Source organism: Apus apus, chromosome 1 (genome assembly GCF_020740795.1).
Source record: "Apus apus isolate bApuApu2 chromosome 1, bApuApu2.pri.cur, whole genome shotgun sequence".
Taxonomy (NCBI): domain Eukaryota; kingdom Metazoa; phylum Chordata; class Aves; order Apodiformes; family Apodidae; genus Apus; species Apus apus.
Genome location: NC_067282.1, coordinates 16,481,306 through 16,588,584, shown reverse-complemented (window position 1 = coordinate 16,588,584; position 107,279 = coordinate 16,481,306). Strand labels below are relative to the sequence as shown.

General features: G+C 39.3%; 1 protein-coding gene across 3 annotated transcripts; it reads left to right on the top strand.

The window, feature by feature from the left end:
- The first annotated feature begins 23,809 nt into the window (after positions 1 to 23,809).
- Positions 23,810 to 103,870, top strand: CWF19L2 (CWF19 like cell cycle control factor 2). Of its 3 annotated transcripts, XM_051608815.1 has the most exons (18): positions 23,810 to 23,901; positions 37,160 to 37,270; positions 37,948 to 38,067; positions 39,303 to 39,410; positions 40,635 to 40,754; positions 42,695 to 42,788; positions 43,919 to 44,034; positions 46,158 to 46,876; positions 50,347 to 50,443; positions 53,335 to 53,424; positions 75,040 to 75,165; positions 77,229 to 77,366; positions 91,666 to 91,878; positions 92,971 to 93,087; positions 96,651 to 96,806; positions 98,204 to 98,284; positions 101,187 to 101,288; positions 102,201 to 103,870. In XM_051608815.1, exons 1-18 carry the CDS (start codon positions 23,818 to 23,820, stop codon positions 102,339 to 102,341), a joined length of 2,733 nt encoding a protein of 910 aa, XP_051464775.1. In that variant the 5' UTR covers positions 23,810 to 23,817; the 3' UTR covers positions 102,342 to 103,870. The 3 variants fall into 3 exon arrangements, with proteins under 3 accessions (XP_051464775.1, XP_051464783.1, XP_051464786.1); XM_051608823.1 differs by lacking the exons at positions 23,810 to 23,901; positions 37,160 to 37,270 and having other exon boundaries at positions 37,980 to 38,067; positions 39,291 to 39,410; XM_051608826.1 differs by lacking the exons at positions 23,810 to 23,901; positions 37,160 to 37,270; positions 37,948 to 38,067; positions 39,303 to 39,410; positions 40,635 to 40,754 and adding an exon at positions 42,454 to 42,563.
- The last annotated feature ends 3,409 nt before the right edge of the window (positions 103,871 to 107,279 follow it).

Here is a 107,279-nt window from a genome sequence, read left to right as displayed (position 1 = left end):
GGGGTCTGTCTGGCTTTCAGAAGGGCCCTGCATTACATGGTTTTGCATCAAGGCCCCTGAGCTGGCTTCAGTCCTGGACACTGTGTTTGGGTGCAGCAGTGCACTTGGTTCCCAGGTGGGCTGCAGCACTGGAACTAGCCCAGAGGGTTCCCTGGTACAATGCCATACAGCATTGGTGTGGCACTGGTGGCAGAGGGCAGGGACAGCCTCTATTCCATGTCTATGCAGTGACTAACTTACTAAATTGGGCCATTATTTCTGGTTACTATGGATTTCATTCCTGTGGGAGAAGGTAGGAGGACTGCATCTCTTGTGCTCTTTGCGTGGCCATGTGTTTGTTGGTAGCTGCATTCCTGCTGAGCCCTCAGCAGCAGCAGCTCCATTTGCCTGTAGGTGCATTTGCCATAAGGATATACAATGTGCTGGCAAGGAACACCAGCACTGCTTGAAAGAGTCCAATGTCCTGCTGTATCTTGACCTTGTGTGACAAATTAGGAACGGGGTTTGCAGGAGTGCTCCGTTACTCAGTGTATTCCTGTTCTGAGTGGAGAGAGCACAGAGACGCTGGCTCTGAGCTGGGCATGGGGTTAAGCATTGTTCTAACCCGGGGTTCAAATGCATCAAGTAGACATAAACCTAAACACTCAAATGTGGACTTCATGTAACAAAGTTACTTATTTTTCTTAGGCCCTCTGGCTCCCTCAGAGCTTTGCTGCTTCCCTGTGCTTGCCTGGCAGAGACAGCATTAGGCAGAGTCAGGTGTGGCATTAAGCATTTCTGGAGTGCCAAGGCTGATTAACATTGTTTCTTGACTGGTGCATAAAGGAAGAGGTGGGATTCCCTCACCAGGTCTGCAGTGAACCTCCTGGGATGTCTGAGAGCAGAGTGAGTGTTTGTCATCAGCCTTCAGATACCATCAGTGTTCCTGCTGCAAGGTGTTCCCTTCAGCCAAATGCTTTCAGCTACCTCACAGCATTATTTCCCATCCATTTCACCCTGACCCAAACCAGAAAGTATTGCTCTCCCTGTCCCAGGCAGTCCAGTAGTGATGGGTCTCAGCTGGTCCTGATTCTTGAAGGGGGTTATGGCATTGAGAACACAGCCTTGGGCAATGCTGATGTATGGGTTGAACATGCAGTACATAACTCATTACCAAAGGGAGTTTTCCTGGTGTTCCTGAGGGCTGTGAGCCAGAGGCTGGTCCCAGGAGCATATCATCACTTCAAAGATGTTAGAAGAGTTGAAAGGACTCTGGCACACTCCAAGCTCTGAAGACATTATTAAATATTTCTTTGATTAAAGTCAGGCAGTCTTCTCAGGTGCTTGGAGAGGAATCAAGTGGTGAAGGAGAAAATGACAGCAGGTAGATGTTAACAAAATGCATTGCAGAGGTTTATCGAGGAGCTCATTACAACACAGAATTAACGTGCCACCACAGCTGCCCTCTGCAGTGCTGGCTTGCTCCATTTTACCATGTGGAAGTGTAATGAGCTGGAATTCTTTAAGGTCAACAGTTGGATTTATATGTTACAGGTTTCACAGTGCCGTGATTATCACAATAATTATGGGGGTTTTTTGGCCTTATTTAAATAACAAATGTGGTTAAATGATTATTCATTTGCAGTCTAGTAGATGAAGGGAAAACAGAGCTCCATGTGGGCATGACCTGTGCTGTGAATGCCAATGCCTCTCCTGTGGCAGCCCTCCCCCATGTCCCAGTCTTCAAAGTGCCTCCGTGCACCCAGAAATGGGGAGGTGGCAGTTCCTGCTCTGAATCAAATCCAGCTGTTAGTTTAGCTCTAAGCGTCTGCAGGCAAATGTCTGGTGGTGTGACCAGAGGTGGCTGTCTGTTTGGGGTTCACTGTCCTCCTTTTTCCCAGCCTCCTCTTTCAGGAGCCACCAGACCACCCCCAAGTCCACTGTTGTGTTGCACTGTCCTGCCTGATGAAACAAGTGCTTCAGAGGATTTGCAAGCTTAAAGCTAAGTACACAGTGATGTGATTTTGTGGCTGGCCATCAAAATAATGAAACCTGCAAAGCACCAAGAGCTTCTCTTAACTTCATAGACGTCCTTCAGACTGATGTCCTGGTGCAGCAGTGCCAGTGACAAAACTCCCCCAGACCTCAGAGGCTGGATTTCCCTTGAAGTGCTCAACTTAAACTTAGTAGAGAGAGACTTAGGACAATAGATGGCAAGGGACAGCATGCTGACTTGTGTGGCTTTGCTGACTGAGCCACAAAAAGCTGCTTGGCAACCATACCTTCTCTTCAGAGGGCTTGAAAGACTGGTCTCAACAGAGGGAGAGGAAGACGAGCTCTTGTACTGCTTCTCAAGGCTGTAGAAGGTCAGCATAGAGGAGAATGCAGTGGGAAAGGCAATTTCCCCTGTTTTGGAGCTTCTCCAACAATTTTAATATGATAGAAGAATTCTTGATAGATGTATATGTCAGTCCTTGATCAAAGCTTCAAAATGTACTTGAGAGCCTATTTCCAGCAAAGGTTCCAAATGATAATTCTAAGAGAATATTTAAGTCTTTACTGAGCAGTAGAAGTCTGCTACTTGCCTGGGTTTGTTTTTTTTTGTTTGGGGTTTTTTTCCTTTTTGGTGTGTGTTTGGTGTTTTTCTGAATAGTTTTTCTACTTCTAGTGGACTTTGTAAAGATTTGTGTGTGTGTGTGCACAGCAATTTCCAACATGCTTTTATCTGTAATGAAAAATTTGTGGATGTGTTTAGTGAAGTTCTGCATGTGGAAAAAAAGCCATTTCCACATGTAAGAAACATTAGAAACATTTTAAAACTTTGATTTTAAGTAAATTCCCTGTTTATCAAACATGAAAGTAAAAAGCCCAAACAGAAAAATCCCAACTACTTTTTCCCTTGGCAAGCCAGGCTTCAAGCATTGGACTGGCTGGTTAATCTGCTGGGTTCTTTTGTTTTTTGGGGTTTTTTCCCCATTTTATGTGAATCTGGGAGCGATCTCAACATGCAGCCCACAAATTTCCCTTCTTACTGGGATCCATATTTCTGCAAATTCCAAAAATGAGGTTTGGTTAACTTTTCTGCCTTGTCTTCTGTATCATTAATAGTATTTGCTGTCTTGTCCCCATATTTCACTCCTTTGCAGTGAGGCCTAGAAAATGCTGGAACAGTGTGCTACTAATAGCTACTCCCTGTTCCACAGCCAAGTGACCTCTGTCTCCCCTCCTCTGTATCTGTATTTCATTCTGCCTTATTTTGTACATTTTCTGAGGCTTGCGCTCTTTGTGTTTGTCTGGTGTGAGCACAGCTGGCTCCTTCTCTGCAGCTATGTTTCACATGGGGTTTGGTTCCACAGGTGTGTTTCTTCATCAGCAAAGGTGGACTGCAGTGTCCTCTCTCAAACTGCAGATCCCATCCATTGGCTGTGCTGAAAACTCAGTTTGAGATGGCTGTATGGAGCAAAATTACATGAGATGCATGATTTTGTGGGAGGAAGGAGACCTGAGTAGGCTGAGATTGCCCCAGCTCTAGGTTCTTCCCTGCACCCATGCAGGTCTGTAGTGAGGATCCAGATCACAGGAGATGATATGTGACTCCCTCCCAAGCTTTTGCTTTGCCTAATCTCTATTTATTTTTACAAGTATATTGATGTGTTTATAATAAGCTTTTTTAAGAAGTGACAGCTGAATTACAAACCTTCAAGACAGAGCATTCACATATTGCTGTGTTAGCAAACAGCATTGCGGTTTATTTCTTCTAGAAAAGCTATTGCATGGTAGGAAATGTTGAAGCAGGGTGAGAATTTGGGAAGATGTGCAGTTCAGAGGAATCTGCCTACCTGGCAGTCTTCAATCCACCAGACCATCAGTCTGCTTTTAGCAGACAAAGCAATTAATCTGTGAAAGAGATGCAGATATTTAGATCAAGGTATTTTCTTCCAGTTTGTGTACTCAGAGTGGTTCAAGAGGTATAGGAACACAATGTCTGGAGCTGAAGATAATTCATCTTGTATCAGACATGTTGCAGACTTGTTCAAAGGGGCAGCATTTTATTGAGAGTTTGACAAAAAACGTGGTAATCCAATGCAGAGAGAAGGCAGTGGTAGCTCACATTGAAAATAAAGGATCTCCTGGGCAGAATGACACTGGACAGGCTGAGATAGTTGGGGCTGTTCAGCCTGGAGAAGGCTCCAAGGAGACCTCATAGCAGCCTTCCAGTGCCTGGAGAAGGCTCCAAGGAGACCTCATAGCAGCCTTCCAGTGCCTGGAGAAGGCTCCAAGGAGATCTCATAGCAGCCTTCCAGTGCCTGGAGGGGCCTACAGGAAAGCTGTGGAGGGACTTTTTACAAGAGTGTGCAGTGATAGGCTGAGGGGTAATGGTTTTAAACTGGAAAAGGATAGATTTAGGTTAGACATCAGGAAGAAATTATTCATGGTGAAGGTGGTGAGAGACTGGAGCAGGTTGCCCAGGGAGGTTATGGATGCCCCCTTCCTGGAAGTGTTCAAGGCCAGGTTGAGGCTTTGAGCAACCTGGTCTAGTGGAAGGTGTCCGGGCCAATGCAGGGGGGTTGGAACTTGATGATCTTAAAGGTCCCTTCCAACCCAAACCATTCTATTATTCTTTTTATTCTGCACCTGCATGATAGGTCCAAATCAGGCTTGGCTGCTGGTGGGTACATCTCTGGCCTGAACACAGCTGGGTCTCTCAGATCTGTCCATGCTATGACTGATGTGATTTGATTTGTGATTCGATCCAGAAAAGCTCAAGGTAACACTGAGCTACAAGAAGGCTGAAGACACCTGCTTTGGTGTAACTACTTCTTACGAGGACACACATGGCCTCAGCTCTTTTTGGCTCAGCTGAGTCATATAAAGTCAGATTCCTCTGAAACTAGTCTATGCCAGACTTGTAGGTCACTGATCTCAAGAGGTGAATTTATAATCCTGCCATCTTTCTGTGCCCCTTCCCACTCAGGCATGTTTCAACATAAGGAGCAGTAAATAGACAGGATGTCCTTCTAGATAAAGATGAGTGCTTGGAGTCAGGAGCTCTGAGAATCTCTTGATACAGCACCTTGGTCTCCAGTCTCCTGGTATGTATTTCTGCAGCAGCTCACAGGATGAAAACAGAAGTAGACTAAACTTTGCAGAAGGGGCTTAGTCCCTTGGAGCTGTGATGAGGATGCCTTGAGAGAGGGCCACCTCCTGAAGCTTGGGCACAGCTTGAAGTGTAGATAGGAGGTAGGTGAAGAGAATACACAAAGCAGAACTGCAAGTACCTTATAAAATGGTCAGGCCTACGAGGTTATTGTGTGGGAGGTTTTCTCGTGGTCCTTTTAGATGTGTGTTTTTTTGGATCTATTTTCATCTACATTTCCATGTTGCTAGGAATCGAGGTGCAACATGTGCTTGCTAACAGGACAGCTTGTTCCTTTTGGGGTCGGGTGTTCTTGGACCAGCTTTGGTTTTGTCTCAAAGTCAGAGGTGGTCAAGTAAAAGGCCTCAGGAAGCACATTTAGGCTCTAGAGTGTTTGTGAAATACAGGTTTTAGAAGGACCGCCTCATACTTCAAAACTGACAGAAGGAAAGGACACGTGTTTGAGGGCTTTGTGGACTTGCTGTGTTTTGATGTTTTCTGTTTAAGCACTGATGAGGGGGAGGACCTGCAAGAATGTGCATGGAGGGCTATGCTTTTCTGATCTCTCTGGGGAGCTGCCCAGACTGCTCAGGGCCCTGGGGAAGATCACTGTGCTGGTGTGTGCACAGACAGACATACAGGAATGTAGTTGTTATTCTTGTGAAGCTTCTGTCTCTGCTCAGATATGGGCAGGTGGTTCAGAGGGATGTTTGCTCACTTTCTAGCTGTGCAGGAATGCAAAATGACAGCAAGGGCAGGGCTGGTGGAATTCCCTGAAAATGAAGCAGTTTGTAGAGAGGGGCTCCTAGCAGGGTCTGTCAGCTCAGTGCTCTGACAGAAAGTGACTCAGACAGAAGGACTTGCCTGTGGGATTGCATCTTTGATTTTCCTGGAGTAATGTAAGGACTGAGCTCTCAGTCAAGCTACCTAAGAGAGAGACAATCAAGGAAGTAATGTGATGACATCACTTTTGGGAAGTGGAGGAAGAGAAGGACTTACCTTCAGGTGTGGAAGGACCTACTGCTAGGTCACCTGACCTTGGTGCTTGAGTTCCTTCCTTCCCTGATGTTCATGACCTCATGGTAAGGGGTCATGAACAGATATGTCTGATGGGAACTGGTCAAGTTTAGCAAAGACGGATGTGAAGTCCATTTCCTGGGGCAGACAAGGTGAGAGACTGACGGACTGAGTGACATTTCTTCAGAAAAGCAGCTGGGTTCCTGGTTGACAACAACCTGAACATATGTAAGCCCTGGAACATGGCCCAGAGAGCTTGTGCAATCCCTGTTCCTGAAGATTTTGAAAATTCAGTGGTCAAAGGCCTGAGTAACTTGGTTGGATTTATAGTTCCACTTTCAAAGTAGTTGGACTACCTGAGGTCCTCTCCAACCCTAATTGTTCCGTGACTATTTGACCAAAACTAACTTTCAGATTTTTCTTGTTATCTTTTCTCCTGACCCCTGTCAGGGAAAAAATTGCTCACCTATGGGGTTCCCTCATTGCTTCTCATGTGTCTATTTCCCTTGCTTCAGATTGATGCTATTCCAGTGTCTGTGCTGCTGGCACAGCCATGCTGCCTGTTTGCTGCAGCAGGGAGGGGACAATGCAGGGAGCAGCAGAATGAGGCCAAGAGTTTCCCATGCTCCTCATGGCCTTATTCCTTGCAAAGGTCCTTGCCTGCCACAGGGGACAAGCTCTGGCAGTCAGGCACAGGACCAGGGTTTGAAGGGGAGTGTTCTGAAGTCCTAGAAGAGATAGAGAAATATCATAGAGCAGTACGAGGGAAGAAGTGACACTTCTCTGCCTGCTTGTTTTTCCTTATTGGCACCTGCTCTCACCCAAACCTCTGGAACAGGTGAGCACAGGTGTGACACAGCGTCCAAAGCAGTACAGCTTACTAAAATTTCATCCTGCCCCTCATCTTTGAACTTTCCTCATGTAGAAAGGTATCCAGACTTAAAAAATTATAGAAAGAAATGGCCACTTCTAATATTGCTAAACGCTAAATCCATCCTCCCGCAAAACTGGTTCACAAGGAAAAAGCCAGCAACTTTTGGTTTTGCAACTTTATTTTTACCTGTGGGTAAAATTTCCTGTGGGTGGAAATACCTGTGATAGCCCTTGATGCAGGGAGTTTTACCCAGTAATTTGTCTAAGTGCTTAGGGTAGTCCTGGATGCCACCAGACTGGGCCTGTGTGCCTTCAACTTCCTCTTAAACTAAGAAGGCTAATTTGTGGTAGGTCTGTAATCAGCCCTCTGCTGGCCCTAAAAACACCAAGCCACAAAGCGGCTCTGTGTTTGTGTACACGAGGTGGACCAGCTTCTCTGTAAAGCACAGATCTTGGCCATCCAGGTGGCTGTGCCTGAGCAGGCAGGTGTGTTTGAGACCCAGCCTGGTACTGCCTTCTGCCCAAGACTGCCATTCACAGTGGGCTGCTAGACTCTGTCTCCCTGATTTAACCTCAGGAGAGGGAAAACAGCTGAAAATCCCATGAAGAGAGAGATGCCATATGGCATTAAGTTAGATGTCTGTGTCTCTCAAGTGCAGGGTAAAGACACCATCTGAATTTAGCCCTCTGATGTCTCTTTAGCAACTCTGGCCATTTGCCATGGGCCACTAGGGTTGTGCTGCATCTTTGGTGGTGCCTGGTTGAGGACCTGGTCTTCGGTTTGTCTTTCTGTCGGGATGTGGTAATTCAGATAGTAGTGCTACAGACTGCAGAGTGTTCTTGATCCCCTTATTATATTGAGTCATGTGAGAAGCAGAAGTAAAATACAATACTTTTTCTTGACAACTGATCCTTTCATTGCTATAGCAGGTTTTCAGAATTCAGGGCAAAGTTCTCCAAACTGTCCTCTGGCAGGAAAAGTTCACATGGTTTTCTTCTCTCCAGAAACAGGTACATGCAGTCAGAACTGGCCTGCTGTGTTGGACAAACACATACCTCTCAGTCCCTATTCCTGATCTGAGACCAAATCACATGCAAGGCCAGGTTGGATGGGGCTTTGAGCAACCTGGTCTAGTGGAAGGTGTGCCTGTCCATGGCAGGGGGGGGTTGGACTAGGTGATCTTTTAATGTTCCAACCCAAACCTTTCTATGATTACAAATTCTCTCATGACAGCCCAATTCCTTGTTTTGCTCTTGAGGCAACTCTAGTATGCCTGTCCCACTACAGGCAAGCTGGAATGGAAGTGCTTTCCCAGTGTTTCATCCCATTTGTCTGGGTCCAGCCTTGTTTGCCAGCCAATAGCCAGCAGTCACTGCCTCCTTTAAACAGCCACAGTGGTGCTGCTTCACTCAAGGCGTAAAACCACCAGGACAAGGGTTGACCATACTGCCAGAATCTGTGTGGCCTGGTGTTGCCCAAACCTTCCCTGCTATTACCAGAACAAATGAGGAGACAGAAAAGAACTCCCCATTTACCTTATCTTAGTGCAGACTAAGGTAAAAATAAACTTCCATTGGATGTCTCTGTGCATATTTTTTTCTTAAGTGGTGAGAAAAAAACATCACTGGTGCTCTTACCATATACATTTACAAGATGTTATGCTAAAAGTTAGCATCACATGCTGTCAACTCAGCTAGATTTTGCACTTTTGCTCTCAATGCCATTTCAGGAGGATTAAAAAAAGAAATTAAATAGCTCAACTACATGCTTAGGTTAGGCATGTCATTGCAGAACCTGTATTAAAATTCTTCAGGCTGCTGTTGCTTACTTTCTTGTACTAAAACCCTACTGGGGGGATGTCTTATTTTTTAAAGAATCTTTGAATAGTGACTGGGAGAATAAGAAATGGGCAAAAATTCTGCTAGTCTGACATAGCTTTCATTTCTGAAGTAGAGGGTTGTGTTGCTGCAACTTGAGGGTGAAAGAAGAGAAAGAATACAAATTTATGCCATATCACTCTTCTGCCCTTTCCACACCCTTTCTTTGTTCTTAAAGAGGCATTTTAATCAATCACAGGGTTGCTACAAAGCCATGATCTCCAAATGTCACTGTCTTATGGGCTGGAAAAATGAGTAAGTAATTTGCTGCAGGCAATACTGAACTTTGCTCTCCCCCCATCCAGCTTGGACAGCAGTGGCCATGGGGGTTTGTGCCTGCAAATTGGCCTGCACAACCCTGTGGTCAGCCTGTTCTGCCTGCAAACCCCAGCTGGAGGGAGTCCATGTGCAAGTGTGCTGGATAGCAGGACTTTTGGTAATGCAGCCTATCTCTCATGTTTTTAGCCAGTAACCCGGTGACGGATGCTCTATTATCCCCCCACTATCCTCCCAGGGGAAGATAAAAAGGGGAATAAAGGAAAAAGACTTTTAAGGTTGGGGAAAAAAAATAAATGGAACAGGTTTAATGAACTACTGATGAGGGTGAATTACATACAAATATATACAAATATGTAAATATGGAACCCATGCCCCTGAGCTGGTAATTACTTCCCAGCCAGAAAAGTCCCAAACTGCAGATTGTGGTGCCTGAGTCCAGGGTCCCAGATCTAGTCCACAAAAGTCTTGGAGCAGCTGAGCCAGTCCTACTCAGGGAGGCAGCGGAAGGCAACCTGTCTTGATGAACAATGTTCTGCTCTGGTGAGAAAACAGGATGCAGAAACAACAGCAGGACAGATGACAAAACAGACTCTACCCCATCCAGCAGACCAGCCTGAGAGGCCAGGAGAGCACTCTGAGGGGCCACTCTCCAACCAGGACACTACACCCCTGAACCCTCCTACATCCCTGCCCTATGGAAACTGAGAGGACAGTCAAAGATTTTCTTTTTTTTTTGCTGAAACTCCGGGCTACTTGGGCAGTTAGACTTAGGGATCTCAGTTACAGAACACTTCAGTACAGCTTCTGTGGGAGTTGTGAGATCTCTGCCACTGAACAGAGAAAAAGCTACATCCTTCCACCACTGACATGTCCTGGTGCTGTCCAGAACATGGACTAAGAGTGTGGCCCCACCGGCACCTCTGCCATGTTCCTGGACAGCTGGGTGGAGAGAAGTCTTGGTTCTTCTGGTGAAAAACTGAGGGGATTTCTTTACAGTGGCTTGATTTGATAGATGATGTGGAGGTATCCCTCACAGCTGACCCTCCCCTCAGGTCCCTGGTATGTTAGAAGGGATGCCCAGGTCAGGCTGGCCATAATACAGTCAGCCTGTAAACAGGAGTCACTTGATCAGCTATCTATGGGGGACAAAGAAAGGTGAGGAAGGGGGACACTGTTTGATAGCCCCTACATAAATAATAATAATAATAATAATAATAATAATAATAATAATAATAATAATAATAATAATAATAGGAAGCAATAGAGAATATGTCGCACATGCTGTTAGTAGTGAGGTTCCTGTGCTGGGAGAATATGAAAGAGCAAAATAGGTCCAAAATGATGAGTGATGACAAGAAGGAGGTTAAGAGTGGACAAGTGTGTTTAAAGAAGTAATTGCAGAGGCTCCCTCAAAAATCAATGGGTAACGGAGCCGCTGAAGATCTAAAATATTGCCCTAAGCACAATGAGCACTTTGTACATTAAAATCTGCAAGTCAGAGATTGGAAAGAAGGAAGTTGTCAGTCACGGGACAAAGAGCAATACTGAACAAGCATTACCTGTGTCTTCTTACCTAGCTTGTTGTAACAAAGGGGAGGTAGGAGACTGAAACAATACAGATGGCAGACGGGGCATATTGCAGAGTCAAAGGCATGGCATCAGAGAGAGAATCAAGTTGGAAGGGACCTCTGGAGCCATGTGGTCTAACCTACTCCTGAAATGAGGCTTAATTTCAATGTTAAAGGAAGATGCTCGTGGCATTGTCCAAGTAACTGAAATTTTTTTTCAAAGATTGTGATTCCACAACTTCTGTGGGCATTTCTCTACTCAACTTGCTGCAGGCCAAAGAGTTTTTGGGTTTTTTTCCTAGTGCTGATAATCAGTAAGAAACTTCTTCCATGGAGGCCTTTGTATTCCTGGTTCCGGGAATAATCCATGCAGCTCAGAGGAAGCACATTGTGTTCCACTGCTATATATCCTACAGGGTGGCAAGCATTGGACATTGTGAAAATGTTCCTGTGCCCTTGTCTGAAGGTTAGAATGGAGTGCAGTAAGTTGATTTTAGCTTTCAGCATTGAAGTAATCCCTAACTCAAACAGCATTAAGGGAAAACCAAATATTAAGTGTTTATTTATAAAATCTAAACAATGAAGCTGTTAATGCCAGGGGGGGAAAAAATCACATTTGATGCACTTTCCCAAATTCAGACCTGAAAGATTTCTGTGCTTTTCTCTTAGAAGTGTTTACTGCACCCACGTGGCCATTGACCACTTGAGTTCTTCTGAGTTCTTCCTTTGAAGAAAGAACTATGAAAAACAGTGCCAGCTTTTATTCCCCACATCTTATTTGAGACTTGTTTTGGTCTTCATTGAAATAATCTCCATCCCTTTACTTGCTGAACTTTTACTGGTTTTATTTCCCTGTCTTTTAATATATATTCCTCTGTCTTTCTCCATGCCTGGTGAAATGAGTGTGTCCTGTTCTTATGCCAGGACTAGGCATCTCCTTCCCTTGACATAATCATTACAGAGTATGAACCTTTTCCATGTGCTGGTCCTTCTAGTCCATGGAAACACAAATATAGATGTTCTTCATATGTACAAGTAAGATGAAAGTGTGCATCTTGTGACTGGCTTTGACTAAGAAAGTTCATTTCCATCACATCCGTGTTGATACTGGATGTAAGTAATTGACTTACATTTCAGACTTTAAGAGCTATAAGGCAGTGCAGGAAGTCAGAAAGTTGCTTTAATGTACTAAGAGATGGAAAAGCAGAGAAATTTTAAAAACAGGTTATAGGGAAGAGGTTGGTGAATAGAAAGTACAACTTAACAATAGACCATGACAGCAGAGAGTGGAGACTAATAGTGATCAGTTAAATGGTATGATCCCAGTGGGAACAATTAAAGTAAATGTCTTTCAGAGATATTAAATATAGACTAGAAAAACAGCAGTCAGTCTGCTCGTGTGCATACAGGATGAAGGAAACTTCTAAAAACAATACCAAAGGTCAGCTGTGTAGTTAAGTGGCTCCTGAGCAGAATTCAGACATGCTCCATATAACCTGAAGGGCAATGAGCATGTTTAGGAAACTAGGTGCCCGAAATTAATGTCATGCAACTGTCACTGCCTATAACAAATGTTCTGAATTACACCAAGTATTCCCCTGACATTGCTTCTTGTGCACCCAGTATTTCCCATGCTATCCCAAACACTGACATTATGAGTGATTTAGAGTGATAATATTTTCTATACATTGGAAGGTTTTCAGGTTTACCAGAGTCTGGATGACTCTAATTTTAGTCTCAGAAGTTTGGTTCAGATATGTTATACCTATAAATATCATAAAGTTTCCATTTGCAAAGGGAAAACTGTAATGGTTTGTATAGAAATACTAAAGAAGATTAATAGTTACTGTCTCCAGTGTTCTTTGTTTTGTGTATTCTTCTTGCTGCTACAATAAAAGATTGCTTGTCATTATCACTTTCCATGTGTCACTATGGTTTTCTATAATTTATTGGGGAGAAAAGAGGGAGAGACATTTCATTCATCATTGCAAATCTCTTTTATGTGTGGTAATGCACTTTATATGAGGTGATTACACTGACAACAGCAGCATTTGAACCCTAATCTATTATGCAGATAACTTGTCCGGTATTAACTAATATGTGTCCTCCTGGGAATGAAGCAGAATCACGTGGCTTTGTCCAGACTGCCCTGAAAGGTCATACCTGGCATCTCAAGTGGCCACAGATGGATAATTTTAATCATCTTCCTTCTCTAGCCTACCTCCTCTTTGCTACAGAGATGCTTGTTGAATGCAGACATCTTGTTCCTGTGCCTGATGGTGCTCTTATCCAAAAACTGGATAAAGATTCCAAGGCTATGCCACCTCAGCTAACTTTTAAAGACATTGATGTTGATGCCTACATTTCAGGACAACAGCAAAACTCTCTGAATAGTTGTCAGAGCCAAATAGGGACTTCTTAGTGTTCCATCTGATTGACTTTATTTTGTACAAAATATTAAATACATCTCCTCGCAGATGGTTACAAAATGGAGTTTTTCTTAGCCAAGATTTTGAAGTAGCATTGCAGCCTCGTCTTCACTGGTAATCATTTCACTTTAGGAGAATGCCAGCTGTTCTTCTGAAGCCTTATCCTCCCCTTGCTCCTGTGATACTTTCCCCTTCTGATTCTCCTGCATTTCTAATCACTTATTTTCATGTCCTTGAGTGAGTTTTTCTCTCTTTCCCTCCTTCCCTCACCTCCTCCCTTCCTTTAAGGCTCTGCTCTTGCTCCTCTCTTCTCCTTAAATTGATGTAGTGTCATCAACAGAAAAAAAAATAATTAGCACTGGTATGCAGACAAGTCACAAGTCAAACTCTCTCCAGACTGTTTTCCTTATGACAGATTAGAATCATGGTCCTTTCCATTAGCTCTCTGGCAGACACAACTGTAGGAAACTGTTCCTTTTCTTCCCCACGTAAGTCACTGTGACTAAGACAAAAGTAAAACCTCCAGCTGTGGGTTTTTATGACTTATTTGCTGCAACATTTATTTTCCTTTGGCCTCAACAATGAAATCTTACCACATTTATATCTGGTTAGTTACATGCATGCAGTGTGCAGCTGCAAAGGTTATCTTCCCAACTTCTCACTTTCACTGTTTTGTCCCTCTCTTTACATTCCTCCACTGATCCCCTCAAGACCTTTCAAGGTCTTTCAGATGTATCATGAACCACAGCGTTGAGTGAAGGGTAAAGAAGGTCGTAAGAAGTTCTGGAAGTGGAGAATAAAAAAAGTGTATGTGATAGAATGGCCAGAAATACCAGCTTTCTGCATCTAAGACTTCCAGGACTGCTTGTGTTCTTGCCTAGTGTCTGTCTGTGCATACAGGACCCTAGTTAAGAGGGACAGGTTCCTCCAGGCTCATCTGATCCCTGCTTTACTTTAGACCACTTCTTATGTTCTTGTCCTTTTTTGAACACTGAAGGAAACCCTTCAACACTGCTCTCCTTGTTCTTCTTTCTTCAGACCTTCCCAGGAGCTGTTCTTACACTGAGAAAATGCTTGCATCTCATTTGCTTTCCCAGTAAGAGAGGACAGAGCTCTGCTCTTAGCTTTTAGTGCTCTGATGCACCCACCTGTGCAGAAGCAGCTCTCGTGCTTTATCGCTGGCAGGCACCACCTGCCATTGAGGCTGTGCATCAGCTCAGGGTGCTGTGCTGTTTGGCCTGGTTGGTGCTCATGTGTGTGCTATCTGCACTTGGTGCAAGGCATAAAAAAGGCTCCAAATGGTTTTACTGACAGCTTTGAAGTGCTGGTGGAGATGGACTCTACTGCTCTAAGGTAAGAGCCACCCCTACATTAGCATTGCTCTTTTCTGGGCTGAAATTAGAAGGAAAGAAAAGCCTAGTTTTGAACTGTGAAATAAACAACTTACCCTGTGGCCACCCTGACTCACCAGATTATCCAGCCTGCCTGGGTGTAGTATAAATGCATGGGCATAATTAAACTAGATGATGTCTGAGCTATAGTGAAATATCTTTCCTGTATAGGTCATCTAAGCCTCTGTTCTCTTACTCCTCTGAGCTGCACAGATTATAGTCATTTGTGTCAATGCATTTGGTCACCGAATCCCTGGATTGTTGTTGGATTTTATTTTAAAGGGAAGTTTTTGCATGCAGATGGGTTGCTGTGGTTAATAGATGTCTGAGCTAATGCAACCAGGGATAAGGGTTGTAAGTAAAATCATGGGCTGCAAGGAAAATTTAGTGCTTTCACAAAATATCCTTTGTTTTTTATTTGTTAAAAGAAAGAGGGAGTCTAAGGTTGCAGTACCCCTGTTGTGCTTCTGAACTTACAGCAAGCCACTACTGAAGTATAAATACTGTAATATTATCAGAAACTTGGCAATAACTTTAACTTATTTTAAAGGTATCCTTGTTTAAATTACTGTAACCTGTGACTTCATCATAATATCAAATATCTAGTGTTGTGTGAATTGACTCTCAAAACTAGACATTTTTGCTGTCAACCATAGCTGTGGCTTTGAAGAACCAAGGATAACACAGCTAGAGACAACCCAGTAGGATTTCTTCTTGTGTTTCTTCTTCCCCTTGCTTTCAGTAGCTAAGGTGGTTGAAACGTTTTATTTTAGGACTTCATCAAAAAAACCCTGGGAACGGATGGAGAGTTGTCCCTCTCTCTCTGTGAGCTGTGGATCAGGCTCCGAGGAAGGTGGCTTAGCCAGCAGGGCTGGACACACCAGGTCTGGTGTAGCATGAAAGAGGAGTGGAGGTGCTCATACCTCTGAGGGAATCAAGACCTCATTGTAGGCAGCCTCTCCATATAGACAACCTTACGGAGGTACATCTGGGCATTGACTTGACCAGAGACAGGTCTCTGACATGAAACTCATATCTCCCCCTTAAATAGGCATGGCCTATCTGCTTTACTGTTACAAAACAGCAACCCCAATGACAGCAGAAGTTTTTCCTTTGATTTTACAAAAGCAAAGGTGAGAATTTTCTAATTAAGAAGCAAATAAGGTGGAGAGATATGTCATTGCAATATCAGTAATTAATTTCCTCCTTCCAATGCATAAACACTCTGTATTATCATTCTAATGTGATGGCAAGCTTACCTTTGTTGTAAAACTAATGCCTTTTATCTAAAAAATAAAAAGAAAACCAATCTTCTATCACAACAATATCTATGTATTTATTCTTAGCTATGTCTTTGTCTTATATTCCTACTGAAATGTGTATTAAAAGCTACTGAACCAAACCATAAGACAGCAGAATAAATTAGTGTGAAATATCTCACTTTGTAAATGATTTTGTGCTCCTTCATGAGATGTCTTGTACAGAATCTAAATAAAAACTAAAATAGTTATTCTAAGGCCTAAATAGAGTTTAGAGAATATTAAAATTATAACAGCTCAAAATCTGTTGCTGAGCTTCCCTGTCTCCTCAGCTAGTTCATCTTTGATGCCTTGTGCAGAGCAGAAGATGGAGAAGCACATTTGTCATCACATTCTTCTGCTCAAACACATATCAGTCCTTAATGTCAGGCTTCTCATACCTTTGGATGAGTTCAAACTGTAAGCTTTCAACCAAGGAACTGCTAAAGCATTCATCTCAGGGAGGCAGAGTTCTTCACAGTATGCTGTAGCTCTCTTCAGCAATCATTTCTGTTGCAATCTGACAATATCAAAAGCTCTGTTAGAATAATTGCAGTGAATCCTGCCCTTCTGCTATTGGAAGACAAATCCTGCCTTCCATTTTCTATTTTTCAAAGCTCCCCAGCTTTTCACACTGCCTTATTCTTCTAGTCAAAGATGGCAAGGATGAGAAACAGGGAAGAGGTGGTTTGTTCTTTCTTCCCTCTTGCCTCTTGCTTCATTTCCAAAGTGATTTGCACATTACACAGTGTGTAGTCTTGATACATTCTTTTATTCTCTATAAATCTAGCAACACAAATCTGCTGGTGTTCTTTCCCTTTTTCTTCCTTTTCAAATCAATCTTCTGTGCCCAGAATCCCTTTCTGAGGCCTTGTTTCTGTGTACTGTCCATCTTTTCACCTTTGTTAATGTACATGTTTCCTTTTTCTGGCCTCATGGCCTCTAAACTCTCGTCCACATCAGGCTTCCTAATATGCCATTACTGAAGTAATCCCTTGACTCACAAGGCAAGTAATTCCATGCCTGAGTCCCTTGAAAATCCTAATACTTTATGTTTTCCATTCAAATACTCTCTTCAGATTATTTGCTCCTCACTGCAGGACATTCTGCAATGTTTACCATATCTGCATTTTTTTACTTGTAACTATCTGCTTTTCTGTCTCTTTTTAAATCAAGACCTTTAATGATGTTGGCCATCCTGGGGAGGGCTCTGCTCTGTGTGAAGGAATTACGTGAGATGTGAATCCTCAGCCCTCAAAGAACAGGCCACCTGATCATCAGGTCTGCACTCTTCTGAGAGGTGATCAAGCCATGAGCCTCAACACTGGTCAAATGCTCTTCACTTTTTAGATGAGTCCTTCAGCCCTCACTCTCTCTTTTAGGTATCCATTGAGGAGCAAGCATGACCAAAGACCTGACTTCCACAGATCTTATAGGAATTACTCTTAGAATTTAACATTTAAGCTTTAAGTCTACATGAATCTTTGAGAGCAATTTTTGATTCCTAAAAAAGAGATTCTTTTTAGGCATCTCAATCTGAGAAATTTTTATGGAAAGCCCTTTAGTGAATAACCTGTCTGGTAAGTAGCCTGATGCTGTTTTTACTTTACTGTAACAACCAGTTTTTCTAGCATGACCCTTTTCTTTAAGGATTATACCCTTCAAGAGCATGGTTTCTTTGAGGAATGCTTGTTGTCTTTTATTGCTACTCTGATGATTTCTGCTCTGTGTGCTTACTTCACATCTCACTTCCCTCCCTCTGCATTCCATAATCTGAGGAAGGATTAGGGGATGTTTTATTTAGAGTTCATCACTGTCTCTCACCATGCCATCAGAATAAGAGGATACATTTCACCTGCCCGAATTGCTTGGTTCCCCACCTTCCTTCAGATGACTTCCTCTCAAATTGCCTTGAAGTGAAATTACTGCAAAGACACTGGAAACTAGCATCTATATTCAGAGCATAAAAAAATATTTTTGAATCCTCCAACAAGTGTAGTATCTTTTTAATTGATGAGAAATTAGTTAGATTCTCCACTGGGATCAGCGCTCTCTTCTCTGGCCTTTGTGAACTGGGATTTGCAGAGACAGACTTAGGTGGTGCATTAAAAGCATCTGGTTCTGATAGATGGTTTGTTTTAAGACTTTCTTTGGCACTGATAAGAGAGGGCTGTCATCTGCAGCCTTAAACACTGCTTGTGGGCCTTGAGGCAGTGCCATTGCAAGGCTTCTCAGTGGAGGCCAGAGGCAGCCAGGTCACTGTGTGACCTTCCTATCTGGCTAAGTGCAGCTGGCATTTCTGGTGCTACCTAAAATCAGAGGGGGATGCAGAAGTCCTGCTCCTGGACTGGACATGGTTCCACAGTTGTGCAGACCAGAGGAAAACTTGCTACTTTCCCCTCTGCTTCTTCACAAATTAACATAGTCTCCTCATCTAGATTAATTTAAGCTGCAGACAAAGCAACAAAGTTTCTAAGGCAGTCACAGCATCACATTATCTGTTTTCAATTAAAATTAAATGAAAGGAGACTGAAATGCATACTAAGATATTCCTAGCCCATATCACCTTATTCTGCATTGCAAACATGTTGAGTGAAAGGAGTGAATTACCCCGCGGTTCACTAAAGCTGAACGTTTCCTCACATGAATGGTTCTTGTGCCAGTGTACAGGATGCACATTTTTTGAGCATAGGCTTGTGTTTTGTTTCTTGTTTTTACCAGAAATGATATCTAACCCTTCTTTCTGAGGCAGTGCTCTCTAGAGCACACTAAAAAATGCATGTTTGTTTATTGTGTGCTTTTCCTGGGTCTCAGGCTGTATGTGGCAAGGATGTAAATTAGAAGGTGATCTGCAATGAAGCACATTCACACCAATTCCTTTTAATGAAGCAATGCTGATTATGAAGATTTATCTTATCTGGATGCTTTGAGCTAGAGGAATTACTGCGATTAATCTGTCTCTTTCTATTGATATTTCACACTTTAAATAAGCACAGTTCTGCAATCTGTGGCACTATTCCTGTTCTCTCTCATTTCTGTAACAAACGCCCCAGGGTGCTTTTGACAGGCAGGGTGAGAGCTTGAAACCAAATCATGGAGAGCGACCGAGTGGATCTTGATTATGAAAGATACTGTGTTTGGTCTTTCCCACTCTGAAACTCCTAGGACAGAAGAGGCCAAAGCACAAACTAAAAGAAATCCAAGGTCCTCCCACTGTAAGGTCTATTTTCTCACTTGGTGTTATCCAGCACTGGGACATATGCTTGAAGATATGCTGGTTTGGTGTTGCTTGTGTGTTTACAGAATTACAGAAGACCCTCTACATAATGTTTGCAGTAACAGGGGCCTGAAAGGGCATTTGTGCTTGAAAATCAGGTAACTGGCAAGACAAGCTTGTAATGTTTACACTCCTTAGAGGACTTGCTGTCAAGAACAGTGAAAAAGATGGTGGCTTGGGATGTCAGGGACATTACTCAGATAGTATTTACAGCTACTTCTGGGTCAAGGGCTGAGACAAGAATTGGATATGGAATTACCCTTCCCTCTTGACACAGTGCTATAAAATAAAATGAAAAGCAATTTCAGGAACTGAGGGGGTGAAAACTGGAGAGAAGTGAATTGTTCAAGTTGCTGCCAAAAGAGACACTAACAGACACTCAAATTCTCATTACAATTATCATTACAGTGCTGTAGTGCCTCAGAGCCCTTTTAATGAAGCAAGGCCTCACAGGTCTCAACAACATTTTTTTGCAAGTTCACCTTTTAGTTAGAGAAAGACACACTCCCCATCCCCATGTGTTTTTTGATTCTGTATTGCAACGAAAGATAGGAGACTCTCCTATGATACTCCACACAGAGTCCAGCTGAGAGAGTTGTGGCATCTTGCTTTACTTTGTGTGGTGCTGCCAATGTGACTGTGCATTGGACTGAGCAACAGCACTGCAGGAGAAAAGGGAAAAGAGAGCCCTAAAGTCCCTGGAGCATCCAAGGGCTGTGGTTTCTCTGCACAGTGTCTGGAATAATCAGCTCAAGGTATTGCTGCTCTTGTAACTATTGACACAACTGATACAACTGTCTGTGGGACCAGGTTGCAGCCTGGCTTGTGGAACTGGCCTACCTTGAAAAAGCAAAGATATGCTTTAATTTCACTTTAAAAACAAAACAAATTCATCGAACTGCATTGAAGCTCTGCTTAAGACTGAGTTTTTATTGCATTGGACTGCCCCATAATGACTGATAAACTGAGGTTCTGGGATTTTAAATCCTACCCCAGCCAGGTGACCTAAGTCAGTATTTTTGTCTTGTTTTGGAAGCAGCTGATTTGAAGCTCCCTGATGTGTGCACCTCTGGACCTCTACAAATTGACCAGGCATCAGAAAAAAACACATTTTTCTCAAATAATTTCTAAAAAGGTGTGTTACCAGACTCACCAAAGCAAGGATAGGATGAGTGGAATCACTGCTGTGTACTTCTCATTTGATAAAAGTCTTTGTTTTCAACTTCTCAAAGGGAAAAAAAAGAATGTAAAAGCCCCACAAGAAATTAACTGAGTTATCATTTCACACACATAACAACTTCCTTGCAAAACATTTATTAGCAGTAGTCACTAGAGAATTTCCCAGATGAATGATTCTCATTATTACAGTCAGGAGTGGGGACAGGGAAAATGGACGTTTCTAATTCCTATCCCCTTGGTCTGCTGAACTTCAGCTGAAGAGATTACTTCTTTTCAAAGTAGCTGAGCAAATTAACAAAATAACTATCAGTCAGGGGCTGACAACACACAATTTGCTATTGAATATGGAACAATGGGTGAATCATTCTTCGATCCCCCACAGCCTCCTCATTTGTTCCCATTGAGAGCTGAGCTCTCATTCCTAAGGCAGGCTGTCAGGATCCTCAATGTCACAGAGGCTATTTTATTGCTGCCAGGAGCTGTCTTCTTGAAGGACAGTAGAAAGTTGTCTGGCTTTTCAATTCAGGCCCTTGCTGCATGATTCAGGCATGAAAAACTAATAACCCAGGCATTTCTACGGAATTGATTTTTGGACAAAGTGTTCTATCATTTTATAGCATTGAGTTTAGATGCAGTTGCCTTCAGTTTATCCTGAGAAAACATAATGAAATTTCTATGAAAGAAATATTCTTTTCCCTGTAATTGTGTCATTCTTTGATTGGTTTTTGTTTGTTTGTTTGTTTTCTTTATATACCTGCAATTTCTCCAAGGACCGACGTTTTTATTTCTTAGACAAGTCATTGGAAATGACCATCCCATTTTAAGGGATCTGTCAGAATTGGATGTAAACGACTGTTCAACAATACCACTGGCAACTGAAACCCAGGTGATTTTAAAAATTAACAGAATGAGAATGAACTGAAGCTAAATACGTTTGAACTTGGGTGTAGTCCCTTGCTGTCCTCTCCCCAGCATCATACTGATATTGTACTTCTTTACTATGAAGATTTCAGAATATGTTGTTAAAACTGAGGTAAGAAACTCACTCCAGTGGCACTGTGGAAAAGAAGTTTCATATTCTCAAAGTGAAGAACCTCTTTTCCTTAATGAAACGTTGCCTTTTGCTTAAAGAAAACTGCACAGGATCAGAGTGGAGAGGATTTTTTCCAATCAGTTTTGTGTAAAAATAAAATATCAAACAGAGCACTGAAGGGAAGGTTAGGAGCCTGAAGGTTTATAACAGGTCAGTTGGAGAGTCACCAGCCTCTTTCTCAGAGAGTGTGAAGTGTGCCATTAAATGGGAAATTATAATTCACTCTTCAAGGTCAGTGCCTCCCTGTGGGAGTTCAGAAAAGATCAGTGTCTCTAAAGCATTATTGTTTTATTAGTATGTGTAATTTCGGCACTGAAAATGAGATGACTGAACAGAGGTGCCCAGCTGACCATTAAAAGCCGTATACCAAGGACTTGTTCTCTATGTTCACTGGAGATTTCTGAGCGTATGAGGAGCTCTCAGATACACTAATAACTTGAAAAAAATAAGACCCAATTTTCATTTTTGCCTGCTCCCTCTGAGAAAAACCTTTTCTTGGATGAGAAGAAGAAATAAGACCAAATTATGTCATACTTTCCCAAAAATCTGACCTTAAAATCAAAGTCAGCTCCCCAAACCACAACAGCAGAATGATTGTATTTATAAAATAGCTTTCCAGTTTTTGTTGCCCTTCAGTTTTTGAGATTCTAGAGTGCATTTTCATCATGTTTTTCTCCTAAAGACAGGAGTACTGGAAATATGCTTTAAAATGAAAATGTATAGTACTGAATTATTGATGATGTGAACAGTTACAGCTATCAAGAATAACACCAAATACTGCAAAAGTTCAAACTCTACTTTGAGTTCTTGTCTTTCTAACTTTCTGCTGTAGAACACACGTTCCCTGTTCTCACTCCTGTGCTGGAGGAAGAAATTGTCCTCAGCTGTCACTATCCACGCTCTACCACAGCTGCCAGGCTTTCTGCTCTCATGCACTTCTTCCAAATACTTCCTGAACTGATTCAGTCACAACTAGCTGGGTCTGCTCATGGACTATTAATTTGCTGTTCAGATGTAATATAAATTTACTAACCCAACATGCCTGGCTGTGTGCTGAGGGAATTAGGAAGCACCCACCACTCTGCTGGCCACCTGGAGCTAGTGCCAACACTGGGATGGAAAGAAATCAGTTTGTCCACACAAACAGCACATCAAGATCAGAGAGGAGAGTTTTCTTCACTGGTCCAAATACGTACCAGTCTTGCTTCTCTCAACCAGTGTATTTTGCTGCATACAGCTAAGGACTGAGCATAGTACATCTTTGTATCCATCTCTTTGCTCCCCAAAGGGGGTTCATGTGCTGCTTTTCCAAATGGTGCCTGTGAAGCTGTGTCAGTTATCATTCTCTACCCAGTGGTGATCTACAGTTTGTATTTTTTTTTTTTCTAGACATGTTGTTAACTGGCATAGCATAAACTGAACACAGATGGAAATGCAGTTTATTACCACCATGGAGACGGTGCTTAAATTAGTATCACTTTGAAAACACATGGTCCCATGCAAATGGCTAACGAATTACCCAAGCTCTTCACTCAGACCTTTACCTAAATAAGGTTATTACTTGGCAACTGTGAACACGTCTGGAGTCAGACACATGAGTAACGCTCTGATCTCATCCGAAATCAATTACATTTCAGAGAAACACGCGCTTCACCTGAGACACAGCAGCCCTGCCAAGCACTGTTGGCCAACGGGGACTTGTGTGTCGTGTTTGTTTCCCTCCTCCCACCCCGGCACCCCCCGAGCAGGCAGCTCCCTGCCGTTCCAGGGGCCACAGCCCCGCAGGGAGGCACCGAACGGGCTGCCGGACGGGCAGCGCTGCGGGCCGGGCGGTGCGGGGCAGCGCTGCGGGCGGGCGGGGCGGTGCGGGGCGGGGCAGCGGCCCTGGGGGCCCCGCAGCTGCGGGTCGGTCAGGGCACGGTCCCCCTGCTCGCGTCTCCTCAGCGCTGGTGCAGACGGGAGGGCCGGGTTTCCTGCAAGGTGGTTTCGGCCCGGCAGGACAGGCGAGCCTGGAGATGAGCGTCCCCAGCCCGGGACGCCGCGGTCCTGCCAGGCAAGGGGCAGGGGCTGAGCTGCTTGTGCCCCGGCACGGGGTGCCCCGGCACGGGGTGCCGCGCCGTGGAAAGCCCTGCGGAGCACGGCGTCCGTCCTGGAGCCGCGAGAGGAGCTGGGGAAACGCTCTGACGGTTACGGCCGGCACTGGCGGCACCGCAGGGGCTGAGTGACCCGCACCCTTCTGGGCGGGACCTTCCCTCCCTTCCCCTCTCTTCCCTCCCTTCCCCTCTCTTCCCTTCCCCTTCCCTCCCCGCCGCACCGGGACCCGCCCCGCCCCGCCCGCCGTTGCCTGGGACGCCGTTTACGACACCCTTCCGGCCTCGCCGTACGGCTGCGGCGCGGCGGTTTCCGGCGGGGACGGGCGATGGCGTCCGGGTTCGAGAGCGAGCGGGGCCTGGCGGCGCGCAGGGAGCAGCGGCAGCGGCAGCGGGAGGCGCTGCTGGCGCAGGTGGGGTACCCGGCCCGGTCCGGCCCTTCCCCAGGCACCGCTCGGCTCCCTCTCGCCGCCGGGCCGCGTGCTGGGGCGGTCTCGTCTTGCTCGGGGTCGGTGCTCTCCTGAGGGCGGCCCAGGCCGCGGCCTCCCGCCCGCAGGCCCGCCAGCGGCAGCTGGAGGAGGGGACGCCCTGAGGATAGACCCTTCTGCCCCGAGGGGGCTGAGCTGTGGTGCCGGGAGTGGCAGAAAGCAACCGGGAACTTGTTCTGAGTGACAGCCAGCTGAGTTCGTGTGTTTTGCCACTTGTAGTGGAAGTGACTTGCTTGGTATGTCACTTATTATCTGTGCCTGTGCTTCCGCCTTTGGAAAGAGCCGGGCTTGGTCATATTTGCGCCCTCTCTTAAAGCGTTTGTATACTGTGATTCTTATCACCACCCCCACTCCCCAGCCTACTCCAGGCCAAACAGTCCTAGCTCTCAACCCTTCCTTATATGAGATATAAAAGGCAACTCTTCCTCCTTGTCTGCCTGGTGTGTACATCCTAAAGAGTTAGCATCCCTCCATGGTGGTCATGTAGTAGTAATAACTTGAACAGAAGTGAAAGAGCCTGTTTTTGTGGAGTTAGGGTGGTGTTACATGCTTGGTTATATCTTGCTGTAGTAGCCAAATATTAGGAGGCTCCCACTCACAGATGCTTTTGTAGAGCTGCTGTGACTTGGAAACCCTGTGCTAATCCTGATGCATTTTATAAAAAATATGCTTTATATGCCATGTTTGGTACTTGTGTAGTAACCTGCTGATTCTTGTTGTAACTTGTAGGTAGAGTGAATGATAAAATAGTAAATGGCACATCAGTTAGATGATATGGTTTGTTTTGAAGTTTAAGGAGTGGGGGATAACTATGGAAAGAACAGTGTAAGAGGAGGACAGGGTATGGAAAAATCTGAGGTTGTGGTGATGGGCTTTTGACAGATGGAAGGCCACAGTAAGCAGCAACCAAATCTTACTGGGCAAAGGGACTTTCTGACAGAAATGGTCTGAATAGCCTGAGGGTTACACAGGAGTGATATGTTCTCAAGGCAAAGTAGGAAGACAGGATTTCAAGTAATACATTGTGTGTCTCCCTTGCACAGCTGTGGAACCGTTCCCAGACAATAGAAATTCCCTTCGGTGACTTTAAATGTGTAGGGTGACCCTGCACTGTGTGCTGCTCCCTTTTTGGCAAGCAGTTGAAGGGAAGTTCCTTTAACTTAGCAATAGTGAATTGCACTATCTTCCAGCAGTTTGCTGCGAAGATGTGTTTTTCTTGATTTGAACTGCTGTGTGTTATGTTTAAGTGCTGCTTTGCTCGGTTCAACCTCTTCCATGTTCAGAAAATAGTTTTACCTGGAAGGAAGTTAAACTTGTGTAGGACACCATTATCTTACTTGATCTCTTCTCAGATGGTGCCACTTGTACAGCAAGGTGTCTGGGGCTGTGCCACTCTGTCAGAATCATAGAACAGCTCAGGTTATAAGAACCTTGAAAGATCACCTGGTCCAGCCTTTTGTGGCAGAGGGATGCCTAGGTGAGATTATCTAGCGCCCTGTGCAGTTGTGTCTCGAAAACCTCCAGGGATGAGAACTCCACAACATCCCCAGGGAAGTTGTTCCAGTGACTGATTTTTTTCACTGAAAAAAATTGCTTTCTTAATATAGATCAAACCTCTCCCAGTACAACTTGTACTCATTGCCTTGTCCTCTCTACGTGTCTCCTTCTGAAGAGAGAGCCTCAGTCCTCTCTGTCGCTGCCCTCTAAGTACTGTAAGACTGTGATGAGGTGCCCCCTTAAACTTCTGTAGGGAGAAGAGACTTCAGGTCTCCAGCCCTTTGATGATTTTCACATCCCTCCTTTAGACCCTCTTCAGTTTGTCCACATTTTCCTTGAATTGTGGGGCCCAGAGCTGGACATAGTACCCCAGGTGTGACCTGACATCCGATGAGTAGAGTGGGATGGTCATATCTTTATCTCTGCTAGTGATGCCTCTGCAGATGCAGCCCAGGATCCGATTTGCTTTTGTTGCTGAAGCAGCAGCACACTGCTGATCCCTGTGCAGAGCTGGGACCCCTAGGTCTCTTTCAGCAAGGCTGCTCCCCAGCCATGCAGATCCTGGCTTCAACTAGTTCTTGGGTTATGTCATACCAGGTGCAGGACCTTGCACTTGTCTTTGTTGAACTTTATAGTTTTTGCTAGCCTGGTCTTCCAGCCTCTCCAGGTATCTCTTTAAGATGGCTTGCTCTTCTAATGTGTCCACCTCACCACCCAGCGTGGTGTCATCGGCAAACCTGGTGAAGGCACTTTCAAGCCCATCATCCAGGTCATTTATGAAGATGTTGAGCAGTGTGGGGTCCATTATTGATCCTGTGGCACCCCACGTGTGCCAGCATGCCAGCCTGAGTAAAAAACATTGATACATTGCTTTTGTAAAAGTCTTTTACAGCGTCAGGCATTGTTGTGGTAGTTCATTAAATAATAATTGTCCTGTTTTCTTATTTGTTTCTATTTGCATCAGAAGCTTAACATGAAACAAAAGTGTTCTGTGAGGATGTTTAAAAATCTGGTGTAAAAACATCTTTGCAAACATCTGTGGATGATTTTTGCTTCTTTTGTTTATATCTCTAAAATACTGTTAAAGTACAAGATGTAGCATTAAACATATTTGTGATGTTTTTACAGTAACTGGATTGTAGTATTAAATATGCTGCAATCTGTGGAAAAGTAATGAATTTGTATTTAACTTTGATCATGTCTGGGTAAGTTGGAGGCAGTAAAGCTGAGAAAGGAGGTTTGGTTGCAGTAGTGTTGGAGAAATGCTACAGCAGTGAGCCAGAGCTGGTCTTGTGGGGAAAAGGTTGGGGATGAGAGCACTTGTTCATACAGAGGGTGTGGAGGAAAACTGGCGAAGGTTGGATTTGGCAGAGTTGGAGTTGTACTAGAAAGCCTGATGTCTTGAGCTTGAGATATCCAGGGACTATGCTTCTTGCTGTTAGGGTATGTCTTAAGAGGTCTTTGATGGTAATGTAGCTTTATAGGTCCTAACTCTCAGTGTTAATACCATCTTCTAGGTTTAAATGTTGCACATCAGCCTTGTTGGACAATATTAGAAAAACTGGTTTGGAGGTTTTAAAATGAAACCAAATCACTTATTATTTCTTATCAATAGGATGTGTTGTATTACTATATATATATATGATCTGTGTTGAATTTTGTGATTTTTTTCTTTGATTTGAACAAGAAACAGACAAACAGACCATTCAGCATGTTTTTAAAATGCCATGAATACTAATTACTCTTAGATGGAAATCTTAAAAACATATCTGCAATTTTTGTATGCTACTAAATAAAACCAGATGCACAACCCTAATTTTCTGAGGAAGGCAACCTTATTTTTCTGTATGCAACACTGGGCTCAGAGTTGACTTTTACCTCTGAAGACTGGGGAGTGAATAGCTCTAAAAAGATGCCACATCATTGCTCAGACAAAAGCTAATAAAGTGTTAGACGTTACTGTGGAAGGAACAAAGGACATGGTTGCACAGAGATATTACTGATTTCTGTATAATATCAAATAGCATATGCAGTCCTGGTCCCAGCATCTCAAGGAGAACCGAACAGCCTTGGAGAAGGTGGGAAGAAAGATGTCAGAGATGATCTGACCTGGAGTACTGTGTACAGTTCTGGTGCCCTCAGCACAAGAAAGACATGGTCCTGTTGGAGAGGGTCCAGAGAAGGGCCACCAAGATGATCAAAGGCCTGGAGCACCTCTGCTCTGAAGACAGGCTGAGAGAGTTGGGGCTGTTCAGCCTGGAGAAGAGAAGGCTCTGGGGAGACATTATAGCACCTTCCAGTACTTGAAAGGGGCTACAGGAAAGCTGGGGAGGGGCTTTTCATCAGAGAAGATAGTGATAGGACAAGGGGCAATGGTTTTAACCTGAGAGAGGGGAGATTTAGGTTAGATGTTAGGAATAAATTCTTCACAATCAGGGTGGTGAGGAAGTGGAATGGGTTTCCCAGGGAGGTTGTTGATGCCCCATCGCTGGAGGTTTTTAAGGCCAGGTTGGACAAGGTTTTGTGCAACCTGGTCTAATGGTAGGGTTCCCTGCTCATGGCAGGGGGTTGGAACTTGATGATCTTTAGGGTCCTTTTGAACCTTAATGATTCTATGATTCTGTCTTGGTACAGACTGTCCCAGGAGACTAAAGATTTTAAGGTCGGGGGGAAAATAGGCTGAAAAAAGTTAATGTGAAAGAGTATATATATTATTGATAATATCAATAAGTGAGAATGGATTAATGTCTGAAGTGTATTGACTTTCTATGCTTTTCTTAGATTCCTTTGCTTATGGTGAGACTGCTGCTGTAGTGGTGGAACAGAACTGGGATAAAACTACTGCCATGCTTTATCTCAGTGCAGTTTGGCTGCTTTTCTTGCAAAACAGAAAAAGAGATGCACAGGGACTTTTCACACATGGCTAATGTAGTCAAGATGGTTATTTAGTGGTTGCAATCTTGGAAGCTCCTTCTTTTTGCTTTGGGAAAGATGCTTGGGAAGCTGAGTAGGTCTTTGCTTCTGATAATCTGAGAGGTTTGCAGAAATTACTGTACTTCAGCAGTTTTGTTTCTGGGAAGATGAGATGCTGAACCAACTCACTTCAAGGAGCTTTTATTTACAAAGTATTGGAAATTATTAGTCTTTTCTGTTCTACAGACTATGTAACTGAGGCTAAGATAAGCAGGAGCTCTTTAACTGTGGTTCTTGGTAGTTACGACTGTGAGGAGTCTGAGAGAACCTTCACTACCTGTTCAGAAGTAATTCACCCCAAATCACCAAGCTCAGAAGAAGAATCTGGGATTAGCTCACTTTGCAAGTTCCATATCCACAAAAATCAACATATTAAATATATAGTAGATTTTGTAACACCTATAGAAATAGAAGGTATTTCATTAGTACCTTTAACTTTTTTAAAACAAGTTGAACAGAAGAATCTGCTTGTTGTTGATTTTTAAAAAAATTTATTTACTGTTTCATCTTTTTTTCCACTGATTAACTCACACTTCTTTTGAAGAACCAAAATAACATGCAACTCATTGATTGAGATTTCTCTTTTAAATGTTGGAAACATATTCTTTCATTTGTGTAGTCTGTCCTCCCAACTGCATTGGTAAAACCCAGCAGCTGGTAATGTTTATGATAATGATCAGTGATCAAATAATTAAATGTTGTCATGCAAATTGTTATTATGCTCCAGAAATAGCATCTTGTTTTGATGAGAGTGATCGTTCATGACACTTCTGTTTTAGTCTGCAAGTTCAGAATGAGAAAATAATTTGATGGGTGTTTTGGTAAGTGCTGGGATGTGTACTTTTTCTATACATAAATACTTTTTTCTTTTTGTAAAAACCAGCGATAATTCAATTTTGAAATATTTTTGCATCTGTACATATATGGTATTCCTGTACTTCGGGGTTGCTTTTCTGTTACTTGTTTTTGAGTCTTTCACTCTTTGGTCTCTGAGGGTAATCTGATTTGACCATGACTTGTTAGAAAATTCTGTCTTTTAATAGTTAAGGATTACTGATATATTACAAGTTTCTCCTGATAACCATACATATTGATTAAAAAAAAGTTGAGCGTAGGTAAATAGGACCTCACTTGGTATTTCATACAAATAAAATATGTTCTTGAAACAATGTAAATACAATGATACCTTGAAACAAGTTCATTGCAAAAGCAATATTTAGTTTTACTTATTTAGGTTTCTGAAAAAAACTGATTTGAGATGTGCCAGCCATTATTTTTGGAAATACCATGTTTGATGCTTCTGACTTAGATCTCTGCTTTTATTTTTGGTTTACATTTTTAAATTTATTGTCTTTGAAAATATAACCTAAGCTTTAAAAATCCCTAATGTGTAACAATATTGCTGAGTTCACTGTACTGGAGCTCTAAACAAGCTGTGAAATCAGCAGGTTTTCCCAGTGAAGTTCAATTAAGTATTTCATCATAAAAGCTTAACCATTGGGTCTTAGCAGTGACTTTTATTTGCTGGGGTGATGAAATGCTTTGGCAGTATTTTAAACTTATGTTTTCAGTGGAAAATTACAGAAATTTGTCCTTATACAGAAATGAATAGCAAAACATGTCACTGTAAGGGGTTATAGAGCTGTTATTTGTTAGAAGTTGCTTCTGTGCTGTGATACTAACCACCTCCTTTTTCTTTTCCTTTTAAATCCTTTATGAAGTGTTACACCTCTGAGTGTCTCTGTCAAAGGAAATAAGAATGTCAGTATTACTGTGCTCACCTAAACCTGAGTGGTATTAGGAGAGTAACAGCACAAAGAAATGAGTACTGCCTTTTCACAAGAGGTTTTCGGACTTTGACAAAGCACTTCCATATGCGTTTTGGAAGCAACATCTTTGATTTACATGACCAGTCATTCTGGAAGTCAACTGTCCTACATTAACAGGAATTATCTGCCTAAAGCTTCCTAGCAGTTGTGGCTGCCATTGTGCATCTGTTTATCTTTTGTGTCTGCAGCTGTGCCAGCAGAAACAGTTACTGCCTGCCACATGTTTTTGACTGAAGGTTGTGATCTGGGGTGTATAAATAAGAAAGGGTGTGGTTAGTAGGTTGGGGGAGGTTCTCCTCCCCCTCTATTCTGCCTTGGTGAGGCTGCATCTGGAATATTGTGTCCAGTTCTGGGCCCCTCAGTTCAAGAAGGACAGGGAACTGCTTTGAAAGAGTCCGGTGTAGAGCCACAAAGATGGTTATGGGAGTGGAACATCTCCCTTATGAGGAAAGGCTGAGGGAGCTGGGTCTCTAGCTTGGAGAAGAGGAGACTGAGGGGCGACGTCATCAAAGTTTACAAATATGTTAAGGGGGAGTGTCATGAGGACAGAGCTGGGCTTTTTTCAGTGATGTCTAGTGATGGGACAAGGGGCAATGGGTGCAAACTGGAACATAGGAGGTTCCACATAAAAATCAGAAAAAGCTTCTTTACAGTGAGAGTGACAGAGCACTGGAACAGAGAGGTTGTGGAGTCTCCTTCACTGGAGACATTCAAAACCCACCTGGTCACATTCCTGTGTCATGTGCTCTAGGTGATCCTGGTCTGGCAGGGGGGTTGCACTGGATGATCTTTGAAGGTCCCTTCCAACCCCTAAGATTCTGTGATCTCTTACAGTGTGCCCTTTTAGTTGCATGTCTGATTGTTCTGTAATGATTAGTGATCACAAGAAGGTTAAATTATTTAAGTGATGGTCATTTCGGTGACATATGTTCTGTGCCTTTTAGCAGGTGATAGTAACAAAGAGTAATGACATTTCCAGTTGACACCGCCATGTCTGGAGGAGGTGCAGGTCCAGGCAGCACTGACTCAGTTGTGATTTGGCAACCTGAGGAGGAAGCTAAGCTCTTTCTTTTGTTTCCACTGCTGTCCTCCTCAGGAAAACTTCATAGATGTCGCAATAATTGGAATATTAGAAGTAGAAAAATCAATCTAAACATTCATGAAAATAAGTTTGTTATTCAGGTAGCGAACTGGTATAACAGCATCAGAACTGCAAGGAAAGGTATATTTAGGTTCCCTGACCTGGGGGTGATGGAAGCTGGGAGGATAGTGCAGGCCACAAAAGCCTTTCTGGTGGTTGAATATTGGAACTGATAAGTGTGTGGAATTGATTGTGAGAGAGAATGGGAGTTGATCCTGACTCTAGAAATAGAAGCTCAGTGTTTAAATTTTGAGTGCCTTAGTTAATGGCTGAAGGACTGAGTTAGGTGTTACATCTCCCCCTCTATTCTGCATTGGTGAGGCTGCATCTGGAATATTGTGTCCAGTTCTGGGTCCCTCAGTTCAAGAAGGACAGGGAAGTGCTTGAAAGAGTCCAGCGCAGAGCCACAAGGATGATGAAGGGAGTGGAACATCTCCCTTATGAGGAAAGGCTGAGAGAGCTAGGTCTCTTTAGTTTGGAGAAAAGGAGGCTGAGGGGTGACCTCATCAATGTTTACAAATACGTAAAGGGTGAGTGTCAAGAAGATGGAGTTAAGCTTTTCTCAGTGATAACCAGTGATAGGACAAGGAGTAATGGATACAAATTGGAGCATAGGAGGTTTAAGGTGAATATCAGAAAAAGCTTCTTTACAGTGAGAGTGACAGAGCACTGGAACAGGCTGCCCAGAGAGGTTGTGGAGTCTTCTTCACTGGAGACATTCAAAACCCGCCTGGATGCATTCCTGTGTGATGTGCTCTAGGTGACCCTGCTCTGGCAGGGGGGTTGGACTGGATGATCTTTTGAGGTCCCTTCCAACCCCTAGGATTCTATGATTCTATGATTCTATGATCTTTAGAATTTGCCTAACAGAAAGCTGTTGCCAAAAAGAGTTTTCCCAGACTACTTCCTGCTGTTTCCTTCCTTCCCAAAGTGTACATTTTTTCTTGTTCCATGTGCTTAAACTGGTAGCCTTGACAACCTTGCAAGAGGGCCAGCTTGGAAGCTTGGTCTCTACAGGAATCCGCACCCTGCTCTTAGTGGGGTTCATGATCTGGTACTCCTTGAGGTCCCTTGAGGCTGTAGTGCACTGGAGGTGGTGGGAACATGCGGGTGGGCATGTGGAGAGGAGAGGTATGGGCACAAAGTCTGGCCCTTCAGTGGCAGATAGCCTTCAGAGCAGCTAGCTCTTAGCTTTCTGTGTTGGCTGTTTTTGTCATGCTGCATTGAACTGGTGCTGTGCTGTGAAGATCCTTTTTGGAGAAAAAGGCATTTTTTCTTCTTTTGAATGGAGAAGTTGGCTTTTGAATGGTGATGAGTATCGTCTGAAGAGCTAGTGGTTGACCACAGTTAAGGCTGAGAAATTACATGATCATCTCCTTAGTGGTGTGGAAAATTTTCTCCTGTCTTGGTGAGAGCTGAAATGGTACGTAGAGTTGGGGTCAGGAACGAGTGTTGGTCAGGCTTTCTGTGGGGTGGGGAGGGAGTGTTTTAGCCTCCATGCCTAGGTGAGGTACCTCCATTCTGGACATCTCTGGGGGGCTGTCATATTGTTCTGGTTTGGTGGGTTTTTTTGTGGTAGTGGGGGAAGGGCCACAGGAGTGGCTCCCGTAAGAAGCTGAGAAGCTCCCCCTGCTCCAAACCCAGCCAAGGAGCCATTAGAGGGACAGTAGATGTGCCTCAGTGATTAACATATGAAAGAACAGCTATATCACCTGAGCAGAGAGGCACCTGGGAGGAGAAGAGCAGTGCTGGGGAAGGAGAGCGGTGCTGGTGGTTGGTGAGGAAGAAGAGGAAGAAGTTTCCCTGCAATCCATGGCGAGATGGCAGCTGTCCCCCTGCACTTGTGGAGGAATGTGGTGGAACATTCCCTGAAGGCACCAGGAGGGGTGAACTTGGCCACTGGACTTGGATTTTGTGGCCAGAGGATTTGCTGCCAGTGGACTCTGATTGCACCCCTTGCCTCTGCGAATCACATATGGAAGAATCATTTCAAAAATCTACATTCAGCACAAAACTTTTCACGAGTTTCACTCACACCGCAAAAAAAAGCCCCACATCAAAATAAAGATAGCAGCATGATACCACACAGGAAAGAATAATTTACACACAATCCACCCCTCATCCATTTACCACAATTTTAACAACAACAATTCCCCATAATCATACTTTAGTCCATGTTTTGCCCATTACCTCTCCTTATTTATATCCTAGTCTCTGTCCCTTCGTTGTTGCCAATAATGTCATGGTTCCTTGTCTCTCTTCTGGCTGGCTCACCATTAATGTCGTGGTTTGGGCCCAACACAACAAAGAACCAGCCACATGGCCACTCACTCAACTCCCCCCCTAGGAAACAGTCTCTGTTTATTGTGCAGCCTAGACCTTAGCCACTGACAGTGTCTTTGATCTTTTCTGCTTCTTCCTCAGGTGAAATGTTGTAATTTTTACAGCTTTTGGTGTTTGTGTGTGCAGTGTATTACAGGCTGTTTGGAGCAAGTTTTATTCCTCATTTAACTCATTTATTGTTCTTGTAGCATCCTGCCAACAGACCTCAGAGAGTTCTGCCAGTTTTATAGTTCACCTTGTGCTTACTGCAAAGAGACTATGAGCAACTTTATTACAGAGTTGCAGAAGTATGTAATGTAGCACGGTGCTTGCCCTTCATGACAGGTTGTTGCTTGTCCTCTGCTTTTGCGTGGCATTACCTTTGTATAATTAATGCATTACTTTGAAACAGAGGTTTTTAAGGGATTGTAGCATCCTATACTTAAGGAGGAAGAAAAAAAATATTGCAGTGGTGACGTAAAGTATGTCTAACATAAGTACTCATCTGTAAAGGGGAAAGGATAGATTGTTGAATATTTTTGTGCTGTCATAAAGTATAAATGAACCCTACTGTGAATCAAATGCTTGAACTCCTGTGAGTTGAGAGATGTGAAACTATTAGAAACTACTGTTCTTCATAGCATAGAATGATGAGGACCTAATTATAAGATGTAGAAAGCAAATTAAAAGTAGATGCTAGTAAGCCCTGCGTAATTGTAAAAGAGAAGTAGAATAGAAACATAAGGTTTGAAGCTAATAAAATAGTGTAAAAAGATATTCCTCCTCACTTGAAATAACTGGGTATGCATGTGAGGGGAAACTATTCACCAGCAATAAAAATGAATATTGTAATTTGGTGGTAGAGGATGCTAGACAGTTTTTAGAGTTAGAAAGGGTCAGAGGGTATTTCTGCTAACCTTACTGTCTCGTGTTAAAATAATAATTTAGGTGAAAATACAACTTATTTAATATTTTTCAAATTTATAGGCAGATTTTTTTGTTTTTATTTTACAATAGGGTGTTGTTAAGTATCTTCAATGTTTTCTATCTTTGTCTAAGAATAAATGAACTTTCACCTGACACTTGTGTCTGTCTCTTTTTAAGACTCTGACAGTATTGCCACTACAGATTCATCTTGCCCAGTCCTGTTCCGTTTAGTATCCAGGAGACAACAGTCTGCAGCTTGATGATGATTTTTAGTCATTCTGTGCTCTGAATATGTATTTGTATACTTCAGCCAGAATGATGATCTGCCTCTCTTATTAGGATTTTGTATCACAATTACTTAAATACTTGCTTGTATGTTTTCTAATAAAAAGCATAAAAGCTCCTCTTGTGCCTTATTTATAATGTTAACTTCATTTTATGCAATATATATTTGTAATTTTGGTACCATGAAGGATATGGTAGTTTTGTTTAAAATATACCTGTAATTATAGAGAAGGGTAAGATGCTAAATCTTCCTAGACAGGCAAAGAGCATATTAAATGTAGATATGGACAAACTAGTCTTGATTTGCCTTTATTTGAGGTATTTATACATTTATATGCGCAAGAGCTGCTGAAGGGATGGAAGGGAACTGTTGCCTCCAGCTGTAGGTCTTTCTAAACCAAAAGTGAAAAGGAGTATGCAGAAATTCTGTTTCCTAAATTAATCTTGGCAACATGTTTCATGTTTACTTGTGGAGCAAACAAGTTTGCAGTCTGTTTTTGTTGTGGTTTTCCTGTCTAGAACTATATTCAAGTTCCCTTTGCTGCTGTTTCATCTCTGTCCTGTTACAAGCTCAAGGTTTGTGTGTGTCTTACAGACATTTTGTGAGTAGCATAACTATATGATGCTTAACAGCTATTTTACTTTCACTGAATTGTAGTCCTGCTTATTCTTTTGTTTATTTATAAATAGAAAAACTTCTGATATGGAATAAACGTCTCAAAGTGCTCTTAACTCTTTCTTTCTTTATCCCTGCTTTTTGAATTTTAAGATTCACCCTTGTAGACTGTCAGCTGCATTCTAGCCCAAGCTGACTTAAATTATTTTTTTCTTTGTTTTGCTTTGCCAAGTTCTTCCTTTTAAAATCAAGAAGTCCAGAAAGCAGCCTTGCTTTGCTTGCATTTAAGTGCATTAGAAAGTTTATCACCTTCTAGAGCCTCTAAAAAAGTAGACAATGAAGATTTAAAAGGATGGGTGCTAATACATATTATTTTAATTTTTTTTTTTGTTGGTTTTTGGGCCACTTTCAGTATTGCTAATGACAATGTTAAAAAATCCAACAGCACTCCTATGTTATGAGTTAGCTTTTTTTTTTTTTTTAAATAAGCTTCTAATCTTATATTTTAGCATGTATTTCTGTTCATCCAACCCTTATGATATACTTTGTCATTCTCCTGCAAGTCTCATTTTCTGTTGGTACAAAAGCTGCAAATTTCCTCCTTGGCTGTGTCAAAACCCAGAAAATGGCCATGGTAGGGAGGTTACTGACTGGAGCAATGCACAGGCTTGTAGCTAGAGTTTGATACAGAGAATTAATAGCTGACCAGGAGGAAAGATTTCAAATGATTGTCTAATCTCCTAAGTTGTGGGTTTTTTTGGTGGTTTTTGTGTGTGTGTGTGGTTTTTTTCTTAATGTTTTTTGTTAAATGTTGTTATTTTTTTAAACTTGTATACAGTCTCCTGGCCTATGATTGAAAGCACTTTCTGGTAAAACTTGGTGTTCCAGGAGGAAAACCAAACTCCACCTTTGTTTTTTGCTTTGACTTTAGTTATTTAAAAAAACAACAAGCCACAAACAAAAAACCAAAAGCAAGCTCAAACTCACAAGTTTTATCTCACACAAAATTAGAGTTGTAATAATGTAAAGTAATTCCTTCCTATTAATCAGATGTGGTGAAATACCACACTTTGGGATAAAGAGTTTTCTAATGGCAAGTTATATTTATGTAAACTTGTTTGTGCAAGTTACGTTTCTGCTGAAAGAAGTAGGATTTTTTGAAATACAAAATCACAAGTCCACTATATGGTATCGTGTCACATATATACCATTCATGAAGGTTGTAAGAACAGAAGACTTCTCAGAATGAAGAACATAAGTTGGATGTCTTTGTGTCACTCTTGCTTAGGTTGATAGGATGAAATCAGTGCTAGAGGAGCTGCAAAGCTGTAGCTTGAGAAAGGAGTGTGCATTACTTGTTTTAGCTGAATTTTCCCTTTAACATGTAGTCCAAAAGTATTTTTATTGCAGTCCCCTAAAAGGAAAAGTTCTCAAGCACAGTTCTTATCGTTGAGTATGGTTGTGTCAAGAGTGGCTTACAATGTGTGTCTTGAGTAAATACTAATGAATTCCACCTGGTTATTTGAGGGGTTGGACTAGATGATCTTTCGAGGTCCCTTCCAACCCCTATGATTCTATGATTTCTCTTCTTAGGCCAAAATTAGTTATGAAAAGGAGCAGAGACAGAAGCTGCTGAAGCATCTACGAGGTGAAGATACGTGGATGCTTGATGATGTGAATGAACGTGTGGAACAACTGGAAAAGGTGATGGAACTGTAAATTATTGAATTGTGTTGTTAGCTTTACAGCATGTTTGTATGAACAGGAGACTTTGAGGGATTTAAGATGATCTTTAAAAACCTCCCAATTTCTGAATTCTTTATGCTTTGATATTAGCTTTTTAAAGTGGAAATAATATTTTACTCACAAAGAGGAAAAGTTCCTGTAATTCAGTTCCAAATGTGGAAGCACAGGCACTGGCAGATAAGATCAGTCCCACGGGAATAAATCTGGGGGATCCAAGGCTTTGTAGCAGTCCTGTTTGTGGTCATTCACAGAAGCCTTAATGGAACCTCTGAATATTGCATTCTTCTAGTGTAGAAATATGTGCAGATATTTCAAGAAAGGACAGATGTGTATTGGTGATGCAGTGATTCCTTAGGAAATAGATTTGACCAAAATAAATATAGTGTAGAAGATATTCTATGTGTAATTATAGTGCCTTAGTTCTGGAGAAAAAGAAGGAGGGAAGAAAAGTTGATTATGCAGCTGAAGCGTATGCTCAATAGAAGAGGGAGAGAGAGTAGTAGAGGTAAAATGTAGCCATATTCAGTTATGTTTGTTTACCTTCTTCAGTGTGGTTTGGTATGTAGATTTTGATTGTTTTTCTTGTATGTGGATGGTTTGGTTACCTGATCTTATTTACAAACATGTACCTGTAGGAGCATTCTGTTCAGAAAAAAAAGAAAAAGGACAAGCATTCAAAAAAAGCTAAGAAAGAAAAGAAGAAAAATAAAAAACAAAAATCTGAGAAGAAAGATGACTTACTTGATAGTTCTTCGGTAAGTAAAAAACTTTAAAATGCTTCAAATTATATTTTGAAAACCTACACAATTTTATTCTAAGGGATTTATAGTTTTTCAGCAAAGAGAAATTGAAGAAAAAGAATCATTTTAGGATAGAGTGGAAAAATTAATAGGTTCCCTGTAGCCAGTGGTAGATGGAGGAATGATGTGTCTAAAATTGTAAATACTTGACTGATTTTAGGCACAAGTTGCTGCTGCCTTTTTCTATAGGTATTCAACCATGGGACCTCCCAACAACATGGGAGTTGTACCTGAGCCTGAAGGAATTCTCAGATTTGTGCATTTGATTCTGTAAGCAGGTACCTTCACATGGAGGGGCACTCTGGCAGAGCAGTACAGATACTGAATTAGAAATCTGCTGCTTTCTGGCCGCATGGTGTAAAATGTCCTCCCAGTATTTTGGTGCAAATCAGGTAGTACTGTCATTTATTTTTTTTTTTTCTTTTCAGAGACTCTTTTATTGAGTGAAGGAGCATGCAATGTAATGAGGTTTATTTTCCAGGGACTGATACAGAAAATGAACTATGTTTTCGAGTGTGGGAAGTAACCTAAGCCATAATTGTCCCACATTTCCCATGAGAGTCATGAAAAACCCTCGGATAACATCAGTGAGCCCCAGGATACAGCAGAGTCCTGGCTCATGTCTTCGATCTAAAGTCTATTATTCCCATGAGAGATTAATGTGAATAAGTGAACTCTGTTCAATGGAGTCCTGTTTGCTTCAAGTGTAACATCTCAGTACACTTATTTGCAACTGCAAGTGTAGGAAGTTGGATATGGAAACAGGAGATTACATGTACTGTTACTGATTTTTTTAAATGTAAAATGTACTTAGTAATGAATTTAGATTTTGTTTTTGTTTTTTTTTTTGTAATTCCATAAAAATATTTGGTTTTGGTTTTATTCTGATAGTTTTAAATGTAGTGGTGTTATGCTGATCAACTGCCAGTATGAACTAGTGTTACATACTGTAATGTGCTCATGAAGTACTGTGGAATGTTTTGATCATGAAGAACCAATCTCTTAGGGGACTGTCAATATCCTATTTTTATTATCAGTACTTTAAAATAATAAAAGATATTATATTACTAATACTTAGTAATCTGCATTAAATTTTATTATCAATATACTTGGTAATTATTGCATTCTGTCAACAGACATTAGTATGTTAAGGTGTTATTATTATTCTTTACATTAAGCTCTGTTTTTAGGATTCTTCAGTTGAATGGGTTGAGGCAAATGTGTCACAGTCAGATAACACAGATAAGGCTTGGAAGGTCAACAAGCAATCAGATGCTGTGAAAGAGCCCTCCCTGCAGGTAAGCTGTCTGAGAACTACTGCAGGAGTAAATGAAGCATGTCCAAATGTGAAACGTGCTTAGGTTTCTTGACGACTCTTTTGCAATGTGTTGAACAAAACCTATTTTACAGACAAATGCCTTTGCATAGCTGGGTAAATCTTACATTTCATTCATCAGAAGACTTTTCTACCTAATAGTTGCCTAGTATTTAACAAGACTGCTATACTTAAAGCTGCCTAGCACCAGTTCCTTTCACCATGTTTTGCAGCTCTAGCAACTTAGCCTGATTTTCTTGAAGAAGTCAACTTAAAGATCTTGACTAGAGGTGTTATTTTTTCTGCCTAATTCATTTAGCCGTTCTACAGTTGAACGGGTTTTTGCTTCTGTGGTGCTTAAACAGATAAAAGAAAGGAAGGTGTAGAACTATTCAGCCACAATATCTGTGGAATCAGTGCTACTTATCTTCCTAGGTGGATACTCTGCTTGGTAAGCAGTGTTTATTCTGGAACATTGAGTCATTCTGAAATGAACTGCTGTGATTTTAGTTATGTGAAGTCATGATTTTTTTATTTAGAATCTTATTTCACTCCTGATAAAAGTCCCTGTTTCTCATTCTGAATTTGTGCATCTTGTTAAGAGAAATAAAAAGGATCTCTGAATCATAGCTATCTTATTGGAAAAGTATGAAGTAATGAAATACAAGTCCTGCTTTTCTTGAGAGAGTAGTCCTTGCTTTTAAAATATAGTCCTCATTTTTAAAATGTCCTTGGTCTGGCTTAGGTTTTGTAAATGCAGTTTTCTTCCTGATACTGTGGGTACAGTTGGCAGAATTTAGATTTGTAACTGTTTCATTGCAGATTTTGTATTCACTAGAAGAGATGTAAGAGGCTATGAAATCAGAAATGGCAATATGAAAATAAATTGATCTAGATGCACAGTGTTCATAGTAATAAGCAAATAATAAGCAGTCTATACACTGTTTGTTTACATAGTGTCTTAAATAGAACATGAAGATGTATTTCAAATTATAAAAAGATGTTTTTGAAATTTGAGTAAGGAAATATTAAAAAACCTAAAGTTTGGGATTCTTAAAATCATATTTGCTTTTTACTGAATGTGTGTTCATAAACCCAATACTGTTTATTGTAAGGAACATTTGTCAGTAGTTGCACTGGTTTGATTTGTACCTAACCTGTGTTTTTGTTGGAAATACGAACACTGATTCTTTCTTTTATCTTAAAGAGAGAAGAATGGATGAATTTAGACTTCATGTCATTGAAAACCACATCAGCAGCTGCTGTCAGAGGTGAAAGAGACAAAGAAAAAGTATTGGAACGACAGAAAGCTCAAGAACTTGAGCAGGTAGGAGGAATTAATATGCCAGCTTTTTTTTCCTGCATATTACTAAACTTTGTGTGATGAATGAACTAGTTAATTGGTTCCAATATGTAAATCTTTCTCTAGTTTTTAAACTAATGCCAGGTGTGGTGTGAGATAGTGATGTTTGATTAGTTATTTGTCCTGTTTGAGGCTGGAAGGGTTCATACAGCAGGCTTATCTTGTGCAGAAAAACCTTTATACTCTCTTCTAGGTAAGGAGAAAGCCAGTTTTGCTGGTACTAAGTTCTGTAATATTTGAAATGCTTCTGAGATGCTTGGTAACAGTGACAGGCTGTTGGTCTGTCTGCCTTCCCTGAGGTACGTGTGAAAGGAGCACCACTACTGAGTGTGATAAAAGCTTACCTAAGTTTCTGTGTTAAAGCATAGGGTGCTGAGGCTTTTTATTTTCCTGAAGAAATAATTCAGAGGAGTTGCTCTGCTTTTCATGCTATACTTGTGCATAAACGCATAGATGGATCAGGGTCCAGCTGTGGAAGGGGTTGCTGTCATTAAATTAGTTCTGTTTATGTACAGTTGCTGGCTACTTCATTTGTTCATTCAGCTCCTTAAATGCAGTGTAGCCTGATCTGAAAACAGTTGCTGATCACTGTGTAATATTTACTTGTCTGCACATCTCCCACTAGGCCATTAACCTGGAGTGCTGTTCTGGTGTAGTATGCAGCACTTTGGTTATTGTCTTTTGAGCAGGGATTAATCTTTTTGTTTTTTCCCCACATAACATTTTTTCTGAACTGTTGAAGGACCATTTAATGAGAACATCCGAAGTCACCAGAATGTCAGCATCTATTACGTGTTTAATAACAATTTATATGTATGTCCTGGAAGGTCATAAGTTTTATAGACTCTTCCACTCAACCACTTGCTCTCTGTGAAGGTTTATAATTTTGTGTTTTCTACACCAGAATGTCTGTCCTTTCTTGTACACATTGTTTTACGATCAAACAAATGCATACAGCATGCTGCTGGTGGTGATGAGTTAATGATATGAGACAGAAGAATTCAAAATTTTGTCAGTGCTGGAATGCCTACTCAATGATTTTCTCCACTGGACTACCAGAGAAGTCAGTTGACAAAATAATAGTAGCGATCTAGTTTGAGAGTGAAAAGCAGTAACTCAATGTAAAAATAAGAGCCCTCATAACAGCACTGCTTTAGATACAAGTGTGTATTGCTGCTGCACTGGCAGTGAATCACAGAATTGTCATGGTTAGAAAGGACCTCTAAGATCACAGGCTCCAACCATCAACACAAAAAAACCCCACAAGCTCGTCCACTAGAGCATACCCTGAAGTGCCACATCTACACTTTTCTTGAATGCTTCCAGGGATGGTGACTCAACCACCTCCCTGGGCAGGCTGTTCCAGTGCCTGACCACTCTTCCAGTATAGAAATTATTCCTAATTTCCAATCTAAACCCGCTCTGCTGCAACTTCAGGCCATTTCTTCTGGTCCTGTTGTTACTCACCTGGCAGAAGGAGGCAAACACCCACCTTCCAACAGCCTACTTTCAGGTAGTTGTAGAAGTCAATGCAGTGTCCCCTCAGCCTCCTTTTCTCCAAACTAAACATCCCCAGTTCTCTCAGCTACTCTTCATATGACTTGTTCTATAGGCCCTTCACCAGCTTGGTAGCTCTCTGGACACTCTCCAGCACCTCAGTGCCCTTCCTGTAGTGAGGGGCCCAGAACTGAACACAGGCAAACAGTAATACTGCTTCTGTGCCACGTGTGTGCCAGCTAAGCACGTTTGAGAGCTTTGACTTGGAATGGCAAGGTATGTTATTTCGAGATGTCTTTTAGATAGCATAGGTTATAAGTAAGCTGTTCCCACAAAAGAATAATAAAATTTGTCAAATATTCCAGAAAATACAAGCTATACACACATTACAATTATTTCTGTTATAGGCCATGCTGTCTGAGAGAGAACTCAATCCCTTTTGGAAAGATGGTGGTACAGGTTTGCCACCAGAGAAGGATGAAGCAACTTCAGTTAAGAAAGGTAACGTCAACTTTTAGTAATAATCTTAATTTTCTGTCTTCAGTGTGTGGTCTCTGTGTTGCTAACAAGTTACTGCTGATGTTGATTTAAAGTGATTATGAATAACATGTAATAAAATAAAATTTGGGTGAAAATTTTATTGTGAATATTGGGATATCATAGTATCTTGTTTTGCAGAATTTCTCTTCACTGGTTTTTAATCCTGAGTTGTTTGATCTTCAATATCTTTAAAGAAATTCTCCATTTTGAGAGTAAAAGGAAGGCATGATTTAATCAAGACAAGATAAATTATTGTCATCTCATTTGGTTCCTTTCATGCCATTACACACATTATAGTTTTAAATTATTCAGCCACAGAAGTCTGAGTCACATTTAAATGAAGTATATTACAGATGCAGTTTGTGAATAAATATTTCTGTAACCTTTTCACTTCTGTCTTTACCCTAGGGTTATCCTGCCTATTTTCAGCATGAGCAGTTAGGAAAGCATTTTTCACAGTGTAATGAAATATTTATTATGTGAGAAGGGTTCCTGTATTCTGTCAACAGGGAATAGTAGGGCCCCTGACTTTTATTTGGGAACCTTTCCCTGTGAACAGTCTGTCCTGCACACCACTAGCCTCATGCCCACTTTTAGGAGTCACAGAGATCAGCGACCTGTAAGAGGAGACAGGCATCAGTGAGTATGTGTCCTGAATGCTAAGACCTATGCAAGCTTCTCAAATGGAAAGCAGTGGGTTACTCATGAATTTTCTGAGAAGGGGAATACTCTTTGTTTTATATGCAAGGGGTGTGCCAAAGAACAGACTTAAAAAGTGAAGACTATAAGAAGATTCATGAATTTAACAAAACCCTCCACAACTTCTCATATGCCATTCCTGTCTTGGAAAACTGCTTGTTGTGTTCTGTGGTAAAATGGAGAAGCTTAAATTAAATCAGTGGTATTACTGAGATATATCCAGCATTAACTTATAAAAACATGTATTATTATATTATTTCTGTTTTTCTTTTGCATTCCTTCCATTTTTACATTAAATTTAGGTGAAAGCTTAACACCACGTACAGAGTAAAGTTAAATAGGAATAACTACTGTGATATAAAACTACGAATTCCCCTTGTTTTCTACTTTAGTTACTGTGGTAGAAGATGCTGGATTAAGTTGGTTACGAAAATCATACCAAAGGATGAAGGAGCAGGCTGAGAGAGAAAAACGAAACATTGAGGAAATTGTAGCTGAGAGATATGGGGTAAGGATCTTCAGTTTAATATTTTTCATACTAAGAGGTGCTTGGAAAAGGTTACTTTTATGTTAATACACAAATACTTAGTGTCTAATGTAAGACTAAGGGAAGAAGCAGGAAGAAACAGCCTCTGAAGCTTTTCTCAAGTGATGAAGAGTTTAAAGCTACCCAGCCTTTTATACCTTTTTTGTTAAACATTTTTTTAATATATGGGATCCTGTAGCAAATTTAAACACTTTTCTGCATCAGGAGGTTAAAATTATTCCAGTTACAAACTACCTGATGGCTTCCAAAATTATGATGTATACTAGTAAATATATTTTGTTCTTCTCCATGTAGCAGATAATAATACATGTTGTGGATAATAATAAGGCTAGCATAATTTAGTGAGCTGTGTCAAATTTTACCAAATATGAATCTTCTGGCTACTTGTGATCTGCTCAGTGCAGACACATTGAGAAAAGTGCTTGCTTCTGAGGGGTTTAAAAATCTTCAAAGTTTATTTTTAACAAAAGAGTACCATAACAGTAGTTACTTTTTAAGCCTGCCCTCTCTACATGCTATATTATTGTCTTTAAAATCATTGGTCAAAGGTGTAGGGTGTTAAATCTTGGCCACAGTTACACTGTCTTTTCCAAGATTTCCTCAACCAGACAAATATTTGAGTTTCTTGTGGTTTTTTTGCTTAGATTTGTTTGGTTTTGGAAATCTTGGATAAAACAGTATGACTCTGTGGTAAGACCTCACCTGGAGTACTATGTCCAGCTCTGGAGACCCCAACACAAGAAGGATTTGGACCTGTTGGAACACATCTAGAGAAGGGCCACGGAAATGATCAGAGGGCTGGAGCACTTCCTGTGAAGACAGGCTGAGGGAGTTGGGGTTGTTCAGCCTGGAGAGGAGAAGACCCTGAGGGGACCTTATAGTGATCTTCCAGTACCTGAAAGGGGCCTTATAAGAAGGCTGGGAAAGACCTGTTCACAAGAGCATGTAATGATAGGACAAGGGGTAATGGTTTTAAGTTAGAAAAGAGTAGGTTTATCTTGGACATTATGAAAAAGTTCTTTACTGTGAGGGTGGTGGATCACTGAAACAGGTTGCGTAGGGAGGTGGTGGAAGCCCCATCCCTGGAGACATGCAAGGTCAGACTTGATGGGGCTCAAGCAATCTGGTCTGGTGTGAGATGTCCCTGCTTATTGTAGGGGGGTTGGACTAGATGACTGTTAGAGGTCCATTCCAACCCAAAGCATTCTGTGATTCTATGACTTGATACTGTTGTCTTTGAACTGAATTGTAGTAACTCCTGAGTGATGAAACTAACATGGTCAGCACTGGTAGAAATTACTCAGTGCCAGGGATTGTAAAGAATACTATTTTTAAGAATCTTTCTCAAGAAACTCGAGTTCAACCACTCTGGCTGCTGAAGTAGAGAATAGTGATTGAAATGAGATCCTTGCCTGATTTGTTTCAGTATGTTGTGTTTTTTTTAAAAAACAAAAATACAAACAACAAAAAAAGTCATCAGTGGCTTTTAATTCAGCTGAAAAGAGGGAAGAGGAATGGGCCACATTTTGCATAATTGCCTAATGGTTAGAGTATTAGTCCAGAAAGCCAGAGACAGGAGTTCAAAAGGTGTTTCAAGCTAAATATTTTGAACCCACTCTGCTGTGTTTTTAAGAGTATAATTAGACTGTAAAATGGCTTAGTGGGAATGTCCATTGGTTCTACAGAAACTGAGCATCTAGTAAGCATTAGTGCAAAGTTCATGAGTAAGATGGAGGAAGCTTTTCTCCCTAGCTCAAGCCCCCCATGTCTGGGTTGAGAGGAGGAGACCGTTCTAAGGCTCTGGTCCCGGTTCCCAGGCGTGCTTTAGCACTTCAGAGCCATGGAATGAAAGTTAAAAGTAGTCCAAGAGACAGCATCAAAAAGCCTTCCCAACAGAACATCTTAAACACAAAACTCGTAAGTTTCCTTTTTTTGCACTCGTCTTCCTTTCCACTTTATGGCTTGCCCCTTAGCACAGTGACTGATTTTCAGAGGATGGTGCCTTTCTTGTGATACTTTGTAGGGAGATTCAGAATACCTTTTGATCTTAAGAGCAGTATAACTTTTTTTATTCTTTCTTACAGTCAATGGAAGCGTTTCAGTCACGATTAGAAGAAGCTGAAAAATCTGCACCCAGAAAAGAAAATTATTATAGAAGTGAAAGATGGAAGAAAACTGACTATTCAGAAAGTGAGAAAGAGAAGAAAGGACGGTATATAAAAAAGGAGACACGAGATGAAGGTGATGGGAACAGGAACAAGTTTGGGAATTATACTAGGGAGAACTATGGCAAGGAATGGACACAAGAAGACAAAGGTTACAAAAAAGGTATGTCAAGAGAAGACCGAGAATGGGGACACAATAGCACGGACTCTGTATCCAGAGGCTTCAGCTCCAAAGCAGAAAAGCACTCTGATGAAAAACGAAGTCAGGAAAGGAGCTCATTGCTAAGCAACATGAAACACAAATTTCTGAAGCCCTCTGAAGATGACTTACCATCTTGCAGTGCACCTAAAGACTACAAGTCACAGCAGTCCTCTTCCAAACTGCCGGATCCTAGCTCTTTGAGCAGCCGTTTCCGAAAACCTAGTGAGGATACTGCACTATGGAATGAAACACACAGAGAAGATAAAAGTGAGAAATTAATGTCTGATAAAAAATCATCAGGTACTAGGGAACAAATTGATGGCAATAGCTGGGAAAAAACTCCAGGAGATGAAAAAGAGAAGTTGCAACATGAGTACCCAAGCAGTATCCCTGAGAAGAAACAAATCTTATCTGACAGTAAAACATCATGTTCTAGGTATTTTACAGACATCTTTTATTTGCTGTATTTTTCATAGCAAAATATGCTGGAAACGCTATCTTCTTTGTAACAGTATTAAATCTGATAATATCAGATCTCTTTAGTTAGGAGGAGGCAGACCACTGCAGATGTAGTGAGCACCGCTACTTGTCCTGTCTTCTCAGGATATTTGAGAATCGCTGATGATAGATTATTTTCTCTTTCTTTCTAAGGTTAGTTCACACTGCAGTAAAATTTGCCTCTTAGGCAAAAAAGTCCAAACCCCTGCAAAACAGTATCTTTACTGTTGTTGAATTTATATACAATATCTTGAAACAAACTTGAAATGTTAGAAAATGCTGAAATAATTAATACTTCAAGAATAGGTCTGCCACCTATAAGATGAACTCATGCTAAAGTACTAGCACATGAAAAATAGTAGAAGGTATTGATTAGAAAGGTTCGTTTTCTGTGGAAAAGATCAATAGGAGTGGGAAGGGAAATGCAAACTAATATGCTGTAGGAATTTCCGTTGACTTGCTTTAGTGAGGACAGTGGAGAGTGGTAAGGAGAGGTGGTCAGATAATAACTTGATCTTTTGCTCTACTCCAGGCCACCTGTTCTCCAGTATTACCAGCTTGGCTGGTTCTTCCAGTGATAGGAATTATTTGGTTATTACTGTGCATTCTTTCCTTCATATCTTCCTGGTAGTAGATACACAGGTTCAAAAGTCTTTTAGGCTCAGGATGGTATTATTTAATTGCTTGGGAAAGCTGGACAAGTAAATATTCTTGGTCAAAGCATGTAACAAGGATAATCTGATTTAATTAGAAACAGCATTTGATGAAATATTCTGTGTAATTCCTTCTTTCTTATGTTTATGTATATAACCCTTCTTATAGCAGGGTTATGAATTTACTTTTAATGTTTAATTGCTTGATTCTAATAATAAGGCAATACCTTACAAATATTTGTTATTTATAACTGTTCCTGAGTGTAGCTCTTGGAGATACCTCACTGTCTATTTGCCAAGAAAAATGGTACATTAAATGAGTACTGCAGGACTAACCAGAAGCAGGCAGCTTAGTCTACAGAATTCTTTATCATGTATAGGTTGGGTATTTTTTCCAGATTTTGCTTGCTAGATTTTCTACTTTGATAGAATCCAATGAAATTTACTTTTTCTTTGATATTGGGAAGATAAATTCTTTGCATGATGTTAACTTAATCTAATTAATGTATTTGTGTTTATTTATTTATTTTGAATAGCTTGAGTTTAAATATACATCATGGCAGGAGTAGTTCCCAATCCTGGCACAAATAGTTTGTATGCACTATGAAAAGTCCCTCATAAGTGTTTGCCATGTCTTATTTTATTGCTGCTTTTGGTGTTTACCTAGGTCTTATTTTCGTGGAAAATGAGAAATAAATGTTAACCTCATCAAGCAACTAAGAGTGTACCCAGCTGCTTGCTCATTCCTATTCCTGCAGAGGGAATCAGAAGAGCAAAAATAATTCAATTATTATGATATAAAAGATAATTTTTTCCTTACAGATGAGAACTAAGCTTAGAAACTATTTAGCTGATATTTTCTCTTGCATGTGTTTTCTGTTTTTAGTACTGTTAAACTGGATTGTGATATTTTAATTCTATTTCTTAGCCAGTAAAATTACTGAGATAATTTAGTAGCACAGTGGAGATTACTTGGGCCTGGAAAAACATATAGGGTCCTCTTATTGATTTACTTATTTCCAAGTTCTTTTAAGCTGATGCTTAATTCCTAAGCTTCTGTATATTTAAGATAGTGATGACCTGTCTTCCTGTTTTCTTCAGTGGGAATTTTTTCTAAGAGTTTTTGTTTGTTTGCTTTTGTGGTTTGTTTTGTTTTGTTTTAGAGTTTTTTTGGAAAATTTTGGCTCTTGAAACAGTTCAGGTTTGGACATACAGGGTAGTTATCTGTTTGGAATAATTTATATGCTTCTTCCTGCAGTTTCAAGTCTTGTAATACTTGTTCCCTTTCAGTGGGTTCAGTCAGTCACAAAAAGTAAATCTTCATTGATGTGAAGGCTTGGATTAATAGGTGTTGCTGGGTCAGTTCCTCATCTCTCACGCTGACAATGTACCTTTTAAGTTTTATCCCTTCTGTAACACCAAGGGAGTTTCTTCAGCCTATAAATCAAAGTGTTTTGGACAGTTATGACACAAATTCATTAAAAGTGCTGATTGGGTGTCTAAGGGATCTCCCCAGAGGAAAAGACCATCCACCTAGTGTTTGCTGGAAATCACAATTAATAATGTGACTGCTTCAGAGTTTAATTTGAGACAAGATAAAAAAAAAAACAATGTCTCTAATCTCAAAAAGTTCAGAAGATGATTCAAGCACTAATGACACTTAAAAAGCCCATGTATTGAAATAATAAACATCTCTTGATCCCTTTACTGATATAGTCTGCCTTGTTTTGAAAAAGGAGAAGTGAGAACTTAATCTTTGAAGGTTCTACTTCAGATTAAATTAATATAAATGGTTCTGCTGAGTTTCTGGGTTTTGGATTGGGCAAGTGAAAGTAAATTTGGTAGTTACCTCAGGGCTGGTGAGATCTGGCAGTTAAAAATGACATCATCTTTAAAGTTCTCCTGTTTTTCAAATTCTACAGGGTTTAACCACATTGAGTAGTGACTGAATTCTCTCTCTTTCTTGTAATAGCAAGGGCCAATATCATAATTGCATTCTTATGTCTATTGCGTTAGATATTTTACTGGCAGAGTTAGTTGGTTTTAGGCTTTCCTAAACTTAGAGGAAAAGAGCCAAACTTGTTTGGTGCTTCTTTGCAATTCTAAGAGACCTTATGTATTACTATAAGAACACATACACTGACCTTTTAATATTAGAATTAAGATGCAAAATTACTTAGTACTAGCTGTAGCTTCTCAAGGGAGACTTCATATTTAAAAAATGGTACTAATTAATTTTCCATGGAACCTATACCATACGGGACGTAACATCTTTAGAAGCAAAGATTGTACCGTAAGGAGGTGAATATGGGCATATAAAGTTTTCAAGAGATGTAGGGCCACTAGATGTACAGGAGAGCAACTGAGAAATAGATGATTTTGCTGGAGCTGAGAAATAGAAGAAAGGACAGGTACAGAGTGGGTTTAAATTACTCTTTCTGCTCAGCTTTCCCTTTTTTTCTGCTTATACCTGCCACTGGCTCTTGACTTTTTTCATGCTGAGGAAGTTTTCATAGTACTTTTGATTTTAATTGATTTAAAAAGTAAAAGGAAACATACCTCATAAAAATTTAATTCAAGCTTTTTGGTTTCGGAGTCTTTGGCAACTTCTGACTGCAATATATTTTTGTAGTATATTGTCAGTTATTTTGACAATAGGAGCATATATACCAGTACAGTAGGCATCTAATACTTAATTGCACAGGTGAATACTACATTGTTTTTCTATGAGTTTAATGCTGCTGGTGTTTTACAGACATGAATCAAAGGATGAGCTGCCTCGGGTCCTTAGTGAAGAGGAGATGAACAGACTGGGAGCAAGGATTGTGAAAGCAGAACTCATGGGAGACATGGTAATGTCTTTGAGAAACTGTCAGTGATTTACTGCCATTCTTCTTTAAAGCTCACAATGATTTAGTTTTAAAAAAAAAAAAAGGTATTGATTCAAGAAATAAAGTTATGCAAAGTTAAATCAGGTAGGATTTGAATATACTGCTTTTACTGTAACTTCTGCTTCAAATGCAATGGTTCACAGGCTATAATAGATTATTAAGGTCCCCAGGTTCTGTAGGCAAGGCAACATATCCAAAAGCAGTTTTTCTCTGCCTTTTTACAGGATTCAGTGTCTTTTTTTTTAAGCAATAGCAGGTGAAAACTACAAAGTTCCCTGTCTGTGTTACAAGGTAGACAGTGTATGGAGCTTTTATTATTTCATCCACTTTGTCACAGGTAGATGCTTGTGGTCCATAGCTCTGCCATGTAACCACAGTTATTAATTAAGATATGGAAATATAAAACTGAAAGGAACCACACAGGCTATTGCATCCAGCTCTGCAATGAGCACACCTGTGTAATGTTTTGTGCTCAGTTCTACAGCATGTCTGCCCTGAGTGAGGCTGCATCCATGGAGCTGAGATAAACAGCTGCATGTTTACCTTTGGTTTAGGAGGCTTGTTTCAGACAGCAACCTGAAGGATCAAAAATTTCACTCACTCAGAATCCTCTAAATTCTGGAAGGATATACTGTTTCTCATTACCTTAGTTATTGTAGTGAGTTCATTGCATTCAGTAGTACTGCCTGGAAGTTTCAATTATAACAGGGTCATAGTCTGTTTTTAAGATATGTTTTACAAGTGCTTGCTCTGAATAAGTGCTCTTAAGGAAGTATTGATTTTTTTTAATGGATATAATAAAATAACTTTTATAGAACTGACTGCTATCACTATAGGCTCTTGTGTTTTCTTTTAAATGCTAGTTTTTAGTGCATCTGTTTACCTTGCCTCTTGTGACAGTTGGACCAAAATCTCCATCACTAAGAGGTTTAAAGAAGCCAACTTCAAGTGCCAAATTAATATTTCCTGAGAGGCAATGATTCTTTGATTTGTGGGAATTTTTAGGATATTTGGCATATGAATTTATTGTAGGACATAGTATAGATCTTTGTCAAAGCAACTATCACATAATTTAGATTTTGTTAGGAGAAAGTGTCCTTTTTATAGATACTACCTTTTCAAACTTATTTTATATTATGGATTATTTTTTTCACAGACTTCAGACACAAATTTGTGTACCTAACTTTAGAAAATTTGAACAAATACAACTTTTCTAGAAAATCTGCTCTTTTGAAATCTTATCAGCTTCAGAAGTGACTGAAAAGTAAGATGAAGCAGTGGATTTACTACTAAGATATAATGAGTGTTAATAATTTAGATGCCTCCATGTTTTAATCTAGTTTTAATCTAGTTTTCCTAGTTAATGCACAAAAAAATACACTAGTGAGGAAAAAATATGTTTATAAAAGTAGTTGTATGATAGGTTTATGAGGGACTGGTGATAGTCACTTATTATATTATTTTAAGACATTTTTCTACAGAGGAAAATTATTGAAGCTATCTGTACACTAGTTGCTCTTAAGTACTGGTGAGGGGAATGTTTTCTAAAGATGAATTTTTTTTTCCTGCTGCTCAGCTTCAGTAACAGTGTCCAAAGAAAAGCTTAGGCACAAGTGTGGATTTTTTTCTTTTCAACCTGACAGCAACTGAATAAGAGTAATCTAAATAAAAATATACAAGTATTCTATGAGGAGTGTGATTCTTTTATTATTTTACCATTTTGTTTTGACCAAAATCATATAGCAGCAGCCAATACACAATTTTACTGTTAATTTTACATATACATTTTTCTAGCTATGCACTGTGAATTAGCCTAGTTAAAAACCAAAAAACACAAAGACAGTATAAATAGTAAAATAATCTTGGCCTTATTGCTCTTCAGATGTTTTTTTCATGGACTTTCTCTGATCAGACTGAAAATGCAGCTTGTTTAAAGATGTTTATCTGCACACACGAGAACAGATACTTATGTCACAGCACGTCCTGGTGGCTGGAGCTCCAGGTTGACCATGTGGGACAAAGGAATTCTGAACTTGTTTTTGTTACTGACTTGCTGCCTGGTGTTGATCACATGACTTAATTTTGGGGCAACAAATGATTGTTTGAGTCCAATCAATGAAACTGGCAGAGTGGTCAGAGTATAAGTGGTTGCATTTCTTATAGGTTGATAGGTGGTCACCTGGCAATTCTTAGTAAACCAAGATATTTTTAAATGCTTATATTTATTTAATAAAGGGATCAGTGAGAGGGCAGGAGCATAAGAAACAATTTATACAAGACTGTAAACAGTTCTGATTTTCCACTTCTTGCCAATTTTTGTATCCAAACTAAGGCCATAAGTGCCGAAGTTGGACATCTGGTGTAGAGAGATGTGAAACTGCATAGCAAAAAATGTGTAAGAGATATTTCCCTAGATCCACTGTGTGCATATGTGAGTGTATGTGTCTATATATATAAAAATAAACAAAAGAATGGTGTACCTAAACATGGAAAGGTTATACACTTGATGTCTTCAGGTTTCCTTATTTAGCTTCCTATACTAAAGTGTCATCTACATCTGCTTAGCTTCACAAAACATTTATTAATATAATTGAATAATGTTTCAGTATAATTTTTATGGTGTTTTTATGACAGTATATGTTTCTGTACTTCAGATACCTTTTTTGGAACGTAATTTTAATTTTAGCTCCATTAAAGATTTTTGTGAGTGATATTGACATGTTTAGCCTTTTGTGTCATTAGGTTTAAAAAAAAAATACCAAAACATGAAAAAATTGAATGAATATTTGATATAAAAGTCTATAAAAGTTTTAAATGGCTAAACTAATGGAGTACTACCATTTTCTTTGAAGGAGTTAGCTTCAAAACTTCAAGCAGAACTGGAGAGTGCACGCAAATTGAGGGAGTCTCAAGGGCAGATTCCAGCTAAGTCTGACAGAGAGGTAAGGGGAAAATATTCTTTTCTTTGTGGTAACACAGTGATGTAGTACAGGTAGCAGCTGAATTGCAGAGAATATGGAATGTACTGAGAAAAACTACCTTTAATTAGTTGCTGTTTAAATTGTGCTCTTTGGTGGTAAACAAAACTTCCTCTGTTTTACTTCAGCAACTTCCATTGGATTTTTTTACTGGTAGTATTTTTCAGCAATTATATACATCTTTGAAAAATAGAAGCTATGTGTCATGCTGTTCACTGCCCAGGAGGCCTAGTGCTTGTGATGCTGAACCTAGGCTGTTTTGCCTTTCAAGCTCTGCAGTGACTAACATAGCACCAGAGCAGGTCATCTGCATCTTGCTAAGCTTGCTAGGATTTGGTGCTGGCTGTTAACATAACTCTGATGTCTCCTTGAAGAAGCTGGCTTTTCCAGTCTTGTTCTTTCTAAAAGGTGATATTCAAGAAATCTGTAATAATCTCCTTCCACACCAACTTTGACATAGCTGCAAGGAAACAGAGTCAGTGTCTTCATTTATGAGCTCTGTCCTCATGATGGAGAGGAGACTTTTAGGTGGAAACTAATGTTCTCCAGTTGGACCCCAGTTCCACAGTGAAACTTCAGCTGTAAGTCAGTTGAGTTTGAAAAGCCACTAATACCTTTCTTTAAAAGGCTTCATCTCAGACTTCACACATTTACTAGTATTTCTCTGGTCTTTAGAAGACAAATGGAACTGGAAGTTACTGTGTGGCCTCTTGCTGACTCCAGGGTAACAATTGTATTCTGTGATTCTGTATTAAAGTATAAAGTTTGGGTCCTTGAATTCACAAGGATTTAAGATTGCAAAAGCTCTGTGTAAGTTGACAGTTGCAGTGCAATTCTTAGGCGTGTTTTTCATGTGTATACAAAAAAAGCAAAGCTGAGTAAAGCAGATTGGAGTTGTGTAATTACATAGGAAAAAAAATCCATTCAGATTTTAAAATTGGAAAGTACAGAGTGTGCTGTGGCCCTTGGAAACATAGGTAAAGACCCGATCCTTAGAAACTCAGTCTTGACCAACAATTTTGATCAGCCTTAGTCTTAACCATAGCCTGATTTTTATTGTAATTTTTAATTAAAGGATTTTTAAAAATAACAGCATATAGTCATTGCAGAAGCTTCAATTGTAAATGCTACTTCAATCTTCAGAAAGGAAAAATAATTAAAAAAAACCCAAAACACAGTTGAAAACATGTTTAGCACAAGGCCTCTTCCTAGCTGTCTTCATCCTGAGGGCAATTGATCTTGCAGCTTGTGCTTTTATCAGGTGATAGGCTGCTCTGCAACAGGGAGGTTCTTCCCTATGTGTGGGAACACCAAGCTCAGTGATGTAAGAGTTTGGGAATTCAGAAGGATAAACTGACAAAGAAGAAATACTATGCAATCTTCTGGCCTGCCATGGGACCTAATCTATCTCTGGACTAGCATCTGAAGAATGTATCAGTAGTCCAGAAGAGCCTTACTGAAAAAGAAGGGTGTATTATAGGCTTGGCTAGATGGATATACTGTCTTGCTCTCCTAAAGCCTCAAAAGAATTAGTTTAGTTGCTTCTGTTAGTGAATATGCTATAAGATGGCTATGATTTTTCTTTTATCTATTGTGTGCCTACCCATATTCAGTTTCCCAGTCTTGTGTTTGTATTTACTCAGACTTGGTCTGGGGACTTACAGGGTATGTCCACTCCTTGTCCTGCATTCCCTTTAAGCACGGAGGAAAAAGTTGTGAATACCCCTAGTCTGTCTCTCTTCCTCTACCACGGGAGCTTGACTAAGCCCCCATTTACCACTTCAGTGTTGTGATTGATAGAAGCTTCTTTGGAAGACTGATGGACTTTTAAACACAAGGTTCTTTACCCTCTGAAGTATCTTGGATGCAAAATGCCTATCCTTGTGACTTCCATGTTGGCTTTCCCTGAACCTCAGGATCAGCTTCTTACGTAATTCCAGATGTAGGAGATTGAGCCATTATTATTATTTTTATTATTTTATTATTTAGGTCTATTCATCTCAGAATGCCTTTTTTTTGTGTGTGTGTGTTAGAGTCCATCTGTCTTGCAGAAACAATCTTTAATTTGTGTGAACCAGGAATGTTGACAGTCTTGTGGTGGACTTTGCGTGGTTTGCCAATGCAAGTAGTCCCTTGCAGGTACAACACAGCTGATAGCTGTGACTCTGCAAATGGTTGGTTTTTGAACCGCATCATGCCAGGACAGCATCAACCTCTTTATAACTTGCTCTAAAGTTGCTCATGTAAGTTAACAGATTCCCCAAAACACAGTAAAAACCTTGCAGTTTACTTGAAGTCACCTAGGTTTTAATTACTTAAAAGACCTGCATTCCAGAGAGTGAAGGTCTTCCTACACATTTTAGAGGCTTGTCTGTCTTGTCTTCATGAATATGCCTTGCCTGTGCCTGTTTCATAGAATCAGGGAATCACAGAATTATTTGAGTTGGAAGGGACCTCTAGTGATTATCTAGTCCAACTCCCCTGCTAAAGCTGGATCACCTAGAGCACATTACGCAGGGCTGCATCCAGGTGGGTCCTGAATATCTCCAGAGAAGGGGACTCCACAGCCTCTCTGGGCAGCCTGTTCAGTGCTCTGTCACCAGCATCGTATAGAAGTTTTTCCTCATATTTAAGTGGAACTTCCCCTGTTCCAGCTTGTGCCAGTTGCCCCTCGTGCTGTCACTGGGAATTACTTAAAAGAGTCTGGCTCCATCCTCCCTGCACCCACCCTTTGGATACTTATAGGCATTGATAAGGTCTCCCCTTAGCCTTCTCTTCATGGCTACTGCAAGCCTGCATTATGTGGCTTTTGAGTATGACCAGTCCAGCAAAGCTGACAGTTGTTACATACTAGGTCCTGTCCCTGTGGTAGTTCCCAGAGCAGTCTTAACTGATTTTACAGCTTCAAGCTGATATTGTACTTTTGGGATGCAGGCAGAATGAGTTGTGTACTCCTGTGTAGCAAGGGCCAACTATGTCACATTGTGTTAACAACCCAAATGTTCAAAAACCACCTCGTAACTCAAGAGAGGCTGATTTATGAAGGTGTTTTAATACTGTATTAATCAGTCTTTCTATAATGTTGACCACCAAAGTGACAGCCTCAGTCCAGCCAACTGTGCACTACGTACAGTTTTCCAAATAGATGTGCCAATGATCCCAAAGTTTGCTAGCTTTACCTCTGCTACCAATAACAAACATCAAACACTTTGTTTCAGGCCAGTCTGTCTCTTGTGCCTTGGAGCAGCATGGCCAGTGTCATGCTGAAAGTTCCTGAAATAGGGGTTTTGCCTCATCTTCACTTCTGTTGCGAGAACTGAGGAGACAGATCAGGAAGCAGTGAAGGCAATTCTGAATGCATCTCCCTAGGAGTATTATTTTCTTCTTGATTAATTGAACATGGATCAATTTCCCAATTCAGTTCACTGTGTAACTGACAGAAAACTTGTGCTAGTATAAGGGGCTGTGCATGGGGGGCTGGGATTTGTACAGCAGATGGGATCAATTCTTTTGACAGCAGGGCTGGTTTATTCTGCTTTAAAGTAAACTCCAGACTGAAAGGACTGTGAGGTGGTAGGTTAACTCCTGATTTTATTGATTTGTTTGTAGCTGAGGATGGAGGCAAACCTAGCTTTTATAGTTCATTTGATTTAGACAAGAATTCTATCCTGAGCAACCCCAAAAACTGTGATTTTAAAGTATAATTTTCAAAGACTGAGGTTTGGTGTTTAAAATCCTCACATTTGTCAGCTGCTGCATTTCACCAAGTGTACAGATCCTGGTAAGACCATTTCTTTTCTAGTTTTTCTTTTGGTCAAAGTCATCAGTATGGCTGCTTTTATGCTTTAATCCACATGTAGAAGGTGTTCTTTCACATAAATAATTTATGATGTGCGTTATTTCTGTGCTTTGCCTTTTCGATTTTTTTTTTTCAGGTTTTTCACCATCTTTTATATACTTCTGTCAATATGATCCCTGCATAAGAATGAGAGTCAAATCTGCTAAATGAAAACCAGTTTGCTTTTGTGTTGCTACAGATTAACTCCACTTGTGTTTTTTAATCAGGAAATCTATATTGACATGACACAAAATTAGGTAAATCTAGACTCAGTTGATGGTGGTGGATGAATGAAGTGTAAGTGTATCCATCTTTTCAACAGTTTTCAATTCCAAATGAAGTATGTCCTATAAGAAAAAACGTTATCAATGCTAAGCCTGTTTACTGGGTGCCATGGCACTTAATCGGTATGCAGAAGACAGAGAGTAGTCTCTGCTGAGCCATTGCTAGAGACAGTTCTTAATAATGATGAATTGTCTGTAAAATACAAAATCAATACGAATTGAATTAGTGGTACAAGGTGGTACTTTAAACAGAATAACATGGTAGAGGATAAACTATCATAGAGCATTTAAAAGAAGACAGTAAAGCTCTGAAAAAGTAGAGAGAAACAAATATAGGCTTTTCTGTCACGCATTTGAGAAATTTTAAGGAAAACATGAGTGATTTCAGCATAGCAATTCTTCCTTTGAATAACTGAATACTTTATGGCAGTCAGTCAGCCTTCAGTGTATATTTAAATCATAAGGAATAAAACAGGCATTGAGGTAGATATACAGATACACACACAAAATACATAAAAAGATATATATGTATTCCATGAGATATATAAATATTTCTCAAGTTACAGCAAAAAAACTCAGAAGAAATCTGCTAAGGTTTTTCTAATGAAGAGTATGTAATGCTTCTGAGAAGACTCTTAGGCATGGAAGATATCTGTAGAGCATTTGGCAGGCACTAGGTTTCTCTTCACAGTAGGCATCTGACTGACATGATCCTGCATTAAAGGAGAAAGCGTTTTCTAGGCTACTGTTTGTCGCTGTAACAGTAACACCATATTCCATTGCTTGTGCATCTCAGATGGAAAAGGTTTATGGTGCAAGGAAAAGCTAATTTAGCTAGTTTTATGTCGTAACTAGGTCTTGTCTTTTACTGAAAACCTTCATAGTATCAACACCTTCGCATACTTCAAATTCTGCTTTTTAAATGTAATTATTCTTCATGAGCATAATAAGGATGATTAGGTTTTTAACACCTCCTTTTACAAGCAACATCTGAACACAAATTTTGATGTATTTAAGGTCTGATATTTAATTTGGATTCCCAAGATGCATTAGAGTCCAGACAGAGAATTCTAGGGAGCCTAGTTGAGTAAAAATGGATTTATTTTTTTTTCTTCTTTTTGGAGAATTAACCATTTTTCAGAAAGGAAACTGAATACAACAGCCTGTGTTATAGCTCAGATCTTGTTTATAATAAAATACCTTTGGTTTTTTTGCATAGCATTACGTGTCGTTCTGCTTTAAGAGAGACAGGATGGAACATCCTGGATCTTTATCCAGACAAATTATTTGCATCACAGTTCTTTTCCCAAGACAATTAAAGCTCATGACATTAGGATTAGCTGTGAGGAATTAGTTATGGAACAAACCGAAATAATATTTTATTGGTTTCAATAATGATAATAGGGGAAAAATGGGATTGTTTCTTTATTTTTCATGTTTTCAAGATTGACCTTTTCAAAAATAGCTTAAAAATGACAGTGATTCCTTGGAAAAAAAGCCAGTTCCCTAAAAGTAATGTGATATGTTTGTGTGTGTGTGCACATGTGTGTGCATATACATACATCAAATTTAGATAGTGATTCATACTTTGAAATAAGAGGTAAAAGAGAAAAAGAAAAATAATTGGTACTTCTGATATATTTGGCTGTTGTTTTTTCTTGAAAAAACTCCAAAACCAACAGCAAATAAAACCCCTCCAAATCACCCTGAAAATTAACATTAAAAATTGCAGGTGTGCCAGCATGTTTAATTTGAGGTTTGGGAACTGAGACAATAAACACAGGTATTTATCTGCAATAAAAATACTTGGTTGTGAAAATTCACCTGTAATACATTTTAGTAACGGATTGATGAGTGACATACCCAATTCACAACTTAAATACAATTGTAGCAATGCTTTTAGAGTTAAGATGTGAAGAGTAATTAAAAAAAATATTTATAATTGGTTCTCAGAAAAAAAAATATCTGAGAGGCATAAAATAGCCTGGAATGCAGGGGATTAATGTTCCTCACTAAATGCACATTAAAAATCTGTGATTTAATTTGGAACTTCAGATGGTGGGGAGATACAGCAGCAGCTGGCTGTTGGCCTGTTTGCTCTCAGATGTTTTCAATTAATCATAATTTCCAATTCCTGCTGTGCCATCACACTTGAATCTTGTCTGCAGGGTGGCTGTGCCATTCTTTAGCAAAAGTTTGTGTTTTCTATACGACGAGTTGAGTAGCTCTGACTGAAACAGGGAATAATAAAGAGGCCATACTTTTGCAGAACAGCTTTAATATCATTAGTGCTTTTTTTTTTTTTTTTTTTTTAAATATGCAGTTTCTGTGGCAGGTATTTCCTGAATGCCCTTGTTGATGTCAGTAAGCGAAAATTACGCCATTGTTTGTAAGGCAAAAAGCTATTAAGACAAACTGTCTTAAACTTCCTGAATGTAATTTATATAAAATTGTTTTTTTGCAATTAAAAAGTACTGGCAAAGTTGTATCAGTAACTAAATGGTCTAGAATATCTTACTGATTTTGCTACATGTAACAGGTATAAAAGGGCAGAGTGGTTAAAACTTCTTAAGAATGCAAATTGATAATATGAAAGCTCTGGAGTGTCCTTTGACACTGGAAGAAAAAGCCCTTTCCAAGTGTCATGCAGCACTTGTAGCTGATTGTGCCAGCTTTTCTGACTCTGTTTTTCTTCTAGCACTAAGGAGAATTTCTGCATATTTTTACTGATGTGTTTTTCACAATGAAAACCACCAGCCATTGGATTTATCTCCCCAGGGAAGTGGTAGATTTCCTGACATAGGGTACTTTTAAGAATCGGCTGAACAGGGTGCTGGGCTATCTTACCTAGATGGTGCTTTTGACAAGAAAAGTTGTACCAGATGATCCTTTGAGTTCCCTTCCAACCTGGTATTCTATCATTCTATGATACCCTGTCACACTCTGCTCAGAGTGAATTCTGTTTTTCTTAAGAAATTTGCCATCCCTACAGCAAGAAAAAAACATAAGCAAAAACATTTGTGGAAAGCCTTGTTGGTGCAGTACATATTTCCAGTTTGAAATTAGAAGATAGAACCTCTTTGATGCTTCTGTTGGTCTTAGCACAGCTTTAGTAACCACGTGGTTTAACACCTTTTTGGATTCTATAAAAATGTGAACCATGAGTTAATAAAGTTTTGTATGTTTAAGCGGTGAAGCACAATGACTGTTGAAAATGAGGTTTTGAGAGGAGAATATCATCAGCTGATGGCTGTTGGAACGACCAGGTCTTTAGTGTAATCACAGGTTAGGTCTCATTAGCCATTGCTGGTAACATAAAGCAGAAGCATTTTATAGAAATAGGCTGGTTAAAGGGAGCAATTAAACGATGCACCCATCCTTCCAAAAGGAATTAAGAATTTGCCTTTTCGCCAGCACGTCTGGGTATCAAGATGCTAGTAGCATGGCTTGCGTATTTCTGCGCATGGGATTTTTGCAGAGGTTCTTCACAGATACTGCACTAATGTCCGTGGAGAGTGGGACTCTCCACTGGTGTCTGGAATGGATGTGTCCTTACCGATGTCAATATTAACTTTCCTATTATGTTCTGCCTGTGAGCCCAGAGGAATTGCTTCTAAGTAAGATGATGTTACAGACTTACTGCTTTTTCAAGTCTTTGGCTTCTTCCAATTTTAAGCTATCACCCCTGGTACTCTTGCTACATGGCCTTGTAAGCCCTTTTCAGAGCTACATGCCCCTTTCAGATTGGACTGACTATCAATTTCAAAGTGTAGCTAAACATTTAAAATATCAAACTGCATCTTCAGACCCTTTTTTAAAGTTGCATTTGCAAGGTTATGTTACTCGACACATCACTGATCAAATGACAGGCTACTGTAGATTACACGTGACTAGTTCCAGTCTTAATTGCACAGGCTGGTACTACAATTCTTACTGATTTTTGTTTGAGATTTGAATGCGTGTTCATTCTACTAATGAGATATTATTCTGATCACCCCATCTCAGAGATACTTTTAAGAAAGTACGTATGGAGAGTGAATAGGAAGATTTTTGAATGCAAGGATTAATGGAGGCATTCATTGTAAATAGGAAATGAATAAAAAGGTCCAGTTACTTATTATGAGTAGTACACAGTTTAACTAAAATATACTTTTCCCAATATAAGAGCAAATACTTGTTAAAAGGCAATCAATTTTATATCAATAAGACAAAATTAAGTTTTTTACGTTATGTTATTAACCTGTGCCACTCACTGACTGGGGGAAAGAAAGGATAGGGAACAATTAGTAGTTATCTAAGTACTTAATTCTTTTATAATAATGGTTTCACTTATTAATAGGAGGTGTACTTTGGGATTTTTGTGGGTTTTTTTTTTTTTTAAATGATTCTAATGCTTGTTTCATAACCTAGCACTACCTGATGAAGATACACTTATGTAGACTACTTCATTTCTCTGTTACAGCTTGCATTAAATATTCTAATGCTTCTCTTTGCTTTAAGCATAAGGTCCTGATGGTGGCAGATCAACTTTATGATCTTGTTAAATCTTTTTTTAATGCTATTTCTGTATTAGTTTAATTAGAGAGTCATAGAATGCTTTGGGTTGGAAGGACTGTAAAGATCATCTAGTTCCAACTTCTGTGCCATGAGCAGGGACACCTCCCACTAGACCGGGTTGCTCAAAGTCCCATCCAACCTGGCCTTCAACACTTCTTGTGGGGGGAGGGGGGCGGCATCCAGAGCTTCCCTGGGCAACCTCACAGTGAACAATTTCTGAAATTGTAATAGTGATACTTAATACTCTGACTGACTCTTTCTTGAAATACGAAATTTTAAACCTAGGTAGAAGTTTGCTCGTGCTTCCCTCTTCATGGTGCAATTTCCCTAAATTTTATTTTTTTTTTGTGCTATAGGAAACTCAAATCAAAGATACAAGTTTTATATAGTGGACTGCTCTTACAGACCTGTGACCATTTTAATTTCATCTTGCTGTGAGATTCTAACCTTGGTCTTGCTATGGAGAATGGCCTACCGACTGGTTTTATAAACATTACCTCAAAGTTGACAGTTCCAGTGTTCACAACACAACAGGAGACCCTGAAGGGCAGTTTACATGCTTTGAAGCTTATGTTGCAAGGGAGCTCTGGTAGTCACTACATTGACTCCTCCATGACGAGTTCTGCCCTTACAAATAGCCCACGCTGAAGGAGGCAGAACTGCTCCTTCTAAATGGGATTGACACATCCTTTAGATACTGTGAGAACCTAGTGAAAGGGTAATTGAAGTGGGAGAAGAAAGAGCAATGGAAGACAACAGGAGACAGTGGAGGTGAGAACCAGCTACGTCCAGCACGCTGAGAAGTGGCAGATGACTTCTCAACACTTACTTAATTTTAATAGAACAGAGGTTTCCCATAGAGGAACGAGGCAGTATTCAAAGCATTTCCATTGGCCATAGACTACAAGAGAAAGGAAGCAGATTTTATGCCTAGTCCAGCATCTAATTTGTCCACAGTGTCTGGTTGTAGGGGCTTATTCCTTGCTGAAGAGGGTTGCTGAACTTTTTTGCTCCTTCATGTCACAGTGCTTGTAGCACTTTAGCGCAGCTCTTGGTAGAGCGTTTTCAGCCAGCAAACAACGCATGCAGCAAACAGCTCAGTGATGAAAAAAAAAACCACAAAAAATGTTTCTTTTTCTTAGCTCTGGTTGCTCCCTGCCCCACAATATACCAAGCATTAAAATATATTTTATTCTTTTTAGCTATAAACATTGAAAACCCATTCCCATTTTAGTAGATCCTATCTCAGATGCTAGGTCTGTTTACTCCCTTTGTTGAGCTTTTCCAGTGTCTGTTTCCATTTCCTTCTGCTAGATTATGAAGCAGACATCTTCTCTGGGGTGTTGAAAAATCTTTTTTTAGAACTGCGTTTTATTTACTTATTTATGTATTTAATTTCAAGCATTTATCTTTCAAAACCAGACATGTCTGCTTTGTCTTGTTCAGTTGAATGCTAATCGCTGTGTAGTGGTTTGTATGTTTGGTGAGAACAACTGTGTACTTTGCATATTTAATTGGCCTGAAGTTAAAATTCATGTTCCTTAATTAATGGCAACAAATACTTCCCCTTGTATTCTGTAAATATGCTCTGTCTTTGTTTCAGACTGTAAATTATATTGCTTGTGTAGCAGTCATCACAAGATCCAGGGACAGTGACTGAACCTCTTCTCCAGTTTCAACTTTAGCATTTAGTAGTGATATTTAAAGTATTGTAATATATATATTTTAAAACCTATTTAATAATTATATAAATAGAAATAATATTTATGGGATTATAATGCTCAATGAATAGTTATATTACTATCACATGTATGCTCATAATCTATCTTAATATGTTTAATATTTAATAATATTTAATAAGTCATTTATTTAAAAACTTTGGAAAGGTTTAAAGTAAGTTATGTAATACCATACCATTGCATAAAAAATAAGACATTCTCCACATGGTAAAAGCAAGTTAAAACAGAAGCAAAAACTGACAGACTTTTATTGCCTCTATTAAGAAAGGTGGTCACAGTTCCTGGGAAAACTTGTAAGGTCTCTTGGATGATTTCAGAGTTTGTTAGTAAGAAAGAAAGAAGGTGCTCCATTCTTGTGCTGTGGTGAATGGCAGATAGGTGTTACTGTATGCCAAGTCATGTAGTCGCAGGAATAAAACTCTATAAACGTGTAAAGAAACTATCAACAGATCAAACGAGAATTTTAAGCACACTCAGTTATATTGGTATCCACAGGTGTTTAAAGCATTCAGAAAAGCCTAATGTTTCTGTGAGTCATGGCTTTTCCATGCAAAGGCTCCTCCCCTGTATTGCACATTTGTTCAGGTGTCAAGGAATTAAGTTCTTTGTTAGGCTTGTGTGAGTTTGTCCATTAGAAGTGTTAGATGCATCGCCCTTTAATTCCCAGAATCAGCCTTTGGCACATTCTAAAGGTTTATGTTGTAATTGCCACTGTCCATGATTTTTGTACCAGTGCCTGCTGAAGTGTTACAATACGTGCAGAAGGATATGGAAATGATGCGTTGGAATGCTTTATGGGACTTACAGTGAAAATCTTTGTGGCAGCTTGCTTGAAAATTCCCTTCACTGATTCTTGAATTTAAAGATGAATGCCGAAGTTTATTCTGTTTCTAAAAGAAAAAAGTTGAATACAAATAATTAATTATTAAATGTTATTCTCATATTGCTATAACCACTTGATCATATTTTTTTTCAGAAGCTTTCTGCCTCTGATGTGTTTAGAAATAGCTTTAGTGTTTACTATTAGTAAGATCCTCCTCAGAATCAACTTTTGCCTTGCCTTGTTATGTTTATACAATTACCTTTCTATATTTATACTGTTTTTTTAATTCAGTTCTATTTATACACGATTTTGACTTCTGAAAGATGTCTTTAATAACATCTTTTATCTTCTTAATAATCGTGCCTGGCATATTTAATCCATTGAATTAATCCTGGTTCCTAGTATACATTTATTTTTAGTCTCTAACATGACTACACATTAGTCTTCATGCTGTCCATAATTATTTTATCCTTTTATCTGTTACTTTTAATTTCTCTTTGATGGGCTGCTTCTTTTTTTGTACTTTCTTCTAAAGCTAAATATTACTATAATTTTTTTTCTTTTCTCTGGGAAGTAGTGTTTTTTTCCTTTTCTCTCATTGTGGTCAGTCTCAAGTGCCTTGTGTCAGGACTGTGGACTCACAAAACTCACAAAAAACTGCCAGCTGTAGGGTTATGGCTCAAAGCATTCAGTATGTGTTGTATCTAAATGTTTATCCTTTGCATCATTTTATGTTGTGTGAGAGCCTGGTGAAATAACTTACTAATGCCTTACTGGCTTCCTCTCTAGTTTCACTGTACACATCTATGGTTCTTAGTAGTTTTCTAACCCATCTGGTAGAAAGAAAGAAAGAAAGAAAGAAAGAAAGAAAGAAAGAAAGAAAGAAAGAAAGAAAGAAAGAAAGAAAGAAAGAAAGAAAGAAAAAGAAAGAAAGAAAGAAAGAAAGAAAGAAAGAAAGAAAGAAAGAAAGAAAGAAAGAAAGAAAGAAAGAAAGAAAGAAAGAAAGAAAGAAAGAAAGAAAGAAAGAAAGAAAGAAAGAAAGAAACCATATTCATCATAGGCAGCTGCTCTGTTTTTCTAGTCCTTAATGTTAGAACCTTTCTAATACCTAACTTGTGTTTCTCGTGCAATTTAAACCTCCTCCTAATCCTCCTAATTGTTTTCTTCTTATTAATTTTATATTCTGTTTGCTGAAATCTTTTGAGTTTCTGCAACCTACCAGTGTTCCCTAATTTTATCTTCCTTCTCCAACTCTTACTCTTTGTTTTTTTAATATAAAGATCTTTTTATTTGTCCCAAATAGGGTGTAACACCATCCGAAGCCTTGTATGTGGAAAAATTTGTATTCCCACATGAGTCAGCTTCTATCGGTATACGTCTTGTATATCTGTTTCAGAAAAAAAAATGCTTGTTTTTTCCACAAACCCTAAGTTTACTTGGTTTGTGAATGACTCTGCATCTCCAGGATCGGAGTGTTCACCTGGGAAGAAGATCATGTCTAGAGAGGACTACTTCTAAAGCAGCAACTCAGTGTTTGGTGGCAGCTGCTGAATTTTTTATCATGCTAAAATAATGAAATGTTCCATTGGTATGCTCAGTCATTAATTACTGCTAGAATAAGTAGGCAACTTTGAAGGACTTCATGGGATGACATTTATAGGGAAGCTGAGAAAATGTTTTTTGAACTATAGCACTTTTAAAGAGTAAAAAGGTGGGAAGGGAACTTGTGCATATTTATGTAGATGATATTAAACATGTAAGTAAACCATTGATGTTTGTATCAAACATGATACTTTTGCTCAAAAACATTACAGGAGGATGTCCAAAATCATAGAAGTTAATAATAATTTATGGTCAGATTTGGTAATTTTTCTTTTCTCAGTCTATAAAAGACATTTGCAAATAAAAGCAAAGGCAGATGCTTTAAGTTTGGTAGCAGTGTAGGGGAGTGTAATATTTGAAAGCAAAAAATTGGCCCTCCTAGGGATGGAAACTTAGTGAAGATTTTGGTTATCAGATGCATTAAAACAGTGGAGAAACGTTTGAGTTGGCACAGAGGCATCTCTGTTTTTTACTGATTTTCCACCCTTGCCCCAACTCATTGCCTGGTTCAGATCTAGATGATGCTCTTCTACTGCCTTTATGTTAGTGTGTTGGCATGCAGAAATAAGGCAAAGAACTAAAGCACAGCTCCTGTTAGGATCTGACATTTTGGAGCCTGTCTTCAAAGGCACATCAAGTCTGTTTTTCTGAGATGTAGAACACCTTGTGAATTCTGTTCATTTTGGGAAAATAATAGGCTGCTCAATACTGGCATCCTTTTTGAAATGTGTGTATTTTAAACATTTTAGTGAAGACACTTAAAGCTGGGAATGGATGTTTTAAAAAGGAATTGCATTCATGTAAGTTGACATAAGAATCTGATGTTTACTATTCTGTGTAGTTGCTGAGCAAAACAGCATTGCTGTTGTAATGTTTGTTGTTTTTAGGGATTTGTCTTTTTGCAAAGTAGCGTGTAAAATGAGGTGAAAATTTAGAGACTGGGAATGGAAAAGATGCAGCCATTTCCTGTCGAAAATTTGCCTTTTTTTTTTTTTTTTTTTTTTTTTTTTTGTCTCAGCAACATAAAGATGTGGGGAAGAAGGGATGTGGTTCACCTAAAGTCAGCAGATTTTTAGATACTCCATAGGAACACCTGTTTAAGGCTCAAGCCTCTTCACAGTTCTCAGTGAATAATCTAACACGTAACCATTTCTGAAGGGCCCTGTTCACGTGAGGTCCCCAGTCAGGTGCAACTTTCCACTCAGCCAGCTCCTGTTACCTGCTGCCCCTGCTTCTGCCTCTTGATTCAACGTGATCTCTGGGGAGAGCTGCCAAGCTGCCATATCCCTGCTTGGCCACATGGGTTTGGTAGGTTTGGGACAAGGTGGCTTTTTTCTTTTACAAGGTCTAGTTAATTTCAGAATAGTTAGCAACACTCTGGGTTTTTGAGTTGCTACTGCAACATCTGTGGTTATGTCTTCAGCTTCCAAACTTGTCCAGTTATCCAAGTCATAAAGAGAATGAGGGCATTGATCATGTTTCTTCTGATATATTCTGTTGGTGTTAACTTTGTCTTTGTTTTCCTTATCTGCTGTCTATAAATGTTAAAAATTATTCAATTTCCTTTCTCCCTTTTCATACTTCTCTTTTTATGATTTTCTTCTATGTGGTTATCTTGTGTTAAGTCTAAAATATTTAGCCTCTGAGTGTATTTCTCTTTTCCATAATTTCAAACAAAATGTTGTGCTTATGATAGATGGGTGAGTTTCACATTGTCACGTCAAGTGCTCCTTAGGAAACATTTTTTTCCATCTAATTCTGTTTATTAAATCTTGGCTTTTTCTTTGTTTTTTCTCTACCCCAGCTCCTTCAGCTGTTCAAATTATTCTACTCTCTGTCACAGTACTGAGCCTTACTAGTTCATAGTTTGTTTATGCAGTACAATATTCACAAATATCTACCTGTTTTGTTTGGGGTTTTTTGTGGGTTGTGTTGTGGTTTTTTGTTTATATTTTGTTCTAAATGTGAAAGAAAAGGCCAGTGCCCTAGGAACTTGCATTGGTTACCTCTTTGTTATTGTAACCAGAGTAGTCCATTTGTATTTCTCTCCCATTTAAAAGTGGGGCTTAGGTTCTGCTGCTTTTCCCTAATGTTGTTTTGTGTTGTTTTGGTTTTTTTCTCCACCCTGTTTTCCTTTGTCTTTGCTCGTCTAACACTGATTGATCTTTGTTGCTGTTATGTTTTAAAATTAATAGTGCTTTAATGCTATAGCAATAACTAGGTCTCACACCTCTGAACAGCATAGTGATGACAAGAAAACCCAGTTGCCCTCTCTGATTGTCTCTGCCAGGCTTGACACTTAGTACCTGGCAAATGTGGGGTGGAGGCACACGGCCTTTTCCCCTGTTGCAATGCATCACCTCTTCTTCTCTCAATAGAGAGAAAATCCTTATCTTGTGGAAAAATAAGTTGAGGCAGGTATGCTTTATAAAATGAGATTTGCCTTTGGTGATGTGAAAGAGATAAGTTTGACTTTGTAGACAGCTTTTTGGTCCTTCTACTTTGTTTGGCTTTTCTTGGAAACATAGAATTAAGCCATTAAAGCAGCATACTTAGGTATCTACAGAATTTTCAAATTTTATTTGGGTTTCTGGGACAAGCTTTCATTAGGCAAGGATGGCAGATGTAAAGCAGACATAAATTGTTTGGTGGAAAACAGCTTCAAATTGAGATTAATAAAGTTATTTATAAGTTTTGACAAAGGCTGTTCTCGTTTCACCAGATTTAGTGATGCCTCCATTATTTGCTCTAATTTAATCAATCAATTTACCTAAATATCTTAATAATGTAATCAGGAAGCTCTCAGGCTTTTTATTTTTTTGTAAGAAGTTCTTAATCTCTTCAGAAAGTTAAATACTTATTTTTCTGGTGAAGAAGTTAATATTTTTCTTTTTATTATTATATGTGTGTGTGTGTTTGTGTGTATACACACACATATATATATTTCAAATATGAGATCACCCCTGTGAAGTAGGAATGTGCTATTGTTCCTGTTTCAGAGTGGGAATGTGCTATTGTTCCTGTTTCAGAGTGATCTGAGCTGACCTGACTCTTGACAGGACATGCATCACCTGAATGGATGTCTGTCAGCTGAAAATGTAGTAACTTCAATTCCAAATGAGAAGGTAGCTGGTGGTAGCAGATGAAGGCATGGGAAGTCTGAGGGCTGGGCACATAAAGGGAGTGATATGGCACAGCACTCAGCACTCCCGTACTTTACTTGTAGTCAGTTGGCAACAATAGTGAAAGCTGCAGCTGTAAGCACCTAGAAATGGAAATTGAAGTAGCTGAGGCATAATGACGTATTTAAGTAGTCATTTGGGAAATGGATATATTCATTCAGTTGCATGGTATTTTTTCTCAAGGACTGGCATCCATGGGAGTGTCTTCATCACTGAGCAATGTGATAATATAACGGGAAAGCTGGGGAGGGACTTTTTACAAGGGCTTGTAATGAGAGGACAAAAGGTAATGGATCAGAACTTGAAGCAGGGAGATTTATGTTGGGCATGAGGAGGAAATTATTTTCTGTGAGGGTGGTGAGACACTGGATCAGGTTGCCCAGGGAAGTTGTGGAAGCTCCGTCCCTGGAAGTGTTCAAGGCCAGGTTTGATGGAGCCCTGAGCAACCTGGTCAAGTGGAAGGTGGCCCTGCCCATGCAGGTGGGGAGTGGACTAGATGATCTTTAAGGTCCCTTCTGACTCAAACCACTCTGTATTATATGATTCTGTGATAATGCTTTGTTTTCATACATGCTGATAAATTCTGTCTGGCTTACTGAGTCCCCCATGTGTCATTTTCTCTCCTGCTGTGCAGGTTTTCCAGGACTCCTCCTCCTCCTCCTCTCTCTGCTCTGTGGGTAGTGAAGTAATAGGAGATAGATCTGTAATCTTCATGAGCTGCATTGAAGTGAAATGAGTGAATGATATTCCTTCTAACCCCAAACACTCTATGATTCTATGATTTTTACAAAAGGGTGTATTTTTCTGATTGAAATGTGTTGTCACAGCCTTTTTTTATGTACTCAAGTATTAATGATCAGTTGAGCTAAGTCAACCACTGATAAAACTTAGGGATAAATGTTCTTATTCCAGGCATTCAGATTGTGTTTTGATATGGATTTGATGTTAAGCCATACGTCTCTGGCAAAATTGGAGCAGTTTTGGGCATTCTCATGAGCATAGCTTGATACAGCTCCAGAACTTCACTGATAAAAACTTAGGTGTCCATAAGATTTTAAGTACTGAAGGGTAGACTAGGAGTTCTGAGGTTACAGGTTTTTGTCCAAACTAAGATGATGTCCCAGGTAGCTAATTGCATGAGGCAGTTGTTTCCTTCTTGTCTTATAGTTCTGAAGATGCCCATTATAATAGGGATTTACACTATCTGGCAAAATGTTCCTGTTGTAGAAGGAAACTGTGAGGTCTTCTGTGTTTTCGTTAGGATAGTGAATTTACTCTCTGTTCACCTGTCACTGGCTGTCAGATTGAAGTGCAGGCAAACTGTTGGCAGCTTACTTTTTGGGTTCTGATAAAGAAAAATAAACATTATCAGTAGTTTTCATATTAAACTTCTATCCATGTAAGTATCTATGTCTAATGGTAAGGACCACTCTGTGAACTTTTTTCTTTCTAAAATCCAGCTTTTAATGTGTTCACAGCTCTTCTGTTTTTCCTCTTTGTAAAATAATCTCAGGAGAACTGTCAGTCACAGCTAAGAGGTTTTTTTGTTGAAATTTTTTTTTTTTTTTTTTCCCCCTACAACTGAAATAGAGATTTAGGAGCATAATGCAGAATGGTCATGCGCTTTTTTTGATAGCTTCCCTATGTAAGTTGTGACATGCATCTTGTGATACATCTTCAGTAGTGATCTGCCTTCCAAATCTGAAATGAAAGTTTGAAAAACTCAAGCCCAGAGGGCTAGTTCTGGAACCTGTATTATTTTAATTTGGGTTGGGGGACATGGTGCTTTGTGAACTCCCGTTTGCAAAAAAGCCTCTTTTATTCAGAATTCTGAGAGATACAACGAAGGGAGAATGACACTGTTCCCTAATGGTCTTTATTCAGTGTAAATAAAAGGTGTATGTCAGACAAAGGACTCAGTTAACTCCTTGCACAATTTCTACATCCGATAGTTCCTGTTTGGAAGTTTTGAACTCTTACACCAATTATAATAAGCATACTAAAGAAAAAAGAAAATACATAGTTATCTTTTGTTTGCCTCATAGGTCATAAAAAGATCTCCATGCTTTGTTAGCTAATAGTAATTGTGAAGTAGCTGGTAAGATGCGCATTTAGCTGTCTTTGTTTCATTAGAACTAGGTTAGAACTTGTTGACTCCAGTAATAGCAGTAAGCAAACTGGGTTTTTTTGCTAATATTAAAAGATTTCTTGCTGATCTGTTGATTACAAGGAAAACAAAGGCAATGTGGAGACTTGAAAAGCTCTACATCCATTGTAAATAAGCAGTTGTGTTATGTTCTATATAAAGAACACAGGAAGTCTCCTTAAAGACTGTTTTGTATCTGTAACAATGTTAAATATTAAAATTTAGAATATAAAATTGCTGATATTACAAAGCATGTTAATCTGAAAGTATTATTACAATAAATTAATTTCTGTTTGGTTTTATGGAGAAGGGAAATGACGTTATATATTTTTAGTATTTGACAGAACTCATTATTTCACTTGACCATGTTTGAAGGCTACATACTTATGTCATTAATAAAATGAGTTATTTCAAAATGTTTTTCTACTGCATTTTGTCCAGAGCTAGAGCAGTTCTGGTAGAATTACTGCTTTAAGCTTGTTTCAGTCACCCATTTGCCCCTAAATCTTACTATTTTATGTGGTCTTTTGAAAATTACTTTTTTACAGTTCTTCTGTGAGTACTAAGTTGGTGTAATACTTGTGATGTAAGTAGCTGTAAGATGCATGTGTATGATTAAGGGTAGCATTTTGGCCTCTGGAGTTCTTATTACATAATCTACAAGATGGAAAACAGTTCAAGATGTGATTAGCTGGCTCACAGACTTGGTTTTTTGATTTGCTGTCAGTCAGGGATCCCAAGTCTTTTTTCTACAGAGTTGTCTTCTAGTGTCTTGTCTTCAGCCTTTGCTAATGCATGAGTTTGTCCCCAGCTAAAAGACATAGCATTTGTTTCAGATTCCTGACAGCTCCTTATGAATGGCCACCCTACCCTCAAGTCATCAGCCGTGTCCCTGACCCGCCTTTTTGGCATCTCAGCAAACTTCCCAAGAACGCATTCTGTACCCTTGTTCAGGGTGTTGAAGTTCTGTGGATCCCTCTATCAACCCTTGAGGAGTAGCATCTGTAACAGTTTTAACTATGAGGAGTGCCAGTTAGACTTCCAAGTATTGACAGCTTCTCTTTGAGCCTGGTAATCTGGACAATTTCCCACTCATCTTACGGTTTACATGTCCCTCCAGTTTGGCAACAATCCTGCTGTGAGACTGCATTGAAAACCTTGCAAACATCAAGGTAAACAACATTCTTGGTACTTTCCTTGTGCACTGAGCCAGTCATCTCACCACAGAGGGCAGATTTATCAGGCATGATTTGCCAGTTGCAAATCCATGTTGGCTGTTCCCAGTCACTTTGCTGTTGTACTTTGAAAGGGCGTTCATGAGGACTTGTACTGTAATTTTACTGGGGAATGAGGTGAGGGTGGGCATCCCAGGTTGTTCCCCAGGTGTTTCTTCTTCATCTTTTTGAAGGTGACTGTATACCTTCAGCTTTTTTCCAGGAGCATCCACTGATCACCGCTGCTTTTCAGAATAGATAGAAAAAGACCTCTTGTCTATCTTAATCAGTATATGCATCCTATCTAGATCCATAAACTAGCATAAGTGGTCCTGAAGTTGGTATTTCTTTCCTGCAGGTTGCACTTCTCCAAACTCTATTGCAAGGCACTGGGGTCTGAGAGCAGAGGGCAGATCTTCCACTGCCTGAGGGCAGACCTTGCTGGTAAAGACTAGCAAGGTATTGAGTGTCTTAGCCTCTTTTTGTCTTTTATGGCCTTTGTTGCTAGGTTTTTCCTCTCTTTCAGAAGTGGACCTGTATTGTCCTTGCTGGTAGGAGAATATCCAGTATGCTCAAAGAATTCCTTCTTGTTCTTCACATATCTTGCTGGTTTCACCTTCAGATGTGATTTTCCTAATTCTATCCCTGCATGCCTGTGTTGCTGTGTTCCTTCTGGGTGTTTAGTCTCAGCTTCCACCTTCTGTAAGCTTGTTTTTGTTAGAACTTGCCCACTTAGCCAACAGCAGATCGAATAGGCCCATCTCATCCTCTGTGGAGGTTGTATTTGAAGATCAACCAGCTTTTGTGGGCACCTTTGTCATTCATGACCATCTCCCACAAGATCCAGGAGAGCAGATCCCTGAATAAACTGAAGTCCATTTCCCTACAATTCACGGTTTGTCTTTGTTCTGTTACTTGGTTTACTCACTTCACCTTAGAATCTTAAGCTCCAGTATCTCATGGTTGCTGCAGCCGAGGCAGCTGCTGACTTTCATGTCCCTCATTAGACGTTGTGTTTTTTTTTTTTAAATATAAATGTAACTGTAGCAAATTCATTAGAACAACACCCCTATTCAGTTTATTCAGCATCTGTATCAATAGTCATCCTTGCTGCATTCGAAGTCTGGATTGCTTGTGCCCTACAGTGTTAGTCTTCCAGCATATGAACTGATGGTTCTATTACACCAAGAGGACCAAGAGTGAGTGCATGAAAGCTCTTGTTGCCTTGGCCTTTGTGTGCATCTTACCTCACATTTCCAGCACCTCAAGCGCTTGGTTTAGACAGATTTGGAATATTTTCTCCTAATGATTCCCAAATTTATTTTTGGTTCACAGAAGTAGTAATTAAGTACAAGTGTAGTTTATTTGAGCCTGAATGTCTTTGCCATCCAAAGGAAGATTACTTATCTGGCATATGTCAGGCAAATGCTTGTTTTTCGAATGTTGTCATTTCTGCCTCAGTCTATAATTTAATTTTACCTAAATAATCAATGTACATCTACTCATCTGTTTCTTCACCAGAGAGAGAAAAACTTCTGTTGAGCTGTTTGTATTTCTATTCTGCATATCCTAGAATCAAGATGAAAAAAATTTCAGTGCTACATTGTGACAAAAAACGATCTTTACTGGTGCTAGGTGTAGTTTAGGAAAGAAAAGTCTTATATAATGAAATGTGGTGAAAAGCAATAGCTAATGTGTTGATTTGTTTGTTAAACAAGTTTTGAAAGGGAAAAAAAAATACACCAAAGACACACAAAAAACCACAAACCCCCCAGTCCATAAAAAGCCCAGAAATGGTAACATGCTGGAACTTTTCAGGAATGCTCTGTTAAAATGGTAGTGATGTATATTAATTCAATAGTATCTATTTAAGTCTTCAGAAGTATTTTATTTCTTCTGGGCATGAATCTTTATAGGAAAGAACCAACGATACAAACTTGGTTCTTTTTGGAAAGGATTTAACTCTGCATTTAGCTAGCTGAATATATTTTTGATATTCTGTTCTTTTTGAATGTGGAAGAGAATGGCTTGTGTAAGGTAATACTGTCCTCTTTGGGTTATAATGAACATGCAAAATATAAATAATGGTTATTTGCCCTTTAGGATTTTAAACATTTATTTAGTTTGGATTAGGTTTTCTTTTTAGTTTTGTCTGTACCATATTGTCAAAAATATATCTTAAAACCTGATACAGGCTTCAAGCCATCAAGAAGATGAACAAGTGGTCCTTGTCAGAACAGATGGAAGTGGCAGAGCATGGCCTGTGACTGCACCAACAGAACCACTGGAGCCAAAAGGAGGACGGAGAAAGCGGCAGATGGTAAGTTTTACAAATCATAGAGTAGACTCATAGACCGTCAAAGTTGGAAAAGACCTTCAAGATCATCAGGTCCAACAATCCACCCTAAAACCCTAACCACTATACAAACCATCTTGTGAAACGCCATGTCTACCTCTTTTTTGAACATCTCCAGGGACTGTGCCTCCACCACCTCCTTGGGCAGCCTGTTCTAATGTCTCACCACTCTTTCTGTGAAGAAATTTTTTGCTAATATCCAGCTTGAACCTCCCCTGGTGCAGCTTCACCTCTTTTCCTCTTGTCCTATCACTGGTCACTAGGGAGAAGAGGCCAACACCCAGCTCACCACAACCTTCTCTCAGGTAGTTGTAAAGAGCAGTGAGGTCTCCCCTCAGCCTTCTCTTCTCCAGGCTGAACAGCCCCAGCTCCTTCAGCCTCTCCTCATAAGACCTGTTCTCCAGACCCTTAATCAGCCTAGTTGCCCTTCTCTGCACCCTCTCCAGCACCTCCATGTCCTTCCTATACTGCAGTGCCCAAAGCAGTGCTTGAGGTGCAGCCTCACCAAGGCTGAGTAGAGGGGCAGGATCACCTCCCTGCTCCTGCTGGTCACACTATTCCTGGTGCAGGGCAGGATGCCATTGGTCTTCTTGGCCACCTGGGCACACTGCTAGCTCATGTTCCACCAGCTGTCAGTCAACACTCCCAGGTCCCTCTCTGCTGGGTAGCTCTCCAGCCATTCCTCCCCAAGCCTGTAGTGTTGCTGAGGGTTGTGGCCAAAGTGTAGGACTCAGCATTTGGCCTTATTAAAACTCATACAATTGGCCTTGGACCATCGATCCAGCCTGTCCGGATCCCTCTACCGAGCCTCCCTGCCCTCAGGCAGATCAACACTTCCACCCAACTTAGTGTCATATGCAGACTTACTGAGGGTGCACTCTGTCCCCTCATCCAAGGCATCAAATGTCAGTATTAAAGTGTAATTCTGAAATTATTTTATAGTTTTATGATGCTATCATGAATGAGTGTTTTGACTGTGTTTCCCTGGGGATCACTTTGGAGCTTATTTAAATGCACATACAAGAAAAAGTTTTTCAAATTATCACAAATCATAGCAGAGGAGTTTATATTACATAAAGTTACATAAATAATGACGATTAACAGAGGTGAATATTTCTGAAGTAAGAATGATTTTACTGAACTACTCAGGTCAGGAGCTAATTTTCCTTTTTTTTCTCCTGAGGAAAAATACTGCTACTGCTGATAATAAAAATTATGACCTAATCTTTGTAACAAAGCATTTTGGGCAACAGTGAGAAGCTTGGAAGCTGGAGCAGCTTCTTATTCTTAGGATATTTGCTTGCAACAGTAAATAAACTAATGTTTCAATCTTCTTGGAATAAGAGAAGCTGACAACACCTCATGTTTCTAGCAAGTATGCTCTTTATTAGTAGGACTGTTCGGTTTGTAACACTGCTGTGGAGGAGTGAAAGGTAAAAGAGGGTGAGGAATTGATTGTCATCTTCCTGTTGTTTCTATTCTGGAAAATATCATCTCTGCCTTATAATTAAGGTCATTCCCTATGCTCCTTCAGGATTTAGTTTAGTCCTGCCCTAAAGGAAAAACTCTGTTCTCTGGTGCACTCTGTCTAAGATGGCAACATTTCCCGGCAGAGGTACCACATTTATCTAAGCTTTCAGTAGTGTCTGTGACGGCTTGTGTTTCAGTGGTGTCTGGAACTTGAGGATTCAAAAGCTTCTACAAATAATGAAGATTGATTTTTGCAGTATTCCATTTTTGTTAGCTAATTAACTGTTTCAGAGAATGAATGTAAATATTTTCTGAGATTTAGCTCTGATAGCTTAAGGATATAAAGGCTATAGCGATTTCTACTTAGAGCTACTGATGCAATTGAAAAAAGGGAAAGGTGTTCTTTTCCTTATGTCAAGTGAAGCAGCAAGGCCAGTTGTTTCACATGGGCTTAGCTTGATTCATGATTCTTTAAACTTATCGAAGTTATTAGGATCTGAATTTTATAACTGATCTTTCTCACTAGGTTAATATTTATTTTCAATGTTTCTTTGCAGGTCACTACTCATGTAGATAAAGAAAGAGTCAGGTATTTTCAGGATGATGATAGTATGAATCTGAATGATTTGGTCAGAAATGAGAAGATGAGAACAGCAGAGGATCAAAACTCATTGTTTATGCGTATGGCATCAAAGGTAAGGTGTTATGTGTATGGCTTTTTAATTAAGCATTTTATTATTAGAAGTATCAGGAAGGACGTGAGACCTCAATGCTCTTGGTATGTTGCTTTTGATTGAGAATTCTGATTGTCTTCAGTAATAATCAAGTCTGTTGTAAGATGGTCCTGGTAGATGTTACCAAAGTGATGGAAACCTGCATGCATATAGGAAATACGGTGTGTTCAGTTCCTTCATAGAGGTTACTGTGCCTGTAGAATTCAGTGCTTTTGAGATGAACACTTTTAGAGTGTTTTGTAAATTACTAGGTTACTTATGCCCAACAAAGCAGGTTTTCCCCACATTAGTCACGAATAAAATAAGTGTTTTCTTAGTGTTTAGAATGGCTCTTCCATCTAGAGATTACAAGAATAAATGAGATTTGAAGCAAACTACCTCAAATTCCATCAGGATGTCCTGGATAATGAGGTAATTTATGCTTGCAGGCCACAGAGATTTATATGTTATGGTTCCATGAGTGATTCCACTTAAAAGCGCAGCCAGTTCACACATAGTGCAGTGCAAATGAAATTATTAATTTCTGTCATCCAAACGGAATGATAAGGGATATTTTCTGTGCTTGATAGTTTGACAGGGTTAACTTCCAATAGCTACGATGTACAGTTTCTCTAGCATACTTCAGATTTTACTAGATGACTGCTCCAGTATTTTGTGTATTTTTATATTTTGTAGTATTGAGCAGGTTTTGAAAAAGCTTTTTAGCATGGAATTAGTATCATCACAGACAAGATTTGTTTTTACATTTATCTAGAAGGCAGACAAGATCCTGAAGAGTAGGTTTTGGTTAGGTTTTTTCTTACTAAAATTCATGGAATCATAAAATGGTTTGGGTTGGAAGGGACCTTAAAGATTATCTAGGGGCACCTTCCACTAGACCAGGTTGCTCAAACCCCATCCAACCTAGCCTTGAATACCACTATGGAGGTGACCCATGACCCTCCTCTGGACTTACTCCGAGACCTCCATGTCCTTCCTGTGCTGGGGACTCCAGAGCTGGACACAGTGCTCCAGGTGGGGTGTCACCAGAGTAGAGAGGGAGAATCACCTCCCTTGACCTGCTGGTCACACTTCTTTTGATGCACCCCAGAACATGGTTGGCTGTCTGGGCTGCAAGTGCAGATTGCTCACTCATGTTGAGCTTCTCATCAACCAACACCCCCAAGTCCTTTTCTTCAGAGCTGTTCTCAATCTATTCTCTGCCAAGCCTGTATTTTTGTTTGGGATTGTCCTGACCCAGGTGCAAAACCTTGCATCTGGCCTTGTTGAACCAGAGCTTGTGGAGGTTAAAAGAAAAAGAAAACCCGGAACCCAACCATTATTTTAAAAGTGCTTGTCTTATCCAAGTACGGAGAATGGAAAAGAGCTTGAGCCTAACAGACTTTGAATTAAGCTTTGATAAGAAAGATTGAAAAATAACCTTGAGGGAATTACTATAAGTAATTATTTTGAGCTTGCTAAAAGCATAAAACTAGGAATTAAATGAATTGGAATCAAGAAGCCTGCAGGAATGTGGTGTTGAAAAAACTTGATCAAGGTATAATTAGGGCATTTAGGAAAGATAAGTGCATGCCAGAGGAACTAATGAACTATTTTCATTAATACCCTGTATAAATGAGGTAAGAGTGATTCTTTTGCATGAGCCATTATTTACATGGAATAAATGAAAAACAGTCTCAACAGTGTCAGTAAAACAACTTTTTAGCTTGAATTTATAGAAATCAATTATTTTGAAAAGAAACTCTTATTTGAGATGAATAAGAACAAATTACTAAAACCAAGCGGTCCTCACTTAAGTGGTCTGAAAGAAGTCAGGTGTGACATGTTGAGCTATGAAATGCTGCATGTAGTCTTCATTCATCCTCAGGAACAGAAGATGGCAAGTATATTGGCAATCTTGAAAAACAGAACAGAGTGCAGGAATCAATGATTATTTTTTATTAGAACAGGTGACCAGTGGATTTGTCAGGAATGTATGTTCAATGCATACATAAACCATCTGGAGAAATGGATAATTTGATCTGGTGATTTGTTATTGTTACATAATTATTCAGGACTATCAAAACTGGAGGTCACTGTAAATTGTACATGATAGAATTCCAAAATACAAACAAAGCTGGGATTTTTCTAACATTGTGAAACTTATATCTGAACTGATTCTTAAGATTCACTTTAGCGAGTTACATGTACATATTTTAGCGGTGTGAGTCATCTGTCCTATTTTGAGTGCCGTCTGACAGACATTATGGGTATAAAAGGATTTAAGATGTCTCGCTCAGACACAGGAGATTATGCTGTAGACCTCATAAGGAGAAGGAGGTCCCACCATAGGTACTGAGGCAATAAATTCAGATGAAAGGCAGGGCTGATGAATGCAAAATTATGGTAATAGTGAAACTGAGTGAGCTATGTACGTACCGCAACAGGCTGTTTTAGTGCTTGATTTGAGAGTCTTTGTGAATCTGCAGACATCATCTTTGTGCTGGTGGGATTGTGAAAAAAGGGAATTTAGAACACATATAAAACTTACAAGACTACTGCAGTGCACCCATGGTGAACCTGTAGACACACCTGTGGCCAAAGGTACAGAACAGTGGCCATTTGATGAAAACATAAGGAAGATGTTTTTTTTTTCTTTATTGTTTGTTTGTGGTTTTGTTGTTGGCTTTTTTGTTGTTTCCCCTCCCCTCCACCCAGTGGAGAAGGAAATTCTACTCATTCTACTCATGCAGTAGATCATGGCATGCTGTGGGGGCCTTAGTTGTGAGTGGGAAGAAAAAGGATAGAGTGCTGTTGTTAAGTACAGTTTCGCTGGTAAATATTAAACAGGGAGATCTAGATAGGATTTTGGCTCAGGATTTCCACAGTGAAATGCTGAGAGCTTCATGTGTGTAGCAGAAGTGTCAGTTCTTAAAGACATGCCTTGTTTCTGGTTTTCCCCATACATTGGAGCCATTGCTGGAGATGGATTTTGCAACATTAAATGATCACATGAGATTAGAGTGAACAACTAAATTTAATATGTTTCATTCTAAAGGTTTCTTTCTTTTTGGACTTCTGTTTAGTTTAAGGATAATTTTTTAAAAAAATAATATTACATGAACATACTGAGTTTTCTGGCTTATGCCACTGCTTTATTTTTTGTTTGGGAGGTCTCTAAAGTTCCTACTGACTTGAATAAGCTTTGAATAAGATGCTGTGTATTGTGTTTCTTTTTTGTTCCTAGGCAAAGATATACTGCATCACATTATTTTATTATAACAAGCTTTTTGAATGAATAGCTAGCTCTCACATAAGCCTTTAAGATTGAGCCATATTATTTATTTACTAGTGAAGTGTGCTGGAGCTTGTGCTGAAAGTAATGTTTTGTCATTTACTGTTCAAGATGAAGTTGTTCTCTTTTGGCTGTACAGAGTTTCTGTTACCATAATATAGCCAGATATGTCTGGGGTTACTTTGTTTAGAGTTGTGGTGTGGTGTTTGTTTTTTTTTTTTTTCTTTATTGCTCTGCAGTCCTTATAACTCTTTGGTTATGCAGTGTGATCACCTTTTTTGAGCCCTTTAATCTGAAGTGAATTTAACAATGTGAACAGAGGAGCCTAAACCTTCCCTGTCTTTATCACCTCAGTCTTGTGCAGTGCATTCGCTCCTGCTTCTGTGCTGTGTTGGACCAGCCAGCAGTGTAATTCCCCATGCAGTTGTGGCTCTGGCCAGCTGTGGTTACCACTCAGCATATAGACTAAAGCACTATTTCCTTCATGGATTTTCCCAGGGCTTCTGTCACTTTTCCAGGTTATGCTAAAAAAATATTCCAGCCTCATGGCTGTTGAGGATGGAGGAAATGGGCACTGCCCACATGAACAAGAAAGAGTGAAAAAGACAGAGCTGAATGCTCTGCTCCACATGAATGCTACTTTCATGATACGTAGTGTTTTACTGGTATTTCAAATGATACACAGGCTAGTTGTTATGAATCTCTGAAGATAAGGATGTAATTGCAGTTTTGTAAAGGGAGGAGGAGATGTTGAAATAAAAAGGTGTAAGGTATAAAAGGATTTACTTTCTTAAAGGGAACTTGGAAGAAATATCAGTATGTAGACCCAAAATGTCTATCCATGAAACCTCTGTCTAATCCCATTGGCAACTAAAGGTCTATAAAACGTTCTCTCATGCCTGACTCCCACTCGGATTCACAGGCTAAACATCTGTTGTGGTCCAGCATTACTTGTCCTTACAAGTCTTTTTTTCCCCCCCCCTGTAAAGTTTGCTTTTCTCAAGAACTCCACAGGATCAGATGGAGGGAATATGTGATCTCCTTGCTATATGTTTGCCTGTTGAACCCATGTTTTACATTTAGATGAAAAGCAAATTCCAATTTCTCATTCCCCTCTTTCCCATTCTTCTTTTTCTAGTTGTGGTTGTAATACAACCCCTTGTACTTGATGCTCTTGTCTCCTGATACTTTTTAGCTTCTCTTCACAGCATGTTGATGTGGACATCGGTTATCTCTGTCAGTTTGCAGCCTATCCCACAGCCATCCCATGCATGCAATTATCTTGACTTTATGAGCATCATGAAAAAGCACCAGATCTTTGTCAGTGGTGAAAAAGCTTTTTTTAAACGAAAGTTTAAAATCCAACACTAATCTTTTTGATGTATAGAAAAAGCAGGCCTTAAAGTCTGATTCTTTAATTTTTCACTGTTATTCCTAAAGAAAAAAAACAACACTGAAATTACTGTGTTTCTATTTCTTATTTTCTTCAGCTTGAAAAGCAGACTAGGGTTTCATTACCACAGAAGTATGACTATAGGATACATAAAAGTCAACACAATATTTGAAAACTGTTGTTTTTTTCCTCCTGTTGGTTTTATAGTACAAAATACATGTAATGTCTTACATTTCACAAAGCTTTAAGCAGACTGTCTGTGGTTCCTTCTACCCTTGACTGTTTTAAGTAGTTCAGTTTTCCCAAATTCATGCTGCTAAGACTTATGTAATTCTTTCACTTATGTCAATAGATGCTTGTGGGCGTACAAAGACTCGTTTCTAGAACATTACGTCAATACAGATTACCTGCTATTTGAACACATAAATTCTGCTAAGGTTTTTTTTTTTCTTTTTGGTTATGTTTTACTAAAAGAAAGAAAGCTTAATTTGTGTTGTTTGTCACACCATTTAAATTTTGGCCATAAACTCATTTAAATATTTCTGCAGTAATTTGTAACATGAATTTAAATAGTGAAAAATGCAGAACTGTATTATTAATCCTGACCTTCATTTATGGATTTAGTAATGAGATATGCTGGTATTACAGGTCTGCATAAAGGGAATTTGCATGTTGCCTTTCCTTGGTTCTGAAGTATGTAAAAATGGAAAATTACTTCCAGCCTTACCATTTTTACTTGCTTTGCAAACTCACCTGTTGCATGTATTTGCATTTCATAGAATCATTAGGGTTGGAAAAGACCTTCAAGATTATAAAGTCCAGCTGTCTGCCCTACACCCCTGTGACCACTAAACCATCTCCTGAAACCCCACGTCCACACCTCCAGGGATGGTGCCTCTACCACCTCCCTGGGCAGCCTGTTCCAATGTCTCACCACTCTTCCCGAGAAGAAATTTTTCCTAATATCCAGTCTGAAATTCCCCAGGTGCACCTTGACCCCATTTCCTCTTGTCCTATCACTGGTCACTAGGGAGAAGAGGCCAACACCCAGCTCACCACAGCCTTCTTTCAGGTAGTTGTAGAGAGCAATGAGGTCTCCCCTCAGCCTCCTCCAGGCTGAACAGCCCCAGTTCCCTCAGCCTCTCCTCATAAGACCTGTCCTCCAGACCCCTAATCAGCCTAGTTGTTCTTCTCTACACCCTCTCCAGCACCTAAATGTCCTTCCTATAGTGCAGTGCCCAAAACTGCTCACAGTGCTCAAGGTGCAGCCTCACCAAGGCCAAGTAGAGGTGTAAAACCAAAAATAATAGTCTAGAAACATTTTAAAAGCTAAAGAAAAAACCCCAAACAACCCACAAAAAACTAACAGCAGAATATTGCTGCTGCTACTGTTGTGTAATAAACCCTTTTCTTCCTTTTTTCACATGGTGAAGCCATTGTAGCACAGTATTTGGTAGATATGATGAAACTCGTAACAGCTCTGCTGCAGTGCTGCTTTTTACTTAAAGATACACAGGTGTACATGGTTTGCTGTGAAAAAAATTAATATAAAAACCCAAGAAAAAATATTTTCAAAACACCTTGTTCTGTGTGAACTGCAGTTCAGTGCATTAAACTTTCTGTGTATATTGTGTGGACACAAAGGTAGAGCTGTTTTGCATGTTGAAACAAACAGCAGTGGCAGCCGGATGAGGAGAGAAACGTTACAACATGAGGAACTGTGGATAAGCAGCCCCCATTAAATGACTGCATAAATGTTTGGCGTTCTTTATGAATTATGGTAAAATTATAAGATATGTTGCAAATGAAGACGTGTACAGGATAGCCTTTTCTAGACATCTGAGTTATGGCCAGGGATAACTCTGAAGTCAATGGTACACTTTTGGTAGCAAAATCCTGTGGCTGCAGGTATTCTGTTTGGCTTACATTTTATTTCAGTTTTATCTGTCCTAATAACTAATTATATCAAAATCTACTGTTTTGATTTCAAGTAAGTGCAGCAAAAATGAGCATGGTCCCTAACCATTGAGCAGTACTCTGCTGTTTATTTATTGCTTGACTTTTGCTGTTCAAAGGTCTACCTTGCCCATCAGCATGATTCATCATATTTTTCTGTCAGTGTCATAGGCCTTAAAAGCTCCGTGTGTGTTGATATGATAAAATCCTTTGATACTATGTGGTTAACATACTGTTTATTTCACTGCAATGATAGGTTGGGGAAATGCCTGTATGCTGAATTATACAATACCAAGCATCATTGCAATTCTGAGACAAAGAGACCAAGTTACAGATGGTCACACAGATTCAGATGTCTGTGGTCATAGGGAGATTAGAGGTGTAATAAAATTAACGTGATACAATTCTACCTTGATTTGTCTTGAGCAAATGCTATTTAAGATCAGAAGGACTGTTTCCTGAGGTAATTTTATTGTAAACAATAGATGCTAAGTGCTGAATAAATTTAAATGTGATGAGGTAGAGTCATATGTCACTCAGGTTTATATTCTAAAATAATAGTTTGTTCTTCCTCATTGCAGCTTCCCAAAATATATTATGAGTACAACATTCCACAAATATTAACACTGTCATTTAAAGTTGAAGACGTCAGTGTTGCCATGACAATTTAAAACCAAACTGATATGTTTTATACAATCTATAGAGTTTTTTTTTCACAAATTTTCCAAGCAGATGCACTTTTATTAGCTTATATGGAAGCAACTTTAACTGTGATTGCATTAGCAAGAAAAGAGGAAAAGCAGAAGTTCAATAGTTGCATACAAAATAGAACAAGAAAATAAGTAGAAGAGTACACATGCAAAAAATGTGAGAATAACCCACACTAGAAAAGTGCAGGTACATTTTGTTACTGAGCTAATTCCATTGAATGGACTTTCCGGTTTGATCCCCAAATTTCAGAGGAAATTTGAAGACGGGGGAAAAATATTTTAATATATCAATAAGAGAAAAATAATCGGTTTAAAATAAAGCTATGAGATACAGTTCCATCGATCTGAAATCTTGCCAGAAAAATGAGGCTTACTCTGCAGTGTGCCTGACACAGATCTGCAAGAGATACTTTTGGAGGCAGTTCTGTAACAAGGTGCCTAATGGCTTCAGTAATGTGAAAAATGAAAAAAGGCATCAATTATTATATGAAAATAATGTTATAAAATAGAATTATTATTGTAATATATTCATAGTATTCATGCTAGTTTTAATGTGGAGGATTTCATCAACAGATACAACATTGTTGGTTTTGCCTCCCAAATAATTTTCACTTACGCATAGTCAGGAGCTGATCTCTTCTGGAATTCCTGCACTGAATAGTTAGTGGTTTCTCTCTTTTGAGTTTTGGCTGCATTTGCGCACATTAAGTCTGTCCAAATGAAGGCCCTAGTGGTGATTTTTATCTGCTCCTGAAACAAGTTTGGATGTTTTTCCTTGCTGCTGTTTACATGTTTGTGTGTTACAGGCCCTTCTTGCCCAGGGCAAGCAAAACTGTGATGCTGTCTCTGTTAAACCAAAACTTTGTGGTTGTGGAAGCTGATCTCCTGTCAGTTGGACAGTAGAAATTTCAGTTGTACAATTAAACTGAGGTGTAGGAAGCTATGTCATTTTGCCTGGTGCTGAGTCCTAAAGCTACCTGTGCATTCTCTGATTAGCTGGTACTGGCCAAAAAAGAAGGGGAAGTTGGAAAATAGAGGATGCATATGAAGGAGGAATGTGGCAGAGGAGCCCAAAACCAAAAACTGAAATGGGAAAGAGGAGACAGTACTGTGGAGATGAGCTGTCTTATGAGAACATCAGTGTCCTGGTTTGAGCCAGGATGAAGCCAGTTTTTCTTTTGCTGATTCCTTTTTTCATTTCAGTGAGGTTTCTTCAACTAGCAACTGCTCTTGGTTTTGACCAGTGTCTGGTAGAAACAAGGACTTCATGTTTAAATTTCTTAGACTAACTTGAGGTAGTTCAGTGATGCATTTTTAGGACTTTCCAACTTAAAACAGATATATAAAAGTAAAAAAAAAAACCCAACCTGCTTCTTACCAGTTTCTGTGCAGCACCTGAAATACAGCAAGTTCAGCATCCAGCACAGTGAGGGAACTGAATAGCAGCTTCCAGAATGCTTTAACTTTCACAGTTAACAGGTGTGATGCTTCAGCTGATACAGAACAGCTTTCCAACAAATCCAATAGGTCAGCATAGTTCCTTCATTGGATCTGTGCTAACTTGATCTTTCATGTGGAAGAAGATATGTATGAAATAAATCAGTTTTAAAATGATTACTTGCTTTCCTGCTGGCATTTTGGAAAACCTTTCTTCTTGTTCTTTCAATTCCCCTTTAACTTGGTTGTAGAGATTTTGTTATAGCCAAGTAATGCAATTGGCAGAACACAGTGTGAACCTTATTGTAAGACTAAGTTTTTTTAAAGAGAATTTCCATTTTTTTCCAGAATAAATTTTCAAAAAGGCCAATATTTAGAATAGCAATTGAAGAGTACTCTCTAGTCTGCCTGTGGTAGCAGCTATGTTTTACTTTGTTTCAGTTCTGACACATGGATGTTTGCATTTGTAGGATTCAAGGGATAATAATATTTAAGGAATTATGCCTTTAAAAAATACTTGGTTTTAGTACTACTGGCAAAGAATACTTTAGTGATGCTCATTGCTACCATTCTAATGTCTTCAGTGGATTTTTTTTGTTTGTTTTTAAGGCAGAAAACATTGCTGAATGAATTTTCCCACTTATGTTCATATCGTATCTTATTTCAGCATGAGTACACAATTCTTGCTGGATGATATTTTTGCCTGTCTTTAGGTTTCTGTACTTCCTGAACATTCCTTGAGGTATTTTGGAAGGACACTGTGGTAATACAGGGTTGGCAAAGAAATTCTTATTCCTTTAATGACTGTTCTTTTCAGAGTAAAAAATACATCCCGTTTTAACACTCTTCTAAAGTCATCTAAAGGATTTGATAAAACATGGCAAGAAATGAAGTTTCAGGAACAGGGTGACCATCTGTAACTTGGTCTCTCTGTCTCAGAACTGTGATGTAATGGCACTGTGCACCCATGTGCAAGACTTACGACTTCAGTAAAAGTCTCGTAAATGTCTCCTTTAAGGTGTGAAAAAGGGGAAAAGATAATGCCTCATTTTTCCACTTTGCCCTTGTCTCTCTCCCTTCAGCAAGAGAAAGGTATAGTGTTTGAAGAGCATCTAGTTAACACATGAATTATTAGTGACTAGGCTGTTTTTTTCTTAGACCCTGCTTGTTTTAAGCTCTTATTGATGTCTTTGAAGCTGAGGTGTTGATTTCTTGAACTGCCTTGCATTCCTTATTATCTTCTGTTGTTCGTTAGTCTTGCAATGGGATCTGTAACTTTGTTGCTGGTAGAGGCTCTGTGTTAGAGGTGATCTGAACCTGATCTGTGTGACTACTTCTGTAAATATCTCTTTAGTATGGCTTCTCTCCTCAAAACGCTGCATTGCTACCAACTTTTTCTCGTTCCTTTACTTCTCCAAAATAATCTTATGTTTATTTTACTTTCTTCCCCAATGTGCTTCATTCACTTCTGTTGACCAACATATACTGCTTCTTAAACCAGAAGTGCAGTGTTGCCTGGCTTCCATGGCCTTTTAGCTGTATGATGAGCTCTCATAAACATCTTTTTATTTCCAGGAAAAATCTGAAATTTTATTTAAGACTCTCCAGTGAATTACTCTAGCCTGATGCACAGACCTTGGGTGGGATCCAGGTTGTAGTAGGAACTTACATTGAATGAGTGATGTATGCACATGGTTCTGCTTTTGTATATAGCCTGTTTAGTGATATTTGAAGTAAAGGTATTATTTAAATTTTTTTCCACTGTTTCCCTTCACTTTGGGGACTTTTTGTTTCTAATTCTGAAATAGTGCTGCTAGATTTCCAGGAAGTACTAGGAGAACTCTCTGGTGCTCCTGGAGAATCTTTCTATTCTTTTGGATGACTCCAACTTTTGCCAATGATTGGTTGGTTGGTTTTTGTTTTTTTTTTTTTTTTTTTTCTTTTTTTTCCCCCCCCCCCCCCCCCCCCCCCCCGTTGCATTTGTAGCTTGTTTTGAAGTCTCCTGAATTGTGATTGTTGTAATTGACTCCACCCAAGGTCATGTATTGGACTTTATATTGCTTTAGACCTCTTAAGTTTGACTAATTGAATTATGGATATTTTTTTTTTTTCATGTTGTGTTGATCATGATGCAGATAAGTACAATTCTTGAACAGCAGTGTCATTTCGTTTTGATCTTACTGAATTAACATTTGAAATGTCGTGATCATTGGTTGGTCACGATTGTACCAGCAGAAACCAAATCTGGTCTTTAGACATCACTTACCTTTTCTAATTTTACTGCTTTTTAGGTGAGCATTCTCTTTCAGGTCCCAGGTCTCTTATGATATATATAGCACTTTATCCACTGTTGAATAAAAACTTAATCAAGCCCATTTAATAAGATGAATATTTATTTAATCACAGACAGAATTCTTGACTTGTGTTCCTGTGACATAAGGGACTTGCGTAAGAGGATTTGTAGAGTATTTTTAAGATGTTTTCAAAAGTACTACTATTTAAGAGAGTTATGCATAACAAACCAGGAAATTTCCATGACTACTTGTAAGTGCAAACAAAGAAAAATAGTAATGGTATTTTGTGCTGTATGTGATATTCTTGATATCCAGAGTGTTTTGGTTTCCATGCTTCTTTTTCTTTGTAGTACTCCAGGTGTATTGTTTCATGTGTATTTGTATTTTCATGGCAGTTTTTAATTTATTTTTAAAATAAGCCTTTACTTTTGGTAACAAAATGTAGGTAGTCATTATTGGTGTTGCTTCTAGTGAAGCTCCAGTGTTACCTTTCTTATGCTTTTTTTACAGAAGAACAGTGACTTGATTGTTTTACACCACTAAATATTTTTTTCTACAGCTCAGGAATATCCTGTTTATTTTAAATATAGATTACAGTATTGCCATAAAACAGAACAAGAACAGAGCTGAACTATTGAACTGTTGATTTCAAATTACAGTGGCTTCCATTAGGGAAATGCACATAAGCAGTTTAATGCATTATAGCTAAATAAATTTGTAGTAAGAAGGCTTCCTCCTCGGTAGTTTGGTAATGAAAGTATTGAGCATATATGTAATAAGTTATTGGTCTGTGTTAAAGAATTCCAGTGTTCAGGAAAAGGAAGAGCTGGTGTCTGTGCTTTGTGAGTTGTTTTTTTTGTTTGTTTGTTTTTGGGGGTAGTTAGTTATCCACACTTTAAAGTAAAGTCTGAATTTCTTTTCATATCAGATGATTTACATGAACTACGCCTGAGAGATTTGGAAGATGTTATTTGGAAACTGTGTTCCAATTATGACAGTATGCCTTCAAAATGCCTTCAGTATTAGTTCTTTACTAGGTCTACCCCAGTCATTATTCTAGAATAGATTAAATAGAAATTTCTACATTTCCTTAGCAATTCTTGGAGCAAAACTACTCATACATAAATCTGCCAAGAATCTGAAGGACCCACACCTTCAAAATCAAGACATCTGTATAGTGTACTAGATTTTCCCCCCTGTCATTTTGATAATGAAGTTACTGAAACTACAGTCCTAAATTGCAATAAGTATAGCATAAAATTATTGTAGCACTGGGTTTTAATTTAAAAAGAAAAACTTGAAAATAATCTTCTGAATGCTTTTTACATTAGCTGTATATGTTGAATATTTAGAGTATTAATGGTACATAATTTTATATAGAGCAGCCAAAGCAGAAAATGCAGAAATATTTTTTTCTAAGACCTTTGAAAAGTTAATATTTACCATCAAGACTCGCCAAGTCTTGATTTAGGCAAGATGTCATGGGATTTGTTTGTTGTTAAAAAAATATAAAGTCTAAGCTTAGTGAAATCTGTCTGCTGTCCCTTGGGTTTGAGTCCCATGATCCCTGTACTTTTCTTGCTTTCCATTCATTGTCTCTTGCTGCTGTTGCTGTAAACCCACCTTCTTATCATGTATTCTGTCACTTTGTGTCACCTTCAGTTTCTCCAGTTCCTTTCTACAGACTCTGACCTCCCAGATATTATCTGTCCCATCTCTGTGGGTTTCCACTATTAAGAACCCGTAAGAGACCTCTGACCCTTAATGTCTTCATAACCAATCACAAATTTTGTATTTTCAGAGTTTCCTTTTAAATATGGCACATTTAGCTAAAATGTGGCAATTACTGAGGAAACAAAAAAGCCTGTGGATCATTCAGCCTTGTTTCTGGTGATGTGCTAGTTGTGTTCATTATCAGGATAGGTTTAGGTTAGATATCAGGAGAAGGTTTTTCACCCAGGAGGTGGTTGAACACTGGAACAAGCTCCCCAGGGAAGTGGTCACAGCACCAAGCCTGCCAGAGTTCAGGAAGCATTTGGATTATGCTCTCAGGCATATGGTGTAATTCTAGGGATGCCCCATGCAGGGACATGAGTTGGACTCTATGATCCTGATGGGTCCCTTCCAACTCAGCATATTCTATGATTCTATGATCCATATCTAACAACAAGTGCACTTAAGAAAGACTAAATATGGAAGACAAAGGCTGCTTTCTTCACAAAATTATTTAGTATTGTTCATTTGGTAAGAATAATGGAGTACTGTGTACAGCTCTGGAGCCCTCAGCACAGGAAAGACATGGAGCTGTTGGAGACAGTCCAGAGAAGGGCCACAAAGATGATCAAAGGGCTGGAGCACCTCTGCTTTGAAGACAGGCTGAGGGAGTTAGGGCTGTTCGATAGAAGGGTCCAGGGAGACCTTACATCAGCCTTCCAGTACCTGAAGGGCCTACAGGAAGGCTGGGGAAGGACTTTTCACCGGAGAGGGTAGTGATAGGACAAGGGGTAATGGTTTTAAACTGGAAGAGGGTAGACTTAGGTTAGACATCAGGAAGAAATTCTTCACCATGGGGTAGTAAGGTGCTGGAATAGGTTGCTAAGGGAGGTTGTGGCAGCCCCCTCCCTGGCAGTGTTGAAGGCCAGATTGGATGAGGCTTTGTGCAGCCTGGTCTAGTGTGAGGTGTCCCTGCTCACAGCAGGGAGGTCAGAACCTGATTGCTCAGGTCCCTTCCAAGCTTAACTATTCTGTGGTTCTCTAAGTGATGGCATCTTTTCACAAAATATAAATATGAGGTGCAGAGTTATGGTCTATTTATTTCATGAGGTGGTTTAATGGATAATGGTAGTTATAATAAGAGAGGAGGAGGAAGACTGAAATAAAAGATAGTATTTTTAAAATTGTGCATCTATGTAAAGCTGAATTTATGTTAAGATAAAATACCTAGCTCTTAACTTGAGGTGGAATGTAGTATTCTCACTTCTGTCACATGTCTGTATTTTAATACCTGCTGTCTAAGATACTGCATGGCTGCTCTTAGGAGATGTCCCTGATGATTGTGTGTGCTGCAGATGCCACATGGAAGGAGGCAATGCTACTGCTTTACACACTTTATGCTATTCTCAATAAAGGATACTAAAAAGAGCTAAGTATTTTTTCTATTTTCTATACACATGTTTTTTTCTGTATATTTTTTCAGCTCATGGAAAAAACTGACAGAGAGTACTACACTCTGGATGACATGTTTGTTTCCAAAGCAGCCAAAAAAGCACGCAGTGGGGAAGAGGAAGAAATACAAAGAAGAAAAGCAATACGTGAGCACCAGCAACTTGCTGCACGCATGGAAAAGTGCCCATACTGTTTTGACAGCAGTGAACTTTCTAAACATCTTATTATTGCAATTGGCACCAAGGTAAGAAAATAGCAATTTAACACAAATGTAAAAATAGAAAAGAAATAAAGGAAGGCAGTGTTGATATTAGTGCCTAAGATTAAGAACAAAATTACTTCTATGAAATGATTTATATTGTTCTGCATCTTATTTTCTTTACCCTTCCAGTTGATTTCACAAATTCCTCAGGGGTGAGGGAGAAAAAGATCTAAATCCATCATGAATTCTAAAGCTAATCTCTAATATCAGAACATTTTGTGGAAGACAGGAGCAATAATGAAAGATCTGATTGCAGAGATTAGACTGTAGGTGGATTTGTGGAAGACTAAATCACACTGCACTGGAGGAGATTTGAATTGGTGAAGAATTGTATCTCAATGATATGAAAGAAAATTAAGAGGAGAATTCAATTGTTAAGCCTAAAATCCTTTGAAACAGACAGAAGCTTGGTACAGGGAACGTTCTTGTTTCTGTTAATGCTTTAAAAAGTTGCATAAATATTTGGTTTTATAACACATGAAATGCCTCAGCATAGGCTTTTTTGTCCTTCTTTCTCCAGAGTTTTCATTTCTTATTGATGTTTTTCATTTGACTTGAAACTTTTTGTAGCCCAAGGAATTAAATGCATAAATGTATTATGGTACATTGCACTTAATTTTTTATATAGATAGATTGTATATAAAATGCATAGGTATCTGTGTATATATGTAATCTGTATACGTGTGGTGATGTATCTCATATATACACAGCAATATATCTCTATACATTTAAACATGTATTTAATTTAAAATATTTGTATCTATGTTTACAAATATATTGTTATGGACTAGACAGTGTGATTTCTTAATACTTCAGATGATGGTTGGTCTGTAAGGCTGATATTACTGCCTTCTTAGTGGAGCTGCTGTCTAGATAGTTCTGGTTCATTAGAGCTACTGATGGATAAAGGGACCTTGCTTAAAACCCTAACATTACAATTCCCTTGCTGTAATTAGAAGGCAATGGTTTCTGTCCCTTTGAGTTTCAGCAAATAATGTATTTCATAGCCTTAGCAATGGTAAGGTTTTTAATGCTAGAAAAATGGACACTTTTGTTTTTGTTCACTTTTTATAGGTTTACTTGTCTCTGCCAAGCAACCAGTCCCTTACTGAAGGTCACTGCCTGATTGCCCCTCTACAGCACCATACTGCAGCCACGCTTCTGGATGAAGACATCTGGGAAGAAATCCAGGTCAGCTGAGGAACTGTCTCATGTTCTAACATTTTTGTAAAATAGTAGCTGTTTTGAATAATAGTAAACCTGTAGTAAGTATCTATTTTTACACTTTCCAACCTCGCAGTTCTTTTCTGATTCTATTAAGGGGCAGATCATTCTTGCAATATGGATGAAAACTAGTGGTCAAAAATTGAAAATGAGAGATGCAGGATAAACACTGAAGAACAGTCCTCATTTTTATAAGCACTAAAAAAAGTTGCCTGGAGTGCTGCAGAACCTCTAATGTTGGAGGTCTTTGAAACCAGATGACAAGAACATCTGTCAGGCATGATGTTGGTACAGCTGATCCCTTACAGAAAGTGGAATAACTTGCTTGGCAGTTAGGATTTCCTCTGGAGTGCCAAAGAAAAGAAAAAGATTATCAGGACAAAAAGGTCAATCACAATGAAACAATAGCTGAAGATGTGTTGTTTAGATATCCTCAGTTTTTTAAGCTAATTTTGTGGTTGGGTGGATGACAATCGAGGGAGAACTCTCATTCTTCTTGAAATCAATGATGTTCCTGTTAGAATCAAATTTTGTACTATTTTGAAAAGAATTATTAGAATAAAGTGTCAAATATGATGAATCATGCTTTCCAGTTCTCTTATGAAGACTTTTTGAAGGTTTTGAGTTCTTTTTTCTTTGGAAAAGGAAAATAAAGGGAGGAATGTAACATAAGGGAGAAACAGTGACTGGTCTCTCATCCCCACCATCAGGATTATTAAAAGAGGAAAACAACTTGCAGCCTCATAAACCAAAATACTGAATACTGTTTTGGACTAGACAGGGGCTCTGTTGCTTGCAGGTGCTTAGATTTAAAAGCAGGTTAATTCATTAGTTTGAAATTATTTAAGTAACATTGATCTTGCGTCAAGCCTGGCAGGTGCCTCAGCCCTGACAAATTTGCTCCCCACGTTGATCCTTATTGCAGTTGTAATTTTTATGTGGTGTTTCCTAGCAAATTATGTGCCTCCCAAGCAGGAAGGGAATGGAAAGTTCTTTTCTGAGTGATGAAAATGCTTAAGAGAATTGGAAAAGAAGAAGATAAGTGCAACAAGTAGGGATCAGGAGAAACAACAGAATGTGGGGGAGAGTGATAGATATGTTTAATCTATGTCTCTTATTTATACTAACCTGTTTGAACAAAATAGATTGTTTTTTCTAAATTTGTATGGGAAGGAAAATAGGTTAAAGAAAAGATAAGCAAGTGTAGTTCATGTGTTCCAACACAAGTCTTTTCCTTGTTAGAAAATGCAGCTGGTTGCTAAAACCATTATCCATTGACTCTGTGAGTACATATGTAGCCAATTTAAACATTTTTTTGAAGCAAAGTCCTTTGGAAAGTGATGGATACAGGTTGTGTTGTTTGTTTTTTTTTTTCCCCCCAGCTTCTATGTAATTCAGTAGTAGAAGTCTGGAAGGCTTTAGCGGAGGTATAAGCTCTGTGACTAACTTTCTGATGCCAGAGTCTTATTTTGTATTAGTGTTGAGGGCAAGAAAAATTACCACACTTAAAATATCCATAAAATGTTGTATTGAGGTCATGTTTTAGCTAGCTATTTTTGCTGGGGATTTAAAAAACAAACAAACATTGGAATAAAGTAAGAGGGTTTTGGTTTATATTGTATGCCTTCAGGCACTAGAATTTAACATTTTGTGTGGTTTAGATTGATGTGCTCACTTGCTAAACTAAATATGGATGTAATTTTTTTAATATTAAAATGTATAAATCTTTACATGTTCTGTATTGCCTGAACTGTTAAATGTATCAATGTTACGTGCATCCAAGCATAAGCCAAGTCCTCCTATTTGCTCTCATGAATGTTTTTGGCTTTCCAGTGCTAATTATCCTTGATGCATTTGCCTGCTCAGAATTTGGAGGAAAAGTGCAACGTATTTAAAAACAAGAAATTGCAGTCTGCAACATCTTAGCTAAGCTCTGCAGATATTCTAGGCTTTCCAGTGGATTTGTATTTCAGTGATACTGCAGGGTAGCAACTGTTAGTAACAGTCCTTCCTGACCTTTGGTTTAGCGTTTCTCTTATATCACCAGAGTTGCTTGCCTTGGTGTATTTCAGAAGTAGAGGTCTGGGGGCCAGGATGAAGGGGAGAAGACAACAGGCTCTGAATTCAGAGTTTTATGGTGCTCCATGCAGTAAAGTCCCATATCAGTCATAATACAGTGATTATTTACTGGGCAGTGTCTTCTAGCTGTGTTCCATGGAGAAGAGGAGGCTGAGGGGCAACCTCATCCATGTTTACAAATATGTTAATGGCGAGTGTCAGGATGATGGAGCCAGGCTTTTTTCAGTGATGTCTAGTGATAGGACAAGGGACAATGGGTGCAAACTGGAGCATAGGAGGTTTCATGTAAATATCAGAAAAAACTTCTGTGAGAGTGACGCACTGGAACAGGCTGCCCAGAGAGGTTGTGGAGTCTCCTTCACTGGAGACATTCAAAACCCGCCTGGACGCGTTCCTGTGTGATGTGCTCTGGGTAATCCTGCTCTGGCAGGGGAGTTGGACTGGATGATCTTTCGAGGTCCCTTCCAACCCCTAGGATTCTGTGATTCAGGGAGCAGCAAGAGTGGGCTGCTCCCCAGGGGACAAAAAGCAGGGGTGGGTGGAAGGTGATGGACAAGGCAGGTGGGGAAGTCACCTCACTGATAAGGCGCAGTCCCGTGGTATTCAAGCCAGGAGAAGAGAGTGGGTCCCCTGATGGTAGTCAGGGTCAGCCACAGCCTGGTGATGCCCAGACAAGTCTGCAGTGATGACCTCTTTTTTCCCCAGCTCATTGTGCTGTGTCTGATCCCACTTTATAGCTGCACCATGTCAGAGCTGCCCACCTGCACAGGCAGTCAGAGCCCCAGTAGGTATGAGAGGCTACAGAGCCTGTTGAGTGTGTGCAGGGCCCTGACACTGGAGCTAGCATAATTATAAATTGAAATACACTTTGAGCACGTACAGCACCTAATTTGTAAGGGGACCTAGTGACATTGAGGCCAGGTGTATTACAGTATTGCATTTGATTAGCTTCCTTACAGGGAAGATGGTGGTTATAGCCATGGCTTTCTTTGGAGGCAGCATTAATATTTTCCTTAAAGGTCAAGGATGCCTAGTGGAAATGTCATTTTTTTAAAAAAAGGGCTTTGCAATTGGAATGAATAGTGGAATGATAATGGTATCTAGAGTCAATGCAAGCCAACTTACAAACTTAGAAATCATAAGCTTGGGATCTACTGTTAAAGGCATATTTTATGGAGCATCACAGTTAGGAAGTTCAACGTATTTTTAATTTCAACTGAAAAAGGTGGTTTTCTATTGAAACTCAGTTTCTAGTGTTAATTATAATGCATGTTTCACAATAGTTTTCTAGACTTCCTATCTTTCTGTCCTAGGAAATGTAATAATACAGAATTTTTCTAGTATGATTTCTGCTATTATTATTAATATAATATATATTAGTGAAATAGGATATTACATCTGAAAGTTTTTAAAAGCTAACTCAAATTACACTGTCCTTTTTCTTTAAACAGATGTTCAGAAAAACTCTGGTAAAAATGTTTGAAGATAAAGACTTGGACTGTGTGTTCCTAGAAACAAACATGAGTATGAAGAAACGGTATCACATGATATATGAATGCATTCCTCTTCCAAAAGAAGTAGGAGACATGGCTCCAATCTACTTTAAGGTATATGAAAATGTTTTTTCTTAGGTCATTTGAATATATTTATCATAATTCAACTATTTCTGAAAAGCTTTTTTTTATGTTCAAGTACTATTCTTGAAAAGGTGGATTATTTGATCCTATTTCTCGATCCTATTCTTTGATCCTATTCCTTGATCTCGAAGCAAACCCTGTGTGGTAATTCTGGTTTTCAAGTAGTTGGTGGAAGAGCTGTATGTCACTGCGACTTTGACTCAAGGCTGGCTGCACTGGCAAATACTGGAAGAAGATGAGAGATCTGTAGTTTCTTGAAGTGCTGAAAGGATTACAGTACTTCTCACTTAACCACTCCTCACTTTAGTATCAACTTACAACCCCGTACGTGTGCCTTGGCTGGCATAAGATGAGAAAAGAAAGTCAACTGTTTTAAGAAATAACAGTATATAATATCTCATCCTCATTTTATTTCAGTAGGCCCAAATTTTACATGTATCTTATGTCTCCAATGAACATGAGACAGCATGATATATATTTCTTCTATAGCTTTTCTGGTGTCTTTCCACTTACTGTGAGGAAGGCTTATTGAACTTCCCACCTGGATCTGAGGCCTTACAGCTTCCAGCAATTGGATAATGATTTGCCTTTTATAAATAAATTATTTTATTTTGTTCTTTGAATTATTATTTTTTGTTTTCTGAAAATAAGTAATTTGATTGGTTTTTATTGAAGTGAAGCAGTCAGTGTATGATGAATAGAGATGCAGTAACCTTCACCATATTTGAAACTTTCCACCTGCTTGATTTAATTGCTGTGCTTCAAGTGCTGCTAAAACTTGTGTTTTGTCTGAATGTTAAAGTAAAGAGGAAATAGATTTAATGCAAGGTCATATGCATAAAGCTTTCTTTCAGAAGTTTCCACCATTAAAGTACAAAGCAAATGAAATTTAAAAGGTACCAATGCTGTGCTAGACTATACCTGCTTCCATATTATGCATCATACAGAGGCAGCTTTAAAGGCTTTTAAACACAATCAGCCCTCTAAGCTGGATTCTCCTCTTACAGTTTTAAAAAGGAAAACAGAGAAAAGGCTAATGTACTGTAATGAATTCAGAAGAGGTTTTGTGTGAGCTTAATAAAAAGAGAATGTGACCTTTAAGTTGAGACTTGTTAGAGATAATTTGTGTCAGGCAAAAGTAAAATTAAAAAAAAAAAAGAAGGGAAATAGAATTAAATGAGTTTGAGGATATTACACAATGCCTTTTTAAAGTGTGTGAATTCTGGAAGTCAGAAAGGTTGCCAAAATGAAGTTACTTTGTTAAGAAATAATTGGTACTTGCAGTGCAGTGTACTTCACTACATTGAAAAGTTCTTTGCTTGCTGTATGAAGGACTATTTTCACATTTAGATAAAATGATTTTACAGAAAGCTATAATGGAGTCTGATGAAGAGTGGTCTGTGAACAAGAAGTTAATTGATCTTTCTTCAAAAGATATTCGGAAATCTGTAAGTAACGAAATGTATTGAACATGGAATTTCTCAGCAAATTTGTCTTGTCATTTTTCATTATTAATTGTTTCAGGGATAGAAAAAATTAGGTTAGTGGATCAGTGAGAATTAAGAGTCTGACTGAACTGCTGACTGACATTAGGGAAAAGATTCCCATTTATTTGAACTATAGATTGACAGAGCTGCAAGTGTTGGTTGAGAACAAAGCTGACACTTTGAGGATGTGTACCAGCATAATTGTCTTAATTAACTTTGAGAATTAAGGTAGATCAAAGATTTGCAAATTACTTTCATGGAAAAAATACAATGTATCTTTTTCATTGACCTAGAACAGCCTTTTGTTTTGCTAAGTTTTAGAAGCAAAAATATAAATATTATTTTAAATATTTTTTCTAAAACAAGGGAACAGTTCTGTATCTGTCTCCTGGATACTAAGCTGAAACATCCTTGTATATACAAATCTTCAAGGAAGAATGCTGAAACTGTTAGGTTAAAAGATGTTTCATCTTTTTAATATTAAATGAAAGATGTGTGGTATATAGACTTTACCACAAGTACTTTACTGCTCTTAGTAATAATTTCTGAAAGTGTCTTTTAGTAAATACAGCATGTTTGCACTGAAAAGATCCTTGTTCATGAGAAAGAGATGAAGTGAGTTTTAATAATTGAGGCATGAAGCCTGATATCACAAAGACAGGAAAATTAAATGCAGAAGAGTATGGGGTTGGATGGCTGTATAATAGGAGAGGCTTTGTATATTGTGATGACTCTTGAACTAAACCAACAGTAATAGCAAATGTAGCAAGAAGACAACATTTATTTTGCCATGTAAGCTGAAATGTCATATAAAAGTAATGGGAGTCAAAGTAGTGATTCACCTGGAAACTTTGAGTCTGGTTTTGGACACAGCAGTTTTAGACAGTTAGAAAACAGGTGAACATGGGGTAGAAAACTTAACTGAAGAAATTAGTTTAGAGGTGGTGATGTCTAGGAAAGACTGAAATGGGACGTGATGGTAGTTTTTTGTACACAGGAGATTGTTTTAAAGAAGATAGTACTTAGTTGTTAGCTAGTGCTGCTGGGTGCATAAAAGAAGGAATTCAGTTTATTTGTAGCAAGAAGTTAGGGAAGACTTTAAACTTAAAATGTATGTAACAGAAAACAAAATAGGTGTGTTTTGGATATCTTCTGCTCATTGATGTTTCAGAACAGGGAAAGCCAACACATGAGTGAAGCATAATTTTCTTGACATTTGATTTCTTTAAGAATCTTCTTAGCCATATTCGTTTCTGTGACTATTATATACCCATTTGAAGGCAGGCCAGTTTTCAGGTCATCACTACATTTCTTTAAATCAATACAATGCATCCAAGTGTAAATTGTTACACAGTTGTGTGATTTTAACATTATTTTAGGGTAAAAGAAATGGCTATTGCCTTCAGGAAGATAAGAGATTATAGTTTAGAGACCAAGGTGAGGCTTAGGAAGTCAGCGAGTTGCGTTAGGAGGTGGTGATGCCTGGAAGAAGGGTCAGACATGGCTGAGACATCATCTAATGGGCAGATTGTGTGCAGGCATTGGCACTGTGGTGTCCAGAGGCAGAGCATAAGCATCCAGCCCTTGCACAGTGTGAGGACCTTCTCTGCTTCTCCCTCTGCTCTCTGCAGTGAGGGGGCTGGGCGTGGCCAACAGGTTGGGTGGGGACACAGGCAGGATGGAGCCAGGAGGGGCACTTGACCCAGCAGCAAGCACTGTTCAGCAGAAGCCAAAAATAGTGCCATGTTATCAACACTGCTTTAGTCACCAGTCCAAAACTCAGCACTGTATAGGCTGCTGTGATGAAAATGAGCTCCATCCCAGCAGGACTGATGCATTGCTGGACACAAATAAGATGAAACTGACATTTTCCTTAAGGTCACCCTGTGGCAATTTTTTTTTCCTTATTTAGTTATTTTTATTTTAGTTAATTTATTTTTTTGTTTGTTTCTTGATATGCTACATTGTCGCTCTGTATTAAATCTTACTACTTTTTAGGGTGAATTTTCAACAAAACTTACCTTGTGAAAAATAAGCAGTTATTTGGACTGTAGCAGAGGAAATGCTTATGAATTTAAGACTTTGTAAATCTTATCTTCACTGGAACATCCTCAACAATTAAAAGACTGGAAAGTAACTTGTCGCAGTGAATACCAATACTGTAACAATAAGTTAATCGCCTTCTCACTCTGTCAGACTGAAGGGTCTTTCTTTGTGGCAGGGTAACCCGCATCCCCTCTGTAGGCTAACTGAATTACTAAATTATTCAATTTGGCAAGTTACTGATAACTTCCAATCATATAGTGGGGTTTCTGGTAGAGTGTTCTCCATAGAGGTGTTTCCCTTTCCTCCTGGTTTTCAGTGTTTCCACTTGGTAAATATCCCGTTACCACAGAATACCCTATCTTTAATAAATGCAACTTGCTGCTGGTTGTCTTAAAATTTCTGTTCGACCCATGTATCTCAGAGACATGGAGGCAGGAAGGCCTTTGCTCAGGGTGCCTGCTGCTGCCTGGTCCCTCTCCATCTCTTCACTGGGAGATGCAACAATGACTCTGGAGGTTCTGACACCCAGCAATCATCTTTTCAGTGTACTTTTGTCTAGTTGTTTTGAGTTTTTCTTTAAATTTGTCTGTTTGTTTTACTGTTTGTCTGTCACAATTTTATACTAGACATACGTGTTTGGAGAGAGGATTTAAAGGTGATACTATCTACTGTAAAAACACTTCAAAATTAATCAAGTTCATAGAATGATAGGGGTTGGAAGGGACCTCGAAAGATCATCTAGTCCATCTAGTTGTGGGGACATGAACTAAATGCCTACAGTTTGTAAAATATCTAAAAATGCATTTTGTGTGTATAGGTTCCTAAAGGATTGCCATACTTTTCTGTGGACTTTGGCCTGCAAGGAGGATTTGCTCATGTCATTGAAGACCAACACAAGTTCCCACATTACTTTGGAAAGGTACTGTTTTGTAAAAGATCAATTTACCAATTATAGTCTATTTTTAAAAGTTTAAGTAATTAAAAAATATGCTGCCAGAACAGTTACTTTGATGTACATTACCCCAATACATCAGCTGGCTTTTCTTGGTGGGTCATTGTAACTTAACTTGTTGAGTAAAGGAATAATTCATTTCATCACTGGCTGATACCAAGGATGTGATTCTAGCTCCATGTTTCTTTTGAATGAATAGGAACTCTAGATATTTTTCATACAGTCTAATAGATGGAAAATACTTGCATTTATTTAAGAGGAAGAAAATAATTAAAAAAAGGGGTTTCATGACCATAATATTCTCATATAGGTTCACTGGCTTCTGCCTGTATAAATCAGGGTGCATAGACATACAAACTCACAGACAGCTCCTATTTTAATATGTATGGTTAAATTACTCCATGTGGTATAGAGAGTATAATATATAGAGGAAGAGCAGCAATAAGATCTTCCTATGTGTCACAGCAATCACTTATTGAAAGAGTCAATATTGCAAAAATATGAAGAGTGAATGGGGGGAAAATATAACTTAATTCTAGAAGACTTAAGGGTGAAGTGGGCAGCTTTCTTTTTTTCTGAGCTTTTCTCTTTTTTGTCACAAATGTACTAATATATTAACAGTCTTGCAATGTTAGGATATTTGTGTAGTGCATTGCTATGCTATACTTAAAAGAATGTTACTGAGACAATTATCTTAACAGCTACAGTTCTAATTTTTTAATTGATATATGGTTCAGAATTTCCAGTTTTAATAACTAGCACTTGAAGAAAACAGTGACAAATCTCATAATTTGAAAATGTGTATTTCTGTATTCTGTGGTAAAATAGTATGAAGTAATTTTGCATTTATAATGATCTATCTTTGTTCTGCTTGCAAAGGAAATCATTGGTGGCATGCTGGACTTGGAACCACGGCTCTGGAGAAAAGGAGTCAGGCAGAATTTTGAGGATCAGAGGAAGAAGGTGTTGCAGTTTGCACAGTGGTGGAAACCATACGACTTTACCAAAAAGAAGGAATGAGTAGACCCCTGCAGTCTCAGACTATATAAGCCATACATTTTATTAAAGAATATTTCATATGTTGAGAATAACACAAGTGTGTTATGTATCACTAATATATTTTGAAACCAAGGATATTGTTTACTTGCTGATGACTCGTTCCTGGTGTAGCCGCTGTGTGGATCACGTGAACCTGCAAGTGTGACAAACCACAAGTGTCCAGTGTTCTTAGTTTTTTATTTTTTACCCCAGCCAAAAGAATAATATTCATGTGGCTATTTGAATTCTTCAAAATATAGCTTCTGCTTTTGATGTTTTTATAATCCTTGACCCAACTAATGTTTTTAATATTGGATGTAGCATAGAGCCAGCGCTTATTACCACTGTGACTTTTGTAGAAAATGGTGTAAATTTTAAGAACATTTTGGTTAATACAAATACTTTTTTGCAGAAGGAAGCTGTACAGAAAATTATTTTCTGACTTTGAGTCCTTTTGTTCTTTAAGTTGAGCTCATTGCAGTAATGCAAATGTTCAGTATGATGTGATTGATGAACGTACTGCTGCCCTCCTGCACAAGAATTAATGCAATTTTCTGTATTTCCTTGCTATATGAAGTAGTATTTTCAAGCTGCTCTGTTGCACAAGGGAGGTTAAGACAGTCCATAGCTGCTGGCAAATGGCAGCTTTTATGGTAACAGTTGCTTAAGATGACAAAAAAAATAATTAAAAAAATAATCACAGAATTACCTTGGTTGGAAAAGACTTTCAAGATCATCAAGTCCATGACCTTGAAGATTGTCAAGGGGTCGTGAAGAACGTTAAGGAAAAACACTCTCCAATGTCCAGAAAAGAAGAAAATAATCTCGGGGATCTCCCCAGGTGACTGTTCTCCCCTGGGTACCCTCTCCAGTGCAGCAGGCAGTCTGCCATAATACTTTTCTGGTAATAACAGCACAGTTTTCATCAGGAAACTCCCTGCTGGTAGTTCCTGTTAGCACTGATTGGAGCAGACTCTGATCAGAGGCGAGAGTCGCACACTAATTGATCGTTAAGCTTTGTGCATGGATGGCACTGGGAAATGCTTCTCTGCTATTTAAAGCAGGTGTTTTTTCTCTTGTATAAAAGTTGCAAAATGGGCGTAAGAAAGGGTGAAGTGGGGAAAAAGGAGATTCTCATATCAATGTCAGCCACTTCCTGTGGAAACCTGACATAGCAGGCTTGGGCTTTGCAGGTGCAGAGCTGGGAGAACAGCATAAGGACAGAAGGACAAGGATGAAAACACTGCCACAGCTTTCTCCTAGTGGATAAGGGAAAGGGTCCAAACTTGCAAACAAAAGACTGCAGTGCTAACAGGGAAGGGCTCTCAGTGGCAAGGGAAAGGCCCTTAGCATAGCAGAGGGTAGGGCACTGTCCAGCTGTCCCAACGTCCTTCCCACTCTTTTCCTGCTGAACCATTGTTCTGTAAAGCTCTGTTGCCTATTGTGAACTGCTCATATTAAGAAATGGATCACTAAATATTACAGGGTTGAATAAATGCTCATTTCCAGTCCCTTGATGGTCTTTTGCAACTTTCCTGAGGAGCTAGTACTTTTTTTTTTTTTCTGTTTTTTTTTTACCATTTTGGTAAATGAGTTTGATAGAGATAGAAATCCACTGTGTTGTGAATTATTTTCTGTAAATTTGTGTCACTGCAAGATAAATAACTTTAAAATAAGCTGTCATGATAATTTGAGTGATTTAATGTCTGATTTGCACCATTTTTAACTGGCAAACCATGGATAAAAAAGCCAGTTCTACTGTTCTCCAGTAAGTTTGGATCTTCCATAGGCTGCTGAGGGGATCACAGAGCAAACAGGGCATGAAGTAGTAGCTGCTGGTAGTGGCTTAGACTGTGTTAACACTGAAGCAAGTTTAGGTACAGTGCCATCTTTGGTACTGTAAAGCATGACAAAAAGTTTTTCTCTGAAAGCCTATTTTTTCTGGTCTCAACTACCCCCGTGGAGGATGGCCAGGAAGTGGCAGAGGTGACTGTCTTTTGAGGCCACAGATGTCTTTGTCCAGTGCTGTGCAGGAGATGCAGTTTTTTCTAACTGATACAACTTCTCTCAAAATTTGTATTCCGCAAGGGATGCCAACACAAAATCTGTGTTTCACAAAGGATATCTAATTTGTATGTAGGAAAGTCTCATGGTGCATATTTTATTATTCTGATTTCAGAAAAGCTGTTGACATTCTTTGGACCAGAAGGGGATCTGAAATACGGAGCAAGGGTAACAATTTCAAGCTGGTGGTACAGGAAATGTGTCTTACCCTATTAGAAGTTTTCAGAATGGGAGACTGTGGTTAGCACATATACTGAGAATAGTATCATCTTCTAATTGGTCACAGACCAGAGATGCATATCTTCAAGTTAAGATATTCCTCTTCATAAGTGTGTCTAAATATTTATGAGGCCATGAGAGTGAACACAGCTTGTTAGGGCACTTATGTGGAAAGTATGGTATGCTTAGACTTCGGTGCTTACACTCACAAATATTAAAATATTTTAAATAGATCTCCTACCTCTGGAATAATAACCAGTACCTAAATTATTTTGGCACTTAGAGGTGGAAAATGTAAATTCAGGTGTCTTCAGAGAGAACAGAGATCAGAAACTGGATTTCTTACATTGCTGTAAATGTGCTCCTGTGTGCTCTGGTATAACTGGGGAGAAAAAGGGAATTACTTCTTCAAGTGAATCTGTGGGAGATTGAACAGTTGTTTGAACATAGCTGTGTCCTGGCCTCTCAGACAGGAAGATTCATACATTTAAATTGTGCTGCTTCTCTTCCGCTCAGTGCCTAGCATGCAATGCAATGTTTCCCTGCTATCAAGCTTTTTCCAGCTCAGAGGACTCCCCTACTCTGTATTATATCACTATGCTGAAGGAATTCCATCCTCTCACCTGCATTCCAGGTCTTTCAGTGGTTTTGGGGAAGGCATGCAGCACCAGCACAGCACAGTTCCTGCTGCACAATCAAGCCCTGGGTGAAGTCTGAGCAGGAACTCAGATCCTTTTTGTTAAATCAGGTTTGTACGAAGTTCTCTAGAGAGAACCAGGATGGATGCTAAAGTCAAGCAGATCATCTGCCTCAGGCCTTGACACCTTGAAGATTCTCAACCTGGGTCTTGGGGACGATGAGCTAAACAGGCTCCTGTGAGATGTTAATTTTCTTCTTTGCCTTTTCTCTGGTTGTTGTATTCAGCCTGGTATCCCCAGGCCCATGTGGCTGCTGTAGAAAGCTGCCTGATGCATGAGGCAGTTGTCTTCACATTAAGGACCCACATTTGGAGGTTGTTACTTCTGCTGAAATTGAAGGAAAGCACCATGAATTTGTACCATAACATTAGCTACAAAATGAAGTGCAAAAGCTGTTATGTCTCTTATCCATAATCAGTTGTTGGTTATGTTAAGGTAATTGCCTGAAGTCATCCATCTGATGTAAACTAAGGTAAACTCAACTAAAATGGAAAGAATGAGACTGGTTACTGGTGTTCTTCCAGGCAGGTAGTTCTCATAGGTGTCCATATTTCACTTGTTTTTTTTCCTCTTTTTCTGTTTCCGTTTGGAATAAGACAGTGAGATGCTGCATTTATTGCAGTTTTGGTGTAATAGTGGTGGGTTGTTGCTTTGTACTTGTTAAAATACCAGAAAGTGGAACTGTGGATTTTTGCTACTTTGCTAGAAAATCAATATAGCAACATTCAATCTTAGGTCTGTTTGGGCTGATTTTTGCCTCACATTGTTCATCAATCCACAGAATCAATTATTCCCAGAATTCTAATCAAATGTGTTTTAGTGGAATTTTACATAACGAGTTCAACCACCTTGTTTTAAATTTTATGCAAGTTCTGACTGGAAAATAATGTTAGAATAAATAGTAACTCTCATGGCAGGACATCACAAATCTCTTGCACTCTATGAAAGAAGCAGCATTTTTATGGGTCCCTTAAGGGTTCTCTTTGGTTGAAATGTCTTCAGCATTTCCTGTCTTCTGCATCAGTCTTTTTATCATTAAAGCATGTTTTCTCTTTCTAATTCCAGCTGGATGAAAATACATGGAGACAGAGGCTGCCATAATCTTGAGTTAGCTGTTTTGGCAGCAAGATCCTTATTATCCTAGCTAGAAGTTCCATTTTAGCCCTTACAAATCAAGGCAGCCCAATCCAGCATGGAGGAGCAGACTTCAGGAACCCAGGTTTCCCAACATCCTAATTTTCAGGTGTATATGATGTGTCTGTGTGGTAACATCACTTTCCTAGATGTTGCTTTTGTTTATTTTTTTACGAGTAAGAAGGAAGGGTAGCATGCAAACAAGTCATGCTGCTACACCCTGCACAGGGAAGCTAGTGTAAATTTTGCCTCTGAGTTAAGAACCATGGATGCTGGTTATGAAAGAACGGACAATGTGTCCTTGTGGCCAAGAAGACCGATGGTATCTTGGGGTACGTTAAGAGGAGTGTCTCCAGCAGATCAAGGGACGTTCTCCTCCCCCTCTACTCGGCCCTGGTGAGACCTCACTTGGAGTATTGTGTCCAGTCCTGGGCTCCTCAGTTCAAGAAGAACAGGGATCTACCTGAGAGAGTCCAGCAGAGGCTACAAGGATGATTAAGGGACTGGAACACCTGCCTTACGAGGAAAGGCTGAGAAACCTGGGGCTTTTCAGTCTAGAAAGGAGGAAACTGAGGGGGGATCCAATTAATGTCTATAAATACATGAGAGCTGGGCATCAAGAAGGCAGAGACAAGCTCTTTTCACTTGTGCCCTGTGATAGGACAAGGGGCAATGGATTCAAACTCGAGCACAGGAAATTCCACCTTAACATGAGGAAGAATTTCTTTACTGTGAGGGTTACAGAGCCCTGGAACAGGCTGCCCAGAGAGGCTCTGGAGTCTCCTCTAGAGATTATCAAGACCTG

Coding starts and splice junctions, on each gene's coding strand:
- CWF19L2 (XM_051608815.1), top strand. CDS start 23,818: ATGGCGTCCGGGTTCGAGAGCGAGCGGGGCCTGGCGGCGCGCAGGGAG. Junction 23,902..37,159: donor GGGAGGCGCTGCTGGCGCAG/GTGGGGTACCCG, acceptor TTCTCTTCTTAG/GCCAAAATTAGTTATGAAAA. Junction 77,367..91,665: donor TTATGCGTATGGCATCAAAG/GTAAGGTGTTAT, acceptor ATATTTTTTCAG/CTCATGGAAAAAACTGACAG.